Below are 144,179 nucleotides of genomic sequence, written 5' to 3' on the forward strand. Positions count from 1 at the left end.
CCCTTTGCACAACCAGAGGTGTCCCAAAGCAATATACAATGAAGGCCATGAACTGAACCTGAACACCAACATGATGAAGGTGCTGTTAGCCAGAGGTTTCCAGGTGCAGGAAATGGGCAGCTGGCATGCTCTGGATGGGTTGCACTTTCCCTGGAGGACCAGCTGCATAGCTTGGACTTACTTCTGCATTCTGCTTTGTCACTAGAGGCCTAAGTGATCTCAGTGGCATGGATCACTTATTTTCAGCTCTGGCTGGTTCACCAGCTATGGCTGTTCCTGGACAGAGCCAGACTTGCCACAATAACCCATGCTCTGGTAACCACCTGGTTAGATTACTGTATTGCACTCTTACATGGGTCCACCCTGGAAGACAGTCTGGAGGTTGCTGGTGATGAAAATACAGTTGTAGAGTGTTAACTGTCTCAGCCTCTTGGGACCACATAACACTGATTCTAAAAAGGTTTGCATTGGCTGACTATATGCTATTGGCGCTGTGGTCTAAACCACAAAGCCTAGGGCTTGCCGATCAGAAGGTCAGCAGTTCAAATCCTCACAATGGAGTGAGCTCCCATTGTTCGGTCCCAGCTCCTGCCCACCTAGCAGTTTGAAAGCACGTCAAAGTGGAAGTAGATAAATAGGTACCACTCCAGCGGGAAGGTAAACGGCGTTTCCGTGCGCTGCTCTGGTTCGCCAGAAGCGGCTTAGTCATGCTGGCCACATGACCCGGAAGCTGTCTGTGCACAAACACCAGCTCCCTCGGACTATAGAGCGAGATGAGTCATCCGCAACTGGACCTAATGGTCAGGGGGTACCTTTACCTTTATAATGCCTTCACTGACTTAGAACCCAGGTATCTGAAGGAGTGGCACATACTTCCCTGTGTTGTCCTGCTCATGATTTAAAGTAAGCTGGGGCACCCCTTTCTGTCCTACCATGATTTTAAGATTGTGGAGCCTGTGGAGCTGTGTTTCAATATGGGGTCTTCCTGACTGTGACTAGTCTTCAATAGCAGCTGAAAACACCCCTCTTCTTCCTGGCTTACTGGCATTAGTGTGTGTGATGTATGAAACCAATTGGAGCTATTTGGGTTGTCTTAGAAAGGAACAGAGGAACAGAACTGTCTGCTGCCATGCTAGTTTTGAGGTTTCTGATTGACTTTATTATTTTTGTTTTCTTTTTAATGTTGGGGCCCTCCCTGGACTCACACAACAACCAAGTGGATGGCCACCAAGTTGAATGGATATAAAATGTGATTAGAGAAATACTTGGAGGAGACAGCTATCAATGGCTACTAGTGGTCAGAGGAGACAGTTGCTGGAATCTGCAGGAGGGGTGAGTGCTCTTGCATCTGGCTGGCGACTGGGAGAATGGGATGCTGGGCTACATGGGTCAGGTATGTCCTTATGACAGGAAGGCTGTAATTTGCTTTAGTAAATAAATAAATGCTTTTGCTCTTGATGCAGGGGTATACCTGGACTCCCTTGTGCCCTTGGCAAGGAGTCCCTTGTACCCTCCTCCAAGGCACCCAGAGGAGCCTGTGCACCTTGCCTGGCCAGTTCAGAGCAGGAGAGGAACGGCCCTGGGAATGGGCAGGCAAGCAGACTCCTAGCCACTCCAAGCCAAAGTGGAGATGTGTGATTTTTGTGCCCCCCTAGGCCTGTGTCTTTGGCAGGGGCCAAACTGGACAACTCCAGGTATGCCCCTGGCTGTTGTTTTCAAGTCAGGAAATTAGGCTTATTTAAGAAGTGGGATGGGAGAATAGAGAAGAAAGTATTGTCAGCAACAAAATTAAGTGAGGAGTGGGATCCTAAGCATAGCTTCTTGCTTCTCCCAGCAAAATCAGTGCCACTTGTGAATGAATAAGCCAGCTTAGTGTTGGGCTATCATTATGGAAGGCAAGAGCTCCCCTTTGGTTTCCCTGAGAAATCTTTACCCTCTTCATAGGCTGATAGATTGCAGCCTGCCAAATGCATTTTTTCTGGATGCTATCTCTCTCTGGCCTGCTGGAGGTTTTTTAGCCTCCTGTCTCTAAGGAAGTGAAAGAGAACAGAGAGATCTGCTGGGGGGGGGCGAGGAGAGAGCGAGCGATGAGTGTTACGCAGTTCCTGTACCTTTAAATCTAAGGAGCTTGAGCTGAGACAGAGAGCGAGAGAGGCAGAAGCTGAGCCGGGGGTCTGTTCCCCTTAATAAGCAAGATCGGTCTCCACTGAGGAAGATGGGAAGAAGAGGGTGAGGAGGATGCAAGAAGACCTCTGCCCCTCCCAGACTGGAGATACAAAAAAGGAAAGAGAGAGAGGCGCCTCTTTCCCTCCATCCTCAATCTCTTCCGCCTCCTCCATCCCTTCTTTTTCTGCCACCCTGCTGAAAGAATCCAGCCCTTCCGAAAAGGGCATCTCTCCCTGTCTCTCTCTTTGAAGGCAAAATGTGGGAGTCGTTCCAAAAAACAAGCCGAGATCTAACGGAGTGAGAGGTTTGCTGTGGGTGGCGGTGGGAGGTGTGGGGAGGGGGGGAGGAGAAGAAAATGAGAACAGTTGTTTTTGTAGGGTGAGGTGTAGGTGTGTTTGTGAGTGTGTGTGTGTGTATGTGTGTGTGTTTGTGTGTATGCATGTATGCGTGAGTGTGTGTGTGAGAGAGAGAGAGAGAGGAAGAGAGTGTGCGTGAGATTGAGACAGACACAGACACTGCATTGCTGCTGATTCAGGAGTCTCTCCAGCAAAAACATAACCACCAAGATGCTGCTCTGCCTTGGACTGCCTGATCCATTTCTCCATCAAAACAGCAGCAGGTGGAGGTCACAGAGGGGGATTTGAGACCCTTCCTGCCGCCTGCGTGTTGCATCCTCCCCCCTCCCGCAAAACCAGGAATTCTTCTTCTTATATGTTGGCACTTGGCCTGTTTCTCCGCATCCTTTCTTTCCCTGGGTTTTGCCTCGGATGGTTTTAAAGGAGACTTGCTTGCACCAAAACCTGCCTGATTTGCTGTTCTGGACAATATTATTCTCCCTATTTTGCTCCAATCCAGCCTCCAGAGCAGGAAGCCAAGAGGATCAAGGTTCCATGAGTCTCCCCCTTGAGAAAGTGTGAGCAGCAGAAATTGACTCAAGCAGCTATTTGGATTTGGTGCATTATTTAAGGTGTTGTTTGGGGGTTTTTTTTCCTCCCCTGGCGGCTGCTTCTCCTCCTCCTCTCTCTCTTATTTTTTTTTCACCTTTTTGAGAATTTTCAAACTGAGTTACATGCATGTCCAGTGGGGGAAGGTTTAATTTTGACGATGGAGGGTCCTATTGTGGAGGCTGGGAGGACGGCAAGGCTCACGGCCACGGAATATGCACCGGCCCCAAGGGTCAAGGAGAGTATGCGGGTTCCTGGAGTCACGGCTTTGAAGTGCTGGGGGTCTATACCTGGCCGAGTGGCAACACCTACCAGGGCACCTGGGCCCAGGGAAAGCGCCACGGCATTGGTGTGGAGAGCAAAGGGAAGTGGGTGTACAAAGGCGAATGGACTCATGGATTTAAGGGACGCTACGGAGTACGTGAATGCACAGGCAATGGGGCCAAATATGAAGGCACCTGGAGCAATGGTCTTCAGGATGGTTATGGGACAGAGACCTACTCGGATGGAGGTAAGTAGCCCATTTGTTCCTTCTTTTCCTTGGTGTTGTCCAGTGGATCATCCACCCTTTTCTCTGCCAGGTTGTGGTGTATCCTTTTAGGAAGCCCTGCCAGTTCAAAGCTTCGTTCTTACTGTAAGACAGAGAAAAGCAGCTCACCCAGGCAGTGCCCCTTCCCAATGGAGCCCTCTAAGTTCATTTGCGACCAGGGCTGTTTCTTTTCTTGTTCTCTGTTGCCTGATGAAGGGAAGGCCTTTTTTTGCAAGCTGGTTTGTTGGATAGAGTGGGGGTAGAAGGCTGGAAGGCATTCAAATTCTTACTCAGCTATGAAACTCCCTGTGGTGGGTTAGTCACTATCTTTCATCTAAGCTTACCTTGTGGGTTGCTGTAAGGATAAATGAGGTGAGAACTGTGAAACATTTTTATTTTATTTTTTGCGTATGGAAAGGAGCTTAGAAATTGAGAGCAATGACTGTGAGGAACCAAACTATATCCAAAGTTGTATATGAGGAAGAATACAATAAGGCAGGGTCAAGAAATTGGATAGAATCAAAACAGGAAATGCAGGTTTTTCGTATCTGGAGCAAATGGCCCACGAGAGACCCCTTTACACGAATTAATCTGAGGCACAGTCTGCCAGAAAGTGACGTTTGGCTTCCATTCATTTTCATGAGGGTTTTTCAGAATGTCCCAGTGAATTATGCCCTCTGGATCAGTCTGCTATCCTTAATAGTTGCCCATAATCTGCCACCCGAGGTGGTCACGTGCCTGTCCTATCATTGGACTGTTTCATGACTTGAAAGCATGACTCTAGACCCACCACTTGAACCTGTAGGTTCTTTCAACTCTGAAGCGGATTAGGTTTAAAAACAAACAAACACATAACCCAGGCAGCAAGATGCACTGCTGGATCTTCTCAATGCAGGCACTTTGAAATTCTCACCATAATGAAAACATATTGCAAGCTGCTATCGTTTTTTATAATTCCCCCTCCACACATAAAGCTCAACCTGATGCATCCAGAGCTTATCTGGCAAACAACTGCAATTCATAGAGCGTTCCCACGTTGAGATTTCACAGCTTGATTGTGTACAGCAAGGGTAGAGGCCCTCAGGCCCAGAGGCCAGATGTGGGCCCAAGTCTCTCTCTCTAGGCCATACTCCCTCTTTAGTCATGTCCTTTCTGCCCAGGCCACCCTGCTCACTGGTCTTCCTTCACATCCTCATTGAGTGCTTTTCTGTGACTGGGATGTGTCCTTGAACTCTGATAATGACTTGCCTGCCTGGATACAGCATAGAAAGGTGTATGTGTGTAGAAGTACATTTACATTTGTTGCTCTGGCCCCGTCCATCACTGACTTGCAGCTCCCAGAACATTGCTCAGAAGGGAATGTGGCCCAGGGACTGGAAAAGCTTTCCCACTCTTAATGCAGAGAAACCCAGAGGCAGGTGAGGACAGCTGTTTTTGACCTCTGATGGCACTTTCAGGTGTATCAGGGTGAGTGGGAATGGGTACAAATACTGAATAAATATTTAGCAGAGACACAGAGAGAAATTATCTAGTTCTGATGTCTTATCCTGAGAAAACAGCTTCCTTTCTCTCAAGTGACTGAATCACTCGGTCTCTTGTTCACTGACAGTGTCCCAGCTCCCCTAGGTAGTAGGGGCCAAACCAGCTTCCAAGAGCCCCGTGGAAACAACAAGGGAGGCCTCTGGTTTTCATCTTATGTGTCTGTATCCAAACAGCTTTGATCTCCCTCACCCCAGCCCATGTTGCTTAGAGTGTTCTAAAGATTTTAGATAGAGAAAGAAAGAAAAACATCCAAGGCCTTTATCCTCAGCCTTGAAAGTCTGGATTGGCAGGGAGGAGGAGAAGCAGTAGAGATCCAAAGCTTCAAAATGCAACTCTTTATAAACAAGTTTGTTGTTCTGACTGGGGTAATAGCGGAATGGGGCAGTGGGAGATTGGGGATGAGGAAAGAGGACTTTGATATGTTTTAACACTCTGTGTTGTGCTTACGAACTTACTTTGAAATGGTTAGAGCTGAGGGTTTTCTTGATTGAAAACAGAATTTTGAAGGAGCATGGATACATTCTACATGTTACCTGCTCCGCTTCTCTACCTTTATCACTCCCTAAGGAGACCTGGGATTATTCTGAATACATGGTTTTCTACAAAGACAAGACTGAAGACCAGCTTGAAAAGTCTCCTAAAACCCAAGGGATGTTTTTTTAAAGAAGGCATCTGGCCTGTCCATGCCTTTATCCAGAACTCAGGTGGTCACGATGGAATCTTGCTGCAGCAGTACAATTCCTAATGAATTCTGGCTGGCTATGGAGTCCACAGAATAGGACATAAATTTGAATAACCCAGGAATTGGACAGAAATGCAAATCTTCTGTTGTGGCTAGAAAGGATGGGGGAAACAGATTTCATGATGGTTGTGAAACTAGTTTAGGAAGAAATGCTGTCCAGGTAGCAGAAACCTACCCAGCAAAGCTTTGGTGGAGAATTGTAGGGCAAGTGTGGGGAACTTTTGGCCCTTCAGATGTTGCTGCAACTCCCAACATCCCTAGTCATTGGCCACACTTGTTGGGGCTGATAGGAGTTATAGTTAAGCAATATCTGGAGGGCCAAAGGTTCCCCCACACCTGATGTAGGGCCTTATTTTGCACCTATGATTATTATTATTTTAAAATTTATTTCCCAAGATTTTTTTTAAAATAACACTTTTACATTCAATTATATACCAAATTCCTCTTGTTTGACTTCCTCCCCCTCCCCCGGCTTCCAAACTTAACCATTCATCATTATGCATATCATTATTTTTCCTCTGTAATTTTCAAATCTTAATTAGAAATATGTTGTCCATATTTAACGCATCATAAATGTTACAACAACCCTGCTAATGTTTTAACATATTTACAGTGTTCTTTAACATATTCTATAAATTTTATCCAATCTTGTAAGAATTTCTTTTCGTCTTGTTGCCTGATCCTAACGGTAAGCTTTGTCATTTTGGCATAGTCTATCATCCTTCGCCGGTGTGCCTTCTTCTTTCCATTTTTGGGCAAATAGCATTCTGGCGATCATGGTAGCATACATAAACAGTCTCTTTAAGTTATTTGGTATCACCTCCCCCACTATTCCAAGCAAGAAGGCTTCTGGGTTGTTTTTTATAAAAGGTTATCTTAAACATTTTTTTAAACTCATTGCAAATCATTTCCCAGAAGTCTTTTGCCCTTCTACAAGTCCACCACATATGCAAAAAGGTACCTTCATTATCTTTACATTTCCAACATATATTGGTGGAATTTTTATACATCATTGCAATTGTACCTGGGGTTAGATACCAATGGTACATCATTTTCATATAATTTTCCTTTAAAGAACTGCATGCAGTAAATTTTAAATCCTCCTTCCACAGCCTTTCCCATGACTCAAATGGAATATTGTGTCCCAAGTCTTTTGCCCATTTTATCATTACATCTTTAACATCTTCATCTTTTGTTTCCCATTCCAACAGTAGCTTATCCCATTTTCAGACCTTGAGAATTCCTTACCAAAGTCTCTCTCCTTATCATTTCTGAATATGTCATTTAATTGGTGGTATTGCAACCAATCTGTTAACAGAAATTTTGTTTCATCAAAATCTTTTATCCTCAATTTATTTTCTGTTTCTGTCAACAGATCTTTCTATGTGGCCCAATTTTCTTTGCACCTACGATTAGCTCAGCAGTTGTCGGTGTAGAATCAAAACAGACATAAAAGTATGTCCCTAAAACAGGCTCATGTCTCATATGTCTTTTAATCTTGGTTCACCTGAGGATAACAAATGGCCTTAGTGGAATTCAACTGAGTTCTTCAAGGGGACTGGGCCAGCGATCAGTCCTAATGAACTCCTGCATTCAGATATTATTGCATCTGGATGTATGTATGGTCAAGAATATTACACTAGGAAGGAATGGCTCACTGCTTGTCATGACAAAAAGAGGTAGCTGTTGGGAATTAAAGCTCATGTGCTGCTTTAATCCTTCTGATTTCTTAAGCTTCATCATTTCCTGGGATGTCAGCATTGCTATCTGCCACAATTCTATTCTTTAAATTGTAGATAAACTTCAGTATTGTAAGCAGATCAAGTTTTATTAACAGGTTTAGACAAAGCAAAGCTGGTGTGTATTAAAGATCTGATCTGAAGAGTCTACATTTTCTTGCATAGGAGAAACCAACAAAGGGGCATCAAGGTGCCAACAGGAGCTCAGCATTATTTACAAATGACCATTGCTATGCGTACAGTACATTTTAGCTTGAATTTGGATCCAAGGGGTCCAAACGCTTCTGTTTTCATCAGCTGTCCACCTTATTGGATGCACATTCCTCTTTCTACCTTTGATGCTCTCACCCCCCCCCCCCCACATCCTATAACATGTGCTCATTCCTGTTGCAGCAATACACAGTCTCCTTTTGCTGTTATCAGGCTCTTGGAACTCCCACACACTCTCCTGTTCTTCAGGCACATGCGCATAGTCTCTCTCGCACACTTCAATGCTGTCATACACATAATATTCACCCTTTGTACACATACCCACACACAGATGCTCACACCTCCGCATTTGTTTCATGTTTCAGACATGTTTGTCAAAAACAGACCCATAGATTGCACAATTATATCTCACAGTTGCACAGATGCTTCAGAGGCACAGGAAAGGTATACTGGGCCTTGCAAGCACACAGATGTATTGCTCATACCCAGAAGCACACAGTGAATACCTTTCACATAGACATATCTCGTTTTCAGTATCACTCGGAGGCCCAGATCACAAACATTCCAAAGCTCACTTTTCTCGATGTCATGCTGAAGTTGCCACCTGCATGTAATCACATTTGTGTATTTGCTGTGCATCCTGGATATCTGCACTTGCATCCTGGGTCAAATACATCATACGCACAGCCACATTGCTACTGTCAAACTGACTCTCCACATACATAAGTTTCCCTGTATTGGAGCAAGGGGTTTGGACTTGTGAACCCTTCCAGCCCCATGATTTTATACATCTCTAGCAATGCCATTTCTCTCTCAAATCATGCACACATAGAAAGAAGAAGCATATTTTTGCTTTTCCAGGGCACAAACCTTCACAGCAATCAAAGCAATGGACATTAGAGTGATAGGAGAGCTAAAGGAGGAGAGGAAAGTGAGTACTCATTTCATGTTTCTAGGACTGAAAATTGCACTCTCTATATAAGTGTGTGTGTGTGTGTGTGTGTGTGTGTGTGTGTGTAGCCTGCAAGCATTTCATACATGCCAGCAATCTCTATTTTAGTTGCTTTATATTTGGAAATTGAAGCAGAGCTAATTGAACAATACCAGAAAGGCATCCCAGTCCTGGAAATAACTAAGCAATACTATGTCAGGCTGACGTTAGCAACTCAAATTAGCCTAGCCAATCATCAAGAACATTCTTTTTTTAAAAAACAAAAAAACCCCAGTTTTAATTTCTAGCAATCTAATCTCAAAAGAAGCACACACTCTCAATCTTTCTCCTCCTCATATCAACGCTTCCTTTTTCAGGACCTTGGAGAGTACTAATTGAGCTGACTGGGGGCATGCAATCAACTGGGCCCTGCTGCCATAAAATTTCCACTTATTTCGATCCCTTTGCCCCAGCACCCTAAAATGAATGTGGTCTGCAAGCCTCAGTCCGTGGTTTATTGCAACCAATGCACTCTCCAAGGACACATCCAGATGGCCGTTGTGAAGGGGGAGGTGCTGTATGTGTATCAGGTACACACCTGTCTCCTGTGGTCCTCCTGTGTGTTAACTCAATCCTTCCCTGGTCCTGGAGGTCCCTGCCCTTCCCTGAACAACAGCAAGCATATCAGACTAGTATTAAGTCATGAATGGAGACTGCAGAGCTACAGGGCTTGGTATACGGCAACCAATGTTTTCTCCAAGGACAGATACAGATGGCAATTCATATGGTGCGAATCTAACTCTGACAAAGTGGAGGGGGAAATGGTACTGCCATTTGAAGATACTTCATGAGTCAAAGACTCGTTTACTGATTCACATGCACAACTTGTAACCCACCATGCCAATTTCATCCACCTTGGTTGCCAGATGCTTCAGAGCCACCCTGTTTTTTCTAGAGTCCCACACAGGCAACAAAACAGGAGGCTGATTGAGTCCCTGGTGGACTTCTATAATGGCTGTGGGTGGTGCTTGGGTCACAAGGTATATGTAGGCCTGGTGTACATCATCCTATGAAAGCTTTGTGGTGTTTGATCTGCAGTGGCTCTTTCTTACATGCAAGTAATCCTTAAATGCTGCCCTCAACCTGTGTGGCAGACAATGCATGTCCAAACCACCCTAACCACTCTCCAAGTTTATCACACAACTGCCCAGCTGAATGTGCTGAAAGCAGTTGCTGAACAATCCCAACCCATTAGGGGCATGGGCCAGCACATTTTTCAGGAATGCGCACTTGTACAGCCTCCAATGGCGACAGGGAAGTTTTTTAATGGAACTTCCCCACCTCCCCACTTTGAGTCATACCTTCCAGTAATGCAAACAGATTAGTTAGGAAAAAACAAGTTGGAGGTAAGAAGCATCTCCTTCCATATGTAATGAATTTTATTCTAGGCTTTAACTATCTATCTTTCTCCTGCCCTCTTGATTTGCACCAAATTTGGTACCCACACTAAAAGGCATATTTACAAGAATTTGGACGATTTGTTCTGTAGCCAAGGTTTCGTTCTGAAAATAAGATGGGTTTTTCACCTCACCACAGTGATAGAAATAGACACTGAACTCAGCTCTGTGGGTGTGTAGAGAGAGAGGGGTGGTGGTAAAGGAATATAATTATTATTCTTTGCTGCCATTGTTTATTTATTGCCTTCCACATATATATCTCAGGACGACGTACGAAACATAATAAAAACTGAAAAACACAAGAAATAGATGATTTTTGTTTGTGTGAAATTATACAGAATGGACACCTTGGCAGAGACCTCTTCATCCAGCAGGGAAAATGTGTCAGAACATATAATTATGCCCCCCTCTCTCTTATTTTGCTCTCTTTCCTTATAAGGCCTTAGCATTTGCTTACTTTCCTGGACAGCACATCATCTTCCAGATGGGTTTCTTTTCGGAGGCACAGTAGCTATTTCCCCCACTGTGTAGGCCACTGGAGTGCTCTGGGTTTGTAACTTAGGCTAAGTGCACATCCCATTTGCACCTATTTGATGATGAAATACTTGCCCCCATCCATTCCAGAGCCTCATGTGAACTTTGGCGTGTGAGCTCAGAGCTACCACATGTATGGGGCACTTGTGCTGTTGTTCTGTAGAGAATAAAGAATTGTCGGCACCCTCACCAAGCATAGGTCAGTGACAGAGCACCTGCTTTGCATGAAGAAGATCCCCCATTCGATCCCCAGTGGCATCTCTGGTTAAGTAGTCAGATAGCAGAGATGGGACAGATCTGTTCCTGAGACCCCAGAGAGCTGCTGTCAATCAGCACGGACTAGGGATAGGAAAAGTTGTGGCCCCCTCCAGATATTGTTGGACCACAGCAGCCACCATTCCTGACCACTGACCATGTTGGATGGAGTCCAAACAGCATCTGCAGGGCCACAGCTTGCCCATTCCTGGGGTAAACAATACTGAGTTAGTTGGACCAGTGGTTTGACTCTGTAGAAGGCAACTACATGTGTCCAGGCTACAATTTTGCAGGATTTCCTGAGGGAAACAATGCATTAAAATGGTATAGAACCAACATAGTGTAGTGCAGATTATAGTGAAGATTACCATTCTTCAACATTGGCTAAGCTGGCTGGAGATGATGGGTTTTGTAGTCCAACTGCACTTCATGACCCAAAGTTGAAGAATGCTGATGTAGATAATCACTAGAATTCTGTCAAATGGTGATTATGGGACCCTCCCACTACCTTTTTTAAAATTATGCATTCCTGATTATTTGTGCTATAATGCTATGTGGGGGAAGGGCAGTATCACACATGATCCTGCTTTTTATACTGTTCACACTTGGCAGATGTTTCAGGGTGATCACACTGCTTCATTTCCAATCACTGCCTACCCTGTAATTACCTGCTGAAATCATGTAGCTTTTTATACCAGAAAAGTTCTAGTTTATTTTTGCCCTGCTTTTTGTGCTATAGCCCCTCTGGAGAGCAACAAGGTGGTAGCTTTGGGGAAGCATTGCAGAACAACAAGTAAAGCAGAATAAATCCACCACTAAGGCACCATTTTTGTCTTAAGAACATGTTGCTGAATACAACCAAAATAAAACACTGGTCTGGTGGGGCCCAGTAAGATTTCCCTCAAGATGATGGTGAGGGATTGTTTCTTTTCCCGGGATGTAAGGTGTGTGGCAAGCACCCTCTTCAGCCCTTCTTGCTCATATTTCTCCCTGTCAGATTCTCTTCCTGATAGTGAAGCATCTGAGCAACCGGCTGGTTTTTGTTAAGTGCCTTGGTTTCGCTGTTTACAATTCACCTCAGCGTCGTGGTAAATGTACCATGGAACATTGCATAAGGAGAGAAAGGGCCTTAACTCGCCTGAGAAGTGGGACGAGATCACAGAGTTTGTGATGAGGATTATTGAGTTTGAGGATTAGTGAAGAGAAAGAGAGAGAGAGAATTAGCCAGATTCTGCTGTACTTTGTGCAGGAAGCGTATTAGAAATAATAAGGCAGCTGAATGCATTTGGGAATGTTTAGCATGATACATGCTGGAGCATTAGGCAATTTTGTGGCACCGATCTTACCCCCAGAAGGAAAGTGTGATGGTCTAGTAGGAGGCTTGGATCAGGACAGGGAAATGGGCTAATTCAGGTGCCATTGATGCTGGGTGCTTTTTAGGTGAGTGGCCATGATCCTTTTCTAGCCATAAAGCCTTGCAAGTAAACATTTCTCAGCCTAACCTACTATGCTGGGTTGTTGTTATGGAAGAATGATAGAGGCCTCCATTCTCTGGAAAGGGCTACAGACATAATTTATGAATAAATGGCAGTCTAAGGTTGCACAGTGCAGAGCTCCTTCTCTCTTGCCACCAACTGCACCCAGGTTCTTGTGCAAGGCTGGTCCAAGCAGAAGTGGCGTTCACCTGGGGGGCATGGAACTCCTGGGGACAGATGCTCAGTGGCTCTTTTACAACCTGCCTGAATATTGTCATAGATACAGCTCCCTCTGCCTCTGCTGCTACCGAAGCACTATGGAGAGGCCTGCCTGTTGCAGAGAGTCATCTGCGCTTTACTCCACCCCACCCCACATTAGCCCCTTGTGCCCCATGGAGAAGATCCTTCCTGGAACACCTGATTTCCAAAGCATCAGAAGCCACCCAAAGTGTTATTTAATCCATGGTAGCTTTTTTAAAAAATCAGGCGTGGAGAATTTGTGGCCTTCCAGGTGTTGCTGAACTAAAATGTCCACCGGCCCCAGCAAACATGGCCAATGGACAGGGATGATGGGAGTTGTAGTTCTGCAACATCTAGAAAGCCAAAGGTTCATCACACATGCTTTAAAGCCTCCTTCAACAGAGGCTCCCTGTCCAAACCTTTTCTTTGGACAGAGAAAGGAGATGCCACAAGCTCTTTAAGGCAGCCTATTGCTGAACAGTGCTTTACATTTGGAGAGTTTCCTCCTTATATTCCACCCTGGAGTAGGGGTCAGCAACTGGAGACTCTAGCTCTGATCTGGGTCCATCAGGAGGAGTTCTTCCTAGCTTTTCAGCCACCACCCTAGAAGCCAAAGGAGGTGAGGCAACAGAACTTACTGGCTGGCTACTTTGGGGGTAGGCGGGTGATTGAGGTGCAGGTTTATTGCTCCCAAGCTTCTTATCAAAGCCCTCAGAAAAAAACTAGTTTCTGACAGGCCACCTAAATCAAGCTTCTTGTAATTTAATTCTGTTTCTTCTTGCTCTTTAAGAACATAAAAAGAGCCTGGCTGGTCAATCAGGCCAAAGGCCCATCGAGTCCAGCATTCTGTTTTCACAGTGGCTGATCAGATGCCCCAATGGGAAGCCCAAAAGCTGGCCCTGAGTGCGACTAGTGATTCCCAGCAAATGGCATCCAGAGCCATACTGTCTCCGTCCGTGGCAGTCAAGCATAGCCATCCCTGCTAGTGGCCACTCGTAACCTTATCCCCCAGGAATGTGTTGAATCCTGTAAAAAACATCAAGTTGGTGGTCATCATTGCATCTCGGGGTAATTAATTCCAATTCCCTATTTTAACTATTTGATGCCTCAAGAAATACTTTTGTCTGTCTGTCTTGAATCTTCCAACACACAGCTTCATTGGATGGCCCCAAGTTCCAGTTTTATGAACACTTTCTCTCCATCCTGCATAATTTTATACACCTCTGTCACAGACCCTCCAAGTGTCCCTGTTTTCCAGGGATGTCCCTGATTTAGAGAAGCCGTCCCAGTTTCTGATTTGATTCCAGAATGTCCCGCTTTTCTTTAGGATGTCCCTTTTTCATTGGAGAGATGTTGGAGGGTATGGAGTTATCCGACACCCAAGCCATCTGAAGGCAATCCTGTATAGGGAAGTTTTTTAATGTTTAATGTTTTATTATGTTTCTGTATATGTTGGAAGCTGCCCAGAGCGGCTGGGGCAACCCAGTAAGATGTATGGGGTATAAATAGTAAAATTATCATTATGGAATAGGACATACCTATTTTCATTGAAGAAATGTTGGAGGGTATGCTATCATGTTCCCTTGTACTCACATTTTCAAGTTTAAACTAAAAACCTCCAAGTGTTCTTTAATAGGGAGTATATTCACAGTGAGTTTTATATACTCATGTTAGCTGTGAGCAACAATTTTGTTACAGACTGAGAATCCACACAAACTGCCAAGCAGGAGGGACAGAAATTTGCCTTGAGAATATAGAGGAGCATTGTCTCTTGGTGGTAAAGTTTATTCTAGAGCAAACTGGGAGAGCAACACTGCATACACAGAGAGATTTTGTTTCAAGTATCTATATGCTATTTTCAGCCAAAAGAAATTCTTGAAGCAGCTTTCAAAAACATTAAACAATTGGGCATTTAAACCAAATAAAGAAGCAACATTTTTAAAAATGGAAGGAGGGGTGAATCAAAGGTACCATTCCACTAAGGCCTTTTGCCAGCTGCCCTAGGAATTTTTGAAGGTAATTCGAAATGCAGAGAAGGCCCCTCCAATGGGAGAAGGCAATACTGTCCCAAGATGCCCAAGAAAACTGTATGAACAAGAGAGGATTTTGCATCTGGAAAGGTAATGCATACTGAGGCAGGCAGAGGAAAAACTCTCACTCCAAACTGAAAGTCCAATTTAAATTTTGTTTTGTGAACAAGATTGCCTGCATTGTCCAGTCTGAATGTTGGTTCATATCCTAGAAGGGCCAGAAACTCACCAGCTAGCCATAGGGCAATTTACTGATTTCTCAGCCTCAGCTTCTTATCTAGAAAATTAGTGTAATAATGACATAGCCCACAGTGCTGTTTCAAGAAAGCGTTAAGTACAGATAATGAAATACACAAATATACAATATATGGCAAGAGGTTGTAAAAACTTGTGATGTGATGATTAACTTCACAAGGACCTCTAGTAAGTCTTAAAGCCTTTCTTCTTCATTTATGAAATGTGTGTAAGGATATAGTAACATCAAAAGCAAGGATGATTGTTTTTGCTTTGTGCTGGCTTGAAATCACAGGAAGTTGTCCTTTGGGAAACTGGTGAAAACAAGCCTTTTCTCTCAGGAGAATACCAGGCAGAGGGCCCAAGAGTTCAACAAACAAACAAAATGAAAGAAGGAAATTACTTGGGAGTGTATCACACAGGAGATCTGCCAGACATTGCCTTTAAACTTTGGTTCTCACTAGGCTTTTCTCTAATCACAGGTTAAATATTGCAACTGGAGGCGGGGATATTATATTTTCCCAAAATTCAAGCAGCAGAATTTTTGTTGGGCAAAATGCTTTTTTCTCCTCCATCTCCTCTGCTAGCACCGTCCCCTCTATTAGCAATGTTTTGCAGAGTGAATGCCAATCCTTATTTAGCCAAAACTGCACCATACACACACACAGGAGAGGTTTCAGCTCAAGGGAGCAAGCATTATAGAGCTACCAAAAAGAAGAAGAAGGAAAAATAGAAACAAAAATGTAAGGAAGCAAACAGACAACCCCCAAAACAACTCACCAAGGCCTAGTCATACACAGTAGGCACAGGATGCTGGCTGGCTGCTGAAGAGAAAAAGCTGAAAATTGGGGGAGGGAATGGAATGGAGTATCCCGGGGAAGGGTCTGACTGGCCAGAATCTTGAACAGGAGCATTCCATGTTGCACCACTATGTTGCAGGCCCTGCGTACATCCATTGTAATGGTGATGATGGAATGTAGTTCTCTGATTGTCAGGAAATGCTACTGAATGTGGCCAAGTGACTCACATAATCCTGTACCTGTGCTGTTTTTTGTGACTGCTTTTAAAGAGGCACCTTTTAACGTTTTTAGAGGCAACGCACTCCCTCACTCAACCATCAGAGCTATTGAAATATGCACCTGTTTCTGCACATCCTTGGGGGAGGGCAGGGAAGGGGGGGAATGAAGGGGAATGGGAAAGAATAGCTGTGCCTGTTAAAGCTGCACACCAAAGACTCTTTTGGAACCGAACGATGCCCTGCTGCACCTTTAAGAGCTTCTGCTGTTTCCATCTTTAAGCACCTCTGCTTTTAAACAGCCAGGTAGCTCACTGCAATATGCCGTGTTGTTACTGTTTTAATGCATTACATGCCTGAGATTCTCCAATGCTGCCACTTTGCATGGAAATGAATCCTGCATTCCAAATCCACCGTTGGAGGCCAATGCAGCATATTTCCAGACTCAAAAATCGAAATCCAGGTCGAAGCTGTGGTGCAGTGCGCGCTTTCCTTTCCTGCTCGGTAAAGATTCAAGCCAAAGCACCTCCCATTTTCTTCGTAGCCTTGTCTGCCTCAGGCACCCCCCTTCCCGCCCCCAACCACGCCCCAGCATCTTTGCATTTTCATGTTCTGAGTGAGTCAGTTCCTTCTCTTCCACTCCATCTTTGGCAAATGCATCCCGAGATTTTTTTTGTTACTTGTCTCCGGCAGAAGCATTTCCCCTCGGCCAGCCTGCCTTTCTTTACAGCACTTTCTTCCTTCTCTAATAGCCTTGTTACCTCTCCCCCTGCTCATTTCAGGCAGAGGTGGCCTTTGCGGCTCTGCTGCCTTCTGCTTGATCATTGGTATTTTCCAAAGAAGCCTGTTGCTTAATCACACAGGCTGGAAGAAGGAAATATTACTCAGTCTCTGGAGGGAAAGAGTCCAGAACAATGGGCTTCTTTAAAAAGAAAAACCTACCAACCAAATAAGCCACCCAAATAAGCAGCCAAAGTGATAGTCACCTGGTACAGAAGCTGAGGAGCTAAGCTGAAGCAGAGGCAAATTCGCTCTCCCCAATGTGCTTGTATCTATTCAAATATATTTTATCCAAATTCATAGGAAATAAAAAAAGGACACTGCCATTCCAGGTCAAGCTTATTTGTCCATCTAGTTCAGTACAGTCTACTCTGACTGGCAGCCATTCTCCAAGGTCTCCGACAGAGACACCTTTCCTATTGCCTTCCTGTATGATCCTCTTAGTTCAAGATTCTGGCTATCAAATGAAATCTGAATGTCAGATTAACACTGTGTAAGGATACAAGCGAAGAAGCTTAAGTTCCAATTCATGCCAACTTGTTTAAATCAAACTGGAAAATTTGTTTATGAATTTATCTTGTACATTTCAACTTCATTAGATCCAGTTAACTGGATTCCTAACCCAAGTCCATGTTTGGCATGCATTAATTAATTTTATTAACTCAAAATCAGGGTGATGTGTTGCTTTAATTAAGGCAGCGCGCAGACAAGTTTAAATCCTCCTGTGAGTTATTTCCAGTGCCTGGGGGCTGTAACCAACTAAGTCTTACTCAGAGTAGACCCCCTGAAAGTAATGGATCTATGTTTGCCATGGTCATGCATTTCAAGAGGTCTGTTCTGAACAGGACTAAGACTGGATAACAACCCCGAGGAAAGAAACAGATAACTTCCTTTCCCCCCACTCCACATTTTATACACCCTCAACATGCTCCCCCAAACACATACCTTAATAAGATTTTTGATAAGGTTTTGATAAGATGCTACTCTGGGAGAAGCAGGTGGAGTTGGGAGCTATATATACTCCTGTGGAATTATATGCACATACCCTCCAACATTTCTCTGATGAAAATAGGGACATCCGATTTATTTATACCCCTCCTATATGACTGGGTTGCCCCAGCCACTCGGGGCAGCTTCCAGCATATATAAAAACACATTAAAAAAGCTGCCTTCAGGTGTCTTCTAAACATTGTATAGTTACTTATCTCCTTGGCTCTGGGGTGGGTATGGAGTCAAATGACACCCCACCCTCCAACATTTCGCCGATGAAAATAGGGACATCCTAAGGAAAAGTGGGACATTCCGGGATCAAATAAGGAACTGGGATGGCTTCTGTATATCTGGGACTTTCCCTGGAAAATAGGGACACTTGGAGGGTTTGTATGCTGTCTAGGCACCCTCACCTCTGTGAAGCAACGAGTGTTTTCACAGCTCCTTTGTTTTCCAGCAGCAGAAGCTTCCTTCATATTTTCTTCCTTCCATTTCTGCACTGCCATATGAGTGTGGACTGAAGCAGAGCTATTCCCCTTGCACTGCCCTATTCCAGAGCCAGAGAACAGAGAACATGCAGCCCGCCTCCTATGATTATTTGTATTTGGGTATAGGATAGAGCGCAAGTGAGCAACACACCAGCCTCATGTTATGCAGCCTCCCCCAACACCTCCTGTTCTCTGCTCTATTCTTCCATCCCAACAGAGTTCCTAGCCGCCTCCTCCTCATTTCCCCTTTATTTACCATGGATTTTTAACGTGTAGTCCTCTCCACCTCCTTCTGTGTTTTTAAGAACAATTAGAAGGGGCAGTATTTTATTTAAAGAAAGTAAACTTTTTAAAAATCCTTTTGCTAGTTGTCTTGGAGAAAAGCTGCCTGAGAAGAAACTGATAGGTTTCTGCCATGCATAGCACACTAAAGTCAGAAAGGAATTACTTTCACTTGCTTTCCAGAACAGTAGCTCTGTTGTACTAAATAAATAAATCTTCCATATACTTCTTTTGAGAACAACTTTTTTTTAAAAGCAGTGGGGCTCACTTCTTATCAAGCCTGCATAGGTTTGGGAATTTTAATGTGAGGTCGCCAGGATGAGAAGTGACGCAAGGTGATCTTTATTCCAGGTTAGTCAGTCCCAAACACTCTTTTATCTGGCTCCTTTCACCACTGGCATCTGCCCCCCACCCCACAGATAACCATCGAAGGAATGCAACCCTGGACAGCAACTAAATTGACCACCCCAGAACAACGGATGCAGTCTTTGAAAGTGGTCTCTCCGCCATCATTATTTCAGTGGCAATAGAACAGAAATAGTTATTCATAAGAAGAACTCAGCATGGTTTTTTAAACAACAACAACAACACCCATCTCCCATCAGCATTCTGGTGTTGTCATTGTTGCAGTAATCCAATTTTCTACATTTTCCCCAAAAGCATCCCCATGCACGGGAGTCTAAACTGGAGGTCACTAGAGCATGAATAATGGTGGCAATATCAGCTGTGTAGCCTCTGTCACAAAGGTGTTCAATACTAAAGTGCCCAAGTTATGTGGCTGCATTCACTCAATCTCTTCCCAGTTCACCAAAATGTCCCACTGTTTTCGAAAGCCATATGGGTTGCTTTCTCCGTGTCTGCAGTGCAGTTGGCATTATAAAAAAAAAGCCTCACCCAACATCTCTCTCTCTCTTTCCTGTGTGCTTTTAACTGCTGCTTGATGGAGATTCAACAGGTGCACATTTTCCCTGTCATGCTGCACCTACTGAATTTCTACATGCCTTGTAAAGCTCCCCCTCATTGGTTGCCTACTGAAAGACACATCAGTGTGAACTCCTTCTGCTTTTTCCAAGCGATGAGGCTCCCTTCTGAACTGTGACTCCCCAGGCTCATTGCTGTGGGTCCGTGGGAATATATTTTCCGAAGGCCCAGCGATACAACCAACTCGCTCATGAGCCTCATCTCTGAGTCCTCACCCTCCTCCTTTTGGTCCTTATCCTAATCCCTAATCTTTCCCTACTTCCCAGCGCTAATCCTATAAATCCTCCATTAATCCTATCTGTCTCGTTCTCTGTGCTGGGGGCAGGTGGGGGAGACAGTGACGAACCTATGGAGGCTGCATTTTCATATTCTCCCACAGTAATATTTAATAGGCCCTGGAGCCATATCTCCCTCCCTCCCTCCCTCCCTCCCACATACACACAGAGAATTTATACCTGATCCTGGAGCTCACTTGCTTCCGCTACCCATCCATTCAAACTGCCTTGCTTGGGAAAAAGACCTGACAACTTTTTCTGGTGTGCAGGGAATTTAAGAAGAGCTCCTATGGATCAGATTAAAGGTTCATCTGGTCTAGACTTTCCTCCAAGGAGTTCAAGGTGGCAGACATGATTCTCCACCTCCTCATCTGTTCCTCACAGCAACCCTGTGAGGTAGGTGAGGCTGAGAGACCCAGTGACTGCCCTAAGGTCACCCAGAGAGTTTCATGGCTAAGTAGGAGCTTGAGCTGTGGTCTCCCGGTTCAACACTCTCAACCATTACACCACAATGGAAGCTTGATGTTTTCAGGAAGCTCACAAGAAGGCAATGACAGCAACAGCCCTCCCTTGTTGTTGTTTTCACCCAGTGTTGGCATTGTGATACACTTACCCCTGGGCATGGAGTTTCCATTTCAGCCTCAGAACTCATAGTCATTGACAGGCCTACTAATGTTCTCCATGTAGTTGCCTGATCTCCTTTTAAAGTTGTCCAATGCTGCAATCCAAACTCCACTGTGAATAAGCCCCATTGAATTCAATGTGACTTTCTTCTGATTATACAGGGTTGGGATTGTCCTGAAAACCATTGTTAACTGCATAGCAGATTTGTAACATCTACCCTTAGGACTGATGAGTGTTGCAGCTCCAAATGCCTGGAATACACCAGGTTGGGGATTTAAAGTATTCTTATCCTGCCCTTTGGCCAAAAGAGGCTCCCGGAGAAGCTTACAGATGTCAGCAATATGACAGTCCCTGCCTTCAGGCTTACATGTCTAAAATACACGATACAAAAGGAAAAGGGATTGGGAGGGAGGAAGGGAAAAGAAAAGCCAGGCAGAATTTCTTTGTTACATGTAATGACTGGCAGGAATAGAAAGGTATCGAGGAGAGGATCAAAAGTCAAAAGTTGCCGGTCTTCCAGCAGATCTGATGGGAAGGGTCCAATTTCTCCCCCTCTCCTGCAGCCTGATGAGAACCACTGGTGTAGGTTTGTGTGTGCTAAGATTTCTGGGCTTTAAGGCAAGAGCGAAGTTAATATGCAATGCATGGAAAAAGTGGATAGAGAATCCTAGAGGACATCCAAGGAAGCTGAATGTTGGAAGATTCAGGACAGGTGAAAGAAACCTATACAAGCCGCTCTGAGGTCCTTGTAGGAAGGGTAGTGATGTGCTTCATGCAGCACATAGTTACTCCATTGAATATGTGCCCACAGGAGGCAGTGATGGTCACCAACTTAAATGGCTTTGAAATAGTAAAGGTAAAGGGACCCCTGACCATTAGGTCCAGTTGTGAGCAACTCTGGGATTGCGGTGCTCATCTCGCTTTATTGGCCGAGGGAGCAGGCGTACAGCTTCTGGATCATGTGGCCAGCACGACTAAGCTGCTTCTGGCGAACCAGAGCAGTGCATGGAAATGCTGCTTACCTTCCCGCTAGAGCGGTACCTATTTATCTCCTTGTACTTTGTGCTTTCGAACTGCTAGGTTTGCTAGGTTGGCAGGAGCAGGGACCGAGCAACGGGAGCTCACCCTGTTGTGGGGATTCGAACTGCCAACCTTCTGATCGGCAAGCCCTAGGCTCTGTGGTTTAACCCACAGTGCCACCCGTGTCTCACGGCTTTGAAATAGGATTAGACAAATTCATAGAGGGGAGGGCTATTCAGCGGCGGAGGAAGCAGGTGTGGGGGATGTGGTTTGCCCCTGTGTCATCATGGTGTGTGTGTGTGTGTGTGTGACAAAATGAGTTAAAAATAAAATAAAAATGGGCTCACCAAACTTATTAGGAGTGATGTGGTGGCTTAGGCGCCTGCAGGTTCCACTCTGCCTGAAACAGCAGTGTGGGACTTGCCTCTGCCTACTGCCTCTCCCTCAGCAGCCCTACAGCTGAGGGGGAGGTGGCGGAGAGGCCCCAAGCATTGGAGAGGTGTGCCTCACCCCCATAGGCAGCTTGCCCCGCCCCCATGGGTGGATCGCCCCGCCCTGGCTGCTGGACACGCCCCTTCACCAGGCACCCGAGCGGCTAGCTACACCACTGGGGCTATTGATGGTTGATAGCTATGATGGCTATGCTCTGCCTTCATGGATGGAGGCAGTAACACTTGTGAAAACCAGTTGCTAGAAACCAAGAGGGCTCCTGTGCTCAAATGTTGCTTGTGGGTTTCCCACATGCATCTGGTTGGCCACTGTGAGATTAGGATGCTGGACTAGATAGGCCATTTTAGAGAAAGAGAAGAGTGTCTAGGCACAAGGGACAGAATGGGAGAAAGGGCAAACTTTAAAAAAATGTTCAAAAGAACATTTCCCACAACTGCAGAATCTTTTTTTATCAAGAATAATCATAACGGAAGTTCCCAAAAAACCCCAACAACCAGAGAAATTTGTTCCTGTATGTGGCAACTGCTGCATGTGTGTTATTAGCACAAAAATGGAAAATAGATAAGGTACCAATGAAAGAAGAGTGGCATCTCAAATTGTTAGAATATGTTAGCTGGCATGATCACTAGAATAAGAAACCAAAATGAAAAAAGATATAAGGAGGACTGGGTATTATTTATTGATTATATGAAAAATTATTATAAGCAGACAATTAGCCTAGCAGGATAGTAATATTTTCAACAACATAAGTTAGAACTAGAATTGATGGGAGGAGCAGAGAAAGATTGGGGAAATGGATAAAACATGAGAGGAAGTGAAAGATAAAAGGAACCATGGAAGGAGAGGAAGGGAAGTCAGTAAACGCCTGTTTTGTTTTGTTTTTAAATGTACTAGAATATGTAATATGCAATTTTCTTTTTCCTGTTTCCTATTACTTTCGGGGGTAGCTGTTTAGTATTTTTCTTGTGTTGAAATGTATCAGAAATGCAAAATAAATAAAAAAGAATGGGAGAAAGGGCAGAGTCATTTAAGACAAGGGATCATAGTAGGTCCATAGCAAACTCATTTGCCCCAGTCCTTCTGGGCATGCTTTGGACTAATGGTTTTCCTATGGCAGGAGTCTGCCAGCTTCCGCATGATTTTTCAACAGCTGGAACAGAAAGGGAACTAATTATTGGCTGGGCATAGTATTAGGAACCTCTTGTTCCATCACCAGAGCAGGTTGAATATATATCACTTGAAGGGGTCTGACCCTGATTATGCCTCTGAATACCAGTTGCTGGGAATTGCAAGTAGGCAGAATTCTGCTGTGTTCGTGTCCCGCTTGCAGGCCTCCCACAGGCATCTGATTGGCCACTGTGATGCTGGATTAGATGGGCTTCATCCAACAGGCTCTTCTTATATTGGATGAAAGACCACCCAAGAAACCTATGAAAACCACTCTGAGGTCCCTGTAGGGAGGGTGGTGTATAAATGTATTAAATCAGTGTTCTTCAGTCTTGGGTCCCCAGACGTTGGATTACAACTCCCATCAACCCCAGCCAGCCTTCCTAACGGTCAGGGATGATGGGAGTTGTAGTCCAATAACATCTGGGGAGCCAAGATTGAAGAACAATGTAATAAATAACTTTTTTTTTTAAAAAAAGGTTCCTTTTAATGTTAGCAGATGCTATGTAATACATTGCACTGACCTCTTCTGGACTGATGCAGAACTGCTCTGCAGTGCTTCTGCCTTTCAGCCAGAGAGATTGTGTAGGACAGTCTCCCCACCCTCTGCTCCTGCAAAGGCCTTCATGCAGTATTGTGCTGACAAATAATTTGGCCTTTGCCTGTTGGAAATAACACCTCCCCCCCCACAAAAAAATCTAAGTTTATTTTCGCCAGTGGGAAATGCTTCATTGCAATTGCAATTCCATCCTGTCACTTTTCAAAATGTGACAAGTTCAGATGTTCATAGAATTTCCCAAAGTTTTCACAGGGCCTGGGTAGCACAGTTGGTTAGAGTGTGGTGCTGATAATACCAAAGTTGCAGGTTCAATCCCTGTATGGGACAACTGCATATTCCTGCATTGTGGAGAATTGGACTAGATCCGTGGTTCCCAACGTAAGCCACAAGCCACACAGAGGGGCAATATGATTTTTAAGGAGGGCAATTCAAGAATGAGTTATTAACAGTGAATGGCCTTTTAGGCTTCCTCCACGTGAATAGGAGTTCACTTTTTGAATAATAAGAATTATATGTCACGGGGGAGGGGGCATCAGGATTTTAGAGATGCTTAGGTGGGACATGGCCAAAAGAAGGTTGGGAACCACTGGACTAGATGATCCTCAGGGTCCCTTCCAACTCTACAATGCTGTGATTCTATGACTTGCAGTCCTGTGAGTGCAAGGAGCTTCCTCTTGGAAGGGACTGTGTTGCTCAGAGGGTGCTGCTACCACCAGCCTGCTAACCCACCCCCTTTCCCTTTCCCGCCTCTTTACTCACAGGGACATACCAAGGCCAGTGGCTTGGAGGGATGCGCCAGGGATACGGCGTCCGGCAGAGCGTACCGTACGGCATGGCTGCGGTTATCCGATCCCCACTAAGGACCTCCATCAATTCTCTGCGCAGCGAACACACCAATGGCACAGCGCTGCACCCAGATTCTTCGCCTGCCCTGGCCGGAAGCCCTGCCGTCTCCCGGGGCGGCTTCGTCCTGATGGCTCACAGCGACGCTGAGATCCTCAAGAGCAAGAAAAAGGGCATCTTCCGACGCTCCCTCCTGAGCGGGCTCAAGCTGCGCAAGTCCGAATCCAAGAGTTCCTTGGCCAGCCAGAGGAGCAAGCAGAGCTCTTTCCGCAGCGAGGCGGGCATGAGCACGGTCAGCTCCACGGCCAGCGACATCAACTCCACCATCAGCCTGGGTGAAGGGGAGGCCGAGCTCTCCGTCATCGAAGACGACATCGACGCCACCACCACCGAGATCTACGTGGGCGAGTGGAAGAACGACAAGCGGTCGGGCTTCGGGGTCAGCCAGCGCTCCGACGGGCTCAAGTACGAAGGCGAGTGGGCCAACAACAAGCGCCATGGCTACGGCTGCATGACCTTCCCGGACGGCACCAAGGAGGAGGGGAAGTACAAGCAGAACATCCTGGTGAGCGGCAAGCGGAAGAACCTCATTCCGCTGAGGGCCAGCAAGATCCGCGAGAAGGTGGACCGAGCCGTCGAGGCAGCCGAACGGGCAGCCACCATCGCCAAACAAAAAGCGGAGATTGCGGCTTCCAGGTAAGGCTGCTGCTGGGTTGTCAGAGGAGCAGCAGGAGGGTGTCATGCGTATATCTGTGGTTCCAGTTTCTGAAGGGAAGGTGGGGTGATTGTGTGGGGGACCTCCACCACTGGGCTGTGTTGGGACATAATTCAGTGGCATCTCTTTGTTACGGATGGTACCACAAGGTGGAAAAACAAGGCCAGAACAACAAGTGTGGTCGAAATCACCATCTACCTCTCCACATTTCCAACATCTTTATTCTTTAACCTGTAGATCTTAGCCAAAACAAAAAACAAAAAAAACAAAACAACAAGTGTGGTCTGTACATAGCTGTCAAGTGTCCCTTATTCCAGCGCCATGTTCCACTGCTGTCCCTTATTGACGGATGTCCCTTAAATGTCCCTTAAATGATGTCCCTTAAATTTCAAAGAAAGCAGCTCCTCTCCCTCCCTCCCTGCCGGCCAGGGAGAAGGGAGGCTCCAACTGTGTTGCTTGGCTGTGTTGCTCACCCAATAAGAAGTCTAAGAACGACTGGGGGGTGGAGCTTGCATGCCTTGTGTGTGGCTAGTTAATGCAAGCTGAGGGGGTTTTTGAATGCTGGACGCCATTTTGTGGCATGTGCTGCTGCAAACTTTGCAGTGCAAAGCCAGGCCGGGGAGCCATCTTAAGTTGAGGCTGCATAGGCCTTGTGGTGCATGTGATTCAGATTCTATTCAGTTGAACCTCTGGTTACAAAGTTGGTTGGACAGTGTTCTTGAAGCTACCAGCATGAGTTTGACCAGACTGCAGGAGGACAGGAAAACTGGAGTGCCTGGAACAGGTGAGGCCTCAGGTCCCTTATTTTGCGTGCTGGTCCCTTATTTTCAAGGCTGCTGGCCCCTTATTTTCAAACCTGTAAGTTGACAGCTATGGGTCTGTAAGATAGAGGGCAGAACTGCTGTGAACTTGGGCCCTGAATGGAGCAGTCCTGGGTGAAGGCCCGGCTCATTCTTCCTTTTTGCACTGAGCTCCTAATCAAAACTTATATTGCTATTTTGATGCTGCTTCAGCAGTGTGAATGACATATTGAGGGCTTGGTTGGTCTGTCTGTTTCATGCTCAGAGCGCACAAGGGTTGTTTTTTGACCGTGAGTCAGGAGAAGGGAAGCAAAGATTCCAAATGGAGGGAGAACAAAACAGAAAACGGGCAGTGTGTGAATCTGATAAATGTTCTCAACAGATCAAGATGAGGTTGATGGGAGCAAGGAACTACAGCAGCTGAGCGGACCAAAGAGGGAGATCCCGGGCCGTGCTTGCCTTAAATGAGGCAAGCCACACCCCCGGAGCCAGCTGATTGGCTGGCCAAGGGATGACATGGCCCGAGGATTCCCCAGATCGCAGGGGGGCTGGAAGCCAGCCTCCGCGTGTGTGTTGGGGGCGTGAAGCCTGCAGCACTACCTCCTCCTGAGGTCGGAAGTGGCTTTCTCAACAGATCATGATGAGGTTGACGGGAGCAAGGAAAATGGGGCTGGGGAGGAAGCGGGGAGTAGAAACTCAACTTGTGGATCTGCCTCTGTCTGCCTGAAATCCAAGGCAAGATCTTTAAGAGAGACGTGTGGGGTCCAGAATGTGTATAGTTCCCATGCACTTTCATCTGACCCTAAGACAGGAGGGGGAAGAAGCTGACCTTCCAGATGTTGTAGGACTCTACCTAATTTCAGAAGGAGGCCCCTTGATAGGTGATAGTCCTCTGATTATGGTCTTGGGCTATAGGCCAGCATTTTAGGCCTGCTGTGTACTTCTTAAAGACACCAGGGTCGTTTCCAGTTTCCCTGTTCATGCCACAACAGTCCATGCGACACAATACATTCTTCTGTCCCACACAATGTTCTCTGTTTACTGTAAAGTACAGAAGAAAGCATCAATAACAGTAGTTGCAAGTAATGAAGGTAAGCCTAACTATGGCACTTGGCCACAATGTCTGTGTTTCACCACCACTGTTGGGGGTACTATGCCTCTGGATAATACCAGTTTCTGGGAATCCCAAGTGGGGAGAGTGCTGCTGTTTCACTCAGGTCCTACTTGGGGGCTTCCTGTTGGGGCATCTGGTTGGTCACTGTGAGAACAGGGTGCTGGCCTAGATGGATCTCCTTTGGCCTGATCTAGCTGCAGGGCTCTTCTTGTGTTCTTTTAGTGTACTGTGTGTTGGTTCAAATCCTAACTTGGCTATAAGGTTCAGAGGGAGGCTTTGGATAGGCCCCCATCTCACAGCATGGCTTCCTTCAGTAGGTTCATTATGAAGAACTTACTGAAGTTGGTGTTACATTTCCTGTGCTGTGCAAGGTTCGCATGATACATACTAATTGAAGTGAGTACAATCCAGAGCAAATACCAGTCATCACCTTCCCCTTAAAAAAAAAGTCATGGCTAGTATATTTGCACAGGTATGGGGCTTCCTTCCTAGAACAATGATGTCTTGTGTTTCAGGATGCCAGGAATTCAAATTCCCTTGAGTCAGAGATTTGAGAGAAGGTAGAATGTCCAAAGCTGGAAAAATCCCAGGTTCCCTTTTGCCCAGGTGCCTAAAATGAGACACCTGTGCCTAAGTAATTTGCCATTTTTGCTTCCTGCCCCTGCCAATGTGATCTTGGAATCTGGGGGTCTAACATGTTTTTCCATCCCAAGGAGCAGACTAGCACTTGCCTAGAATGGAGAGCAGCATCACATATCTTAGAAGAAGGCTGAGAATGTCTCTCTCTCTTTTGGGGGGCAGGGAGAATCATAGCCAACCCTCTCCACTTCCTTCTCAGACAGGCCCTTGAAGATGGCCCCACTTTCTGGCCTCTCTTCAGCCCACAGCTTCTCTGCCAGAGAGCAGGGGACTGTGTGTTCTCAGAAAAAAGACAGTAAAATCAAACCAGCACACCCAGGGACAGCACAGACAGTTTCTGCCCAGATGAAGGAGGCTTTTTGAGAAAAAAATAATAATTGCTGAGCAATGATTAGCACCTGCGGGACAGACCCAGTTTTACCCCTATTGTTTAATTACACAGATCTTCCAGTTTTAATTACATTTTCAACACGCACACGCACACAAAAGTCTGTGCTGTGGAACACTGTGATAATTCTTTCTTTCTTTCTTTCTTTCTTTCTTTCTTTCTTTCTTTCTTTCTTCTAAGGATTTCACACCTTGCTGCCCATCATCATATGCTGGGGCCATAAGTCTCTGTCTTTTTCGGACATGAGGTCCACCTTTAACGCTATCATATAATGTGGAACCCAGTTTAGCTTTTTTAAAAACATGCATTCCCTCTTTTCACATTAATCAATGGCTGCTTGCTGTGATAGCTATGCTGTCCCTCTGCAGTTGCAGGCAATAATGCTCCTGAATACCAGTTGCTGGAAACAACAGGAGGGGAGAGTGCTCTTGTGCCTGAATTCTGCTCACAGGTTTCCCACAGGCATCTGGTTGGCAACTGTGAGAACAGGATGCCGGACTAGATGGGCCATTGGCTTAATTCTTTTATTTACTAAATTTAAATACTGCCCTTCTTCCGAGAATCACAGGGTGGTTTACCATATAAAAACACAAAAAAACATGATGACCTGATAACAAATAAAACAATAGCCCTTTCCACACACACGGTTTAGAAGGTCATGGCTTGATCCAGCAGGCTCCCCTTATGTTCTTAATCCAATGATGGCCAAACTTGGCCCTCCAGATGTTTTGGGACTACAACTCCCATCATCCCTAGCTAACAGAACCAGTGGTCAAGGATGATGGGAATTGTAGTCCCAAAACAGCTGGAGGACCAAGTTTGGACATCACTGTCTTAAACCTTCTCTCTATTACCTTTTCAGCCCATATTATCCATACCGCAGCCAGGCACTTTAACAGCTGTTCCTTCTCCAGACAGAACCACGGAGGTTGGTTTACGTGTGGTGGGGCAAGAGGGGTAGAGTTTTCTAACAGCAAATTCATTGCAACCACACCAAAGTACTTTCCCGGTGTCTTTTGAGGAAACCAAGGCTGCTGAGTCTATACAGCCAGTATAAATATGACAAGTAGGCTTACCTTGTTTTTCTCCCAGCCTTTCCACATCTCCTTAAAAATATCAGTTGTTGTGGTGTCCTGGTATGGCCCACCTTCGAGGAGTTTGTGGCCCACTTGTGGCCATAACTCACAACTTGAAGACCAGCATGCTGTAACAGCTGGAACAAGTTTTCCAATGTGCTCTCTTCTCAATGCATTTTAACGACAGGAATATTTCCATCCACTCAGATTGGGTTTCGGATGATGGTGGGTGAGTGGAGGAGAGTCCTCAGCGTGACCCACTTTCCGTAATCTCTCTCATCTTGTTTCTTCATGTGTGAGTGTGTGACTCATCTGGCTGCCTCAATGCTTATTTGTATGACAGAGATTCAGGGGTGATAATCTCATGGTTTAAACTCCAGCAAAGCAGTTGTGTCATCCGTCCTCTGTCTCGGTGTTGTTATACTGGGGCTGTTATTCTGAGAACAACCTCTGGCTGGCTGGGGTCCAAGGCTCCTACAATATCCTCTTTTGATTGTGGTTCCTTTTGCTGGCTGGGTCACAGGTTGCTTTGAGGCTAGTAAGGTTACCAGATTTTTTTCAATGAATCAGGGGACACTTTTTATTAAAAAAAAAAAAAGAGAGAAAAGTTATTAAAAAAGAAGAAGTAGTAATATCTTTTCTGTGGTCTCCTCTGTCACACGGCCTTCCTCTGGGCCTTGGCCATGTGTCCTTGGCCTCCCGGTGCTCTTCTACCTCTCCTCCTCAGCGGCAGTGGTGCAACAAGGTCGGGACTTCTTTCTTTTTTCTCCTTCTTCTTTCTCTCTCCTCCTCCTTCTTCTCCTCTCCCCTTTCCTTTTGCGTTGGATTCGGGGTTTTCCTGGCCCTGGAGCACCACTGGGCAGTCGGCTGGTGGTTGGGTGCACTAGCTCCCGGCTCAATTTGGGTCGTGGGGGCGTGTGTGTCAGTGGCTCCCCCAGTTGACGCACCGGGCGTCCCTGGTTCCCCTTTGGTAGTGGAGGCAGCAGCCTCAGCAGCCCAGAGCCGGCCTTGTACCTTCAGGAGCTGCTTGCTGCTGTGGCGCCCGCCATGTTGCCTCGCCGGAAGTCCCCATATGATGTGTCTTGTGCCATTGAACCAATCACGCAACATTCATTCCCTACTAATAAATCTACAACACTTAAAATATAAACCTGGGGACATTAAATGAAATCCAGGGACATTCCGGGGATGGATTTTGTCAGGGGACAGATTTGTAAATCTGGGGACTGTCCCCGGGAAAGAGGGATGTCTGGTAACCATAAACTAGAGCCCTTTTAGCAGGGCTGAGGCCCTGCTCCTCCATAGCCAGCTAGAATCAGTTCTATCAGAGTGGCTCCACATGACCTATAATATAGCCTTACATCCTCCTTATAAACTGCAGTGCTAACCAAGGGTACCAAAGGAGCTTGCAGGTGTAATCTCAGAGCCACTGTCTATAATCGTTGAGAATTCTTGGAGAAGAGCTGAGGACCCTGCAGAATGGAGGTGGGCAAATATTGTCTGTCCCCCTTATCAAAGCAGGGTGGGGGGAGACCCAGGCAACTACTGACTGGTCAGCTTCATATTGATACCAGGAAATGTCCTAGAACAGATAATTCAACAGTAAATTTGTGAGCACTTAGAAAAGGATGCTGTGATTTTTAAGACTGAACAGGAGTATCTCAAAAACGAGCCATGCCTGACAAATCTCATTTCTTTGGTGGATCAGGAGAATGCTGTGGATGTAGTGTATCTTGATTTCAGTAAGGCTTTTTGACAAAGTTCCCCATAATATTCCTGTGGAGAAGCTGGTAAAATGTGGGCTGGATGAGGTAGCTGTTAGGTGGATTTGTAGCAATGCCAAAGAGTGCTTGTTATTGGTTCCTCAGCATCCTGCAAAAAAGTGACAAGTGGGGTGCCGCAGGGTTCTGTCCTGGGCACGTTATTATTCAACGTCTTTATAAACAACCTGGACAAAGGAATTGAGGGGATGCTCATTAAATTTGCAGATGGCGCCAAACTGGAAGGGGTAACTAATCTCGACTAATATGGAACAGATGCCCTCAGAAGGTGGTGGACTCTCCTTCCTTGGAGGTTTTAAAGCAGAGGTTGGATGCCATCTGTCATGGATGCTTTAGTTGAGATTCCTGCATTGCAGGGGGTTGGCCTAGATGACCCTTGGGACCCCTTTCAACTCTACAGTTTGATGATTCTATGAATCCCCAATGGCACAGTAAAAGAGGAAATGCAGGCTACTTTTGAAGTAACAGAGGGCATTTTTGTTCCTGCACTTTCACTCCCTTGCAACTAGATCATAGGAATGCAGGAAGCTGCCTTATCCCATTGATTCATCTAGCTCTGTATTGGCTACACTGACCACTACCAGCTCTCCAGGTGCATTGCAATAGTCCAGCCTTGAGATTACCAGTGCATGAATCAAAGTACAGTGGTACCTCTGGATACGAATGGGATCTGTTCTGGAGCCCCGTTCGCACCCTGAAGTAAATGTAACCCATGACTGCGCATCTGTGTGTGCGTGGGTTGTGTTTTGCCGCTTCCGCGCATGCGCGTGACGTCATTTAGAGCATCTGCGCATGCACAAGCAGTGAAATCCAGAAGTAACGTGCTCCGTTACTTCCGGGTCACCGTGGAGCGCAACCCCAAAATACTTAACTTGAAGCTACTTCAACCCGAGGTATGACTGTAGTGAGTGCATCCTGGAATTGCCGTTGCTGGTTTACCAGTGCAAACTGGTCAAAGGTGCTCCTGGATTAGCTATCCTTCTGCTTCTTCCAATGCAGCCTAAAACCCGTTTTTCTCCACGTGAAAAATGTTCCTCTTCTTTCCTTCCATTCTTAAGAGAAACACTTGAACATGTGTGAGGAATGTCAACAGTCGGTGTGCAGGGGAGAGCAAGCTAATGATATTTTCAGGACACTGTAACCCCAAAAAGAAATTGAGCAATTCTTTCCACAGACAACTTGTTGGATTTATGCAAAAGTTCCTGGCAGATGAATGTGGCTATCCTAGCAGGCCTCGTAAATCTGACAAAACTCTCACTCAGATTGAGGAGAGGGAAACAACTCCTTGAATCCTCGGAAGTGCCCTTCTGCACTTCCGGAGGCGGCGCGAAACAGCAATGGCGGTCCTCTTCAGTTGTTGAAGAGGGGCTCCGCGGAAAAGGGTCGTGCGCTGCGGCACAGCGACGACCCGTTTAGGAAAACCACGGGTAGAGTGAGCCCGTGGCCGTGGGATTCGGCGGGCACCAGGAGCGACCTCGGATACGCAGAAGGGACCCCGTAAGGGGCTCCGGAACGTGGAGGGGGTAGCGGTGCTGTGAATCCATCGCTCTTTCCGCGGAAGCGAAGCCGCGCGGCTGCTGCTGATGAGCGCTGACCTTTCTTCTTTGAACATTTGATTGGAAACAACAAACTCGTGAGTAAGAAATTTGAGGCTTTATTTGGACATCAAATTGGTGAATTTCGGCTGAAAGCGGGAGACGCTAAAAAGGAAGTCAGTCTTCCGTCCCTGTTTAAAGTACTGAGCAAAGTTTTTTTTAAAGCGGAAGCGTTGAAAGGAGTTTAAAAGAAGTTGGAACTTACCCTGCAAGTTTGGATTTGATTGTGAGACTGTGCTATACCTCTCTATATTTTGTGGATTATAAAGTTATAAGCCCCAGCTCACGGGCTGCCTGGATACAAAGTAACATCAGACTGTGGCAACTGTGTATAGAGACATAAAGTTACATTGGGCTACTTTGCAGTTACAAAAAAGGAACTGTTGTTCACACCTTCGCAAAGAACCTTTATCATCTGCAGTTTAAAGTGAATTTAGAGGGTTTCCCCCCCTTATTTTGGATTTTACCATATTTGGGAATTAAATGGTGGAAACTTTTGGGGAGCTCCCCCTGCTGGATTGTGGAAATATAAACCTCTGAGAACTGCTGGTTGTTTTGGAAATCTTTTTGCCTGGATGATTGCTTTTCCCATGGGATTTACAATTTGACCTTGAAACCTAGACAGTTGTGGAATGAGTGTGGCAGGAAAAACAAGGGCTGCCAAGAAAGCAAAACAAACTGAACTATTGCAATCAACTTTGCCTGTGCAGCCACGTAGATCATCTGTTCCAATTGTGATAGGTCTGCAAGAAGGACAATTTAAACAGCCAGTTTTGGAGGATATGGCTGCAGGAGGATTAGACCCTATTTCTAAAGAAATATTGGATCAACTGGCAGCATTAAATAAGAAAGCTGATGAACAAGCGGCTAAATTTGACCAGGTTACAGCAACGATTAATAAGTTGACAGACCAAGTTGCTCAAAACACACAGGCGATAGGAAATTTTGAAAAGACTATATCAGAGAACCGAAAATTAGCTGAGGACGCAAACACGAAAGCAGACCAAAACAAAAAAAGGATTGAGGAATTAAGAGGGGAAGTAAGACCACTGAGTAGACAGGTCACTGAACAACAGGCCTATCTGTCTATGGCGGAGCTGAAAAACCGGGAAAGTAATCTTAGGATTAGAAATATTCCAGAACTAGAAAAGGAAGATTTGGCTGGCTTTTTGACTGCAGAAATATCCAAGTTCTGGGGTTTGGCAGAAGAGAAAGACTTCAAAATCGTCACCGCTTTTAGATTGGGAAGAGTGGCCAAGAAAGATAAACCAAGGGATTGCTTGATCATATTGAGATACAAGCAAGAAAAAGACAACATACTTGGCCTACATTTTAAAAACCCATTGGTGATACAGGGAAAGACAGCAGAAATCTTCAGAGACATACCAAAACAATTGTTGGACTTAAGAACTACATACAAGGATCTGGCAAGATTATTAAGAAACAACACAATCCCTTACAGGTGGGAATTCCCCCAAGGATTATCTTTTAATTTGAAAGGGAAGAAGGTGAGAATCAGAACAGCAGAAGAGCAAGAAAAATTCCTAAACGATCACGGGGAGGACCTTCGAAAAGGGACAGCAGGTACCTGGCCACCCCCCACGCCTGGTACAAAAGATCCACCTCCAGACATAGACGAGAAGGGAGACAACCCCATCGGCTAACAAGCTGATCCAGGATGTCTCTGCAGCTTTTTAGTTGGAATATCCATGGGGCAAATTCCCCTGAAAAAAGGAAAAGGATTTTTCACATTTTGAGGAAAGAACAACTAGACGTCATTTGTCTCCAGGAAACCCATGTGACTAGGCTCCACAGAAGAGTGCTAATAAACAAGCGACTAGGCCAAGAATTTATTTCATCAGCTAAAGAAAAGAAAAGGGGAGTCGTGATATATGCAAAGGAGAGCCTAGCACCAAAATTTGTGTTCAAAGATGAACAAGGAAGAATTTTGGCGATCGAAATACAATCACAAGGAGAAAAATTTTTGATAATTGGAATTTATGCACCAAATGAGGGGAAATCTGAATTTTATGGGAAGCTGCATGAGACAATGCTGGACCATATGGACTATAATAACATCATTCTGATGGGAGATATGAATGGGGTTGTCTCCACACACATGGATAAGTCACAAAATCAAAATGTGACTAAAGATGGCAGACTACCAAAGACTTTTTTTGAACTCACAGACAATATGGACTTGATTGATATCTGGAGGACAAAGAACCCCCTAGGTAGAGAGGGAACATTCTTTTCTGAGGCCCACCTATCCTGGACAAGAATCGACCAAATCTGGATATCTAGAGGACTGGCACCCAAGACCAAAAAAGTAGAGATCTGCCCTAAAACTTGCTCCGACCATAACCCCTTGAAAATGGACTTGAGACTTACACCAGCTGGATCCTTCAGATGGAGAATGAATGATGCATTGTTTAGAGACCAGGAGATAGTGAAGAAGGCCCAAAAGACGATGAAAGACTACTTTGAACTAAATTTGAACACTTCGGTGGAAAAAAAAACAATCTGGGACGCAAGCAAAGCTGTTATGAGAGGGTTTCTGATACAGCAGAATTCTATTAAGAAAAAACTCTGGAACGGTAAAAAGGACAAGATCTTGGAAAGGATAAAAGACGGAGAGAAAAAGTTGAGACTAAATCCAAAATCAAAAGAAGTTTTGAGAGAAATAAAATTCCATCAAGCACAATATGCAAAACTGATAAATCAAGAAGTTGAATGGAAAATCAAACAGATGAAACAAAGATCATTTGAATCGGCAAATAAATGTGGGAAGCTGCTATCATGGCAGCTGAAAAAGAGACAAAAACTGAACTTTGTTACCAATCTAGAGGTTGAAGGAGAATGTATTCAGAAACCAGAGGAAATTAGAAAGTGTTTCCAGAGATATTTTAAAAAATTGTTTTCCCAAGGACCCCAAGTGGAGACTGAAATAAATAAATTTTTAAAAAGCTATGGCCTACAAAAACTAACACAAGACAAACAAACTGACCTGAATTATAAAATAACCCAACAGGAAATCGAAAATGCCATTCAGAACATGCAACTAGGCAAATCCCCGGGCCCAGATGGACTTACCTCCAAATACTATAAGATATTGAAGGAATACCTGACTCAGCCATTGATGGAGGTATGTAATCAAATTATGGAAGGGAAGGGGGCACCAGAATCGTGGAAAGAGGCATTCATCACTTTGATACCAAAATTGGAATCTGAAAAGACTCAACTTAAGAACTACCGTCCCATCTCACTCCTAAACGTGGATTACAAGATTTTTGCTGACATTTTGGCAAATAGATTGAAAAAAGTCTTAAATGGAGTTATTCATAAAGACCAAGCAGGCTTTCTCCCTGGCAGGCATTTGTCAGATAATACTAGGAACATTGTTGACGTTCTGGAACTTCTACAGACAAATTTGAATACAAAAGCAGTTTTGATATTTATAGACGCGGAGAAGGCCTTTGACAATATATCTTGGAAATTTATGAAGAAGAATTTGGAAGGGATGGGAGTGGGAAGGGCGTTCCAAAATGGCATAGATGCAATATATTCAGAACAAAAGGCTAAATTGATAGTAAACAATGTGGTGACAGAAGAGTTTAAAATTGAAAAAGGAACACGACAGGGGTGCCCCCTATCACCCTTGCTATTTATTTCTGTCCTTGAGGTTTTGCTAAATTTGATCAGGAAGGATCAGCAGGTGGAAGGAATACAGGTCGGAGGAAAACAATATAAACTGAAGGCCTTTGCAGATGACTTGGTTTTGACATTACAGGAGCCGGTGTCCAGCACAAAAAGAGTATTGGAATTAATTTCTGAGTTTGGTCGGGTGGCGGGATTCAAGTTAAACAAACAAAAAACTAAGGTTTTGGCAAAAAACTTGACACCTTTAGAAATAGATGGGTTTCAGAAGGAAACAGAACTAAACGTTGTTAATAAAGTGAAATACCTGGGGGTCAACTTGACTGGGAAAAATTTGAATCTGTTTAAAGATAATTATGAAAAATGTTGGTCTGAAATTAAAAAGGATCTAGAAATCTGGTCAAGATTGAAACTTTCCTTGTTGGGAAGAATTGTAGCAGTAAAGATGAATGTATTGCCAAAAATGCTGTTTCTGTTCCAGACCCTACAGATCGTGGACAGAGTGGAATGTTTTGGAAAGTGGCAGAGGGACATTATGAAGTTTGTCTGGCAGGGCAAAAAGCCCCGAATAAAATTTAAAATATTAACAGATGCAAAGGAAAGAGGGGGTTTTGCCCTGCCGGACTTAAGGTTGTATTATGAAGCTGCATCCCTCTGCTGGCTGAAAGATTGGTTTTTGCTAGAAAACACTGATGTCCTAGATCTGGAAGGGTTCAACAATGCTTTTGGGTGGCATGCATATTTGTGGTACGACAAGGTAAAGTCTCATAAGTTGTTTAAAAACCATATTGTAAGGAAATCTCTGTTTTCTGTCTGGACTAAATACAAGGACTTATTTGAAAACAAGACTCCGAGGTGGTTATCACCGATGGAGGCTAAAGCCACAAAAATACTTAATATGGGGGGTGGCTGGGCAAAATACTGTGAAATAATAGAAAGAGTGGGTGACACTTGGAGGTTGCAGAGCTTTGAAAAATTGAAAGGGAAGGTGCGAGACTGGTTTCACTATGCCCAAATTTTAGAGATCTTTAAAAAAGATAAAAAAATTGGTTTCCAGGTGGAAAAATCAAAATTAGAACTAGAATTACTTGAACCTAAGACGAAAGTGCTTTCAAGAATGTACAACTTGCTGCTTAAATGGAATACTCAAGATGAGACAGTCAAATCAGCCATGATAAAATGGGCACAAGATATTGGATACAACATTATGTTTGAGGACTGGGAAAGGTTATGGACCACCGGTATAAAATTTACGGCATGTAGTGCCTTAAAGGAAAATATTATGAAAATGATGTACAGGTGGTACATGACCCCAGTCAAACTTGCAAAGATATACCATTTGTCTGATAATAAATGTTGGAAATGTAAGGAGGCTGAAGGAACTTTTTACCACCTCTGGTGGACATGCCCGAGGGTGAAGGCCTTCTGGGAAATGATTTATAACGAGTTGAAAAAGGTATTTAAGTATACCTTTCAGAAGAAACCAGAGGCCTTCCTCTTGGGCATTGTGGGCCAGAGGATACCTAAGAAAGACAGAACCTTCTTTCTATATGCAACGACTGCAGCAAGAATTCTCATAGCTAAATACTGGAAGGCACAGGAGCTACCCACACTGGAAGAATGGCACACACAACTGATGGACTATATGCAACTAGCCGAAATGACTGGCAGAATCCGAGACCTGGGAGAAGAGGCTGCGGAAGAGGATTGGAAAAAATTTAAGGACTATTTACAAAAACATTATAAGATATATGAATGTTAAAAATTTGCTAAGGTTTGAGGTAAATATGCTTCAGTATTGAAATTCGGAGTTGATAGAAACAAAGTTAATGATTGAGAAAAGTTTTAATTTCAGAGTGAATAATTAGATGAAAATACAAAAACACAGGAAACAAGGTATTAATTTGCTGTTTATATTTATTATAAAGAATGCAGGGATGGAGGAGATGGGGAAGTCCAGTGGATGATGAAAAAAAAAAAAAAAGACTTCGAAAAATGAATTTTTTCTTGTTTAATTTCTTTTTCTTTCTGTAAAACCGCTTTTGTTGTGTTATTGATGATGGATTTAGATTCTGGAAAAAAGCAATAAAAAAATTTATAAAAAAAAAAGGAAGTGCCCTTCTGCATCATGTGGTGCCTTGCAGGGAAGCTGGCTTCTGCTTGCAACACATTCTTCTCTGGATTTTTTTTCTGAATGAGACTGGAATGAATGAGGATAGGAAAGGAGGAGGGGTTGGGTGAGCATTCCAGCTTTACTGGATTAGATTAATTGTATGTTTCAATCATGTAGAAGATGGATGCTTAAAGCCCTTTATCAGCAAGCTGCTGGCTCCCTTATCTGCAGACGTGAATGAACCCTGTGGGTTATGCTAGCTTTTGTGTTCAATGTATTAAGTATATTTGCAAAAATTGTTGTCAGAACTGGAGAGAAAACAGATTGTTGAACATGGCTGAGGCTAGATCTCTCTCCTTGTGGCTTTGGTTGCAGTTTTTCCATGGTGATGGGATTGTGGGAGGGTCCAGTTGGGAGAAGAAGAAAAAACCCAACTTCCACCAAGAAGATGACACAATTTCCATAGACTTTACTAACACAGATGCTGTCTTGGTGTTTGCATTTTATGGGGCTGCAAAACAGCCAGATAGGTGAATGCAGAGCAGATAATGTGGTTGATTTAAGGATTGACAAACAAAGTTTTAATCTGTGGGGGAGATAATTTCTTCCAGGTATGCAGAAATATACAGTGGTACCTCGGGTTAAGTACTTAATTTGTTCCGGAGGTCCGTACTTAACCTGAAACTGTTCTTAACCTGAAGCACCACTTTAGCTAATGGGGCCTCCTGATGCTGCTGCGCCACTGGAACACGATTTCTGTTCTCAACCTGAAGCACTATTTCTGGGTTAGCGGAGTATGTAACCTGAAGCGTATGTAAACTGAAGCGTATGTAACCTGAGGTACCACTGTATACTTAATGTCCCCTGCTCCCCCCCCCTTGGCAGGAGTTGTGGTGAGGACACACTTTTCAGTTTCCATGTACCCTTGTGTCCCTGGAGGTGTAGCATAGAGGATGGGCCATTTGCCTGATGAGGCCTGAGATAAAATGTGCCAACCTTGATCCTTCCAGAAGCAGGAGCTTAGAGTAAAGGAGACATGGGGAAGGCTTTCCCCAGACCCAACAGGAAAAAGCTACCCCCACTCAAAACAAAACCCCTAAGACCCTCTGATCCTCTGTGCTCTCTTTGTGCATCACTGTGGGCCATTCCTGCATGCCACATCCCATAATATGAACCTTTCCCTTCAGCTCAGAGGGCAGCCGACACAGCCCTGAGCCCCACGCTGTCAGTGCCTCTATTAGTGGCATTCCCCACTCCTGTGCCCAGAAGAACCCCGAGCCCTGTGAAAATGGGTTAGCCGTCCAGGCACCACCAGTTTCCTGAATGTGCTCTGGTCTTGGAAACACCAACATCGACCTTCCCAAGAGGCAAATTAAACAGCTAAAAGAAAGACCAGGTCACTTGAGATTCCTCCCTATGGGAGCTCTTATGGCAGAGCGAGTCATTAATGTGCTGTGTGTGGACTGGGTCATTTGCGCAGGCAGCAGGAAGTAGTGGAAGGGGCCAGTTGTGCTGCTGAGGCCAGTAGGCAGATCATGGGCAAGCAGGGTCTGAGGCCAGAGATTCCTTGGAAGGCGTGGTGGGAGAGAGCAGGAGCTGGAGAGCCACTTTTTAGTCTGTGGGAGCCCAGAGAGAGCTGCATGGAGACATGGAGGATGGTTGGGGAGGAGCAGTGGGCATTGGACAGGGTTGACCCAGTTCTTGTCAGAAGAGGCCATGAACAATAAACGGGGCCTAAGCATAAATACAGTAGCCAGGATTGGTGACAGCTGCTGGAGCATAGTACTCTTAATTTCAGGGTTGTGGGTTGAAGCCCCATGTTGGGCAAAAAGTTTCCTGCATTGCAGGGGGTTGGACTAGGTGACCCTTGTGACCCTTCCAACTTTACAGTTCTATGAATCTGTCATGTTCAAGAAGGGAGGGCTGAGTACCAGTATTCAAAGGGAACCAAACTGAAGGTCTTCCCAAATATTCCCACAGTCATACTTGCCGCTGCTAACAAGTGCAAAATGAGCTCTTTATTTTCTATGTATAAGCTAAATAAGGAGAAGGGGTAACACTCTGTTTTGTTGTAAAGAGATCTTTACTCCCAGGTGTCTGATTATTAAAAATTCTTGTTCGGATAAAACTGAGGAAAGAGCACAGGAAGCAGAAGTGTTACCTTTCTTTTTTGTGTATCTTGCAAGCTTTCGTGCACATATGTATATTTCAGTTTGACAGATTAATTGTTTGTACAAGAATATTTTGCAATAATGTTCTCTTCCTGCTTGTGGTGATGCTGTGTATTATTTATGTGTTCCCCATTTTTCTCCTCTTTGTAAGTTATTTCATTTCTTTTCTTTTCTGTATAATTTTAAAAGTAATATTTTAAAAATGGGGGGAGGGAGTTTCCTATCATGCTGTCCAAGAAAGGTGCTGGCCGACATTTTCGCCCAGGACTTTTTGCCACTGCTCCTGAATAGATGTAGTGAAGGAGGAGGGGGAGAGGAAAGGAAGGAGAAAAACAGAAAAGGAGAGAAATAAAGAAAGCAGCTCTGCTGAGAATGGAAGCTTGTGTTCCCTTTTCCTGGGGGCGGGGGGACTGCCATGGTGTGGCCAGGCTCCTTCACTATCTTAAAATCTCCTTGCTAGTCCTTTATGCCTTTCACGTTGATGAAGACGAGAGTGGGGGAGGGAGGAGTGGAGAGATGCTTCAGGGACGTGCGCTGCTGTTGCGCATGAGCAGTGGCCATGTAAATAACATGTTTTCCTAGGGGTTTTCCGCCTGACTGCTCAGAGCATGGCCCAGCCGCTTTTTAGCCTGCCACAGAGCTTTCAGCATCCCCCTATAATGGGTGTTTGCCCAGTGGCTATGTTGTCCCCTTTTGCAGATGGAGAATGGAGCGGGAGGAGCAGGAGCAGGAGGACGAGGCAGTCGTGGCTCTGGCCTTGTGAACTGGTCTTCAGTTGCTCGCAAAAAGAACTCAGTTTAGCACTGAGAGTCCATTCAACAGGATCTGTTTTTAATGCTTTGCTAACTGTTTTGAGGCTCCTTTTGAAAAATCATGCTTGATGCATGCTCTGACAACCAAACTAAAAGTGGGGAGGCGTGGAGGGTTTTTTTATTTTATAAAAAATGTGCAGCTAATGGAATTCTGCTGAGCAGGAAGTAAACGTTTTAGAGATGCGTGCACACACAGTTGTTTCATATGCAGTTACAGTGGCAAAGGATCTGTTTGCTGGTGGGAGGCTTGCATTTTTATAAGGGCACCAGAACCTGCCTTATACTGAATCTGACCATTAGTCTCCCTAGTTCAGTACAGTCATACCTCGGGTTACAGACGCTTCAGGTTGTGCGTTTTCGGGTTACAGATGTGCTGAAACCCAGAAGTACCGGAACGGGTTACTTCCGGGTTTCGGTGCTTGCGCATGCGCAGAAGCACTAAAATCACGCTTTGCGCATGCGCAGAAGCGCCGAATCACAACCCATACATGCGCAGATGCAGCACTATGGGTTGCAAATGCTGTGGGTTGCTAACATGCCTCCCGCACGGATCACGTTCGCAACCCGAGGATCCACTGTATTGTCTTCTCCAGTAGTAGCCAACACAGTGTCCTCTAGATGTTGTTAGACTACAACTCCTGTCATCCCTGACTATTAATCATGCTGGCTGAGGCTGATAGGAGTTGTAGTCCGCAGCATTACCACATTGCCTCCCCTTGATCCAGACTGACTGGAAAGAACTCTTCAGTTGCATCTTTGACAACCCTGCCAGCAGGTGCCGTGATTAAATACAGAGACTTTCTGTGTGCAAGGCAGCTGTTTTACCACTGGTCTATAGCCCTTCCCTTCAAGGTATAAATAAACCAGTATGTTGACTGCCTAGAAGACTCAGAAGTATTTGTTTTAACACTGAGAAGATGCAATGGCATCATTAATTTGAGACAGTTTTCATTGGCAGGGCAAAGCCTTTGGATAGGTGCAGATGTAAAAATGGTGGAGGGGGAATAGCTGAGCCCAGGACTGACCTGTTGGGAGCCTGAAGGGCCCTGCCCTGCTTCTCTCCACCTGGCTTGGGGCGGGTCCTGACAGGCTCCATAAAGGACTGCTGCCTCTGTTGCTGGGCAGAGGGCTCCGTTTTTGTTTTTTAAATTGCTTTTATTTTTTATCTATGTCATTTCAAACTGAGATAGATATTAATGCTGTATTCTTAATTTTAGATTTTATGATGTATGCGGAAATTGTCTTCCGTTTGGCTGTGTACTTTTTGATGTGTTTTATGTATTGTTTATGACTTTTGTTATGTTGGTAATTATGTAAATCTTGTCATGTTGTAAGCCGCTTTGAGCATTGTTTTAACTATGGAAAGGCGGCATACAGATAAGATGATGATGATGATGATGTGCAGAGTGCATTCCTCTCCCTAGTGCATAATCACAGCCAGCTACCTCACTGCTGGTATTGTCAGGAGGGACTGACTGAGTCCCAGGCCAATCTGAGGCCCAGCCTTTCTAACTTTAGAGGTGCTGGTGCTGATGGGGAGAGACAGGAGGAGAGAGAGGCCAGTTCTCAGCCTGCAGTGCTGGGCAGTGAAAATGCTTGGTTTCCACTCCCCTCTTTGGCCTGGATGCATTTGGGGTCATGGATCAGGAAGGAGCACCAGACAACGTTAAGGTGAACCAGGTCAGGGATAAACTGGATTCCAGAGAGGCCACCCAAGCATGAAAGTTCATCTTTAAGAAAAAGCGGCAGTGAGCCATGTCCCGCCCTGACCTATTTAAAACAGCATAGCGAGAGTGCCTATTAGCGCAGGCAGCTAAATGGGATGGACGCAGCTGGTGGCTGTGAGCTGAAAGGGTGCCCATTCATAATTCATGGGCCTCCTTGGTTTGTGAATGAGAAGTGGGAGGGGGCAATGCCATGGGATTGGGGCTGCCGCCACTTGGGGATATGACCTACATCGAGAGCTAAGGGGCTGTGGGCTCCATGGGTTCTTTTGAGCCACAGCTTAGGGAGAGCACTGCAGCCGCCCTCATGTCTTGCTTTTGAACTTCCCGTTGGGGCATCTGCTTAAAACTAGAATGCTGGACTATCATAGGCATTTGGCCTGATCGAGTTGCAGGATCCTTCCAACACTTACTCTTTCCAGAGGCATTGAATGCCCATCGCTGGGAATCACAGGTGAGGAGAGCACTGTTGCACTCAGATCCTGCTAGTAGGCTTCCCACAGGTATCTAGTTGACCCCTGTTATCACAGAATGCTGGACTAGATGTGCCTTTGGTCTGAACCATCAGAACTCTTCCAATGTTCTTAGGCAAAACAGTGGCAAGAGTGCTGCTGAGCATGTGCAGAGCAGTTTCCGTCAGCATGGAGTAACCCAGGTTTCCAAATTTAAAGGCGTGGTTTCCAGGATGCTGTTGAGCTCTGGTGCTGTGTGGCTGGTCCAGGCATTTCTGCTTTATTTCTTTTGGTAATATATACCCTGCTTTTCTTTAGAAACTCAAAGCTGCTTACACCATGAAGGAAGAAAAGCCAGTTTTAAAAAGCAAAACAAATGCAAACATTCATTTTTTTAAAAAAAAAACAAATGCCAATAATATCACAGAGAGCAGCAGCACTCAATAAGCAAGATATAAAACCTATTGTTTCTCAGCTGAGAGCTTTCTGAAGCAGCGTGTCTTAGCCACAGCCTCAAAAGGAAGAGCGTCAGGGCCTGGCACAGCTTCTTAGGAAGGGCTCTCCAAAAAATGGATTACCTGCTCCTTGTAGCTCCCCAGTCAGACAAATTCTGGTTACATGGCTGTGGTCCAGAGGCGGAAACTAGTGCTGAATGCAGCTGCCATCTTGATAAGTGGGGCAGGAAGCCCAATGGGACTATGTGATTGGCATTGACCAAAAACAAGGCCTTTGCAGTGGTGATTCCCTGTCTGTGGAATGTTCTCCTGGGTGAGGTGCACTGATCTTCATTATGGAAAGTTAAAAACAATCCTGTTTACTCAGACATTTGATGGCTGGGAGATATTAGCTATGGCAACCCTGGAATTAATAACTATGAGAGTATCTGGTTGGTTTTTAAATGCTTTTAGATGTTCTAAAAGTTTTTAGATTGTTTAAGATTGTTTTAAATATATGTTTAGTTTACTTTGAATTGTATTGCTTTCACAATTTGCTGTTTGCCGTCCTGAGCTTTGGGTGGAAGGATGATTTACAAATCTAAGCAATAATTAGTAGTAGTAGTAGTAGTAGTAGTAGTAGTAGTAGTAGTAATTCTGCTACAGTACCTGGATCAAGGCCTCGGGCTTCTGGCCTATCATGGTTCATTGTGCATGAGCATTGGGCTGGTGCAGACTACCTGATTCCTTCCAGTTCATTCCTGCAGCGTTCGTTGCTTATTGCTCCTTGAAAGCCATAATCACTAGGGAAATGGTTGGTAGTAACAACCCACGACCCCAGGCTTAGACATAACAGGAAGCCAAGTCTCTCATGTGAAAATATGGGGAACTAGGAAAAAGAGAAACAGAGAATCCGAAACGGAAAGGGTTGTCCACCCTTAGTATGAGGCAGCCTCCAGATGTTCCAAGCAGTAATCACAAAACTTGGCCATAGATTGTAGAGATCCAGTGCTCAGTGCCACTGTAAAAGATGCAAAAGTCCACTTTCCTCAACGCAAAGGGGATGCAAAGATTTCCTGCCCCCATAGCATTACTACAGCCACAAGGACACTGCTTTCATATAGCACTGTATTCTGAATGAGTGCCCATCAGCATTCCATTATCAGCTTCCAGTGACTTTATCTTTAGCATGGGGGGGGGACACTTAGATTTTGAGTGGAGGGAGTCAAAACAAGCTTTTATCTGTGCAGGTGATATTGTAAGTGTCAAGCTGTGCTCCCAGGTCCTTCCAAATTTTGGGGGGAGAGAGAGTCTCAGGAGTGAGAATCAGTTGTTGTCATGGCTTAAGGAAAATAAGAGGGAGATAGAACGTGGCATTCCTGTTCCTTTTGTTAGGAAGGAAGCAATTGTGTGCCTGTAAGTGGGGGCGGGAGCTAAGCACAGGAGGGTTTGTGGCTTTACGGCATCCTCTCCCCTTTCCTTGAATGCCTCCTTCTTCTTCCTCTTCGTCCCTGACAAAAGAGGGTCAGATGATAACCACCGTCGGATGCGATTAGGATCAGCTGCTGCATCCTTCCGTTTCGTTGGCAGGCTGGGGAACATGGGCTTCTCCACTCTGACTCATTCGGAGTGTGGGCCATGCTTCCACCTTGGGGCCATCGAGGCTTCTGTGAATGGCACAGAGCAAAAGTGACGTCTCTAGCTGGACTCCGTCAGTGCTAGGAAGGCCCAGTGGTGATGGGAACATCGGGTAGCCCTCTCCAACTGCGCCTATCTGCTACTGGTGGTATTTGCTTACTTTCAGTGTTGCTGTTCTGCCTTTATGCTTGAGAGTAGGCTCCCAGGGCAACTGGCAGTAAGTGAAAATGGACACATAAATAATAACAGCGGCAGCTTATGAACGCCTTTTTTAGCTGAGAGGAAAGACTAGGAAGAAGCGGCATGGCAGAAGTTTATGAAGTTATTCATGGCATGGAAAAAGTAGAAAGAAAAGAGTTTTTCTCTCTCTTAAATAACACTGAAACTTGTGGACGTCCAAGGAAGCTGAATGTTGAAAAATTCAGGACAGATAAAAGGAAGTACTTTTTTTCACACAGAGCATAGTTAAACTATGGAACTCACTCCCACATGAGCCAGTGATGGCGCCAATTTGAATGGCTTACAAAGAGGAATGGAGGTAAAAGGCCGTCCTCTTCCCAGGAGATGAGTGAATCAGCTTTTGTGAGCAAGAGCTCACAATAAAATGTTCATCTTCAGTGTGCAACAAGTCGCTCTGGAGATGTCTTCATTACCTGCTAAAGCCTCTTGTTCCTTGTCCTGCAGGGGGCACAACAACCTGCTGACACCCCCAGCAAGTTGCTATTGCATCGGTGTCTACAAGCTGATCTGGGATCATATGAGAAATTGTTAGGAGGCTTTTAGTTGCCTCCTCCTGCAGTGTGACATCAAGGACTCTCTGGCCCTATGTGGGGTCTCTCGCCGAAGGGGCCAAAGGCAGCCAGAGTAGTGGCTGCAAAGGGTCTGGCTCCAGCAGGGTGGCACAAGGAGCACAACTGTGCTGTTACCATGCAGAAAGCTGCCTTCCTCCTCCTCCTCCTCCTCCTCTTTCCTCACCCTAAACTCCTGTGTTAACAAGCCATGGACACAGAATACAAAATCAGTGCTGCAGAGTTTGCCTGTCAGCAGCACGCCAAAGGCTGGACTGTCTGTTGATTTGCTGTTCTGTCACCTGGGGATAAACAACACAACATAGGATTGTTTCTACTAGAAAGGAACTGGGAAGGGGAGAGTTGCAGGCCCCTCAAAGCAAATGTTTTCAAGAGCAGAAGGCATCTTCAGCTGCCGTTTTACAACCGTCCTGGAGAACCCATGGTTCAAAGACTCTTCCATGTCAGGGAGAAAGACTGAGATGGGGACTCACTCATTACAGAGTGAGAGGCTGGGCTTAGGGATATTATTCCTTTTCAATAAGGAGCAAGATACATGTGCTGCGAGGCAGCAAAGCAGTGGAAGGAAAGGATCCTCCTTGATTAAATCCTGGGCTGTGGCACAGCCCTCTGACCAGTTGCTGGGGGCTAACATCAGGGTGCTCTCCTCGTTCTCACTGCCGATTCATCTGTCCTCTATGTGCATGCAAGGAGTGAGGGCTTCTCTACACTTACATTTTGCCCTGCTATTTCCAGCCACAGCTCTTGAGTTTTAAAGCTCCATGTCCAAATGTTCTTCCCTCCCCCCCCCCTTGCCCCTGAAAACCCGCTTTTTAAAGCAGAATCAGAGCAAACATCAGTCAAATTTTCCATGGATTGAGGTTTGCTCCAATTGAGCTTTAAAGAGTGGATTTTTGCACAGAAAGCTCTGGAGGGTGCTCAGAGACAGACTTTTATATTGCCAGCCATGTCTGGAAAGAGCAGAGGAAAGGTAAGTATGGATAAGCCTTAGTTGTTCTGGGTATCATTTCCTGTGAATAAATACTGTTTTAACTCTTTTTGGAGTTAAATGGTGAAGATAAGGTAGGTCCCTTGAGGTCAGCTTGCCCAAGGCAGCCACCAAAAACAAAACCTTTGCATATGGCGATAACCAACTGGTGCCACTTCCTTCCCATCTATGTCAATGTGTTGTTTATTTGGGGCCTCAGGAGAAAGGATGCTGAGCTAAGCAGAGCACGGTTCTGACCCAGCAGTGCATGGCAAGTCTTATGTTTTTATGCAACCCAACATCAGGGAGCTCCATAGCTCAGTGGTAGATTGTGCAGATGGTCCCAGGTTCAACCCTGGCATTTCCAGATGGGGTTGAGAATGTCCAAAACCCTGGAGAGCCATTGCTGCCAGTTAGCATAGGCAAAAAAACTGAGCTAGGTGGACTAAGGCAGGGCAGCTTTCTCTGTTCTTAAGGAGGCAGGGCAGCAGTTTCAAGCCTTTGCCATTATGAGCCTCCCCAATAAGAATGATCAAGGGAAGGACGGAAGGAAGCAGGTACCACAGGCCCCTTCCCCAGGCCTACACGGAGAGGGTCTCACAGAGCTGGGAAACTCTTCCTGGGAGGGTGTGGCTGAAAAGGGAACAGTTTGGAGCGGAACGTTCTGTCCCTGCGAGTCTTTGGGTGTTTTTAAACAACAGGGCCAGATGGAAGCAGGCAGCAGCGGCGCGGCAGGGTAGCGAGACAGGAAGGAGAAGGAGAAGAAGCTGACGGTGATTCACTCTTGGCACTGAACCACTTTCCAAAGAAGGAAGGCAGCAGCGTGAGAGAGAGAAAGGGATGGGCAGGGAGCAAGAGAGGCCTTTAATCCCTCCTCCTTGGATCCAGGCTAAGCCACTAGATCCGGCTGTGCCTTCCTCCTTCTCTCCACCTCTTCATCACTGCCACTTGCTTGCCGACGCTGCTTCTCCCCCACCCCCACCCCATCTCTCAGCTCCCCTCCCTGGCAAAGACAATGCAGTTCAGATGGATGGCACACATGCACTTAGCTAATAATTCTGTCATTCTGGTTATAGTGGGATGGAGATGGGCTGGCATTTTAGGGCAAGGAAGGAAAGGGGTTGTGGGGGGTTTTTTGGCAGGGAAGGAGGTAAGAGATCCTGCTAGTTTGGAAGAAGAGGATCAGCCACATTCGAGACGAAATTTGCCAGAGAGCAGGTGTTCTTGTACAGCATTTGCAGCAATTATTTCTGAAATAGTGGTTGCTATTGTTAAATTCGCAATAAGTACCATGTTGTCATCGGTGTAGGAGAGTCACCTCTCTTTGGGCTGAATGGAAGGGATTTGTGCCTTTGTTTGGCATATTGTTATGTGCTGCTGGCTAGAAAGAACGTCCAAGGGTGCACAGCTGACCCAGATTTTGTTTCCTTGCTGGAAGGTCATGGGAGGGTGTGTTTTTTGTTGTGTTTCTTATAGATAGACAGGTCCTTGTAGGCCTGCTTTCACCAACCCAGTGCCCTCCAGATATTTTGGACTATGACTTTCAGCTTTACCGCAATAAAAGCCCCATCCATATAGCAATATATACCCATTTATTGCTTGATATTTGTCACTTATTGTGATGAACAAATGTGCTCCAGAAGAATCACCGTACATAGAAGGGGTAGCTGCCCTCTCCATCCTTCCTCCTTGCATAGTGCCTCTGGAAGAGAAATAAGGTGAGCTTTCCTGCACAGTGACATAGCTTTTAAGCTCTCTGTCTTGCTAAACAGGCTCTGAGAGGCTCTCACAAAATCTCATGGGGCCACCTGAGTTCCTGTAAGATCTCGCTAGAGCCTTTGGTGGGAAATAATGGGGGAGGATCTGAAATCACACTTGTGAAACACTGCTATTCAATGGATATTTACGCAGAAGTAAGTACCATTGAATTCAGTGGCACCTACTCCCAAATAAGTGTGCAGAGGATGGTGACCAAGATGCAGGCATGCCACCTCTAGGGCCTTTGGCTCCCTCAATATTTGTTGGAAGGGGACCAGGCCCTCTCAACATTGAGGGGGTGGAAGAGGTTGAGCACAGAGCCAAGCATGGCACAGCTTCAGTGGGTGGCTCCTCCAGAGTGCTCAGCTTCCTCCAAACAACGTGACACTTGTGTGTGTGTGTGTGTGTGTGTGTGTGTGTGTGTGTGACGTCACATGTGCGTGTTTCGTGATGGGCCCCTTCAGTCTTGGGGGTTATATGGTGCATCTGCCAACATGATAAAGGGTCTGGAAACCAAGCCATATGAGGAATGGTTGAAGGAACTGGGTATGTTTAGCCTAGAGAAGAGAAGATTGAGAGGAGATATGATAGCCACCTTCAGATTTATGAAGGGCTGTCACGAGCAAGCTTCCCCCCCCCCCCGTCGCTCTGGAGGGTAGGACCCGAACCAATGGCTGCAAGTTACAAGAAAGGAGATTCCAGAAAAACATCAGGAAGAACTTTCTGACAGTAAGAGCTCTGACTCTATAATTCTATCATTCTAAGTGTGCAGGCAACCTAAGCAGCTGTAAAACAGGTGGGCATGTACAAAATATTTGTGTTTTTTTAAAAAAGAAACTCACAAAACTCTCTAATCCCTAAGATTGGTGACTTGGAGGATGTGTATTATTATTATTATTATTATTATTATTATTAGCGATGGCTGGGATGAGTTATTGGGGGAGCTCATTTTAGCTCTTGAAAAGTCTCACGACAAAGAGAAAATCAGGTCTGAAGATAGCATTTGTTGTGGGTTGGCATAAGCAAAATCAGGTGAATACTGGCTGATGTAGACATACGATGCACCACAGAATGAGACCCAGGTTTCAGTTCCAATGCTGCTGCCTTTTAGCAGAGGGCCCCTTGCATGGAATCGCATCCCTCTACACACACACACACACAGAGCTGATTTTACTGTACAAAGAGCAGAGACAGCAAAGCTGCCTTCTCTGCAATTTCGTGAAGAAAGAGGAGCTCACCTCCTACTCCCAGAGCTGCTTCTTTTCAGGCCTCTTGGCAACCGTGCATGTATTTCTGGGTTTCTCTACTCTCTCTCTCTCTTTCTTTCCTTCCTTTCTTCCCTATGGGGGCTGGGGATGGCTCTGTGACAAGTTAAATAGGAGTAGGTGGAACACGAGGGCTGTGCTTTGAAAGAGGTAGAGCTTAAAATGTCCCTTCTTGCTCTTACACAACTGCATAGCCAAATGAGGGCAGATGCCTGCCTTCAGTAGCCAGGCCTGTTTCCCAATGGGCAGTGGTTGGAAGGAAGCTCACCGTTCCCGCCACCAGTTTCTAACCTCTGCCCTCTGACATTGGAGGGCGGAAAATAAGGTGCCACACTTTATACTAAGGTTCAACTAAGGAAGGTAGGGAAGCTGGCTAATTGTGTCTGGGAATGCAAAGAAACAATAAAAGCAATTGTGGTTTTGAAATGGATAGTGTTATTTGTGAGTTTTGGGCACACACACACGGCTCATTGCATCCGATGGAATCCAAACGTTGGCAAAGCCTGTATCCTCCATGCTGGGAAACCTCATTTGTAACCATCATGCCAAATTGAGTGCAGTCAGGCAGCGGCGGAGCAAGACAATTGGGCACCTGGGGCAGAGTGTGTGCCCTGCACCCAGGGGCAGGGCCAGCCACCCATGAGGCGGGGCGAGCCGGGGCAGGAAGCTCTGCGGGGCCTCTGAGGAGTCTACCTGCCTCCTCCCACTCAGCCGCCCTACAGCTCAGGGGGAGGTGGCAGGCGGACCATTTGGGCACCCAAGCCACCGCATCACTCCCAGGAGAGACGCATGACTTGGGCGTGCTGCAGGCCCCCGTGGTGAGTGCCGCCCAGCATTTTGTCACCCCACTCAGTGGTGACATCAGGGGCAGCTCGCCCCCACCACACACCCCTTCCTCTGCACCTGCAGTCAGGCCAAAGTCACGTTTTGACCTGCCATCTTGATTTAAAAAGGTGCTGGGTGTCCGTACAGACTAAGAGCACTGCCTCCATCTTGGGAGCCCTTGGGCCAGGTTTGGTGGCGATCTCTCAAGAGGCAGCCAAACCTATTCTCCAAAATATATAGTAGAGTGGAAGCCGTCTTAGACTAAGTCAGACCAATGGTCCATCTAGTTCAGAACTGTGTATTGGTAACAGCATTCCAAGGTTCCAGGTGAGGGGGGGGTATCTTTCCCATCCCTACCTGGTGATGCTGGGGATTGAACCTCTGAACTTCTGCATGCAAAGCAGATGCTCTCCCTCTGAGCTACAGCCCTTCCCCAGAAACTGCCTTCTCCCAGGTCAGATTTCTTGTCCATGTAGTCCAGTACTGTCTAGCAGCTCTCCAAGGCCTTGAGTCCGTGTGGTGGTGCTTCATTTCCATCACCTTCTTATCTGGCCCCTTTAACTAGGGACTGAGCAAGGGACCTCCTGCATGCAAAACAGGGGCTCTGCTATAGAGTCTCCTCCCCACAAACATAAAAGAATGGAAGCATCCCTGTATGCTGCCACCCGAAAGAGGCTTTGCACAGTTGTACTTTCAACAGTTCCAGCCACATTCATTACGCAGGGGGGCCCACAACCCTAGCTCTGGATCCTTTGTAATCCAGGAAATTAAAGGCTTTGGCTTCAGACCGCAGCTCAGCCGGCTTCAAGTAGATTTAATGCACAAGGATCCCAGAGATTATCCTTCTAATATCATGACTAAACAAAGGAACAGCTCATCAAGATGGTGTGTGGCTGTACTTAGTGACCCCTGGGTCAACAAGGGGACACCTAGACTTCTGCAGCCAGTAGGGCACGTCATTTTAGGGGGTGAAAAGTAAAACGTGCAAATTTCTTCAGTGAAAGGTCTTAAAAATATGTTTTTGGGTGTGAAGAATTCAAACCTGCTATTATTTTTATAACTGGACAACATTTAGCGTGGGAAGTCTATGTTTGATGAAGAAGCACATGAACTAATTTTGGAAAGCCAAAGGTTTTGCCATCTGAAAATGTCAGGTAGTGTCAGAAAAGTAATATTAATATAGATTATAACTGCAAGTACTTGGCAATCATTTTTAATTATTTCTATGAAATTTTACACACATGTTACTTACCAAACAAAGCTGAATTATATTAATTTAACCAAAATATATTTTGAATTCTCAAGTCATGTTGCAGCTTTTTAGCACCCCTCAGATTTGAAAGTTGAAAAATTCAACACACACTACTGCTGCAGCTCAGCTGAGCTGGGGGCTGCACCATGTCAGCGCCCCCAGTCCTTGCACTCCTGACGCACAGAGGGTCCAATACATGTTCAGCCTCTGCCAGTCCACACACCTAGTCAAGTGTATTTTTCTTGGCCACAGATTGGCATGAGGGAGACATTTGTTTAAGATTGCATTTAAAAGTGAACCTGCCAAATTCACATTTTTTTTTAAAAAAAAGTCCAGTGCAGAGAGAATAAACACTTAAAAAACAACAACCCAACTGTGTGGAGCACTTGCTGCAATACAGAGGACACAAAGTATGCATATACTTATTCTTACACATTTAAAGGAAGAGAATATTCTGAAGAGGTCTTGGTGTTCAGGAAGTATTGCTTATTGACTCAATAACCAGTGAGGAATACATCACAGGGGAACTATTTCCATTAATAAAGCTTATGAAGGGAAACCATATCAAAATGGTGTTGTTCCTTTACTTCCTTCATTATCCTGTTCTGAGTAAAATGCTCAAACGGAGCCATATCCTGAATTTTCTCAAAGCAACCCTCTTGAGTGGGGTCAGTAGGCACTTTCCAACGCTGAGTAATTTCTATTCTAGCCACAGCTCACAATAATGCTACCAATTCTTTATGTGTAAATGTGGGATTTAAATTGTTTTCCATAGTCCAAAACACTAAAGCATGGTCCAGAATGGGAGTTTGATTTGCTATCTCAGAAATTTCAGCACAGATTTTCAGTAAGTTGCTAATGTGTTACAGCCCCACCACATGTGAAGCAAGATGCCTCTATGACCACAAACCTCATCAGCACAATGGCAAAGTATCTTTCTGCACATGAAAATGCATGAAAATGCAGATTAGTAAAAATACATTCTATTGTGCAGAATTGCATTGTAAATATGTATATATTGGGCAAAATTGCATGCACAAATGTGTGTTTTAGAAGAAATTCACACTAAAACGCTGATGAATTTTCATGAGAACTAAAAAACAACAACAAAAAACCACAACAACCCACAAACTGATGTGGAAATGTAGAGAAACTGAAATCGACAGATTTGCCATTCACATAAGGATGGGCAAATCAGTCTTTCTTTTTCACTTGCATGTGTGCACACCAGCAAACCTACCCCATTCCATTTCTGAATTATTCTGCATTTATGAAATACTGTGTTTTTCATAAATTAGCTCCTGTCTGAACTGTGAAAACAAACCACCTAGCTGCGTCTTAAACCAGCAATGTGAATGCAGCCTAAATTTGAAGGGCTACAGCTCAGTGGTGGAGCATCTGTTCTGTGTGCTGCAAAGTCCTGGTCTCAACTCCCTGCAGCTCTAAATAGGGCTAGTGGAGTCCACTGCCTGAAACCCCCAAAGAGTTGCTGCCAGTCAGTGTAGACAGTGCCAAGCTGGATGGCCCAATTGTCTGATTTGGCCTAAGGTGGATCGCTCTGCCCCTAACTCCGCTCAGCCCCACGGAGAACTGGTTTAAAAATTAAGGGAAGAATCTTGCGCCTTCTATCCTGAGCAGTGCTATAGAAACCCTTTATCATAATGATCTCCTGGGGGGAAAGAGAAGCCTTAGAAATACCTACTATCGGCGTGGCACACACAGCGGGGAGGTTGGCAATCTCTCAAGGTTCCCTTTCCCTTTTCTTTTTTGTTGCTGTCATGAGAGAGGCAGGAGAGGTTTTTCAACACAAAAGACAACGTGATGATGGCGGTGGGGGACTGTGCCCAAAGGAAAACAAATCTGGAGTGAGATTAGAAAATTGACTCTTTTGGCGACGGGGCCTGAAGTTCTAATCAGGAAAGAGCCTGCTGGTTGTCATGGCAACAGCAATGATCTTGGTGCCGGACCGGCACAGAAACCGAGAAGGGCGTACGCGGGGGTGGCGTGGGTGTTGTTGTTGCCGGGGAAAGCTTGGTTCTGGGACAGATTCTGAGTGAGAAAGCCAACAGGTAACATCTGTAGTTTTCTGCCTGGTCTAAGGCTGGGAGGAACAGGTGTCACAGCCATACTACGGCGCATTTTGAACTACAGCTCCCATCAGCCCCCAGCCAGCATAGGACTTGTAGCCCCGAACAAATGGAGGGCAAAAGTCTGGGCAAAGACCGGCCAAACGAAAGGCTCATGAGAAGGGCAACCTCTGGAAGTCAGATGCCAGCTTCCTTCCCCCCTCCCCCCAGCTCATTGGCTGAGATGCTTTCAAAGAATACCCCTCAAAGGCTAATGGGTTTGAGTATAATTCTGTCAGCTCTCCATCCTTGCCCCATTTGAACTTGGATCTCTGCAGTTGCTGGGATTCTCATGCAACTGGCACTGCTTGAGACAGGTGTACATAGCTCCTGAATTCTACAAAGACTCCCCCTTACCTTAAGCTTGGACTGGACCTTGAACCTCATGAAAGCTCCCCAGTTGTTTAGGCGCGTGCGCGTGTGCGCGCACACACACACACACACACTTGGGACTGTGCCTCTACTTGCTCCATATTAACCCATTTCTATGCCTGTCCACTGATGCTCTGCAACCTGTCCCATCCCAACTTCATGCAATTCAAAAAAATGGTGAGGCGGCACTACAAATCCCCCAATGGGGGCTGCATGACGACAGCCTTACATTTTTATGTATATAGGAAGATCGATGCAATAGCTGCCGCCCTCGACTATTGCTTCAGGAGCTTAGGGTGGTGCAGAATCCAGTGGCACAACTCCAAACAGTGGAATGTCCAATAAAAAAAACAACAGCCATTAAATTCACTGACTTGTAGATTGCTTCTAGATAACCTGCTTATTGAGCATTAATGTTGATTTGTTTACACAAGGTTTGCAGGAAGCTTATCAACAACTTTGACTACTGGAGTGGCCCATCCCATTTTACCACATGAGAAGAAATGGGAACTGCTGCCTTCTGTGCACCCCTGTGCCTCCCCATCTCCACCACACCTCGGCTCCTACCGAACTATGTGGGAGCTGAGGCGCTGCTCAAAGTGTTCCTCCTCCACCCAAGGGGATGGGTGGGAAGCCAAGGAGCAACATGGCGTGCAAGAATGTCCCGCCTCCTGCTGAACTCAGCGGGTGTGTCCCATAAAGCGCTGCCACTCAGCTTCTCTGCCTGGGGGCAGGGGAGAGGAGCAAAAATGCTGCACACCAGAATGCCTCCCTCTCACCGCTGCCACCACAAGCAGTGGGGTGGACGGACCACCACCTCTTGCACCTCCAATGGGCAGGCCAGCTCTGGTTGGCTATTTACTGAGCAATCATCCTGATTTGTTTGTGGCTAGGTTAGACAACATTGCATCATGCAAATGTTATCCCACACTTTCCAGGGGGTTTCCCCATCCTTTTTCTTATCACAAAAAAATCTTATTTTGTAGGGAGGAAAGTAGTTTGTTGGTGAAAAGCACCAAAACAACTTTAATTGTGCAACCTGAAATTGTTGATATGTGATTGAATCCAAGCTGAAAATAGTGACAGTCTCGAACCTCCTGCAGATACAGCTATAGTTAATTCTTCCTTCCCTTCTTCCCCCTGTTAGCATCTGATGTTTTGTAAAATGAGATTCAGGATGAGGAAGAAGGATCTTGGACTGAAGATGAAATCTCAGTGTCTTGTTTTCCTGCACCCAAGACATTTCCTGCCTATTATTTTCCTGCCTGCCTTGTCTTAATCAGTCACTTGCCTGATGCCCTTGATAGTGTTCCATTAGAGGTGACAGATGGCTGGAGATGCAGCTCCCTCTCCAGATGTTAATTAAGTTGCAATCTGTAAACATCATACATAGACACAGACATAGTCAGTGTGCAGGCATCACATGGTAGAATTGTCATCATTAACTAATCAAAAACAGTTGACTCTGGCCCCTAATATCCGAAAGCCTGTTTGAATCTCATTGTAGACATGTGCTTAAGATATGTTCCAATGTAAAAAATGGTTGGTTTCTTACTTCTTTCACTATCCTTGATTTGTGGGAAATGGATTCTATCAAATATTCACCTTGGAAATCCAGCCAGGCACACAGCCATGATGCTCCTCTTAAGACACACACATTGGACTTAAAACAAGAACCTCTACATAGAATGCACATTTTTCAGACAGAAAAGCAATCAGGAATTTTGTGTTTGTTATATACAGTAAGTGTCCACTTCTGGGAGGATGTTGGATGGTGTATCTACTACCAAAGGAGTTGCAAGTGGCAGGAACGTTGAAAACTGAAAGTTGCACATTGTTCTGGATCCAGCTCCCCTGGAAACTGAAATTAGGCAGGGATTTTTGAGCTCACCATCCCACCTGCCCCAAGAATTTGGTCACAATTTGAATCCTATAGTATAGGGCTAGTCACAACACGTTCATATTTAATTTCTCTGAAATCTTAGAGCCAACTGAACTGATTAAACCAGATAGTATCCAGTTAAGTTATACTCAGAGTAGACCCACTGCAGGCAATGGATTCGACTTAAACTTTATTCTGTTCTTTTCAGTGGTTCTACTCCCCCCTTACCCCCAAAGGGAGTTTTTAAAAGTAGCTCAGATATTTTAAAGTTAAAAATTGAAGATTAAATATTTATCTGGCCCAATCTCATTTTGTGAATGAGAAGAGGATGAAAATAGGCTATAGAGAAAAGAAGAGCTGACATGATGAGAAGGAGGATTGGGATATGAAGTTGTCTATATCCGAATTTAAATTATTCTGTAATTGCACAAATGTTCCTTCCAGGACCAGGGAGGAAGAGCAGCAAAGTGTCTCTGAGAACTCACTCAGTGAATGACCTTTCCACAATTTCAGCCACAACTGCACAAGCTCACTTCCAGTGAGATCATGAGGCTACTTCTTAAGCAGTGAAAGCTTTGTAGGATATCTGTTTCATTCATATGCTTAAGACATTTATCCCTTTGTTTCACACGGGGTGTTCAAGGCTGTTTACAAAAGTTTCAGGACAAATATAAGAAGGTACTTCTTCATGCAGTGCATAGTTAAACTATGGAACTCACTCACACATGAGGCAGAGATGACCACCAACTTGGATGGCTTTAAAAGAGAATTAGACAAATTCACAGAGGACTCCTGATGGCTACTAGCTGTGATGGCTTTGCTTTACCTCCACAGTTGGAGGCAGCAATAGAGGCTGTTGCTGGAAACCACAGGAAGGGAGAGCGCTTGTATCCTGCTTGAAGGTTTCCTTCTGGCAGCTGGTTAGCCACTGTGAAAACAGGAAGCTGGGCTAGATGAGCTACTGACCTGATCCAGCAGGCTCTTACGTTACATTCTTACATTTAAAATAATGAATAATTACAAAACCAACAACAAAGAAAATCACAAATTTCAGAAAGAGCAGCTCCGCACTGTATAATTGCAGTGGAAGGGCAAGAGAGAAGGAGCCAGGGAGCCCCCCCAGGAATGGAGTTCCGAAACTTTGGCACAGCCTCCTTTAGTGAATAACAGAACAGCCTTCCTCAGCCTCATGCCTTCCAGATGTTTTGTATTACAACAGGGATGAGAAATCTCAGCCTTGGGCAGCACATGTGGTCCCCCTGGCCTCTCTGTCTAGCCCTTGAGACTCTCCCCAGGCTATATCCCTCACTAACAGAGTGAAATCCATTCTGCGCTAAAGGGAAGTGGGGAAGAGGGGTAAAGAGCTCTCGGGTAAAGTCAGAGCTCCTACTGGCAATTGAAACTGACTAGTCTAAATGCAGATGGTGAAAAAGCAGCACACCAGTTTTGTCTTGGCAACCAGACTAGCTGCATTCTCAAAGCAGAGCCTGAAGACCCTGCTGCCCAAAGGTTGAAATCCCAACTTGCCTGTGCTTCTCTACAATTCAGCTTGAGGTTAGTCCGCTTCAGTTCATTTGCAACACTATTCTTTGCAGGTTTTGCATGGGGGTTCAAAATATGAGGAGGGGTGGGTGCATTAAGAACATAAGAGCCCTGCTGGACCAGACCAAAAGGCCCATCTAGCCAAGCTTTCTGTTTCTTTCTGAAGCCCAAGGAACATGAGTGCAATAGTTTTCATTTGGTATATACACAGACAGGATGCCTCTGAAGCTGCAGGTACCACAGAACCATCACAAAGAGCTTTATCTTCCATGTCTTTGTGTAATTCCCCTAAGCCGGTGGCCATCTTCTTGCGCTTAAACAGGAAATTCTGCAAGTTGCTTGTCATCCATGATGTCGCAGGCACTGCCCAATAGGTACCTGCCATACTTACATAAAAAGATGCTATTAGGATGCAATGGTATGGAATAAAGAATCGTCCTTTAAAACAGGTCTGGGGAAGAACCTTCGGGGACCCTCCAGATGCTGTGGAGCTTCAACTCCCATCAGCTCAAGCCAGCATGGGAATTCAGGTTCCTCATCCTTGTTGTAAACTAAGAGGTACCAGGAAGCAGGACTGTTTTGCATGCAGCCCTGCAACTGTCTCTTGCAACAAGCATCAATTAAGCCAGGACCTGCAAGTCAATTGACACCTGAGTAGCAAGTCCCTGCTGTTTGCTATTCATAGCACTTGCCTTCTGTCTGGTGGTTGCAAAGGACCGGGGCAGGTGCGTTTTCCTCTCAAATTGCATCATGCCAGAGGTTGCAATAGCTGTTTTGCCTTTCTTAATTAGGGATCTAGCTAAAGGGCCTGCTCCAGGGGGTGGGCACAGGTTTAACAGAGGAGTTGGGCTTATCTGTGACAAGCAGGTAATTTGAAAACCCTCCTTAGAGAGCTAATTGCGGTGGCTAACAGTTCATTCCCTGCTTCTGACATTCTATTACTGCTTTCATAAATCACTGATTGCAGGTCTTCTGTGCAGATAGCAACTTGGGGAGGAGAAGGGGACAAAGCTCATCAAGATAGATAAGAATCGTCTTATTGGGGCTGCAGGCACCTGATGGACAAGTATCTTTTTTAATGAACACAAGAACATCAGAAAAGCCTTCTGGATCAGGCCAATGCCCCATTTAGTCCAGAATCCTGTTCATGCCTGTAGTAATCCCTCAAGCAGGACCTGAACATAAGAGCCCTCTGCCTTCTTGTGATTTTCAACAACTGTTACACAGAAGCATTGCTGTCTCCAACTGGAGGCATAAGGAAATGGAGAGGAAACCAAAACTGACATATTCACCTGTCTCCAGTCAGGAACAATTCACACTACCAACTACCACCATAAAATATTTTGAGAGTTGTTCTGTCCCCTTTCCTTTCTTTTCCTGCATGCACTTAATGGTGTCAAAGGCCCATCGATGGTCTTTCCTTCTCCTTTGCTTCTTCATCTATTACAAGACCACTGGTCTCTGACATAATACAGAACTACATTCATCTGCAGAACACTGGGGATTATGGGATATGTATGTGCAGAAGTGGGTAGGTCTTCTGTGCATTCCACAGAAGTGGAGGATGAACAGAGACAGAATAACAGGCAACCCAGATAAAACTATGAGGCTCCAGATCATGTAACTGGCAGCAAATCTCCCTGAAATGAAACCTGCCACGGTGATGCATTAAACCATTATCACGGCCTCCTCTCATAATTTGACTTCCCTGCAAGGTTGCCAGGCCTTGGGAAGAAAAGCGGGTCAGGGGGTGGAGTGAAAAAGAGAGTTTGCCTCTGGGAGTTGATGGAGCTGTCTACCCAGCCCAGGAGAAATGAGATCAGGACGAGGCAATGGAGAGCTGATAAAGCAGTGGCTGGGCTTGATGAGTTGCAAGTTTAAACGGACTTTAAAGTGTAGAACTTCTTGCTTTCTCTGCAGAACCTGAACAGCTCTGGTAATGTTCACAGAATGTTCAGAACACAGAACAGTTCAGAAAGAGCCCTGCACACACACACCCTTTTCTTTAAAGAAGAATCTTTCCTGCTGATCTGTCTTCTAGCTACACCCGTAACTAATCATTTTACAATGAATAATGAAGTGAAAGTCTTTGAAATGGCCCGTTAAGATATTTATTAATGATTTACCTGTGCCTCCACTGGGGATAGCAGAGGCATGCACAGAAGAGGCCTGTTGAATTAGGTTGAATTGCATTGGTGCCACTGGGATAATGGAAGCCTTTCACATCTCCTCCATTTCCCTCAAATCTACTCTAAAGTGGCTGCACCTTAGATCAGAATCGTGGTATCCAACTAGTGTACAGGCCTTGACTACAATGGGATCTTTGCTGTGTATGCAAAGGGAGATTGGAGAGCAACCTCCTGGGTCTTCCTTTGCGTCTACATTTTGAATTCTAAATCATATTCATATGAAGCCAGGCTGGTGTTGGACTGGTAGGTGACCTTGCCCACCTGTCACAGTGTCCTGTGGAAGCTTAGCCACATCATGATCTCTAGCCCTTTCTCCAGATCCAGTTCAGCATCCCTGGTGTCAGGTGAGGGTCAACCAGGCCTGGTGCCTGGGACAGACAATGTGAAACGTGACCCTAAGCCAACCCTGTATTTTATGACTTAAAAAATTAACAGCAGTTGTAATGCAATGATAAACAAGTGCAATTATAGGATTGAGTAGGACTCTGTTAGTGAATATTCATGGGTTGCTTTCAGGAGGTCTAAATGAGCTGCTGACTCTGGAACTGGGAGAACTGACGGCAGCTGGTGCTTGAAGCTTTCAAATTCTGATAAAATTTCTGCAGGATTTGACTCACCCCCATATTTTATCGCCATTTCCAATCGTCTAACGCATTATTAAAATAATTAAATTTTATTTCCGTAAATAGTGTGTAGAACAGAAATCGTGATTTTGGTGCTCCCTTGAACCAGGCCCCTGCTCGCCCCACCCTAGTTCTGGCCCTGGGGTCAAAACAACCCATAATAGTTGTGTCAGAAGAGGGAGTTTTGGCAGGTGCTGCTTGCCAGAAGCTTTGCCTGCTGAAATTAGTGGTAGGCTTGCATCCACCCTTCGGATCCTGCCGAATGGCCAGTACCCTGCTTTGCAGGCAGCAGGAAAAGGAACCAAGAGACTGTCCTTCTCCCACTTGCTGAATGAGTTCCTCCTCCTGATGCTTAAAGCCGCAGAGAGAAGCCAAGAAGTCTGCAGTGGCAATGAATAATTCAGTCGCTGCCTGCGTCCTCCAGAGACAGCCTGGAGAAGAGAGAAGCTACTTTCCCAATCAATTGTTTCCAGACAGAACCTGAGAGCAGAAGGGGGTTGCTTGCCACAGAGCGAGGCCAGAGGCATGGAAAGGCCTTCCCAGTGCTCTCCCAGAGATATTGATCCCAATGCTGGGTGGTGTCTGTGCTGAGAACCCATTGCCTTTCCTCCATTAGCACTTTAGTTTGTGGAGGCCATCTGATACCCTTTGGGGAGGCTGACTTCATCGCAGAGGTTGTATTTCCCTCCCCTTCCCCTGTGTGGGGAAGGGATTCATTTCATCTGCCTGATCGATCAGGGGGCTGTGCTTTCTCCCTCCTTTGGCGCAGCCAGTTCTTGCACAACTTGTGAAATGCACAAGTAGGGGTGAATTTGGAAGGGTTCCTTGTTGCTGAAACGTCTCGCTGATTGTGGGTTTCTCTTCTCTCCCCGCACCCTCCTTTTCGCCTTTCGGTGCATCGTTTCCAAGCGAGCTCTCCAGGAAAAGCAGATGACTTTGTCGATTTGGCTCCAGTAAGCTCCCCTGCACCTGTTGCCTCCTGGAGGCAAGGGGACCTGTCTCCATGGCAACTGCCTGACACCACAAATAGATGCTTCAACAGGGAAAGTCTGGCAAAGGTGGTCCACCGAGGCCTCTCAGCTTTGCCTGGTGATAGTGCCAAGACACTGGGATGTCTCAGTTGAGTCTTATGTAGTTTGGATTGGGGAGGGGGTGTTCCTCTCCTCTATTTTTTATACCATACATGATCATAAGTGTGCCTGGGGCTTGTGTGCTCTCTTTTCCTGCTCTGTCTCCACTGTAGCTGTGACTCTTCCTGCCTTAAAGTAGCAAGGGTTACACCATGCCTAACCCTCTGAGAACTCCTTGTTAGTTTAAACTCGGGTTTGTTAACAGGCCAAGAGCATAAAACATTTATGGATTCCGGCTTGTTGCACCAAATCGTAGTTGAAGCTAACTGTGTCCCCCAGGTTCAGATAAGACAATAAACTTCACTTACTTGACAGTGGCAGAGGCAGAGGGATGAATGCAAGCCTATAGCTTGCTTCTGCTCATTCATGGTGTGCTAAACCAGGGGTAGCAAACATGGTGCTCTCCAGATTTGCTGGACTACAACTTCTCTCACACACCCCATTGGCCATGCTGACTGAGGCTGATGGGAGATGAAGTCCAACAACAGTGGTAACCTACTGCAGTGCACTGTAGGTGGAACTACCCTTGAGACTGGTCCAGAGGCTGCAGCTGGTGCAGAATGTGATGGCTAGGTTGCTTCCGGGGGCAAAATGCTGCCACCATGTGATGCCCTGCTTCACATATGCTGGCTGCCAATCTGCTCTTGGGACAAGTTCAAAGAGTTGGTGGTAACATATAAGATCCTATACAGCTCAAGACAAAGTTACTCGAGAACCCTCATAAGGTTGCTGTAGTCTGCACGAGAACTTCTCCTGCATGTTCCAAGGACCTCAGAAGTCCTCTCCGCAGTGACTCAGAGCAGGGCTTTCAGTGTGACTGCCCCTGTTCTGTGGAATAGCATTCCTACTGCCTCTCTCCCAAAGCCTTTGAAAAGCACACTTTGCACACCTCCTCTCTATTATCTGGGAACTGAAACTGAAAGCAGTTGTTTGAGCATCCCATTTCCCAGAGGATTAGAAGGGCCAGTGAACTGATGCTTCCTCTAGCCATGATGATCTCCAAGCCTTCATTAAGACAGAAAGCTAGGGAAGATGTCTCTGAGGAATCTGGGTTTTCTGTTGTATGCATGTATGTACACACACACACACACACACACACACACCCCATGCTAGATATTATCCTGCAATAAAGTGCAACTTCAATGCATTGCTTACATCAAGAAATGTCCATATGGATCGTTTACACAGTCATCCCACCAGAGCAAAATGCATTGTAGAAGTTATACACTTTTATTAGAAGCCCACGTTTAATTCCCCCCCCCCAAGGAATTAACTGAACCAATTAAGATGTGAATGCTTTCAGCATCATTTTTAACACAGCCAGTGTATGTGCTTCCTTCCAACATCCCCTGACAACCTATTCCTCATTATTGGTCACACAACAATAATTATCTTGCTGATCTCAAAGAAAAACAAATATGATCTGAATGCCTCTAATGGTGATTTGTCTTTTTACGGACGAACTGTGTGTTGCCAAGGTAGCAAGCTTTTCAATCGCACAAAATTATTATTTAGGCATGACAAGTGAAGGCTGCAGCAAAATGTTGCAGCTTGGAGCACTCCTGCTCAGAATTCCAGCCTACCAGCCATGCAATTGTTCAGAATATCCCATTTCATTCTCCCTCCTCACTGGTTTTATGCTTTCCCCCTCCTTCTACAACACTCAGCACCATTCCACCTGCTTGGATGGCTTTAAGAGAGAATTGCACAAATTCATGGAGAAGAAGGCTATCGGCAGCTACTAGCCCTGAAGGCATTGTTTTGCCTCAACTGTTGGAGGCAGTAATGCTTCTGAATACTAGTTTCTGGAAACCACAGGAAAGGAGAGTGCTCATGGGTTCAGGCCCTGCTTGCAGGTTTCCCACAGGCGTCTGTGAAAACAGGATGCTGGAATAGATGGGCCTTTGGCATGATCCAGCAGGCTCCTCTGATGTTCAGTGTAATTTTCCAATAGGATCACCCTGAACCATTTTGGAGTCCCATTGTGCACTGAAAAAGTTAACTGGTGCAGGCGAAACCTTTTTCTTTATTTCTTTATTCCCCATTGCAAGGATAGAGAAATTGTGCAAAGGGATACAGATAAAATAGGTTGAAATGTTGCCCTATCAAGATCCCAAGAGCAGGGTTATACAGAGGTACCTCGGGTTACAAACGCTTTGGGTTACAAACACTTCGGGTTACAAACTCCGCTAACCCGGAAGTAGTACCTCAGGCTGCAAACTTTGCCCCAGGATGAGAACAGAAATCACGTTCGCGGTGACGCGGCGGCAGCAGGAGGCCCCATTAGCGAAAGCGCCCCTCAGGTTAAGAACGGTTTTGGGTTAAGAACGGACCTCTGGCACTTATTAAGTTCGTAATCTGAGGTACCACTGTATTATATATGTGAACATCCGCTGAGCTACAGGGTGAAGCGGTAAATTTGAGTCTCTTAAAACAGGAACCTTGTGTGACTAAATGCTTTTACACACATACACACACACATTCCTGCAGAAAACTAAAAGAGAGAACGCTTCCACTTACAAGCTAGCTTTCTACTTGTGGGATGCAATCTCTTCCCCTCCCCTCCTAGTGAGAAGCATTTCCAGCCCATGAGCTCCCAAGTGAAGTGTACATTGGAGACACTCTGTGAGCACTAGACCTGGAAATTGCACCACCAATTACTCTGCAGTGGAAGGGAATATTCCCTTGCTGTAGGAAGATTGAGAAGCATTTCTCAAATTATACCTGACTGCATATTTACCTGAAAGACAGCGTGGTTTCCATGGAACCAGCCCAAACCTCAGAGGGAAACACTGGCCTTCTATGGGATGCAGTCACTTGTGCTTTAACTCCTTCACAGCCTATGCACTTTGAAGGTATGAACCAGCAAGACGGAGGGGGTCTCTTGGCATAAGTGTGAGCCCCAAGTTTTGTTGGTGCACAGCCAACTGTGATCAGTCTGTGCACATTTACTGCTATGTGCAGGATGTGGTTCTGGCATGCTCCACAAAGGTTGCTTTTCAAGCATTTGTGGTGGGGTGCCGGTAGCTGGCACTTCAGCTTTTGGGGGGCTGGGAGGAAGCGTGGCTCAGGGGCTGAGCACCTCTTTTGCATGCAGGTCCCAGGTTAAAGGAGGGCAGGGCTAGGAAGGACCTCTGTTGTGCACTCACCCTGAGGGTGTCACGGTCCGGTTCACGGGTGATCGAAGTCCCGGCAGGGGATGTCAGGACCGGGGGCAAGATGGCGGGGTGGGAGCAGGAACGGGGGTCCAGAAGCCAGGAATCAGGAAGCCAAGAGTCCAAGAGTCAGAGAGCCGGGAGTCAAGAAGCTGAGGTTCAAGGATCAGGAGGCAAGAAACCAAACACAGCAAGGCAGGAAGTGTGTTGCTGTGGCAAAGAGCCAAAAGGAAATGCTGACCTTATATCTCTTCCCAGCTCTTGCCACCAGGTGCTGTGAGTTACCAATCGGCCTCACCTGTGCGGCCGCGCTTTGCCTCTTCAGAACACACTTAGGAAGGCCCAAGTCCTGCAAAGTCCTATTGGTCACAGGGCCTGGCTCCAGCACACATACCTGACAGAGGGAGAGGGCAAGACAAACAGCGGCATCTTCTTCTCCATTCCACGGCCACGTTCACATCTGCATGGCATCCTATGGGGCTGATGGGAATCATAGTCTGAAGCTACTCAATGGCCCTTGGGGTCCCTTCCAACTCTACAGTTATATGATCTGGAGGACACCAGGTTGGGAAAGGCTGGCATAAACAATGGCCTGGATTCAATAGAAGGCAGCTTCTTATGTTCCTATGTATAAGATTTTTCTTTAACTTACAGGCAGTGGGGGGGGGGGGCGTGAGAGGTGGATTGGGACCATAGTACGGAGAAGGGCCTGACTCCTTGCCTCTGCTACATCACTGACCAGAACATAAGAAGAGCCAGCAGAATCAGACCAGCGGCTCATCTAGTCCAGCATCCTGTTCTCACAGTGGCCTGTGGGAAACCCCCAAGCAAGATTTGAGCACCAGAGCACTCTGTCCTCCTGTGGTTTCCAGAAACTGGTATTCAGAAGCATTACTGGTTCTCCCGCTGTGGAGGCAGAGCACAGCCACCATGGCTCGCGATCACTAATAGCCTTATCCCCCATTATTTTGTCCAATCCTCTTTTGAAGTCATCAAAATTGATGGTCATGACTGCCTCCTGTGGGTAGGAGCAAGTTCTAGAGTTGTCCTGAGTCTTCCAGGATTCATCTCCATTGGGTGCTCAGTCACTTCAGTTGCCCTTTACTGAACCTTTTCCAACTCTACAATATTCATTTTTAGCTGAGGTACCCAGAACCAGGGGACGTGGGTGGCGCTGTGGGTTAAACGACAGAGCCTAGGACTTGCCGATCAGAAGGTCGGTGGTTCAAATCCCCGCGATGGGGTGAGCTCCCGTTGTTCCGTCCCTGCTCCTGCCAACCTAGCAGTTCAAAAGCATGTCAAAGTGCAAGTAGATAAATAGGTACCGCTCCGGCGGGAAGGTAAACGGCATTTCCGTGCGCTGCTCTGGTTCGCCAGAAGCGGCTTAGTCATGCTGGCCACATGACCAGGAAGCTGTACGCCGGCTCCCTCGGCCAACAAAGCAAGATGAGCGCTGCAACCCCAGAGTCGGTCACGACTGGACCTAATGGTCAGGGGTCCCGTTACCTTTTTACCCAGAACCAGACAAAGCATTCCAAATGTGGTCGCACCAAAGATTTGTATAGTGGCATTATGATACCGGCAGTTTCATTTTCAGTTCCTTTCTTAATGATCCCAAGCATGGAATTTGCCTTTTTCACAGCTGTCGTGCACCAGAATCGCCTCTCTCCCCTCCCTCATGCCTGCTCTTCTCAGTGCCTGCTCTCCTCCTTGCAATGATCTTGTGCATTTGCAGAATTCTCCATCTCCTGGTGCGAGGTCAGTGCTTGTGCCTCCACAGATGTAAGGAGAAAGTCTCTTCCGTTGCTCCTCAGAAATAATCGTCTGCCTAAGGCAGCTTTTGCTATTAGTGTGATGTTTATATCAAAGGAAGAGATTAACATCTTATTCTGATAGTTTTTCCTGGAAGACTGGAGGATGCTTATTTTGGCAGGGAGACGTACATCAGCCCTCACGAAAAGCTCGTTGCCTGGTTAACCATAGCTGCTCCGTAGCCTGAGCCCCAGGAGGCTGGCTTAAGCCCTGGTTATGACGGCTTCAAATTAGAGTCTCTTGTTCGCTTAGTAATGAAATCCAGCTAATAAAATAGGTTACCTTTAGCTACTTGCTTATGGTAAAGAGAGGATACCCCATGGTTACAAGTTCATAACAATTCATTAATACTACCCCCATCACATATATTATATTAGTTCATTCTCATCACAAAGGATCATCACCTGTAGTAATTGAACAATTAAAAACATATAAGAATATTCTACCTTAACCCATCATATGCTGTTCCTCTGTAAGAGATACAGTGGTACCGCTGTTTACGAACTTAATTCGTTCCAGAGGTCCATTCTTAAGCTGAAACCGTTCTTATCCTGAGGTGTGCTTTTGGTAATGGGACTTCCCGCTGGGCTCACACCTCCGGCGTGCGATTTCCGCTCACATCCCAGGGCAAAGTTCGCAACCAGGAGCAGCTACTTCTGGGTTAGTGGAGCTCGTAACTCAAAGTGTGGGTAACCAGAAGCATTCATAAACAGAGGTACCACTGTACAGGCACAAAGGGTTCCTGGATAGCTCGGTTGATTAGAGTGTGGTGCTGATCATGCCAAGGTTGCAGGTTTGATCCCTGTATGGTACAGCTGCATATTCCTGCATTGCAGAGGGTGGGACTAGATGATCCTCAGGGATCCTTCCAACTCGACAGTTCTATGATTCCAAACATGTGGTATTTCTACACATGCACAGAAATATTATAGGGTTGGAGTAAGGTCGTTTCTTTGAATATTCTCACTTATAAAAGCTCTCTGCATGTAGACACTGGTGTGTCAGAGAGGAAGGTTCTAGGTAGGGATGTAAAAAGGCAAAAAATTCTTTCTGACCTGTATTCTTCACAATCAACTCTGCTTCCATTTTGCTGCAGTTTGGTTTCTGCCAACTGCTATGTTATTCATCTTGCTATCCTCATTTTAATCTAAGTTATGGAAAAGAAAAGAAAAAGATGTCATTAATGACATAGCATTTGTGGACGTAAGAAGAAGAACAATCATGTGAATGAATACTAATTGTATGTGCTTGATCATATTTCCCTTCCTAACCGTAGATGAACACACAGACTGCATCAGTTTCCACTTCCTTTCCTGTTTTTGTTGTCCAGCCTTTATTCAGCATTCATTCTAATTTGTTTGCGGGGTATTTACAGTATATGGTGTCCCATTAATCATTCATCCTTCTCAAACTTTTCACTGCTTTTCCTTGACACTTTCCTACCACAAAAGTCCTTTTTTAAAAAGTGGATTTGTTGCCCTTAGGCGAGAGACCACTTTAATTGTGCATGGTTAAGTTTCCAGTACGTGCCTGAACTTGTCCTGCAAAATACTGGGAGTCTGGGAGCACCCTGAATTACAATACAATGGACAGGACTATCCCTTTGATATCAGCTCAGCCAGAGAATGCCCTTCTTTGAGAGAAAGTGGTCTGGGAAAGACCTGCACCAGTGAGTTCATGCACACTTTTGTGGGGAGGGAGTTCTGCTCTCTGGGACTACTGCAAAAAAGAATTGGCCATCCTTGCCCATTGAACTGACCAAGCCAGCAGTGGGTATGCAGACCTCTGAGACAGGTCTTAATGCCTAGGCTGGCTCATATGAGTATAGGCAGCACTTCAAATAACGGGCCCCAAACAATATAAATCTTGCGCAAGACCAGCGCTTTCAACTGGGCCCGGAAATGCACGGGAGCCAGTGTGACTAATACAGAACTTGTTTCACTTGCTCCGATCACTTTGCTCCCCCCAAGGGACACTCTGCACCAGCTGAAGCGTCTGGACCATCTCCAAAGGCAGCCCTACACAGAGCACATTACAGTAATATATCCTAGATATGATTAGTTTATGGATTATTGAGGTAAGGTCCACTCTTTCTAGATAGGCAGCTGGGTATCAGCCTCTGCTAGCAAAAGGCAGCCCTAGGTACAGACATCTCTTTCACAGACAGCACTGGATCCAGGCTGATAAAACTGGTCCTGCAGGGGAAGTGCAACCCCTCTAAGACCAGTTGCACCCCGCTATCCAGATCAGCTGGCTCCCCAGCCCACAGCGCCTCCATCTTGGCTGGATTGAGTTTCAGTTTGTTTGCTCTCCTCTATTCCACAACCACCTCCAGATGCCTGTTCCACAGCTTCCCCGGGATTCTCAGTTGAGCAAGGGACATTTCTGTGGTGCACATTCTTCCTGTTTATGGGACACCATGTAAGATCTGGAAGGAGTTATTCAGCAACATTTTTGTCCTGCCACTGGAGACCACAGCAAGGATGGTGTCTGTTCTTTGATGCTTTGTGGACACCTGCTTTATTTAAAGTTGTCTTCTGCTACTCAGTGTGGCGGGTGCATGAAGCGGGTGAAAAGTGATTAGACAGCATGTACATGTCATGTCAGAGACCCTGCTTTACAAGGAAAATAAAAGCAAGCAATTAACAGGGGAATTAGGAAGATGAGCTAACGCACATTCTATACGGAGGGCCCATATGAACGCAGGCAGCCGATAAGTGCTTTGTGCAGCAAACACGCTTTGCAAGTGCTAAACGGATTACTTGCATTTATTTAGGGTGCTTATGCTTATTATAATGAAGCTGCAATATATACAGATTGCTATCTTAATTCTGCATTTCACTCCTTCTGCTTCCAAGTGCCTTGCTGCGCATTACAGTCACACCAGAAAATTCCCATAAGGCAGATGAAAAGTGTAGGTTTTATACACCGGGCCTGTCTTAAAAGGAGAGGTTCCAAATTAACACCCTTCCCCTCATAGGCTTGACATTAGTTTGTCTGTGGGCGCTGAGCAAGGAACTTTCCCTCAAACTGGGAGAGGTTCAAGGTGGCTTTTCCCCAGAGACAAGGACTGACAGCAGGGTCTCTGTGTGAAGCCAAGGCAACCAGTGGTGAACAGCTGGAATTGTAAAAGGATGCTAATTAGACTATTATATTGCAAATGCAAACAGTTCCATCGCTCAGCTTGGAGGAGAGTGGCATCCAGGGACTTGTGGGCTCTCTTCCTTCTTCTCTTCTGGTGGCATTTCACATATCTGGACTGTCAGAGGCATCTTCCTCCACCTTTTCTCTAGCATCAGTTGGTGTTTCTTCCGCTCAGCATGGTCCATTGTTTCCACATTCATCTTCCCAGAGATCCACAACAGGATTCAATGTCCCCTTTCATGTGCTGGCAAACAACTGAGTTCCCTCTCTCCCCCTTCCTTTTCCTCCATCACCATCACCCTTACCATTTATGCAGTGCATTTCAAGTTTTCAAAGCATCTCACCATCCTATATAGATTGATATAGACAGAGAGAGATTTATTAACTGCACTTTCATAAGTAACATCACAAGGCGGTATACGGAATAAAAACACAGCATCGCAGTCAAGAACACTGCCAAACACATCAGTAAGAGCTAGTTGGCAAAGAATCTCAGGCTCGAAAGGCCTGTCTGAATCATTAAGCTTTCAGAAGACGTCTGGAAATGAGTAGGGATGACTCCTGCTGCTGCCCAACCTCTATTGGCAAGGAGTTCCATAGGACAGGGCCTACCACACCAAAGACCCAGACCCTGGGAAAGGTTAGCCAAATGTCAGGGACATGGAGGAGCACCAAAGGTTGACCTCAGAAGACCTCAGTGATCAAGGTGAAGCATTAGGAGTATATTATCATGGTGATGCTTATGCCACCCTTGTAAAGTAGACCAGCAGCCTAAAAGTCCAGCATCCTGCTCTCGCAGTGGCCAACCAGATGCCTGCAGAACCTGAGCACAACAGCACTCTGCCCTCCTGCGACTCCCAGCAACTGTTCTACATCCCCTTCTGCAAAGGAGCTAAAGTGGAGAAAATAGCAACTTAACTATAGTCTGCCTAACTGTATGGAAAATGGCCAAAATATTTAAAATCTGCTCCCGCTCAGCTCCACCCCCAAATTATTTTTATTACTGCTTGATAGCAGGACTGCATGTGAACAGGGATTTTGTAAGAATGTGGGAACTAGCAGTCCGTAATCACTGCCCACTCCAAGTCGTCATTCCCAAGTAAGCATGACCCACGGCTCCTCCTGGAACTAACATGAAGGGCTTCTGCTCTCTGGTTTGTCCTTTGTTACAAGAGACATCTGTGAGCAACCATGCAGTGCCCCTATGAAGACACCTTCTTGCAAGCCCTGAACCCAGCCCCTCTGAGTGCCAAGGACTTGCTGGTGTTCACTCACAGTTCCAGGGCTAAGAAGAACAGAAGGAACACCGCCTTGCTCCGTATATGCCCACTTGGCAGCTCTGACCGGTGGAACTGGGACTGTTACAGGGCCCACAAAATGCTGTGCATTTGTAAGAAATTCATCTTTTAGTGCAACACTGTCCACACTTTGGAACTCCCTGCCGATTGACCTTCCCAGTCCGCTTTTTGACACATATTCTAAACCCCTGTTTTGTTTAGGGAAGCCTAGCCAGACCTGTAGAATGTTGGCATGTGTTTCAATCTGGGATTTTCTTTTAGCTTATCTGATAATGCACTATAGTGTAATTATACAGAATGAAAGTGAAGTCACTGAAGAAAGGAGATGGGGGGGGGAGGGGAGGAGGAAATAACATGCGGACCCAATCAATTATTAAGCTTAAAACAGCAGCTTTTTTCTGCCACTCTGGGAGAAGTGCAGAAGAACCACCTTGTGAAAGCCGATTTGTGTCCCAGGAGAGGGGAGGGGGGTTTGAAACTGTCACTCAGGCTGTCAGTTTCAACAATGCTCTCTCTGCTTATTCCTTTGACGTGGACATGGCAAGGGGCCAAAGAGGGACTGGATTTGCTTGCTACTCACTGCTCTTTCACCCAGAAGGGCTTGCAAAGGATCCTCTCACCTCCAGTTTGCACATACACATCCCTCCAGCCAGCTATATCTCAACTGTTGTAACCTAGGAATAAATGCTTGTATTCTTTTTTATTGTGATATATTGTTAGCTGCCTTGATGCATGGCCCAAGCACACATATTGTGTGCATATGTGCTTTTCTTTATTTAACTATGATTGTGTGGCTGTGTGTGTGTGTTCATAAATATTCAGCTGGACATTTCCTGCACCTGATCAAGTAGACCCTTGTCTACAGGTGGTTATGCTACAATAAATGTGTTAAATGTTAAGGGGCCACAACCTATTTTTTAATTCTTAAAAATCAAGATACAACCCCACAGGTAGAGCTGCACTGTAAATAAACCTTGATTTTACACCACTTACCTTTCTCCAGAGAACCTTGGGGATTTCAGCGAAGGTGCTAAGAATCCTTTGCTACAAGGGTAGCCAATATGGTACCATGTTCTGGACTCCAACTCCCATCAGTCCCAGCCAGCATGGCCAACAGTTAGGTAGCGTTGCCATGTGTCCTCTTTTTCCAGGACATGTCCTCTTTTTCAGGGGTAAAATTTGAGACAAATTGCATTTGTTTGCTTTGAATGGCAGTCACAACACCCCCTTTTTTGCTCTTCAAAGTATGGCGACCCTACAGTTAGGTATGATGGGAGTTGCAGTTCAAAGCACCTGTAAGGTGCCACTTTAGTTACACCCTCCTTGCTCCTCACAGACCTACAATTCCCAGAGTTCTTTGAGAAGCAGTTCTTTAAGTCACAGCAGCGAAATCAGCCGCTACAAAGGAACACATTATGGCAACATGTGCTAAGGGAATGGTGTCTATACTTGGGTGGAGTGGGGAAATGACTGTTCATCCTGCCTTCATGTTTTGGCATTGCAGTTGGCACATTCTGGCAGAATCGCACCACCACTCTGGCGTTTGAGCATTGATTCATACAAGTGAAATAACTGATGCGATGGCCTGGACTGGCTCCCAAGAGTTCCAGTTCCCAGCCACTGGTGCTGCAGAGCTAAAGGATCCAGACAAGCTTGATGGGTGGTGCTGGTGCTGGTGGTGTGTGGATCATGGAACGAGCTGGAGAAAACCCTCTGACCCCCAGTGTTGCCTTTTCTGTCCCCCTTGATCTCTCACAGGACATCCCACTCCAGGGCAAAGGCAGACGCAGCTGTGACGGCGGCGCAGAAGGCGCAGGAGGAGGCTCGGATTGCCAGGATCACTGCCAAAGAGTTTTCGCCTTCCTTCCAGCACAGGGAGAACGGTCAGTGACTTCATCCTCTCATCCCTGAGCGCTGCAAGCACAGCTGTGTGCCTGGGAAGGGAGCAAGCCATCCCTTGCAGGAATTCTCCTGAGTCAGTGTCAGAGAGCAGGCCTCTCTTTGGCACTCTCGCTCGCTCGCCTGCTGAGCCAGGGCTTCCGCTCCTTCTCCTTCGGAGTCCCTGAGCCGCCATTTCTTTCCTCTGGGCCACGATTCACAACCACCTTGGTCTTACACAATCAAGATCCTGGTGAAGGGTTGCATCCAGTGCCCGTCCTACTCGGAGTAAACCCATTGAAATTAATGGGCACGACGGATTTAGGCCCATTCCTTTCAGTGGTTCTTCTTGAGTAGGATTTTGTTGGATGCAACACTTAGTGCATAAGCCCACACTTACAGACCCTCCAAGTGTTTCCAGGGATGTCCCTGATTTAGAGAAGCTGTCCTGGTTTCTGATTTGATCCAGGAAAGACTCACTTTTCCTTAGGATGTCCCTATTTTCATTGGAGAAATGTTGGAGGGTATAGAGTTATCTGACCCTCGAGACCTCTGAAGGCAATCCTGTATAGGGAAGTTGTTGTTTTTTAAGTTTAATGTTTTATTATGTTTCTATTTATGTTGGAAGCTGCCCAGAGTGGCTGAGGCAACCCAGTAAGATGTGTGGTGTATAAATAGTAAAATTATCATTATGGAATGGGACATTCCTATTTTCATTGGAGAAATGTTGGCGGGTGTGCACTTATCTTTCCTCCACAGTTTAAAGCTCCATGTCTGAGCTCTCTTTACCTCTGAATCAGAGCAAACAGCAATCCATGGGAATCTTGCATTGTTCTTTGTTGCGCTTCAGCTTTAAAGAGCGGGCTTTTGCTGCAAAAGCTCTGAGGTAAAAAAATAGAGCGCAGACATAGAGCTTTAAAGTGTAGACCTGTGCCTGGAAGGCACAGGGGGAAAGGTAAGTGTGGATGAGCCCATATCCTCCAACATCCTGGGGATCCTAGTGCTGCCTCTGGCTGCTGCCCAGCTGGAGTTTACTCATGGCAGGGCCTTCTTGGTGGTGGTTCCCTGTTTGTGGAATGCCCTTCCTGGTGAGGTGCATCTATCTCCCCCATTACTGACTTTCAGGAGAAATACAAAAACATTTTCCCAGGCATTTGATGGCCAATAGATACTGGCCATAACAACCATGAAATGTGTATCTGTGAGGATATGTCATTGCTTTTAAATGTTTTTTCTGTGTTTTAATTGCTTTTAGATAGATTTGAATCTCTTTTTATTTTATTTTAAATTGTCCTGTTTTAGCATTTTGATGTTTGCTGCCCTGGGCTCCTTTGGAAGGGAAAGCAGGCTATAAATTTAATAAATAAAATAAATTTCTGACATCAGATGTGGAGCAGAGGAAGATTCAGCTCCCTGTTGAAAGTGGGGCTTGTGGGCAACTCATGAAACCTTCTGCCTTTTTTCCAAGTGGTTTTATTTCAAATCGTGCAGGTAAAGGGAAATGAATCACCTGATCTCTTTGTGCTCTCAGGTGATTGACAGGTGGGTGGCCAGGTCAAAGTTTGCCTGTGGGAGGTGGGAAAGGGAAGGCTCTGACCTGCCAGCCAGGTCTGGATGCCCACCCTTGTTTCAGTACAAAACATACCCATATCCCTGTAGAAACGCAATCAATCAAGGTGTGCTTGCTTTCATAGATAGCTCAACTTGGGACCAAGCTGTTTTTGGTATTATTGCTGCGGCTGCCACTACCGCATATACACATTTTCTGAAGACAAATCACACAAAACAATCCAGTAGCAGGGTGTTGGACCACATGACCCTTGTGGTCCTTTCCTACTCGATGAAAGGGATGGATAAAATTAAAAGCATAGAAAGCAATCAATAAAATCACAAACGAAAAGGCAGCCTAAGAATCTAATAACATTTCAAAGTGGCACACACTTAAAAACGCACCCTAAAAGCCTGTTGAAAATAGTAAGGTCTTTAAAAGAAGCCTAAAAACCAGCAAAGAAGGAAGCCAGGGGACTGTAACTTTGGGACCACCACTGAAGTGGCCTTGTCGCTTGTACTTACCCCTTAACCCAAACAACCCCATCCCTACACTCCATACATTCTCAAAAACAATTTATACAACAAATGTGGCGATGGGACAAAATAGAAGCAAACACAGAACGTTGCATTTGGTGTTGCTGCTGGTTCTATCCCACGGGAAGGGCTGTGGCTCTGCGGAAGAGCACCTGCTTTGCATGTAGAAGGTCCCAGTCCAACCCCCAGCATCTTCAGGCAGGGCTGGGAGAAAACCCTTGCAGAACTGCTGCTGTCAGTCAGTGCACACAATACTGAGTTAGGCCTGAAGGTCCGTCTCATGATACAGCAGCTGCTTCCTATGTTCCTATCTACCAATATGGTGCTTCCCCACCTCTCCCCGCTCTCTCCTCATTCATAACCAAACCATCACACAAGAAAAGGCACCACCGATGAAGATGACGCAAAGAGACACAGACAGACACCGCTCCCCACATCTTTTTCATTACATGACATGGGAGAGCAGGCCTGTGCTGTTGCTCTGTGTAACGCTGTGCAGTGCCAGAAGCAGAAAAACAGTACCTTCCTGCTCAGCCAGCAACACTTTAGGAGGAGGGCTGGCTCCATTTACAAGCAGAGCTGAAAGCATCCCAGTGCCCTCCGGGGCCTGTAGCGCTGTGTGATGTTCTGTGCAAAATTTTGCCTGCTGGGGTAAGGAATTTGTCAGGGTTATAAAAATTAAATTGGAGGTTGCCATGTGACCCTGAGATTTTAGGGGTAGCCCTTTGGTGATGATGATGATGATGATGATGATGATGATGATAATAATAATAATAATAATAATAATAATAATAATAATAATAATATATAATTTATACCCCTCCCATCTGGCTGGGTTTCCCCAGCCACTCTGGGTGGTTCCCAAAAGAATATTAAAAACACGATAAAACATCAAACATTAAAAACTTCCCTAAACATGGCTGTCTTCATATGTCTTATAAAAGTCAGATAGTTGTTTATCTCCTTGACATCTGATGGGAGGGTGTTCCACAGGGCAGGTGCCACTACCAAGAAGGCCCTCTGCCTGGTTCCCTGTAACCTCACTTCTCGCAGTGAGGGAACCGCCAGAAGGCCCTCGGAGCTGGACCTCAGTATCCAGGCTGAACAATGGAGGTGGAGATGCTCCTTCAAGTATACTGGGACGAGACCGTCACATGGGCACCCTGGAGATTCTTCCTCTGTGCTCCCTACCACTACTGAGCCGTGGTAATGGAGGTTAATTAGGAAGGTGGGGGAGTCCGTTCAATAATTTGCAGCTGGCTCCTACAGGGGTTAAGCTTTCAAGCTGCATACATAGTATTCTTCTTCATCATCATCATCATCATCATCATCACCATCAACATCTAAAGATGGTCTTTGCCACCTGGAGATTCAAACTCTCCCTTTGCAACCTGGAGGGGACCAGACAAAGTTGGAGACTTCAGGTCAGCCCTGGAGGTCTGGTCGCCCATCATGTGATTATTCATGTGATTAAAGGGAACCCTGACAGTTAAGTCCAGTCGTGAATGACTGTGGGGTTGCAGCACTCATTTCGCTTTACAGGCCGAGAGAGCCAACGTTTGTCTGCTTCTGCAGTTTTTGTGGGTCATGTGGGCAGCATGACTAAGCTGCTTCTGGCGGAACCAGAGTGGCATACGGAAATGCCATTTACCTTCCCGCTGAAGTGGTTCCTCTTTATCTACTTGCTTTCGAACTGCTAGGTTGGCAGGAGCTGGGACCGAATAACTGGATGTGGAGGAGCCACCCCAGATTTTAATGCACAAGGGTTTAGCTTGGCTGCGTGTGTCTTTCTGTGTAGGGCAAAGGACAGGAGGGATGGGAGAAGAGCTATAAGTCTAAGATGCAGTCATTAAACAGCACATTAATTAATGTGTGTTCATGTCAAGGCACCCAGTTCCAGTGCTCTGCACCCTCATTAAAAGTCTTTTGCTAACATTTTTTTTTAAAAAAAGAGATTTAAATTGGAGGTTACTCATCGCCCTTATATTAGGGTATTGAGAATTTGACAAGTGATGATTCACTTTGCTAGCTTCTTGTCCTTTTTCAGAGCTCATTCCCACTCCCCCCACCCCCTCTCAGCAGCAGTGACTTAGGAAGGCTACCCTGCCAGTCCTGTAAATTATCTGACCCATGTGGAAATCTCAGCTGACGGCTTCTGTTTCTCCTGCTTCTGCTTAGGGAACGGCCATAACTCAGTGTAGTAGAGCATATGCTTTGCATTCAAAAGATCTCCGGTTCAATCTCCAGACATCTCCAGGCAGAAAATACTGCCTGAAACCCTGGAGAGCTACTGCCAGTCAGTGTTGACAATATAGAGCTAGATAGACCAGTGATCCGATTCATGTTTATAGGTTCCTCCGGTGGGCAGAAAATCAGGGTTCCCCTCACTCCCTTTGCAAAAATGGCCTGCAGTCTTCCTCCCTCCCAAAAGTGAGTTCATGGAGGTTCCACCATTTAATCATCTCATTAAGAAAAATAATCAAAATCTGATGGCTGGCCTGTTCTGAGCCAGAGGGTTCAGACCCGGGGGATAACTGTTCTGTAGTTTATTTATCCATTTCCCGCTTTAGCACGTGTCTGTTCAAAGTGCTTCCTTGCGCTCTGTACAGGCACGCTTGCAATGATGAGGGGCTGTGGTGGGTGCTTCCATGGCTGCTCCTTTCCACCAGTGCCTCAAAGGACATGGAGTTTCTCGGATTTTAAAAGAAGTCTCAGTACCACAAATGCACACTGCAAATATGGTATGAATACTTACGGAATTCAATTCCACAAGATGTGATAACGGCTGACACTGAGCCCTGGCTTTTTCACCCATGGCCCTGAGAAGATGTTTATGTCGTCTTCCTCCATTTATTCCACAAGTCAGCTAGCAAATCCGGCAAGGGGAACAAGCCTGTCTTTGGAGGATAGGCCGTTCTGACATCAACATCCCCCCGGGGTTATCACTTCCACACAGAACTACAATCTGGGTATCAGAGATCTGAGCGCTTTAGCAGGCCTCTCTGAGCCCCAGAGGGCTCCTGCAACCCCGAGCTGTTTGCTATCTACCTCTCCAGTTGCCAGGGGACTTCTTCTCTTTAAACATAATCTCTCAAAAAGACTTTTTATCTAATACATTTTTTATCAGCTTCCAGACTAGGCTGCAGAATTCTGTTTGCAATGGAGTTTGTTTCTGATGCACTTAGGAGGGATTTTAATACACATCTCACTACTGCATGCATTTACAGAAAATGCAAACACGCCAAGCGGAGAGGATCTTGCTCAGGAAGAAATTGAGTAGATAAAAACTGGAGCCCTTCTTGCATTATCTGCCCCAAGCCCTTAGGCTGCAAACTTCAGCAAATCAATAACAAAATGGAAAGGAGCTACGTACGGTTATACCTGCACATATCCAATTGATATTAGTGGGGCTTATCTGAACACAAGATTAGAGGGGAAGAGAGGGAAATGAGGACTTAACTGGAAATGCCGGTGTTGGTGTTTCAAAATATGAGGAACTTTGTGTCAGTAAAGCCTTTGATTCTCACCTGGGAGTGATGCTGCACTGAGGTGATCTCACAGAATGTCCACAAACATTCCAAATGGTCAGGGAGCGAAGCTGTTAGAATGTTTGCTGACAGACGGAAAAGCTGAAGAAGTGAATTGAATTTTCCATGTGGATCTGTGCTAACAAGCCAGCTCTTTGGCAACAGGGTGCTAATATTGTTGACTACAGTAATTGCTTGCCTGCAGAACCTGCAGGAAAGGATAATAACCCCCATGGTAGCACTTGCACAAAATTCAGGTCTTGTTTGGTGTTGCTGAGGCTTGATTCATGTGTAAGTCTCCCTGCGATCCTCGGATGAAGGGCGGCATATAAATTTAATACACAAATTAAATAAATAAAATGTGCAAGCGGTCATATGGGTGGCCAATAGCAATTCAGTTTGACTTCCATATGGCTAGTAGCATTCGTTGCACTAGCAGTGTGCAATTAATGTGGCCATGCAGTTGGACTGGATGGGTCTGAGCAAGACCCAAGAGAGGTGGCAAAGTCAGTGTGAAAGGCAAAGTATGAACTCTTGTGCAGTGTGAGGTATTTTCCAGCAATTCATTTCTGGGAATTTTGGGCCATATGTTTCTCCCTTTAATACCAGAGAGTGTGCCTAAGCCCTTACAGAGCTGAGAGAGCCAGAGTGGCGTAGCGGTTAGAGTGTCAGACGAATGCCTCAGAGACCCGAGTTCAAATCCCGACTTCACCATGAAGCTCACTGGGTGATCTGGGCCAATTCCTGCCTCTTAGTGTAACTTACTTTGCAGGGTTGTTTTGAGGATAAAATGGGGAGAGGGAGGGCTATGTATGCCCCCTTGAGCTCCTTGGAGGAAACGTGGGATATAAATGTAATAACAAAACAAATAAGCAATGGCTGACTCTTGTGTGCACCTTTTCTCCGTCTCCTTCCAGGACTTGAGTGTCAGAGGCCAAAGAGGCAGAATTCAAGTGACGACATTGAGGTCCTTTCGACAGGGACGCCGCTCCAGCAAGAAAGCCCAGAGCTCTACAGGAAAGGAACGACGCCTTCGGACCTCACCCCCGACGACAGCCCCCTGCAGAGCTTTCCCGCCAGCCCCTCCTCCACCCCACCTCTGGGTCCCTCCTGTAGAAACAAGAGCACCCACTTCTCCAGGCAGGTGTGCATGGACGAAGAGAGGGGCGGGGAGATCCAAATGCTGCTGGAGGGACGTGGCAGGGACTATATGAGGCCCAACAGCTGGGGCGAAGACAAGGAGGGCCGGGCACACGGCGTGAGGGGCGGGGCCTTGCGCAGTGGCCAGCCGGGCTCCTCCGAAGACTACCGGGGCCGAAGCGGCGGCCACAAGCACGCGGCCTCCAACCACAAACAGCGGGAGAGGTGGACAGACCCCCCGGCCACGGTTTCATGGACTCACCACCGACCCCACCACCACGGCTCAGGGAGCAACAAGCTCCTGGAGCTGGACGAGGAGAAGCTGAGCAACTACGAGATGGAGATGAAGCCTCTCATGAGGATGGATTCTTATATGCAAGAAATACACTCCCAAAAAAGACATTATAGCAAAATGGGCCCCAGCAGGAGCCTCGCGGAGGACCACCACGGGGAAGACCGGGGCTTTGGAGTCCAAAGACTGAGGTCTAAGTCCCAAAACAAGGAGAACTTCAGGCCAGGGTCTTCTGCCGAGCCAACAGTGCAGAAACTAGAAAGTCTGAGGTTTGGGGACAAAGGGGAACCCCGGCTATTGAGGTGGGACTTAACCTGCTCCCCGCCACAGAAATCCTTACCTGTTGCACTAGAATCGGAGGAGGAGAATGGGGATGAGCTCAAATCCGGTGCGGTAAGTGGAATGTTTAAATAGATATGTATATTATGTAAGTGTGATCTCTTCAGTGGGGGAAATGGGCAACATGGTGGTGGTTGAGTGTATTTACCGGTACACCCCGCTTTCCCCCCAAACTGGGATTCAAGGTAGCTCACATTTTAACAACATTATTGCAGAATGCAAAGTAATAAAAACAAACTAGTTGAAAACTAGTTGAAAAAAATAGGGACACAGGTGGCGCTGTGGTCTAAACCACTGAGCCTCTTGGGCTTGCCGATCAGAAGGTCGGCGGTTTGAATCCCCACGACGGGGTGAGCTCCTGTTGCTCAGTCCCAGCTCCTGCCAACCTAGCAGTTCAAAAGCACGTCAAAGTGCAAGTAGATAAATAGGTATTGCTCCGGCGGGAAGGTAAACGGCGTTTCCGTGCGCTGCTCTGGTTTTGCCAGAAGCAGCTTAGTCATGCTGGCCACATGACCCAGAAAAACTGTCTGTGGACAAATGCCGGCTCCCTCGGCCAGTAAAGCGAGATGAGCGTCGCAACCCCAGAGTCATTTGTGACTGGACTTAACTGTCAGGGGTCCTTTACCTTTACTTTTCGTTGAAAACGGAATGGAACACATTTAGAACCAGCATTAAAATACCAGATGTCCTGAAAACAGCCCAGAAGTCAACATCTAGTCCACAGCTAGTTCCCAAAGGCCTGTCTAAATAGGAAGGTCTTTCCTTGTGGAAAGATAGCAAGGAGGGAGCCAATCTAACCGCTCTTGAGAAGGGATTCCACAATACGGAAGCAGCCACAGAAAGGCTCTCTCTCATGTCACCACCAACCATGTCTCCGATGTGGATGAGACTGAGAGAAGGTGCTCATATCTGCAGAACCTGCTTTCAACTCCCCTTGCCTTTTCAACTTCAGGCGTCTGGCTCAAGCTTCTTAATCCCTGATAACACCAAAGTTGCAGGTTCGATTTCCACATGGGAAAATTGCATATTCCTTTATTGCAGGGGGTTGGACTAGCTGATCCTCAGGGTCCCTTCCAGCTCTAGACTTCTATGGTTCTGTGATCTCAGCACCTGGGCAGGTTCTGAAAGGGAGATACAATCTTTCAGGTAGCTTCGTCCCATGCAATATAGGGCTTAATTGGTACTAACCAGCACTTTGAATAGTGCCTGGAAACGAACTGTAGCCAGTGAAGTTGTTATAACAGGGGGTAAAGCGATAGATTATGCATATTACAAGGGAACAACATGGTGGGTTATGTCTCTAGTTGTTTAGTGTAACAAGCAGAGGCTCACAAAAATTTGAGGACAGATTTGTTTCCCACACGTGTGCAGAGTACTCTGCCATTTACGCACTCAGAGTGTGTGTGTGTGTGCGCGCGCACACACACACACATATTATCTGCACTTAAAAATATATATATTTTAAACTGGAGACCAGGACTGCATTTTTGAGGCTAGTAGAACGAATGGATGCTTCTGTCTTGTGCCAGGATAATTGTGACACACTGAATCAAAATTTCCCACTCAACTTTCCACCCACTGAGGTTGCTTCCAGATGGGTGGCTCCTAGGGCTACTTATTCTGTTAATAAGCTATGAGCAAATTGCAGCTGACTTCCCACACTATGGGGAGTATTGTGCTTCCTCTGTGTGAACATCTTGTTGCGTTCTGTCCGCTGTAGTGAGGTGTGATATGGCTGATATGGGTGGTGCTGGTTGCAGCTCAGCACACATTCCTTCTATCCTTTGGGGTGGGTGCTGCTTTATTATCCTGCTTTTGGTTTAACCAATCTTTTAAAAGGCAAAAACACTGCTCTGCCTTTAAGGAAAAAAGGGATAGAGAGGTCTAGCACTATAGCACTGCAATGCTACGAAGCGCTAGCATTATGGTGTAATACACACACACCCCCAAAAAAAATCCCCTAAAGTTGCTAAAGTGATAAATAAGTTTTAGCAGTAATTAAAAGTTAAGTAAAACCAAAAATAGGCCATCACCACAAATATTATAACAAATGTGTACTGGGCTGATGCAGTCACTTTGCTTACACGCTACTGCCTATGTCAGAACCCCACCAAAAAAATGGGACACTAGCCCTAAGGGTATCTGCACCTATGGAGGCTTACAATACTCTTTCATTTTTTTCTGAAAAGAAATCAAACTTTCTGCAGTCTACAGCCACATTTAAAGCACATGTAAAACACCCCCAAAATCCTGGGCGCTGTGGTTTGCTATGGCTGCTGGGAGTGATAGTTCTATGAAAGGTCAACTACAGTATCCAGGGGAGCAGTGGGGGGTGTGTTTTTAATGCATGACGTGTGCGCAGTCTGAGAAACTATGGTGGAATGCCAGGAAAAATACAGAATGTCAATTATTGGACGATGGTGTTATGTGGATTGCCTTGTAAAACGAAGCTTGTCAACGAAGCTCAGCAACCCCACACTGAATATCTGGTATGGAAGACACCGCAGGCAGCTTGCAGCATAGATGTGCTGTTGTTCTGCAGTATTCAACAGTACTCCAAAGTAGGCTGTCTTTCAAAACAAACAGAACTCTTGATTAGATTACAGTGGTACCTCAGGTTACATACGCTTCAGGTTACATACGCTTCAGGTTACAGACTCTGCTAACCCAGAAATAGTACCTCGGGTTAAGAACTTTGCTTCAGGATGAGAATAGAAATCGCGAGGAGGCAGCAGCGGGAGGCCCCATTACCTCAGGTTAAGAACAGTTTCAGGTTAAGAATCGACCTCCAGATTGAATTAAGTTCTTAACCCGAGGTACCACTGTAATCTCTTTCTGTGTGTGCATGTGTTTTAAAAGGGAGGGGTGCTGTTACCACAAAGGAACACAGGTCTATTTTTGACCCATCCAGAATAACTCCAAGCAGATCTGAGGTCAGGTATGTGGGGCAGTGTGTTCTAAAAATAACCCACTGCCAGACAGCCCCATCATAAGCTGAATTCTGTCTCGTCACCAGTTTCCTTTGTGTACTGGGTTACTCCTCCTGACATGCATCCTCGAGTGGCAAATAGGCCTGATCTGTAATCTCATTTGCACTTCAATTCTGCAAGTGGTGCGAGAAGTTCTAGGAGTGGCATGGCAGGGTTGAGTTTCCTTGGAATGAGAGAACATTGGTGACTTCAGGCATACTCACAATGTTTGCTGTATTTGCAAATATGTGTGTACAAGCAAATCCTAAGTGCAGTTGAAAAGGCAGGTTCTACTAAGCACAATTTGGGCAGCCCTCCAAACTGAAATCCCAGTTTCATCTAACTCCAGCTGGAAAAACTCAGCACTCTTTCGCATCCAAAACCAGCCAAATTACCCCATATCTCTCTCTCTCACACCCACCCACCCACCCACCCCTTTGTCTGTTAGCTGGAGGAATAGCACCTTCCCCACATCCTGGGGTAGGTGCAGGCAACAGGGCTTGTATTATTTCCAGGTCATCGCGCATGATGGCGGAGCATGCATACGCCCACCCTACCCCATTATGCCCCATAATACACCCATTATACACCCTACCCCATTATGCCCCATTACGTGCCCACCCATGTTACGCCCCATTCTGCCTCCATTTCCTGCCACTTCTGGGTCACCACAATGCACGTGGTTGCGGTTGTGGTCTCATGTCAATTGGATGCACGTAAATTGGTTGTTGCCTGTTTACCATTTAGAAATACATTCCCCTCAGTGATCAGGAGACAATCTCCTAACCTTTAGCTCCCATGGATGTGGCCTTAACTGAGCCTTCTGGCCTATTAAAAAGCACTTTGCCTAACAATGGAATGGTCAGCCAGCATCCTTAAGAATGGATGGAGCTTCTTGTAGCTACTTCATCAGGAGAGCCTGCTGGATCAGGCCAAGGCATCCTGTTTTTCTGTTCAGCATCCTGTTTTCACAATGGGTTTCCCACTGGCATCTGGTTGGCCACTGCTCCCTCCCATGGTCTCCAGCAACTGGTGTTTAGAACCATTGCTGTGGAGGCAGAGCATAATCATCATGACTAGCAGCCGCTGCTACCCTTCTCCTCCATGAAGTTGTCCAATCCTCTTTTAAATCCATCTCAGTTGGTGGCTACTGCTGCCTCCTACAAGAGGCCCCGGGGGTGCAAAACCTCTCAGAGAAAGACAGGGAGAGCTGGCGATTGCCAAGGGTGCACGGGATGTGAGGGTGACAATACATCTCCTTGCCAGGAGTGCAAGTGAGCCTAACTATGCCTCTGGGAGTGAGTTCTGTAGTTTATGTGCTGTGAGGCAGCGGTGTACGAAGTGAAGAAACTGTGTGTGTGGCCAGTGATTGTGGCTTGAGAGGCAGATGCTGGCACAGAGAGCCACCTGAGCTGTGTAATGTCTGTATTTTATATGTTCCTAGAATAGCTTGGAAAGCAGCCAGAAGGAGGCAAGGGTTTTGCTACTCAGGGAATGACCTTGTTCAGGACCATGATGGGACCTGAGCTCTTCTTCCTTTTCGGTCCAAAGTTCTTCCTATCACTTATAACAGGTGAGGGATGACAGTCTGCTTCTGGAATAAGGAGTGGGGAGGGGGAAGATAAATTGATGCTCCCAGACTCTTGTCAGTGAACAAACTGAAGACCAGACACAACACTGATTTCCATCTAATCATTGCCAGGCAGCCTCCTCTTTTATAAAACTACATATATAAAACTGCCTGCAGCAGCTGGAATAATGTTACTCCTTAGCAGTGTCCTTGTCAAAACTCTTGATCTGAGAAGGCTTTTGATATAGTTGAAGCGTTTGCCCTCATTTACCTTGTGCCTGTCACCACCAACAATTAGCTTTACATTTCCCCAAGTAAATTTTAAATAAACTCAAAACTCTTGAGCATTTCTGAAGGCAACTGAACAGGGTTATTCTGTGCAAATGAAGCTGGCCTTGGAAATTCTGGGAATAATATGAACATTCCTTTCCTCAGATCCCAAGTCTGAGTGGGAGATAATTTGGCTCACTCAAGGAGTGGGAAGCAGTTTCCATTCCCTCCCAGTTTCTAGGGTTTTGTTTTTGCTTGCTTGCTTTTACATTTAGATACTATAAATCTGTATCTCGCTGAGGCCGTTCACAGATTGGCCTTCTAAGTACAATACTGCTTCAAAAATTCACTACGAATAAAAACAATAAAAGCCCAGTTGCAAAGTCAAGAACGTTGATAATCTTGTTAAGCACATTGGTTGACCACTGCATGTCATACCAGACAGAGGGCCTAACCTATCTGCACTACAAAAATACCAGTTTTACACCATGAATGCCTTCCCTCATAGAAGCCAGAGTACTGTAGGTTCATTGAACTTTAGTTCCCAGGATCCTCTGGGTTGAAAGAATGTTAAACTGGCTTAGTCTGTAGTGCAGATTCACTAAAAAAACAGGTGGTGGGCTTTGTCACGAGGCTCCTTTTCTGGGATAACTCACCTTTGGGGCTAGTACTAGCTGTGTAAATCTATAATTTTTAGTAATAAGAATTATGTTATGTTCTATAGCATGGTGCTGTTTTGAGAAATGTGTCAGCCTTACACCAAGGAACATCAGCTCTGTATGATTGCCTTTTCAAAACATAAGCTAGAAATGTTTGAAAGGAAGAGTAGGGAGGGATGGAGAGGAAGTGTCAACACAGCATCTCCCAATGGGATTTTCTTTTCCTGCACAGTTTTCAGTTTATTTTGTCCTGGTTTGACTTTCTCAGCCCTCCCCCATTATTCTTTAGTATGGACACTGTTGTTGGGAGGTGGGGTGTTTTAGAAAGGGGAAGGTACCCAAAATATCAAATATGACAACTTGACCTTTGACATTATTGCCTTTCCATTCTGCTGACAAGTTGTGAGTTTTAAAAAGTTGTCCGCAGAGTGAAATATCAAAAGTGGCATTTGAAAATGCTCAAAAGCCAAACAAGTCAACTCTGGGTTCTGAACGTGTTTTTGCTGCCATTCAGGTGAGCTGTACGAAATGTCACTTGAGTTATTGTGGGTGGAAGGGGCCTCTTGCCAGCCTGGGGGCAGGAGAGGGCTTTCCCTGGGATGGGGCACTTCCCTCCCCCTGCAGCACAGGGAGGGCAGGCGCAGGGGTTGGGGGTGCGGTGCCAAGAGCCGCCCAATGAGAAACCCAGACATAAAAGTTCAACTGCTGGGCTTACTGGCAGAGCTCAAGAAAAAAGCCTCAGGGGCGGAGGGAGCGAAGGCGGAGGCAATCGCAAAGCTTTTTATCAGATTAGTTATGAATATTAGGCAGCCTTCCAGACCCCGGCCAAAGCCGCCACCTGGTGCCTTTCCAAGGGCTGAGCCATTTCCTTTTGGAGCAGTGGCTGCATTTCTCCTGGGGGAGCTAGGAGAGGCAGAGGAGCAGCTAGCGGGAAAAAGAACGACAGGCTGCCATCGGCTGAAACAAGGGGCTCATCCGCTTGTGCCTCCTCACTAGGCACTACTGCCTATTCAGAGTAACACCACTGTTTTGGTGCTAGGGTTTGCTGTGTAAATCTTTATTTCATATACTGAGGGCCACATCCGCTTTTGAGGACCAGGGCCAGAGGGGCGAGAAAGTGGAGCAATTTGTGCAACTCCTACTTTATATTTTTATTCATTTATTAAATTTGTTAGTTGCTTTGTCTTGTCAAAGGCAACCCAAATGAACTTACAACCTGTAAAGCAAGCTGCATTCCAGGCATGCAAAACAAACAAACAAACAAACAAATAAACACATTAGAGGTTTCCAAACATGCATGCAGGCTCCTCCGTCCAGGCAAGCAAGAGGCACTATCCCCATTCAAGGCTATATTCCAGCCTGGTAAAAGCACTGAAGGAGGGTGCAGAGCAGCACTGGAGAGAGGTGTGACCGGAGAAGGGTGTCATCTGGGAAGAGTCCTGAGGGCCAGCATTTGACCACTAGGCTTGAAACTCCCCACCCATCACACCCTCTTCTAACAACCCAGTCATATTGCTGAAGGCTCCAATCTTTCCCTACAACCCTTCCTTTGGTAATAGCCTTCCTACCCTGCACTGTTTCAGAAAGCAAGACAGTGTTTGCCTCATAATCTGATGGCAGCCATTCAAAATAAGCTTCCCTGAAGCAGAAGTGTGTGCATGCAAGTGCTTTTACATACAATGCAGATTATAGAGACAGGACACCTCCAACCTTCCGTTCCCACCCTCAGGTGGAGATTTTAACTTCTAGAAATCCTGGAGCGGAAGTTCAACCATGAAGCATGACTGGCCCTAGCAAAATTTCATAGGCAGCATTTTAACAAGTCATTGCCCAAAGGCAAAAATCAGCACCATGGAGAGAGACCAGGAAATAAGGTCTGTCCCAGCTAAACAGAGAGAGTTGGCGTACATGATTTGTTTGCTGCAAAGCTGTGATGGTTTGATCCACATCTCGTTCAAGGCTCCCCTTTTAGAATTCACTCACTTTTGGTAACTGTCCTGGATTTCAAGACACTAGGATTAGATTAAATTCAAGTGCTTCTGATTTACTGGCTTGCACTAGAGTGGCCTTGAAAGGGATTTGTTTCTAAACCTTCCAAAAGCAAGTACCTGTCTGCTAGGTATATGGGAGGTAGGTGGGAGGGGTGTGAAGAGGAAGAGGTGGGTCATGTGGAACCTCTCCCTTTGATTGGCTAGCTTTCTTTCACCTTGTTGCTATGCAACAGCAAAGGCCTTTTCTATCCATTGAAGAGAGAGCCCTTTGCCTGTGACAGGACTGGTTGTCTCTCTCTTCCTTGCCAAGAGACGCAATGAAACCTCCTCTCGGTGCTGGAGGAGCAGCTTATCTCCCCACTCCTGTCACCAAAGAGTTTTTTGAATACCTCGGCATAGCAAGGCAAAGACTTTTTAATGTCTTTTGTATCCTTAGATGCACAAGCACCCAACTGCACCCAGAATAGGTGTCCTTTGTGTTTGCTATTGAAAACAAATGAGACATTATAAATAATCCTGCAATTTTAGAAGTTGTCAGATCTTGGTCCATGGACTGCTTCCATCTGGTCCACAACTGAAGCCAATTAAACCCAGCAATTAAAGTTTCACTTGGTGAGTCCATCTCTAGGCCTGGGATAGGGCACTTGTGGCCTCCAGGTATTGCTGGACTCCATCTCCCATCATTCCTGGCCATTAGCCATCTTGGCTGCTGAGAGTGGAGTCCAACTACTTGTGGAAGGCCTCAGGTTTTCCATTATTCCAGAGGCCCCAAAACCCTTGCTCATGAGGTTGTTCCACATGGAAATGGTGACATTTAAGTGCCCCGGATGTCACACACACAAGGTCCCTACCTATGCAGCGCTTTGTGGCACATGGGCTAATGAGCATTTACAAATGGCTCCCTCCACATGGAGGGGTACCATGGACAGGAATTGGAAGACACTGAAACCTGCATTTTAGCCTATACTACACCACAGGGTTGGTGTGGGGCAAAAATGCTCTTGAGAATGAGGAGGAAGAAAACCTCCATCTGGAAAATGTGTGTCTCCTCCTCCCCTTGAAGCAAGAGGGGGAACTCTGGTAGGCGACAGTCTGAGAGGTTTACGAGAAGGTGGCAGTACAGGCTGAACTCAGCGCAGACTGGCTCCAGTCTCACAACAGTCTGAAAAGCCAAGGGTTTGATGGAATATTAAGATCGGATCAGTGCCAACTTCAGTCTGCGTTGTTGACAGCCATGTGACGGGTTCAGCTTCTGGCAGCCCAGCTGAAGGTCAGGAGAAGCAGGTGAAAAGGAAAAGCTGCCACAGTGTGTGGACAGGTTAACCTTTGGAGCCACCCACTGTCGTGAAGCAAAGTTTATGTTGCCAGTTCCTGCACGTCAGACCAGTCAGCTTCCCTTGCCGCAGTCCCCAAACTGGTCAGGCAAGTGTTAAATAATTCCTTTCTTCTTTTTCTTTTCCCACAGGGCTCAGCTCCAATCCTGGTAGTCATGGTGATCTTGTTAAACATTGGAGTCGCCATTTTGTTTATTAACTTTTTCATCTAACTCGAGACTGTCTTGTTTGCAAAAATTAACAGATTAATAATAATAAAAAGATGTACGAATGGGGGATGATGAAGCGAATAACAAAAACAAAAAACCATGGGAAAGATGGCATCTTTTTGAACTGTCCTGCGACAACTTCCAAGTCTTTTCACAGATGAACAACAAGATTGAGTATCACTCACAGTTTGCCTTTTTTTCCTGGGTAATGTTTTTTGGATTTTAGCCAAAATTCTTTGCTTGTATAACACGTATGCTGTGTGGCATGGCAGAATGGTACCAGCACTCCACTCCTCCCCAGCGCTAGGCAGGATGGGGGCTCCTCAGTGTAATTACTCAGCAAATCTTCATGGATGGTGGGAAAGGCGTTCATGTCAGCTGCATGACTCTGGGAGGGAGGGTCCTCTCGCTGCTGGATCATAGGGGAAATCCAGAGCTGTGTCCTGGGATAGCCGCGTTGTGTGAAATGGCTGGCCCAGGTCAGCATGGTTATCAAATTATGTGCCCGTCACTCAATAAAAGTCTAAACTCCGGGATCTGCATGTATTGGGAAGTTGAGAGGAAACACCTAAGTAGTTTTTGCCACTTAGCAAAAAGTTATTAATCAATCTTTTTTCCACTTGGTTCAGAAAAGGGAAATCTGAACTGAATGATGCCTGCTTAAGACAGGAACAAATTCCATCCTAATAAAAGTATTTAATATGTTAAAAAGGCAATAGGTCTTAAGCTCTAGAGGCCCCTAAAGAAGTCACAAGACCAAATTTATAAAAGTTGCACATAGACACATGGAACTGCAAAGATGTCTTGGCTCAGGTAAAATCCTGTACCTATAATTTAGGAAAATTACCAGTCTCACCCAGTGCTTCAGAAACTTCTCAGTCACAAACGTCGTTTCTGGCATGTGTTAAAACTTGACCCAGAAAGATATTTAAGATGACCAAAGTTCTCCTAGGGTTTGTTTTTTTTTGTCCAGCTATCCGCTGGAACCCAGCCTGCTAGAGACCACTTTCCTGCTGTGCTGGAATGCAGTGGTGTTAAAGGAGAAACTCTCTTGCTTTCCGTCTTCCATCATGAATCACAGCCGCACCTGGCTGTTGGCCTCAGCTGTTCCCACAAGGTGCGCTTGTCAGGAGGTTTGCTTGAGGACCCTTCCCTGGCAGGTGTGCAGATGTGGCCGAGGGGGGAGAGCAGCTCCTCCCTGCTGCTGGCGAGGAATGGGGTGTGCTGGGGGGTTCCTGTTCCATCTTGCCATGGGCCATTTCCAGATGTCATGCTTGGCCTCTGAGCATGTAATATTTTTGCACTTTGTCCGCAGGATGTATATTCCGGCTTCCGACATATCCCTGTACAAAAAAACAAAAACAAAAAAAACATCATTGACAACAGCAGCCTCCGAGTACGTAAATGCTCTTTTTATATTTTGTTTGTTTGTTTTTTCCTCCTCTATGTATCACTTAATTTTGGTATGGTTCAAAACATCTTTGTAAGATGCCTGCCTTGTTCTTCTTTCTTCACTTCCTTGTTTGGTTTGGTTTCTTTTTTCGTTTTACTTCCCCCTGGTAACTCACTGGAAATATGCATTGTTCATTAAAGATGCAGTACCCCTGATCAGGCCACCATCATCCCAAAGAGAGCCTGGTGTTAGCTCAGCCCTGCCTCATATGGAAGAAAACAGCCCCTGGCTGGTGGGGAGGGAAGGCAACCTGGAAAACATCCCTTTCTTCCTGCCAATCAACCTGGACCCGCTGATCCGTTTGACCAGGTTTCACACGTGATGACTTGACTGCCCCTCTCGTCCACTTTGTAGTGATTGGGACCCATTTCTACACTTGGTGTCCTTTAGCCTGAATGCAGGTTTAAGGTGCATCCTGCTTATTTCTGTACCTGGTGCAAAACCTGCAAGCTACATGGCGCCATTTCCCTTCCACGTGAGGAGATGTACGGAAACCATAAGTACCTGCACAGGAACCTGCCTACCTGGGAGAGGGTAGGGTGGACATGGCAATGCCCCACATCTTTTCTCTGGGGTTCCACCTTCTGCTTCCAGCTGCAGGGCAGAAGACAACCTAGGACCACTCCTTGGGCCCCACTTTGGCTCAAAGGGCAGGGTTGGCAACTTAGGGGGTGAAGGGGCAGGTGATTGAGGGACGCATTTGCCTGGGGACAGCACTCCAGTCTTCTGGATCCCTCAGCTTCCCACTTCTTCCATTTTAGCAGTCCCTCTGCAACCTTTTGAGCAGGCCTCTTTCCTACACTGCGTTGGATTGCTACATTTTTAACTGGAAACAAAACTGAAAGATGAGAGCTTCCCCCACCCTCCCAACACAATTCACCTCCTCCATGTCCATCAGCCATTACTGGCCAACTTTTGAAGTTGGGTGATACAAGTGGAGGGGACAGCAGCTCCTCTGTTGCTTCTTCAGACGGTTTCACTTACTCTGCTCCCCAAAAATAAAAAATAAAAGTTTATGTGCCTATGGTTTCACTCCCACCCTTTTAATTTGAACCACATAAGGGTTGAAAGCCATTTGTGCTTTGGCATTCAACAAAGAAAAGGAACTAAGCTCTAGAGAACTTTTTCTGTGTTTTAAGAGCCCCAGCCTGGCCCTTTTGGCTCCCTTTCTCCAGGAGAGCTAAAGCACAAGCCCAGGTTCCATAAAGGCTTATCCAAACTTCCTACTGTCCCACTGCTTTCTCCCAGGGAAAACCACTCTTTAGCACTCAGTCAGAGCACACGGTAATTCAGGTTTTCTCCAGATTGATGTTTGCTCCAATTTAGCACTAAGGAGTGTGTTTAAAACCACTTGGACCAGAACTTTCTAGACACAGGACAAGCGGAAGTGTGGACAAGCCCTAAGCCACACCATGGCTTGATGCCGAGCAGCAAAATTATGGCCCTCTCCTTTTCAGGAGCCTACATGTTTGCACCCGGACATGCTTTGGCTTAGCATTACAAGTGAAGTTATTAATGTCAGGCAGTTTTGCAGACTAAAGCCCACTTTGTCACAAGCATGAAGTTGGCAGGTGCATAGAAAGTCACAAACACACACGTGTATATATACTGGCAAACATATGGACCACACTCCCCCCCCCCCTTGATAAGCCAACACTTCATAGAGCGGATAAAGGAGATTCAAATTCTCATGCTACCATGAAATGGTTGCTTTAAGGTGCCACAGGACTGTTTGGTGTTCCAGGGCAGCCTTTGGCAAACTGGTGCCCTTCAGATGTTGTTGGGCAGCAACTCCCATCAGCCACAGCCAGAATGGCCAATGGAGAGGGATGATGGGCATTGTAGTCCAACAGCATCGGGTTGTTGAAGGCTGTTCTAGGGTTTGGGTCAATGCCTCATTGGTGCCTCATTATTCTTCCAACCTGAGGAATATGTGAGTTGGCCCAGTTCTAGCTTGGGGAAACAAAATAGGACATTGTATCTAGTGGTTAATTACACCTAGGAAGCCACACACCATGTCTTTAAACTCCTGAACTGTTTCACACATGCAGTGTTAACTCCTGGTGACAGGCTCTGGTGTCTGCCTCCTGCAGTCACCTCTGCTTTCCAAGAGCGCCTGTTCACACATGCACTTTCTGACCATCAAGCAAGGATGGAGCAGCTGTTCAAACTGCCGTTATTCCGTGAGGAGGGGGGACCACCCAAAATGTCTTCAAGAGGAGACGACAGGGGTGCGATTATCCAGATATTTCCCTTTGCATGTCAACGGGGGACTAATACAGCTTAAGAGGCAGAGGGGCTGGAAGATTTCAAAAGACTCCTTCGAAGGTGGTTCCTGAGCAACATGATCAAAAATAACAAGTGTTTGATTCTTCACAGTGGGTTGAGCCATTTATCATCGCCTCTGCCCTGCTCTGTCTCAGGCAGCCAAAAATAGTCCTACAACATTCATCCAGAGATGCAAGCACGTAATTGGCTTCTCATGCCCAAACTGTGCATTCTTTGTTCTCCCATCTTGAATAACACAATCCCCACCACCACCATAGATGCCCTGAATCTGCACAATTCCTTCCCGTTTTCCGTTTCAGATTCACACGTAGACGTATGTGGGGTACAGCTGTAGTGTGCACAGAAAGGCTAGTAATCCAGTTGGTTTACAAAAGGCCAATCCTGCAGCTTTTGAGAGCTAACCCCAATGAAACACCTTTTTCTACTAGCATTTCATATAGAATCATAGAACTGTTGCGTTGGAAGGGACCCAAGGGGACATCTAGTCCAACCCCCTGCAAGGCAGGAATCTCAACTAAAACATCCAGGAAAGATGATCAACCTCTGCTTATAAACTTCCAAGCAGAGTTCATACCTCCTGGGTCCATTCCACTGTCAGGCAGCTCTTGCAGTCAGAAAGCTCTTCCTGATGTTTAGTCAGAATCTCCTTTCTTGTTATTTGAATCCATTGGTTTGGGTTCTGCCCTCCATGGCAGGAGAAAACAAGCTTGCTCCATCTCATCTTCTATGTGACAGCTCTTAAGACGTTTGAAGATGGCTATCCTATCTCCTCTCCGTCTCCTCTTTTGCAGGCTAAACATACCCGGTTTCCTCAACCATTCCTCATAAGGCTTGGTTTCCAGACCTTGATCATTTTGGTTGCCCTCCTCTGCACACATTCCAGCTTGTCAACATCCTTCTTAAATTGTGGTGTACATAATGGATTGTACCTAAAAACATGCACACACCTGTGAGGCTAATGTCACCATACAGTTAAAGCACATGGCTTCCCCCAAAAGAATCCTGGGAACTGTTGTTTGGATGTGACCTACAAGGGTGGAACACCTACCCTGCAAGCAGGACCCCAGCTTCAATCCCTGTCCTTATAAGATACCATGAGCCATGTCTGAAGGGTACAGGCCAGTGTTGTGAACGGCTAGAGGTGACAAAGAGGGCAGAGCAACAGAAAGGAGGTAGGGCCTAGAGGAAGACTGAAAGGCCAGATAGGGACCCCAGCAGGGCCACCTGCAGCTCCTGGCCCAAGGCTCCTTTACCCAAAGTTAAAAGGCTCTCAAGGCACCAGGACTGGGGGAGGGTGGGAATAAAAGCTCCCCCCAAGACCTCCTGGAGCATCAGGATGGAGGAAGCATTGCTATGCGTGGTGGACTTCAGGGGAAAAGCTGTAGCTCAGTGGCAGAGCATCTTCTTTGCATGCAGGTGGTCCCAGGACCCACCCCAATGGCATCTCCAGGTTGGGCTCCCTGCCTGAAACCCTGAGGCGGTCAGGGCCCCATCAATGCCCATCCGTGTCGTCCCCCCCCCACAAAAAGCAATGAAATCCTTCCTCATTCTTTTTTGAGCACAGAGCACTTTTCTTGAACTTCTTTTAAGGGACTGCAAAAAAGCAGCATTGTGCAGAGCATTAAACCATTAGCCGCTGGAGATAATGTTCCCCTCCTGCAGGGCAGGTCCCTTGCGACAATAACCATCTCCACGGCTGATGGATATCCTGCCCGTCAACAGGCGCCGGCTGCTGTTGGCGCCAGGCCCAGGGGGGCTTGTCCTTCGCTTCCTCACTTGCTCTCAGTCGCTCTTCCCGTGATCAGGGATCCTGCTCTGCCATATGGCACCGCGGGGAACAACACCAACACTTGGTTGTAAAGAAAGCCAAGGATATTGCTAGGTGGAGACAAGGGGGGCGCTATTTAAGCAGGAAGGTGCTGATCTGTGCCCCAGTTCTGGTTTCAAATGGTGTTTATTGAAAATAACAACAATAATACTGAAATACAATAAAAATCAGGCCACTAAAAAAGAACGCGAATTGAATCTACAATTCAATGCCAAGTTAATTCCTGCGATTAAATAGTGAAAACACCCACTGATGCTCCTTCTCCAGGTTTATATATCAATTCCAAAACTGAGCAAATGAGTCAAATTTTGTTGCAAAAGTTCAGAAGAGTTAGTCCTTAGCGGCCCATTTGACCCTTGGAAGCAAAAACTACTAATTCCAGGGAATCTATTTTGAAGCAGCTATATGAACACATGAAGCTACCTTAGTCCTGAGCTAGATAACACCCAGACTTAAGTCCATCTCTGACTTACAGCAGAGGGACTTTCCCAAGTCTATTCCAAGATGTTTAACTGGAGGCACCAGGGATTGTACCTGCCATCACCTGTCTGCTAAACACACACGTGGCCTGCCACTGAGGGATGGGCCTGCTACATTGACTATCCAAGATCTCAGGTGCCTGAGATACTTTTAACAGGGGCCAGGTAACTGGGGCCAGAACCTGGACGTTTCTGTAGTCAAAGCAAGTGCCAGCATGTACAGCTATGGCCCTTTCCTTGCAGATGTGGTTGTGGGCTGAGATCCATTTATCATGCGAGCAATAAAACATCTGCAGCTGCTGTACTAGGATTGAAGTAGACTCAGCCCCACCTGAAGTTAACAGGACAAAAATCAGCTTAGCGGGCATGCAAAGCCTCTAGCCAGTCCCAGATTAGGGCTCTAGGCTAATACAGTGGTACCTCAGGTTACATACGCTTCAGGTTACAGACCCCGCTAACCCAGAAATAGTACTTTGGGTTAAGAACTTTGCTTCAGGATGTGAACCGAAATCGTGCTCTGGCGGCACGGCAGCTGCAGGAGGCCCCATTAGCTAAAGTGGTGCTTCAGGTTAAGAACAGTTTCAGGTTAAGAACAGACCTCCAGAACAAATTAAGTTCTTAACCTGAGGTACCACTATACTCAGATCCAGTTGCTGAAAAATAACAACTAATTGAATGTGCTTGCTTATTTAAACTTGTTTAAGGGTTAAATACCTTTGATAGGGGCAGTTTTTCTAATTCCAATGAGAAAAGTTCTTTTTAAGAAATGAGGAATTCTTAAGACATTGTGAATGTTTATAAAATATGGTTCTGACAGCACAGTCAGTCTGAGAAAAAAAGTAAAAAGTTAATGTCTTATGAACCAGATGATGAACCTTCCACTGTGGGGCAGATTCAAGGCCTCTTCCAGCCCCCACCCCACCCACAGAGCTCTTCCTCCTATGAATTTGAAACCAGGGTTACTAAGCTTTATTTCTGCGCTCTACAAGGCAAGAAATTAGGGAATGATCTGGGAGGAAATTCAGTCCATGCATTTGGTATGGTGACGTGACGGCGCACTAAAGCCGGCATGCTATAGCTTTCTAAGCATGAAGAATGTCTGGCTTGATGTTGGCACACCTGTCAGATGCAGAACAAGATGGGAGCTTGGTAGATCCCGGCTCAAAAGGTTTCCCATCTTCAATACTGCCCATTAAAAAGGAGAAAGCATCCTAACAGACAAAAGAACCTTTATTTATAAAACCTGCTGAAATGGTTAAGTCCCAGTTCCTGGTCTGATGATGGGAGCGGAAAACAGGAGCCTCCTGAAACTCTCAAACATTTAAGTATCAAACTCAAAGCTTCCAACAAGAATAGCTTTTAAGCACCGGATCCCTCTAATCCACCAACTCCCTCCAAGTGGCCCACCCAAGCCTCTCCCATTTCCTCTTTTCTTCCTGCCTCCCCTCCTTGGAAGGCATCCGTGTGCCAACCAGGGTTACGTTCACAATATCACAAGGGAACATCCTCCAGTCCCAAAGCTCCAGCAACCTGTCACAAAATCAGCAGGAGCAGATGAGGGAGAGGGAGAGAAGCGCTTGCAGGGCCAGAGGTGGCCTTCTAATCCTTGTAGCTGCAAACTGCTCCCTTACAGCCAATTCATTAACATGCAGAAAGCCAAGTGGTAGTTTCCCCTGAAGATGGAGAATTGCATGTTTACACAACAGTTGTCCCAACGTTCAGTGCGGGGCAGGCAAAACCTTGCCTAGGCAGACCCTTCGTGGAAGGCCTTTGCCATTGCATGCCCCACTTTCACCATCTTCTTCTCTTTGGCATCAGGGCCCATCTTCTGGCGGGCCAGTTTCACCCAGTATTGCTCTGTCCTGGAGAGGTAATCTGTGTACTTTTCATCAGGCTGCACAGCGGGGTGATCTTCCTCTGCTGCAGAAGGCAAGAAGGGAGAGGGAGAGAGAGAAAGTGCAATGAGGAGCAGAGCAGAGAGGACCACCTGCTCTCTTCCAGGTGTAGCACTCCATAGACAAAAAAGATGCTGCACAAAGAATGCGTAATACCCTATAGCAACTCTACTAAAATCCCCAACGAATCTCCACTTCCTTACAGATGAAGCTTGAACTGCACAATTCGTTGCCAAATCTCCTTAACAAAAAGTCAAGCAGATTACATTAAAGCTAACATTTGGCATGCAAAGTCAAGCGGAGACAAGAAACTCAAGCGTCTCCTTTCCAGCACATCTGAGAACACGGGTGCTTTTTCCCAGCTCTTTTCTGCGCAACTACCTTCATCCTCGCCCTCAGCATCGTCAGAGTCCTCTTCTTCATCTTCCTCCTCGTCCTCCTCGTCTCCTCCCTCCGCACCTTCCACATCTCCCTCGTCATCAGACTCCGAATCTTCAAGCCATTCCTGAGTTTCTGCCGCAGCCATTAAAATTCGCAGGTATAAAAGGGAATACAAAGTTAGCAGCAGGAACGGCAGCTTCCCCTCTGGCCACTTTATCTAGAATTTCATCACCATCAGGTGACCAGCAGCAACTCTTTATATACCTGGGTTTACAGTGGTGGCTGTCTGGGGCAAACAGGAAGTTGCCAAGGCAAGCTTGAGACTCATTGTCTCTAGCTTTCAAAATTAAAAATACTGAACCTAGATAGGGGCTCAGGTACCCAGAGAGGGAGAAGCACCTCCTCAAAGCTTAGAGTGAGTGGGGAGTTGATTAACCATCAAGCAGGAGGGAAATGGGATCAACATCCTAACCTCACTTGAAAAGCAGCACAGCCAGATGCACCAAGTCCACAGCAGAGGGGGAGAGCATCTGCTTTGTATGGAGAAGGCCCCAGGTTCCACTCCTGGGACCTCTATGTTGGGCTGGAAGAGAACCCCCATTTGAACCCCTGAAAAGCCTCCTAGAATCCAGGGAAAAGATCAGCTAGGCAACTGTACAGCTTTTGGCGAATGCTGAAGATGCACGACTTTATTCCAGCCTTTGACAGCTGGGATGTGTGCGCTTTCAGGCCCCAACCTGTGTGTAATCTGCTTTTAATTCTGAATTTTTAATTGTTGCTGCCCACCCTGAGACCTGCTGGTGAAGGATAGGCAATGCATTAAATTAATGGTACAAATAATAATAATCAGTCAACACAGCTGCCTGTGTCCAGGTATCATGGAAGGCTTGTGAGCAACAGAGGCTGAGATTTGTTTTACTTTATATAAAGGAGTCATATCCTGCCTTCCCACTAGGAGACGGCACTGAAGGCAGGTAGCAACCTTATTTAAATGACTGTGATTAGCTGTGATTCCTGCATTGCAGGGGGCTGGGCTAGATGACCCTTGGGGATCCCTTCCAACTCTACAGTTCCACGGTTCTATGACAATGGTAAGTGGGAAAAGGAAGTGGAAAGACCCGTGGGATAACTAAGAGGAGTTTGTGGCTGGTGCCTGGAGCTCTGGGCAACTGGGGGTTGCCAAAGGCACTCAGCCTAAAAAGGAGTCAACACACAGACACGACGACTTTGGTGGGATTAAGACAAAGGTTTCAAGGTCCAGACACAAATGAGGCCAGACAACTTAGAGCCAAAGGGCACGGAAAAAAAGGTTTTCCCAGGGATTAAGCCAGGCCAAAATTAGACTTTGTGTGCGCGCGCTTGATGAAATCCAATGCTGTTCACAGCCCCAAGAATTAAAAACAGCCTCGGCTGCATCCCCATCACCTGTCTAATTTGCCAGCCTAAATAGGCTTTTGTCCCCAGTCAGCTGCAGTCGTGTAGTAAAATTAAACACGGAAGCCCTCAGATTTCTAGGAATAGTTTCCAATGCCCAGGAACTTGATGAGACTGTTTGTTATACAAAATGCTTTCCTGAAGTTCTGACTGTCTGCTGACGCCTGTGGATGCTCCACATGCTCCCACTGGTTTTGTGTCAATGCTCAGTGTCTGACACAGAATCAAGTATTTTATGAATAAGGGCTTTCTCTTAAGTTTCTAGTCCTTATGTTTGCAGAGACAGGCTGGTTAAAAAAAATACAATGTGGGCAGTGCCTAGTGAAATGTCAGAAGTCATGTTGGATGGGCAGCAGCAGCAGCAAAGCTTGCAGCTCACTGGAATTTGTCGTGGAAAGGAGTTGACAAATACTACAGAATCAAAGCCCTAGCAACGGAGCATGTTTGTGTTTGTGCCTCCTAGGTAGCTGTTCTATTTAAATCAGACAAATGAGCAAAGCGTGCATATTTTCTGGGCAATACAGGTAAATAAGAGCCTGCAGGATCAGGCCTGTGCTCCATGTAGTCCAGCATCCTGTTCTCACCTTGGCTGACCAGATGCCTGAGGGAAACCTGCAGGCAGGACCCCGCTAACTCCAATTGCTAAGTCGAAGTCCTAACACAATTGAGGACCTGATCAGATAATAATAATAATAATAATAATAATAATAATAATAATAATAATACCGTAATTTATTATTTATACCCCGCCCATCTGGCTGGGCCTCCCCAGCCACTCTGGGCGGCTTCCATAGAAACCAAAAATACAGTAAAATATCACACGTTAAAAACTTCCCTGAACAGGGCTGCCTTAAGATGTCTTCTGAATGTCAGGTAGTTGTTTATCGCTTTGACATCTGCTGGAAGGGCATTCCACAGGGCGGGCGCCACTACCAAGAAGGCCCTCTGCCTGGTTCCCTGTAGCTTTGCTTCTCGCAATGAGGGAACCGCCAGAAGGCCCTCGGCGCTGGACCTCAGCGTCCGGGCAGAATGATGGGGGTGGAGACGCTCCTTCAGGTATACTGGACCGAGGCCATTTAGGGCTTTAAAGGTCAGCACCAACACTTTGAATTGTGCTCGGAAACGTACTGGGAGCCAATGTAGGTATTTCAAGACCGGTGTTATATGGTCTCGGCGGCCGCCCCCAGTCACCAGTCTAGCTGCCGCATTCTGGATTAGTTGTAGTTTCCGAGTCACCTTCAAAGGTAGCCCCACGTAGAGTGCATTGCAGTAGTCCAAGCGGGAGATAACCAGAGCATGCACCACTCTGGCGAGACAGTCCGCAGGCAGATAGGGTCTCAGCCTACGTACCAGATGGAGCTGGTAAACAGCTGCCCTGGACACAGATTTGACCTGTGCCTCCATGGACAGCTGTGAGTCCAAAATGACTCCCAGGCTGCGCACCTGGTCCTTCAGGGGCACAGTTACCCCATTCAGGACCAGGGAATCCTCCACACCTGCCCGCCTCCTGTCCCCCAAAAACAGTACTTCTGTCTTGTCAGGATTCAACCTCAATCTGTTAGCCGCCATCCATCCTCCAACCGCCTCCAGACACTCACACAGGACCTTCACCGCCCTCACTGGTTCTGATTTAAAAGAGAGGTAGAGCTGGGTATCATCCGCATACTGATGAACACCCAGATGGAAAGACTGTCATCTATTGGTAGCGTTGTGAAGAGGATGGCAATTACTGTGTTATTTTATCCTTCTGGTCAGTGTTGTAGATTTTGCTTCTGCTGCCAAATGGGGAAGGGCAAGGAGTCAGAACACCAGTGTCTGATCCCTGGCTCCAACAGCTTTTGGGATTTCATCAGGCAGCACCAATAGGCTTTCAAGAAAGCTTCAGCCCTAACGACTAGCAACTTGTTGCTGTTGTTGTTTTAAAAAATAAATGCAAGAGAATTTGAATTCTTAACATCAACAAACGTTGCAATTGCCCAGCATAATGGCAGAAGTACAGAACAGAAGGCTGGCTGCAAGAGCTTGAAGCAAAATATGGTAAGTGGCTTCAACTTACTCGGGTCCATCTCCACGAGGACCTTCCATTCTTCCATCTTGTGGAGGTCAATAGCATAAAGGTCGTTCAGAGTGAACTGGCGGTCGCCCACCTCAAACATCCCTCCGTAAACATAGAGCACCCCGTGCTTGACTGCCAGCATGGCGTTTGAGCGTGGGCATGGCTCCACCTGCTGGCCGGAGGCCTCATCAACCGTGTCATCCTCTTCATCCTCCGACTCAGGATCCTGCAGCTCCAGCTCGGGGGCCGAAATCACCTGCTTGATAGTCATGATGGTCCCATCCTCTGCCACCACCTCTTTGACGATCTCCACGGGGCCCGGAGGGAGCCGCTCCTCACTCTCACCACCTTCACAGCCAGTCTTTGCCGCAGGCCCTCGACGCCGCTTCTTCTTCTCAGTCTTTGGACCCTGTTGAGGTTGGAGGGGAGGAAGAGAAACACTTTAATGGAAGCAGGCCGGAGCCCAAAAGCAAAAGCCTGCACAACTTTTGAAAGTCAAAGCAGAACAGACAGCTGCCACCTTCCTGACAAACTGATGAAATTTGGCAAGAATTGGTTCGTTATCCAGTGTGCTCTCCCTCCACCTCTCCTCTTCTGTTGACAGGGAGCTGACCTGTACCACCACAGTGCCAGAAGGACTGTACCATTCAGAAATGGTACAGTCCTTCTGGCACTGTACCACTTTAAAATGCAGGTGGGAATTGCATGACTGAATTTTTTAACAACAACAACATAGAAGATGGTCGCACTGGGGTGTAGGCTTGGCTGGAGGCTTTCCCCTGGCATGCTAGCTTTCCTTTTTAAGGACTTTGTGATGATACACAGGGCTCATTCAAACACACAACTCCCAACCTGCTTTCTGAAGTGGTACAATCCAGGTGGGATGGCAACACTTGCATTTTGCTGAATGGGCAGATTAGTCCACTGTGATGGCCGCAAGTAATCATTATCTATTTTGTTTTATTCATTAATTGCAGTTTTATCCCACCTTTCCTCCAAGCCTGCGATGACGTGCATGACTCTCTTCCTCTCTCTTTTATCATAACAACAACCCTGTGAGGTAGGTTAGGCTGAGAGGGAGAGATTGGCCCAATCTTCATGGCTGAGTGGGGATTTGAACCCTGGTCCTAGTCCAGCATTCTAACCCCTGCACCACCCAGGCTCAATTGTCTATGTTACAAGAGGTCTGCATGGGTTGAATTGTACTGCAGGTGAAAATATGTAGGGTCTTTTCTTTCTTTTCAGTTTTCCTTTTTTTATTAGGCAACTTTGTGGTGTTCATGCACACATCCCTGTCTCCTCTGCAATGCCAGGGGGCTTGTAAACCAAAATGTGAAACCCTCAGAACTTGCACAGGGCTCTGAAGTGCTCAGAGCACTTTCGCCGACATTTCGCACTTGTTGCAATTCTTAACAACAACCCTGCAAGGCAGGGCAGCATGATTATCTCCACGTTGCAGATGAAGGCAGAGCTGGGGGCTAAAGGCTGCTGGGCAAGAGTAACCCCACGGTTAAGAATCTTTCCAGACCTTTAGCTGTCCAGGAAACCACCGGTTCTTCACCAAGTCGTAGAAATAAATATCGTTAAAGAAATCTCCTTCAAGGTCCTCCTCCTCTTCCTCATCGTGGACCCCACCAAAGAGAAGGGACCGGTTGCTGGGACCCACAGCCACCGAGAAGCCAGACCTGGGGGTCGGCTTCACCCCTGAAGAACTAATCCGACCCCAGGTCCACTTGTCTAGGAAACATGAAAGAGAAAAGGAGTGCTTCTTTTTTTTAAGGCGGACAGCATTTGCAAGTCACAGGCAAAGGGAAACATCATGAAGTCTAAGGTCAGCAGAATGTGAGCAGAGTGCCACCTTGGAATGAAAAGCAAGACTTTAAATCCTGCCTCTACTCCTCTGTCCACCCCATACCTCTGAAATGGCAGCTCTGTCACCCATCCACCTGCTTCTCCCACCATCCCACCTGTGGAAGGCCACCTGAAGAGCAAATAGCTCCAAAAATCTCATGTAAGTAAGCTAAGCCACTACACTGAAAATCGAACCCAGGCCAGGCCCAGCTTCCTATGTATGGAGTCCAGGCAGCCCTGAGCCCTCCTGCTTACCTGAGCTTTCAGCCTTCAACAGGAACAAATCTGTATGAAGAGTGCCCTTGTCAACGTCTTTTTTAATTCGCTGTAGAAAAAAAAAGAAATGTGGTTTTTTAAAATCTAGCTATCTATCCACTGCTTAAATAAAGGAAAATCAAAGTGGTTGATATAAAAATGCTACAAAATTTCCATTAAAAATTAATAGCTAAAACAGATTTTAAAACTGAATATAATAAAAAAAAATTAAAAACAACAACAGATTTTTAATACAAAGTGTACATAATACATCTTAATATGTCTGAATGGGCTTGCCTAAATATACAAGTTTTTACAAAAGGCTTTCCTCTGCAAGCCTGGAACAGAGTTTACTGAGGCACAGAAAGACTGAAATGCAAACAAGGCTACAGGCTAAAGAGTAACCACAGCATCTTCTATGACTTTTAAGGAGTTCAGAAAGTGCTTCATGTGCATTGTCCTCTAATCCAGCCTTTCTCAACCTGTGGGTCCCCAGATGTTGTCGGACTACAACTCCCATCACCCCTAGCTAGCAAGGCCAGAGCTCAGGGATGATGGGAGTTGTAGTCCAACAACATCTGGGGACCCACAGGTTGAGAACCGCTGCTTACAATAGCCCTTTAGAAAGAGAAGATAAGGCAGGCTGGTGGCTTTCCAATATCTGATCTGCCATCACGCAGAAGGTGGAACAGGCTTGCTGAGAAATGTAAGAGCCGCCGGGGCCCACTAGGGGGCGCATTGGAAGATGGCTGACAATAACATCTCTCCGACCCACACGAGGTAATTTGGAGGCTATGATGGGGGTAATTAGCCTCCTTAACCCCCCCAGGATTGTGGGGGGGGGACGGCCCTTGCCTGCTGTGCCCTATACCACCCCCGAATTTGTGGGGATGGGGGCACTAGGCACAAAGCCCTCCTGTGGGATTTCGGCACTCCTGGACGCCATCCCTGATTCGCGCCACTAGCTGCAAGAACTTCAAAAGAAACAATTTAGATGAAAGGAATGCACATATTTCAAGAAAGAAGGGGGAGTAAAGACTGCTAACAGAAGAGATCTCTGACAAAACAAGATAAGAATAAAACATGAGAAGACACGCCAAGACAAGGTACGGCAAATGACTGATGGGGGAGGGGGAAAAACTTTCCCTTCTTTTCTTATGTGATTAAACAAGAATCCCCTCCCCGCATGAGTCAGAAATGTCGTTTTAAGGACTTAAGCTGTGGATTTAAGGCTGTGTGGAGATAAACTTTCGAACCAAAGCACGTTTAAAGAAGAGCGTGGAGTGTGTAAGAGCTTTGGAATGACGCAGTTAAAAATGCCGTCGCCATATTGGGAAGCTCTGTCGGAGGTCTTGAGTCTAGGAGGAGAAAGAGAGAAATAGAGCTGTTTATATATTGTGGGTTAAACTCCTCAGTGGGACTTAAGAGCGACAGTTTTACGAGACTATGATGGAAAGAGTGATGATATATGGAAACCATCTCGATTTGAGGATTGGAAGAACGGAAAATTCACACAGGACTATTATTACTATTGGTGTTTATCGGCTTAAGGAGACTATCAGAAGAGATCATAAAGAAAAAAGAGAAAATATATGAACAAGATGTGATGTGGAAACAAGATAAGATGGGATAGAATTATGAACTCTGTTTGGACTGATTTGGACTGATTTGGACATTAACGCAGCAGCAAGAAGATGATCAGAATTCCCCTTCGGATCTTGAAATATGGGTCCCCCCAACAAAATTTAAAATTCGGCTATGTAATTCGAAATTTATGTGATATGATTTAATTTGATGTGATTGGCCAGTTAATAAAAATTATTTTTTAAAAAAGAGAGAGAAACGTAAGAGCCGCCTGCTTGGTCAGGTCCATCTAGTTCAGCATCCTGTTCTCACAGCGACCAGCCTGTCAGAAACCCTCAGAAGGCCCTGAGCACAAAAGCTCTCTCTCCTCCTGTACTTTCCAGCAACTGGTATTGAGCATTCCTGCCTCTGGAAGCAGAGCAGAGCCACCATGGCTAGCAGCCATCAATAGCCCTCTCCTCCATGGATTTGTCTAATCCTCTTCCAATTTGATGGCCATCCCTGCCTCCTGTGGGAGGGAGTTCCATAGTTTATGCTGCATGAAGAAGCACTTTCTTTTATCTACGCTAAATCTTCCAACACGCAGTGGATGCCCATGAATTCTAGTGTTATGAGAGAGGGAGGGAAACTGTTCTCTATCCACCTTCTCCGTGCCATGATCATCTCATCTCTTATACACCTTTTCTCTAAACTGAAAAATCTCAAACACAAAAAAGCCGGAAGAAGGAAGGAGGGAAGCCAGCTCTTGAGAGCAAGAATAAATGTAAAATGCAATATGATATGTGTATGTATAGTATTTAACTATAAAAAACCCCCAATGAAGATCATCTTTTAAAAAAGAAAAATCTCAAACACTGCAACCTTTCCAGCATAGGGGAGTTGCTCCACCCCCATGAACATTTTGGTTGCCCTTTTCTGAACCTTTTCCAACTCTGCAATATCCCTTTCGAGGCAAGGTGACCAGAACTGAACACGTGGTCACACCCAAATGTGGTTGTTCTCTCTAGAATGAGCAGGAATTAAAAGGATGCAGATTTTGGCTTAGCATTCTGGAGGCAAGATTTCTGCACTGAGGGCAGGACCGGATGACCCCCCAATTACCCTTCCAGCTCTACAGTTCTGTATGCTATAACAGGTCTCAAGCAAGTGTCAACACACAACAGACTTGTGATTCCACCTGTGGAACCCGACCCATCAACGTGGCGCATGGAAACAAAGATGGCCTTCACAAATGACTTTTAATGATAAGGACTAGAATCAAGGCTTTTGGCATTTTCAAAGGGTGGCGCTCTTAGACATGTTTCAAATTGCACCATGTCCCGTGCAAAAAACACCCAGCGAGATCTCAGACCTGGTTAGGACAATCCCACTGCACATAGCATCTTGCAAAGGGAGCCAGTGTGGGGCAGTGGTTAGAGTGCTGGACTAGGACCTGGGAGACCAGGGTTCAAACCCCCACTGGGTGACCTTGAGCCAGTCACTCTCCCTCTCAGTCTAACCTACCTCACAGGGTTGTTGTGGGGATTAAATGAGGAGGGGGAGAACCATATACATCTACCTGAGCTCTTTGAAAGATGTGGGATATACGGTAAATGCAATAAATTCATTAAGACTGTAAGATCTTGCTAAGGCTATATAGGCTGCCAACATACCTGGGTGTCTCCAGGTGTCAAATCCCCCAAAGAGGAAGGGGGGAGCTCCGTAAGCCCATATATAGCAGGCCAAAACCAGCAAGCAGCTTGAAGCTAGGCACTACAAGGCCTTTCCAGCTCCATGCTCAGAAGAGCAGAGTCAGACAGGTAACAACATTGTTACCCCACTTGGAACCACATTACCCTTGTCACAAACCACCAAGTATTTATTTAAAAACACCCACAGACACCTTGCATGCTTTGTGGTTTGTAGGTTGGTGCAGATGGTGGAAACAGGAGAAAGCAGGAAAGGAGCAAATCACTGGTGCCTTGCAAGAAAGGAGTTCCTATTTTCTGCATTCAAGCAGGAGCTCCAACCTTTTTGAGCCAGGGGACAAATCTGGATTTTTGAGAAAGTGCTGTGGGTGCCAGGCACAAAATGGCTGCCGGGGAGGAGGGCTGGCATATAACAAAATGGCTGCTGCGGGGGTGTCGCAGGTCACAAAATGGCTGCCACATCTAAAAAAGCAGGAAAAAAGAGAAAGGATCACAACATGGGGCAGGCACCTACATATGTCAGCTGCTGCTGTGCTTGCTCACCCGGACAAGCTTTTTGCCCCTCTCTGCCCTCTGTGGGTACATGTAGGCAACCCCTGAAGAAGGTGAGCATCTGCACAATTGGAAATCCAAGCAGTTCCAACCTAATATGGCAGAACACACTAATGAGAAAGTCAGAAAATAAAAGTAAAAAGAAGAATGAACACAGGAGAGCAGCCCCCATTTCCTTCCAGACAAACGGGATCAAAAGAAGGGGGTGGGCGATCGCAACAGTCTAGCTTTCTGCTCATGCTATTAGACATCTTCATTATGTCTCCCCTTAATTTCTAACATGTAGTGGACAAGCCAGCAGAGCTGAGCTGAGCTGAGCAGCCACACTCCGATCTGCGTTTAGCTACAGTGACTTCCTTGAGGCTTGCTCTCAACCCAACCTACCTCCTGGGGTTCTTTTGAGGCTTAAATTAAACAACATCCTGCCTAGAGCTCCCAGGGATTGGGCAGGAAAGGAAGAGGCATTGTGGAGTTAGCACTATAGCCACAGTCTAGTTATCCACTAGGAAAGGCAACACCAAGGCCTCCATTCCATACCCTTGAATGATGAAGCAAAAAGGAAGGCAAAAGAGATGGGACTGGAGAGGCTCAAAAGGTGGTGTCCCTTTGGCTATTCAGATGCAATAGCTGCTAATGAGGAGGGAAGTCATACATTTTCTGTACAAACTGCAACAGAGCCCAACTTAGCGGATGTGAAGCTGAACGAGAACATTTTCACTTTAAGAAGCCTTGACCACCCAAATGTTCAGTCTGATTAACCAGACTGAGGTTCAGTGGCCAAACTTCTTGCAGATCAACAAGTTTGCTGAATGACTTGGGACACAGAGTGATCGCCCCACCCCCACCATGTGGGAAATCTGAGCCACATGAAGGGAGAGCTGTCCCGGAAAACAACCAGCCCAGAGTGTGTGTCTTCAGTTATGTGGACATTGCTACAAATGATCCAGAGCCCCAACAAAACACAGATAAGAGAAGCTAGCCTATTCCTTGCAAACTCACTCTTAGTCGCTCTAAAGAATACGGATCAAGGAACTAAGCAAGTCAATGTAAAAGGCACCACTCACCTGCTTGGAGTAGCCTCCATAGACGAGGATGTTGCCTTCAGGAGTGGTAGCCAGATGGCAACCAGACCTTGGAGCGGGGGCCATCCCGGAGGGAGTCAGCTTGGTCCAGGCAAATGTGTCCAGGTTAAAGGTATAAACATCGTTGTAGTAGATGTAATCTCTGATTGGAACAAAAGCAGCGGGCAGAGGTACTGATAAGGCGTATGGTCTGAAGGCACATGAACCTTGCTGAAGCTAAGCAGGGCTGTGTCTATTGATTATTGGACACCCTGCCTCTTGGAGCACTAAGCTGGGGCACTAAGCTGAAGCACACGCCCACGTCACTGGCACTCCCAGAGATTGCGATGTACACCTTATCCTTTGGAAGGCAGAGCAAAAATGTATAAGCACACGAAACTTATCAGGAAGTCTCTTGCTTCCTAAAGTTGCTGTCCCTGGTGCTGAATGTCCAAAAATCCTTACTCTCTGACATGTAGGTGACAAGAAAAAAGGAGTCATTTCTGGAAGCAGATTCCTGAAAGGAGCCTGTCTGAATTCCACTGTTCTTTCTTTCTTTTTTTAATGATGCTCCAGTCTAGCTTCCAGAATACAAGCTTGGCTTTAGATGCAACTTGTAAGACAATGAGAACATGGAGCAATGCAAAGGCACATCTAGTTTAGCATTCAACTTCCCACACAGTGGCAGATCAAATGTCCCAAAGAAGCCCAAAAACAGGGTGTGCGTACCTTCTACACTGTATGCCTCTACTACCTGACATGTAACAGTATACATCAACTGAACATGAAGGCTCCATACAGCCACCATGGGTAAGAGCTATTGATAAATCTGTCTTCCAGCAATCAGCTTACACAGAGAATCCCACAAGTTTCTTGCATGAAGGTGGACTTCCCTTTGTCCATCCTGAATTTACAGCTAGTCAGTTTCGTTGGAGTTCTTTCTAATGTTATGGGAAAAAGAGACGACACTTTTCTGTGGCCACGTTCTCCAACCCATTCCATCACATGGCAAACCTCCACAATGTCCCTAGTCCCTTAATTGACCTTCCTCCCCACCTCCAATAAAAGGGAGTTCTGCAGCAGATCCATCTCTCCACAAGCCCTTGCCATCAACACATGGCACACGGTGGAAGAAATGAAGTCCAATGACTGGAGATTAGCTGACAACTCCATTGACCAATGGAACTCCACTGACTGGCAGCATTCAGAATGGGGCGCAATGAACAAGATGGATCTGAGGCAGGAATGGGGCAGCTGCTGTAGCCCTCCATATATTGTCGGACTCCATCTGCACAGCCATTGCTCAAGGATGATGCGTACGGAGACTCTAGCAACATCTGTAAGGCCACAGGTGAGCAGCCCCTGGCCTAAGGCCTGCTGGGCCCGAGCCAACCCTTTCCAAGCGAACAAAAAGCACAGCGCCAACCGACCTTGCACTTTCGTGGAACCCTCCAAAGAGGACCAGCTGCCTCTTGCACACCACCATGCGGTGTCCGCTCCGACCCGAAGGGCCCCCAGAAGCCCTGAAACACAAGTGAACAGACTGAGCAGTAACTGGAGAAGGCCCCCCTGTTTGCACCTTGCCAGTTCCTGCTTCGTACCATTTGGGGGGGGGGGGAATAAGATGCCTCTGCTCCTCGTGTTGTTGGATTCCAACTCCTGGCAACTCCTGTAGCCAGCAGGACCAATGGCCGCAGGGATGGTGGGAGTTAGGACTCCCAACTACACCAGAAGGGCCAGAAGTTGCCCAACCCCAGTTTGGGGAACAAGAACATCTATATGGCTCAAGCACCAGCTGCCTGTTTTTCTTTAGGCAACACACTTGCCCCCTTGGCTGACAAACTACTTCTCTCCCACCCCCACCCCTGCCCTTTTTTCTTTATTAGAAACAAAAGCTCCATCTCCGCCTCCTCCTCGGGAAGAGCTCCAACATCTGTGCTGATGAGAAAGTCTGCGGGGGAGGCAGCCCGCCTGTGTTTCACTGCTCTCCTGACAGCGTGTCTGTGTGTAAATCAACTTTCTGCTCCTCCCTCCTTCTGGCATTTCGATTGCAGTTTGCAGAAAACAAAAAAGAGAGGGTGGGCTAAACCTAGGTCTTACTGACAACACAGGGTCAGACGGGGCTTCCGCAGAGGAGTGGCAGAGCCAGTGCATCACGGGCAGAAGATTCCAGGTTATTATTTATATCCTGCCTTTTCTCTCCAAGGGACTCAAGGTGATGTGAAGGGTCCTCCCCTTTCTCATTTAATTCCCACAACAACCCTGAAAGGTAGGTTAGGCTGAGAGGCAGTGACTGGTCGAAGATCATGCTTGGTGAGAGTCAGGGATTTAAGAGGACTTCCGGGTTGGCGCCATTGTTTAATGGCGGATTCCCTCCGAGCTCCGGAGGGAATCGGCTCCGTAGCGTCTGGGTCTGGCCGCTGCGGCGAAGCGGGGACCCTTAAAATCACAGGCGCGGATGCCTGTGAACACAGAGACTCGGCGGGCACCATTTGCGCCCCCCCAATCCGCGACGGAGCCTTTTTAAAGGCTTCGGAACGGAGGCAGGGTGAGGCGTGGTGCTGAGAGTACTCCCTCGCCTACGGAGTGAAGCCGCAAGCCATTGACAGAGAGCGCCAACTTATTCCAAGACCGATTGGACTCTAAAATATAAACCTGTGAGTAATACGGAGATTGGAACTTTAAAAATTTTTAATTTTGGATTTGGAACAAGCGGGAAGGGGCTAAAAAGGAAGTTCACCCCCCCCTCTTTGTAAACAATCTAAAGCAAAGGACTGGGCAGCTAAGGTCGAGAGAATCTGTTTTTTGTTTTTTAATGAAAGATCCTGACTTCACGGTTTTGATACTATAAGAAGATTTACTGGAGGATAAAAAGAATTTTGGGAGCTGAAATTTCACCCCCCCCCCGAGACCCGGGAACGTCCTATGAGAAAGCCTGTTGCATTGAAGATTTTGACAGCTGTCAAGTGAGCTGCTAGTCAGCTAGTTGCCAGCTGGAAAAAGAGAACATTGTTTCTGCTGTTTTTGCTGGTTTACTTGGTATAACTTGTTGAAAATAAGGAGGGCTGATACAAAATAACTGGACTTTTGGTTTTGAGCTGAAAGGAACAACAAGGAACTAAAATCCCCCTAGAGGGGTAATAGGGACATTACATCACAAAAATGGCTGGAGTATGTAAAATCCAAGCAGAATTGGACAGAGCACTCGTTCTCTTGGGAAACTTGCAAGATGAGTACAATGCTTTGTCTACAAAGGTATCACTACTACACTGGACAGTAAACAACAGTTTTGAGCCTGATAAGGACTTGAAACAGGAAGCCCATTCAACTGAACAAATAAATGAAACTGAAAGTGTAGAAACGATGGAGCAATATGTTGCTTTTGAAGAAAATGAAGGAGGAGCAGGAGATGTGCAGGAGTCAAAGGAGAGTTACAATATGAGGCCTGACATGATGATAAAAAAGGATAATAAAAAGTGGATGTGGAAAGCCTGGTCTGAATGGGAGTCTGGAAAATGGAGAGATCCCTTTTGGAGGAGATCTGAAGACCTGAGGATTACAAATTTGTTGGTGAAAGCTGGAGCTTTGGGGACATCTGGATTTGAAAGAAATTTGAAACAAGAGTTGGAGCACCCCATAGGCTTTGCCTTTAAGCATGGAGGACTGGCTGGAAGCGACATGGATTCTGTTGGGCCGGAGCTCCTCCGAGACTTGGGGTTCAACATTAAGGACTATCAAAGAGACCGGCAGAAAGGAACTGAGAGAGATATAAGGGCCTCGGATGTGAGATCTCCAGGCTAAATAAATAATATAAAGACTGATGGATATTGGTTGGGGACTGGAACCGGGAAAAGGGTGGGTGGAGGTTGGGAATCCAAGGGGTACATAAGGATAATTTGCTTTTTATATTTTTTGTTAGTGGTAAGGAAATTGGGTAAATCGTGGAAGGGAAATTTTGGTCGACTTTAGGAAAAAGGTTTAAGAATAATTAATGAGGTATAAGTATTGATGTGTAATTTTAATAAGGTAAAATTGGTTTCTTTTCTTTTTAAATTAATTGAAAATAAGGCTGTTAAAAATAAATTGAAGAAATGGAAAAAAGAAGTAAAGTAAAGCAATAGTATGTTAGAACAAATGTTTAAGCTAAGGTAAAGAAATAAGTTAAGGACTTGCTGAACTGACAATTTAAATTGGAATACAGGAAGGGGAGGTGTGAGGAAGTCTGAGAAATAAGGTTAAGAATAATAAGTATTAGAAACTTTATGTGTTTTTTCTATTTTTTGTTTTGTTTAGTTTTGAATGTTATGTATTTTTGTGTTTTTTGTTTTGTTTATTTTTTGTTTTTGTTTGTTGTGTGTTATTTGAAAATGCTAATAAATATTTAATAAAAAAAAAAGAGAGTCAGGGATTTAAACCCTGGTCTCCCAGGTCCTAATTTGGCACTCTAACCACTACACCAGACTGCCATCTTCAGCTGATCAGATCTCAGGCAGGAGGACCTGGGAAAGAACTTTGCCCAAAACCTTGGGAAAGCCTTTGTTTGCCCAAGTGGTTGATACTGAGCTAGGTGGTACAGAATAGAGAAGCTGTGTACAGAAGGGTATTTCTACTGTAGCCCAGGGGTAGAGCATCTGCTTTGCAGGCTGATGTACGCAGGTTCAATTCCCAGCAGCATCTCCCGGTAGTGCTGAGAGAGATTCCCTGCCTGAAACCCTGGAGAGCCATTCTGCTTGTCAGTGTGGACAATATTGAACTAGAGGGACCAACAGTCTGAATTGGTGCAAGGCAGCCTCCCATGTTCCTGCATGTTCATATAAACACCAATGTGCAGTTTCATGTTTTAAATATTTCCTCCAGGTAGGAAAAGGTGATCACATATGGAAGACAGCATTGCCTAATTTGCTAACCAGGTAAATGCATGCTTTATGTTGTCACAATTTCCTAAACGCTCTTCAATATTTGAAGATGCTCTACCTTTCCAATCAGTTGGGATCAGAAAGCAAAGACTCGCTTTGCCTCCTCACTTATCACACCCCTCTACTAAGGTTGGGAAACATCTGTGCCCCCCCCCGACACTGTCGGTCTCCAACTCTGATCTGCCCCAGCCAGCTGATAGGAGTTGGGAGTCCGGCAACATCTGGGAAAGGAAAAAAGAGACGTTTCCCAGGACTGGACTCTGGCAATGCTGCTGCTTATGCATTATGCATTATGCCACACCTCACTTACTTTATTTGCTCCCAGGTCTTGCTGGCCAAATGCAAGACCCAGAGATCTTTGTAGTGGTAAAACTGCTCCCCGTCTGGTGAAGCAAACTCCCCGCCAAACACCCAAAGCTGTCCGCCACCCTGAGCTACCACCACAGCCTGCCAAAGGAAGAGAGAGAGATAGAAAAAGTTAGGGCAACTTTTGAGTAATTTTCAACATGTGCAACACACGAACAGCCTCTCTCATTAAACCTTACCAACAACACTGCCAGCTGGGTCGTGCTCACCCCCATTTTACTGTTGGGACAACCCAAGGCTCTATGTGTACAAGTCGTCCAGAGTTTGCAGATCTGAACCCGCTCCAAGCAGAAACGGTAATCCTAGCAATGAGTAGAGCAATTCCTTCCCTGACAAAGCCAAGCCTGTGACTTTAATAGCTGAAAGGGGGTGGGGGAGAGATGGCCTGATTGTGAAGGTTTCACAGTTCAGTGGTGGCAGATGGGTCTTATTGCCTCAACTCCTGGGCTGCATTTGGGCTAAAGCCTTCAGAATCCCTTCGTAATTCAGAATGGACACCAAAGGATAACAGTGTCACAAGGAGAGGAATCTAGATGTTCTTTCTCTGCAGCATACAAAATAATTTAGCAGACAGGACTTTTTTCCAAGAGTGCCCCCTCAAGAGGAATTCCAAGTTATTCCCTGCCTCAAGAGATACATTTGGCTCTCTCCTTGTCATCCTTTCACCAGACCTCGTGAATATTTCTTTTTCTATGAGCTTTTGGGTAGAAAAGTTGGTGAGGGGAGGGCGTTAGTACTGCTGCAGTTGCCTTGTGCTGGGATTGCTGGGTTGAATGAAACAGTATTTTTATGCTTTGATCTGGACCAAACAGCACAATGAATGTATGCAAAAGTGTACTGCAACTCCAGGCCAGTGGTGGCCTACAGTAGTTGGATGGTGGTCCAAAAACAGATCACAGGTAACCCAAAGGTAGGTCACACAAATAAGTCTAGAAGGATTTTCTTCTTCTGCTGCTGCTTGGTAGGGAGAGAGAAAGGCATATCCAGTAAAACAAATTTAAAAACAGGTCCAGGTTGCAGGATGAGGTTAAGAGTGGGATCCCAGGAGTTGATCTGTACGGGTTGGAAAGTCCTGCTCCAGAGAACGGCTTGTTGTGGAAAATTACAGCTTGTTAAAGCACCACCTGCTGGACACTGTCATTTATGACAGGTAGAATTTTACAGAGAGAGCACACACACACACACACACACACACACAGAGAGAGAGAGAGAGAGAGAGAGAGAGAGAGAGCGCCCATCTTTTTTCGAGCACCAGCATCAAACTCAGTGGGTTTCTCTAGCACCGTTCTTGCATATATGCTTATTTCCACATCTGATGCAAAAATAACCATGCAACTTTCTCTCTCTCTCTCTCTCCACGTAAAAATGTAAGGCTGTCATTGCTGTCCCTTACAGGACGATCTGCAGTGCCACATCACAATCTTGGATTTGCATGAAGTCAGGGTGGGGTAGGGGAGGGGAAAAGAATACAGGTTGCCCAACACAAGGGGCAGTGGCACGGGAGTCAGAAGGGAGAGACAATGATGGGGAAAGTGGTTTTAAACAGCAGCAGAAGTTTGAGTAAAGCAGTGGCAGAAGGAACTGAGAGGAAAACGGCAAAGGGGAGGAAGAATAGGGGTGAAGATAAAAACAGGACTGCAGAACCAAAGACAGAGGCAGCTTCAGAAATGGAATTGGGATTGTGCGTAATAGTTGTATGAGTTGGGAAGGGGGAATCCCTAGTGTGGCGCAGCAGCCCCTAGTGTGCATGTGTGTCTCTGTGCCTATATATTTATATGATTTTAAAGTTAAATATATGTTGTGTATTAAATTGTTATTTAATACCCTGAAACCTTAAAGCAAACAACAAATAATATACTTCTACTCTGAGGCAACACATGGTATGATGCTGGTGAAGGAGGGTATCAGGAAGGCCTCTGCACCAGCTGTGTAACCCCTCCTGCTACTGCGAACCCTCACCTCCTAGAACTGCTTCCTGGGGCAGAGCGTATCATTACCTGATGGGCACAGCGGCGTGGAGGGGGGTTGGGGATGTCAAGTTTAGCCCAGCTGTTCTTCCGAATGTTGTAAACAAACAACTCGTTGTACAGGAACGTCTAGAGGAAGAGGAGGCAGAAGCTTGCTAGAATATGTAGCGTACTCCACACACACACGTTCCTTTTATTTATTAAAATACTTGTATATGGCAATTTAATAATAAAAAACCCCAAAGTGATTTGCCACAATTATATCTATACAATTAAAAAAAAAACACCAGCATTTATTTATTTTTATAAATTTATTTATTTGGTTTTTCGAATTAAAGTTTTACAATCAAATATCCAACATACATCATAAAAACAAGATTACAAAGAATCTCCTGGACTTGCCTCCCCACTTTTGTGGGTCCTATCGTTAATCATTTCCTCCTGCATGTTTTATAATAATCCAAGTCTTTTATATCTCCATCATATCCAAAATGCACCATTAAACTGCAAGTGCTATTCCAATCCTACTAAGGATTTTAAACTTTAAGATTTAAAATCATGGCTCTTATGTGTACACATAACCTAGCACAGAAATTTTTCCAGCAAACCTTTAAAGGTGAATTTAATCTAGAAGGGGCCCGATGAATCTTCACCAGTTAACAGCATGCCACAGGATCAGGCCAATGATGCTGAAGACTCAATTTCACATTGATGCCAAATGAGTTTTGGCAACTCATAGAATGGTCAACACCACCCTTGCAGATGATCTCAATGATCAAGCGTTCAATGATAAGGGTTCAGGTGATCCCTAAGCTACCTTGGACCTAAGTTGCTCAGGCCTTTGCAAATTAATGCAAGGACCTTTAACCTGACTTAGTAATAGATGTGCACTCAGTTTCTTCTCTTAGTTTAGAGCAGGCATCCCCAACTTGCAGCCCTCCAGATGTTTTGGCCTACAACTCCCATGATCCCTAGCTAACAGGACCAGTGGTCAGGGATGGTGGGAATTGTAGTCCAAAGCATCTGGAGGGCCAAAGGTTGGGGATGCCTGGTTTAGAGCCTACCCAATCCCTTAAGTCTTGGGAGAGGTACTGATGCCAAAGCATTATTTTAAAATCTCCCACCAGGATTTTCATTTTCCAAGCTCTTTGAAGAGGGACAAGGACATGTCTGCATCCTAGCCAGTGCCCAGAGCTAAACAGTAATCTATTACATTCATAAAAGACTTCTAGTTACCAAAGCATGACCTTTTTTAGGTACTGATGGGTGAAGGTGCAACTCCTAGCAACTTTACCTATCTCAGAAGGGAATCCTGGCGTTAAGGGGATAGTTGCTTGGGAAGACATGGTGGAAAAGCCAAGCAGGCTCCTCCACAATGAGCGGACCTCCAAGAAACCTGTTGCCCCATGTTGAGAAATTATGGGCTGAAGGATGAAGTAGCAGAGGAACTGTCCACTTCCCCCACTGCACCAGCCCAAAGAATGCTTTGTGCAGAAAGAGGGAGCGGTTGGGGGAAATGACTCAATTCCTATACTGCTAATTTGAGACCACAATCAGTCTGTGACCCAAATGTCTGACTCTGTCTCTGCAAAATTCATAGCCTGGATGTACTCAATTTGGACAGAAAGGAGACCAGCTCCTTTTGGACAGCAGCAGGAGGGCTGTTCATGTGCAGAGAGGCCGAGGAGCTGAAGGAGATGTTCCAAATCTGTCTCCAGGAGTTATGAACTCCTAAAACATTGATGATGGCCAGGCAATCACTCTTGGCCCTTTTAATGGAACCTGCCATGCCTGTGGCAGCTGGAATGTCATTACAGTGGGCAGCATGGACAGGCAGTCCCATTTATTCTGGGACCCTGAATAGCTCCTCATTCCAATAAAATAATTTTGTGCAAAATCACTGAAAGCAAAAAGTCAAGGCAAAAAGTATGAGCAGGGTGAACTGGGGTTAGGGCAGGGCTGGGGAGCCCATGGCCCTCCAGATGTTGCTGGAGTACAAAGCCCATCACCCCTGCCCATTAGGCCACGCTGCCTGGGGCTGATGGGAGTTGGGAGCCTGGCACCACCTGGAGGGCAACCACAGGTACCCTGGGGCAGGGAAGGGGGCAGGAGGATAGACAAAAGGATATACTTTACTTTTTTGCCATTGAAATATTCACCTCCAAAGAGGATTAGCTCATCTTTCTCAGGATGTGGAGACAGAGATGCGTTGAGCCTGGAGATGGAAAAATGGGGCAGATATAAGGAGGGGAACAGACTGGGGACCTGTTCCATGCGTACTGTGCAAAAGTACTTTAGAGCTTTATATAACTCCATCCTGCAACGCTTATGGTGACATGCAAAAGCAGCCACTTTCTGAGACGTATCAAAGTGGTCACTATATTGATGACAGCTTAGGTTCATTACTGTTGTCCATACTAACATAAAAAGAGGGGAAATATCAACACATTTAATTTCAAAATCAGAGTATCATTTATTTCATTTATATCCCACCTTTCCCCACCAAAGGAGCTCACGGGGCTCTTCCCATCCTCATTTATTCCACACAACAACCTTGTGAGGCTGAGAGGCAGTTTGCAAAAACACCAAACCAATAGAAATACAAGAGCAAACACACAGATGTTGTTGGACTACAACTCCCATCATCCCTGAGCTCTGGCCTTGCTAGCTAGGGGTGATGGGAGTTGTAGTTCAACAACATCGGGGGACCCACAGGTTGAGAAAGGCTGCAAGCAAGTCTCAAAAGATTAAGACTATTAGGTAAAAACAAGCAAATTTTTCAAAAAAAAGTTAGTAGAAAAAATACCAGAGAATAAAGCCAAACAATGAAACCCCTCTGATCTTCTAGTTATTCTGAATGCTGCACAATCAATGCTGGTTCCAGCAAGGCTGGTAAAATTATTAGGAGTTGTTTGTAGCCCACACTTCCAGGAAAATATGACCCCCGTGCACATTCTTACCTTGGGGAGGGCGGGGGGCAGCTGGTCTCAACCACTTGAGTCTTCTTAGCATCCAGTGTCTGGAATTCCGCTATCAGAGCTTCAAGATCCTCCTTTAAACAAAGAGACAGTCTGATCAAGAGCATTTCACAACCAGGTGCCCTCCATATGTTGTTGGACTACAACTCCCATCAGCCAGCGCACACCAAACCACAAGATCTAGAAGGAATTTCCCATCCTCAGATGATTTGAGGGCTTATTCTATTACACTGTTCTCTGTCTTCTTGTTCTCTCTTACCTAGTACTGCCACAGCCCCCCAAACTTTTATTTTTAAAAGAACTATAGCTTAGCAGCAGAGCATCTGCTTTACATGCATAAGGTCCCAGGTTCAATCCCCAGCAGCACCTCCAGGTAGGGCTGGAGACACCCTCTGCCTGAAACACCAACATCACGGCAGGGGTGTTTCTATCTACCCCCCCCCCTTTGCCACTGGAAGCCTTCTAAGCTGCTGCAAGAGAGAGACACTGAGCAACACCTTGGGAGGAGTGCTTCTAGGACTAAGACGAAATGCGAAGCTCCTTTATTATTTCCACTATTGGACGCTGCGTGTTGTTTAAATAACCTTGTTCTATTTATAGTATCAGAATGTGGGTTTTTGTTATTATATTTGTTATTGTTCTATGTTATGAAACTGTTGCTGTGTTCTGCTATGTTACTATGAAATTGTTTGAAATGCATCCCTGCTTTTTTGTTGTGACCCGCTTTTTTGAGCATGATTTTATTTTGTGGGAAAGAGGCATACAAATAAAATGAATGAAACGAAACCTCTGGAGAGCTGCTGCCAGCCAGCCCTGAGCTCAGTGGACCAATAGTCTAACTCAGTATGAAGCAGCTACCTACGTCCGTATGAATTGCATTCCTCCCCGCCCCCCCAGTGGCCGATGCACCTTTTTTTCAGCGGGGTGGGGGCTGAAGATTGCACAGAAATTCAGCCAAGGGGGCTTTTTTCTTTATCCAGGAACTGCAGACCTGTTGAGCTTCTGCCTGCAGCGAAGCTCTTAAAGGCACAGGAGCCCTGGCGGGAGGGGGGCAGCTCAGCTTCCTCACCTGCTCCTTCTTGGCCCTCTTGGAGACTTTCTTTTCCATCTTGGCGGCTGTTTTCTCAGCCCCCTTCACCTTCTTCTCCTTCTTGCTCTTCTTGCCCATCTTTGCAGCAGGAGAGGCCGCCTGGCCAGCCTCTTCCCTCTGCACGCAAAACACACGTGCCCCGACCCAGCCTGGCCTTTTCCCAAGACCCCAAACAAAGGTCATTTCCTGCCGAGGGAAGGAGCAAAGGCGGCAAGCGGGATCCTTCTCATCCGCCGCAAAAACGAGACTATTGCCATCTGCTGGAAGGGAAGGCTCCCTGCCAGGCCTTCGGATCTGGAGAACAGACGAAGCGGGCTGATTTGATGCAAGTGGGTGGCCGCTTATTCATAGCTGTCAACTTTCAGATTTGAAAATAAGGGATCAGCAGCCTCACCTGTCCCGGGGACAGTCTACGGGATATCTAACAATCCGGGATAGCAGCGGGAAACGGCGCTGGAATAAGGGAATTTCCCGCAAAAAAAGGGAAGGTTGACAGCTATGCGCTTATTCCATTTGCAAATGAAACTGTGCAAAGCGTCTTGGCAGCAGACACGGTTATCCTCGACAATACAGCTTGAAACGAGAGTGGTGCCGCAGTGGTTATAGTGCGGGACTGGGACCCTGGGAGAAAGCAAGGTTCAAATTCCCACTCGAACATGTTGCACACTGGGCACTTCCTCCGGCCAGTAACCTACCTCACAAGATTGTTGTGGGGATTAAAGGAGGCGCCGGGGGCGGGCGGGACAACCATGTACCACCACCTTGAGCTCCTTGGAGAAAAATACAAAATATATTCTTCCCTGGGAAACATTGTTTGTGATGGATAAAACAACTTTGGTGCTGTCCCCAGGATGTTGTATGGGTGGTAAAAAGGTAAAGGACCCCTGACAGTTAAGTCCAGTCGCAGACAACTCTGTGGTTGTGGCGCTCATCTTGCTTTACTGGCCGAGGGAGCTGAGGTTTGTCCGCAGACAGCTTCCGGGTCATGTGGCCAGCATGACTAAGCCGCTTCTGGTGAACCAGAGCAGCACACAGAGACACCGTTTACCTTCCCACCAGAGCAGTACCTATTTATCTACTTGCACTTTAATGTGCTTTCGAACTGCTAGGTTGGCAGGAGCTGGGACAGAGTAATGGGTGCTCACCCCATCACGGGGATTCGAACTGCTGACCTTCCAATCAGCAAGCCCTAGGCTCAGTGGTTTAGACCACAACACCACCCGCATCCCTGTTTGTATGAGTGGACATTTGATTAATTTTTATGGATTAGTAGCAATCAGATTCCTGTATTGCAGGGGGTTAAACCAGACAGCCCTTGTGGTCCCTTCCCACTCTACAACTCTAATTCTAGCAAGCATAGCCAATGGCCAGGGATGATGGAAATCGTAGTTCAGCAACTTTCAGAAGGCCACAGGTTCCGCACATCTGATTTACAAACCAGTGGGAGAACATCTCTGCTTCTCAACATCAGTGAACAAAGGGAAAGGACGGGGCTTTTTTTCAGCCAGAACTCAGAGGAACTCATTTCCGGCACCTCTTGGGTGGGCGTCATTGCCATTACAGTGGTACCTTGGGTTACAGCATAGCTGTCAAGTGTCCCTTATTTGAAGGGACAGTCCCTTATTCCAGCGCCATGTCCCGCTGCTGTCCCTTATTGATGGATGTCCCTTAAATGTCCCTTAAATGATGTCCCTTAAATTTCAAAGGAAGCAGCTCCTCTCCCTCCCTCCCTGCCGGCCAGGGAGGTGGAAGGCTCCAACTGTGTTGCTTGGCTGTGTTTCTCACCCAATAAGAAGTCTAAGAATGACTAGGGGGTGGAGCTTGCATGCCTTGTGTGTGGCTAGTTAATGCAAGCTGAGGGGGTTTTTGAATGCTGGATGCCATTTTGTTGCATGTGCTGCTGCAAACTTTGCAGTGCAAAGCCAGGCCGGGGAGCCATCTTAAGCTGAGGCTGCATAGTCCTTGTGGTGCATGTGATTCAGATTCTATTCAGTTGAACCTCTGGTTACAAAGTTGGTTGGACAGTGTTCTCGAAGCTACCCAGCATGAGTTTGACCAGACTGCAGGAGGACAGGAAGACTGGAGTGCCTGGAACAGGTGAGGCTGCAGGTCCCTTATTTTGGCTGCTGGTCCCTTATTTTCAAATCCTTAAGTTGACAGCTATGGTTACAGACGCTTCAGGTTACAGACTCTGCTAACCCAAAAATAGTACCTTGGGTTAAGAACTTTGCTTCAGGATGAGAACAGAAATTGTGCAGCGGCAGTGGGAGGCCCCATTAGCTAAAGTGGTGCCTCAGGTTAAGAACAGTTTCAGGTTAAAAACGGAATTCCAGAACGAATTAAGTTCTTAACCCGAGGTACCACTGTATAGCAGAACAAGGGAGGTGTTCATGGTGAGTTCTGGCACCTCATTTTTCTAGAAATATAGCACTGGGAAAGGATGTTGTGGAACTGGAAAATATCCAGAAAAGGGCAGCCAAAACGACCAAAGGACTGGAGCTGCTTCCGGATAAGACTGTAGCATTTGGGGCCTTTTAGTTTAGAAAGAAATTTGGAAACAGGAGACGTGATAGGAGTGTTTAAAAGTATGCATGGCATGGAGAAAGTGGGTAGAGACAAGTTTTTCTGCCCCTGCCCCCCTTAAAGCACTAGAACACGGGGCATCCAATGAAGCTGAATGTTGGAAGATTCGGGACAGACAAGAGGAAGGACTTCTTCATGCAGCGCATAGTTCAACTATGGCTTAGCCTTCCACAATAGGCAGTGACAACTGCCAACCTAGATGACTTTGAAAGAGGGTTAAACAGATTCATGGAGCAAAGGGCTATGGATGGCTGTTAATCACAGCAGATATGCAGTCTCCACAGTTGGAGGCAGCAATGCTTCTGAATACCAGTTGCTGGAAACCTGAGGAGGGAAGAGGGCTCTGGTGTTCAAGTCCTGCTTGCAGGTTTCCTGCAGGCATTTTGGTGGCCACAGGATGGTAGACTAATGGGCCATTGTCCTTCTGTTCTTATCCGGAGGGGCCCCTAGAGATGTCCCCCCCATGACCTTAGCCTTCAATGGGTCGACCCTAGCATGCATGGAGGGAGATGTCCCTCTGCCTCACTACACATATCAGATTTCCTTTGCTTTTGTGGACACGAATGCACCACTACAGAGAGAATCTGCTGACAGGGAAGAAAACACAGGTGCCCCTTTTGCCAAAAAAGAAAAAACAGAGAAACTGCCTGCCGACTGCAATGTCTGCTGTGTGAAGCAGCCCCCTGCTGTCATCCCTGGCGCTGGGGCAGGATCTGAGGCCTGGCCTTGTTATTCCAAGTCACTGTCTGGACTAGCTTTTCATTCATTCGCTTGGCAAATTTGTGCAGCATTAGTAATGCAAAACCAACGCACATGTCTGAGACCCTTCTGGACTGGAACATCTCCCAAAAGCGGGGGAAAGAGGGAGGGAGGCCTGCCTGTCTCGTTTTTCTCTGGTCACACACAAAGTGTTTCAGATCAAGATTCTTAACCCTGAGACCTGTGATGTTTTGTTGTTTCGTGACCAGGTGAGGGTGTTGGGGGGGAATGTCTACTCGCCCCCTTTCTGGAGAGAACCATCACTTAGTTGCCACTATTGCCACCTAGCTTAAGGTTACCAGTCCTGGGACACTTTTCAACTTCCTACTAAATAGATGGATTTTGTCAGGGGACTGATTTGTAAATCCAGGGACTGTCCCGGGAAATGGGGACGTCTGGTAACCTTAACCTAGCTCCGTCTGTGAGATGCTGAGGAGGACATGGAACAGGCGAGCAATCACCTTAATAAAGGAATTGCTTTGGCAGGTTCCTCAGCCTCTTCTACCAGATCCTAAGCCTTGCTGGATACAGGATCACAGGCCTGGAAGGGATGCTAGGATATTATGCAGGCTGACCCTGCAAATGATATCCTACCCTACCTCCCAAAGAAGCTGAGTGGAGATTGGAAACAGCGTTTCCAAAGCTCGAATCCTGCTTTCCCCAGATATTTAGTACCACAACTTCCATTATGATTATTATTATTAATTCAGTTTAATAATAATAATAATAATAATAATAATAATAAATTTTATTTATATCCCGCCCTCCCCAGCCGAAGCCGGGCTCAGGGCGGCTAACAACAATAAAACAATACAAAAGTACAACACAAACAACACTCTAAAATCATTCATTATAAAGTTAATTAAATTCAAGCCACTGGCCACCATTGGGCCAGAGCTCTGCGAAGATTGCCGAGGGAGGGAGTCAGGCTGTGCCCTGGCCAAAGGCCTGGCGGAACAGCTCTGTCTTGCAGGCCCTGCAGAAAGATGTCAAGTCCCGCAGGGCCCTAGTCTCTTGTGACAGAGTGTTCCACCAGGTCGGAGCCACAGCCGAAAAAGCCCTGGCTCTAGTTGAGGCCAGCCTAACTTCTCTGTGGCCTGGGACCTTCAAGATGTTTTTATTTGAAGACCGTAAGTTTCTCTGTGGGGCATACCAGGAGAGGCGGTCCCGTAGGTACGAGGGTCCTAGGCCGTATAGGGCTTTAAAGGTTAAAACCAGCACCTTAAACCTGATCCTGTACTCCACTGGGAGCCAGTACAGTTGATATAGCACCGGATGAATGTGATCTCGCAGCGAAGACCCCGTAAGGAGTCTCGCTGCAGCATTCTGCACCCGCTGGAGTTTCTGGGTCAGTCTTAAGGGCAGCCCCACGTAGAGCGAGTTACAATAATCCAGTCTGGAGGTGACCGTCGCGTGGATCACAGTGGCTAGGTCAGGGCGAGAGAGGTAAGGAGCCAACTGCTTAGCTTGGCGGAGATGGAAAAATGCCGCCTTTGTTATAGCTGCAATCTGCGCTTCCATGGAAAGGGAGGTGTCGAAGATTACACCCAAACTCTTAACGGACGGTGCTGGCACTAACTGCGCCCCCGCAAGAGATGGGAGTTGCCCCCCCAATCCCATATCATCCCGTCCCAGCCACAGGACCTCTGTCTTCGAAGGATTTAGCTTCAACCGGCTCCCACGTAACCATCCAGCCACAGCTTCCAGACATCTGGTCAGTGTGTCTGGGGCCGAGTCAGGATGGCCATCCATCAACAGATAGAGTTGGGTGTCATCGGCATACTGATGGCAACCCAGCCCAAAACTCCGGACAAGCTGGGCGAGGGGGCGCATAAAGATGTTGAAAAGCATTGGGGAGAGTATCGCACCCTGAGGTACTCCACACACCAAGGAGTGGCGCGACGACAATTCCCCCCCAAGTGCCACCCTCTGTCCCCGACCAGAGAGAAACGAGCGCAGCCATTGAAGGACTGTGCCCTGGATCCCCACGTCGGCAAGGCGGTGGTCCAGAAGTTCGTGATCAACCATGTCGAAAGCTGCTGACAGATCTAGAAGAATCAGCAGCCCCGACCCGCCTCGATCCAGCTGTCTACGAAGATCATCTGTTAGGGCGACCAGAGCCGTCTCGGTCCCATGACCAGCGCGGAAGCCAGACTGGAAAGGATCCAGAGCCGATGTTTCATCCAGAAACCCACCAAGCTGCCCTATACACTGCCCTATACCCGGAGGTTTCAGGGCGGTTCACAAACAAGACCACAACATATAAAATCAAACCAAAAACAATAACCCAACCCTCCCCCTCAAAAAAGAACCACATTCTAAAAGGGTGCTGGATGTCAATAAAATCAACCAAAGGCCAAAAGGAACGTTTTTGCTTGGCACCTAAAGGTGTAAAATGAAGGCGCCAGGCGAACTTCCCTGGGGGAGAGCATTCCATAGATGGGGAGCCACTGCAGAGAAGGCCCGTGTTCTCATGTTGCCACCCTCCGGACTTCTCAAGGAGGTAGCACACAAAGGCCAGGTTAGGAAAGGCTGCATGAGTCCAACACTGGTTCTGGGTTTCAGAGGACCCTTGAGCAAGATGCCTTCAGTGCCACCCCTTCCCTCAGTGGGCCACGATCCTCCTCCTTATTGACATTCCCACTGCCCATTTATTTGCTCTCTCCTAGACCCTATGGGGTGTGGTGGCACTGTGGGTTAAACCACAGAGCCTAGGGCTTGCCAATCAAAAGGTCTGCGGTTCGAATCCCCGTGACGGGGTGAGCTCCCGTTGCTCGGTCCCTGCTCCTGCCAACCTAGCAGTTTGAAAGCACATCAAAGTGCAAGTAGATAAATAGGTACCGCTCCGGCAGGAAGGTAAACGGCGTTTCTGTGCGCTGCTCTGGTTCACCAGAAGCGGCTTAGTCATGCTGGCCACATGACCCGGAAGCTGTACGCCGGCTCCCTCGGCCAATAAAGCGAGATGAGCGCCGCAACCCCAGAGTCAGTCACGACTGGACCGAATGGTCAGGGGTCCCTTTACCCTTTACCTAGACCCTATAGAACTTCCTATAGAGAGTGCGGCAAGGCCAACGAAGCAGTCTCTTCTCCTCACTCCTTGCATGCTCAGAAAGGGCAAGCGGACACAGAGTAGGAGCCAGGAGGCTCTGGGGGTCAGCAGTGGGAGTCTCTGCAAGGGTGGGGACCTTGGCACCCGCCCCCAAATGCCTATGTCTGGCTCTGGCTCCGCTAACCACGATACTGGCTCCCTTCCCAGAGGGGGTAAAGTGGGGTCCCCCTGCTCACCGCTTACTTCTTCAAAGGAAAGGGGAGGGTGAAGGTCGCGGTTGCCCAAAGATTCCCAGGGGAAAGCACCCCGAGGTCTTTTCTTTGTAACCAGACGTAGAGGGCCACCTAAATTAATTAAGCTGCCTAAAGCTTCTTAAGAAGTATTAAATCTCCACTGTATGTTAAGCTGTCGAGGGTCAGACAGTCAAGGGGAGAGATGCACAGCAACTTTGATAAAACTGGCTACTTTTCTGTAGCATTCCATAATAGTTAGGGAAGGTTTGTAGGTGGGATTTGTTGCCGCATTAAGGCTCAAGAGGGGGAGTGATTAAACCCCTAACGATGCTCAACTTTGTCTTTGCAAATTAGCTTCAAAGCAGCTAAACATTTAACCAAAATAGATTCTAGGAGCAAAGGGTACCTGCTGCCCACAACTGATGTATTAAACAATAATTAAAACATTTTTGTTGCTGCAAGTTCTGCTCCTGCAGAGGCACCTTTTTAATCAGGCAAAAGGTTTCAAAGTCAGTTAATCAACCCAGTTAATCAACCATGAGCTGTAGCTCTAATTAGAAAAGTGTCTCATGGAAAACATTCAGCTTGCTATAGTTTTTCTAGATCAAGGGTGGGCTACCTTTTTTTCTGGAGAAAGTCACATTCCTTAAGGGGGCTGCATGATGGCTGTGAGTGGGGCCAAAACCACTGCAATGCAAGGGCATCCACCCTCTCTCTTTACTGACCCTCTCTCTCTCCCCCCATAGTTCTCCCTACCCAGTGGAGGAACAGACTGCTTTTGAAATTAGGCTGAGAGCCACAAAAATTAGTCTGAAGATGAATAATATGGAAACATAAATGAACACCTTTCTGCTGCTAAAGGAGCCAGGCATCACTGTGAATCTGGAGGTGGTACCTGGTGGCACCTCACTGCCCCAGTAGTGTCCAAGTCTTGAGTGCAAGGAGCACACCATGATTGAAAACCAGATTTCACCTGATAACCACGACGAGCCCAAATCATGATGAAATTTAAAAAAAAGACATCTCCAGTTAAACTTGGAGATCTGGCTACCCAGATCCATCTGGAATATAGTGGATTGCAACACAGTTGGGGTTGTGGAGCAATTGCATTTATGACCCTTATGTTTTGGCTGCAGCCGAGCTTCACCCATGACTTTATAGGGAGTGTATCACACGCTTCTTGGCCGGGGACTGATGCAACTGCGCCTTGAAGGTGACGGGTGCCTCCTTGCTGCTGTGACTGCCAGCCCACACCAGGGGTCAGCATTCTGCAGAGGATCCGGCGGCTGCAGCTGCATCGCCAGCCAAAGCAGTCTGCACCTCTGCTGCTCGGATGACGCAAGGGATGCCGAGGAGTTGCATCATACCAGGGGGGCTGGTTTGGCTTCTTCCTCCTTGTGCTCAGGGCCAAACAAAAGGCTTTGAGTGGAACAAAAGAATATCCTTGCCTGCATGGGGTGCAGGGCGGCGGCGGGGGGGGGGCACCTTCGCAGACAGCTTGTCTAAAAAAAAAAAATGCTTCTTGGTTCCCCCAATCAGACTTCCGTGGTGCACAAAGGCAGCTCAAACAGGCAGAGGCACAAGCAATCTTGCAACGAGAGAGAGAGAAATCCAATTAATATGCATAGGTATATAGGTCCCAAAATAACACTACCTGGGGGGGACTAACCTGCTCCTCCACTCACAAGGGGGGAGCTGATCCCCAGTCCCCCACTGTTTGCAAGAAGGATTGTCCAATCTGACCATTTCAGTTTCTCATTTTTCCATTCTTAAATTCAGTTCTTCACATTTCCCCAAGTTTTTTGTAAAGGACCACCCTAAAATTCATCAGTATCTTAGTGCAAATTTAGCCTAACATGGACACAAGCAGTATTTTGGGTTGGGCAGGCCTTTTGTTGGGGAGGCAGGACCTCAGCTATGCATTTTTATTGATTTAGGGGGGCAGCTGCCCCTCCCTGCCCCCGCACACTACGCCCATGCTACACACTTTTGTATGCAAGTTTGCCTAATCTACACATTTTTGCAAAGAATTTCACCAAATACAATGCATTTTTGAAGCTTGTTTTCTGTATCCTAGCTTATGTACTTTGGTATACCTTCCTTGACTGGAAAACTGTATTGCAAAATCAGAAGATGCATGAATTTTGAGGGGTGGCTGTATCTTGGTTCATTTATTGTTTCAGAAAGCCGTCCCAGGGAAGTAGAAAGTAGGGATTTGAACTGCGGTATCCCAGCTCCTAGTCTATTGCTATGCCACACGGGCTCTTTTCTGCTGTACACTGCCCTGAAATCTTCATATGCTGGAGGCCAGCATAAAAAATGTTTCAAATGAATCACTAACTAAGCAAGCACCCCACTTCTCATATAGCAAGTGCAGAGGATTCCACGCCGCAGTTGCAGAGGTCCTCGGCCCCAAGCTGCAATATCAGTGTTCTCTGCCTTTGATCTCCTTTGCAGACCACACAACAGAATCAGATCCTCGAGATAGCAGGTGAGGGCCTTTTAATAATTCTTCCTTTAGCTAATTATAGACATGTTCTAACAGAAAAGAAATCAGCAGCACTGTGGTGAGATTGGGACACCCACACAGAAACGACTGCACAAGAATCACCCATTTCACCATTGTTGAAGGAGATAGTGGAAATGTTTGCTCTTTCTGGCTGCTGTTTACCCTCGGACAATGGCTCTAGGGTGTTCCCATGAACCAGATTTCTGCATTGGCAGCTGCTCGTCTCTCATCCATGTTGAAGTGTGAGGAGGCCACAAGCCTAGGGAATAACAGGGCAAAAGGCACAAGAGCAATAGTTTTATTGGGGCAGAAGAAAAGGATGAGTGGATTGGCGGGGTGGTGGTGGGGAGGTTAGCCATCATGAAGTAGTAGACATGAACGGAGCTGGCATCAGCTGTCAGAGTGACTGCATTTGGAATACCATACTCATTTCTGGTTAGGTAAAGGTAAAGGGACCCCTGACCATTAGGTCCAGTCATGACCGACTCTGGGGTTGTGGCGCTCATCTCGCTTTATTGGCCGAGGGAGCCGGCGTTTGTCCGCAGACAGCTTCCGGGCCATGTGGCCAGCGTGACTAAGCCGCTTCTGGTGAACCAGAGCAGCGCATGGAAATGCCGTTTACCTTCCTGCCAGAGCGGTACCTATTTATCTACTTGCACTTTGACGTGCTTTCGAACTGCTAGGTTGGCAGGAGCAGGGACCGAGCAACAGGAGCTCACCCCGTCATGGGGATTCGAACCGCCAACCTTCTGATCAGCAAGTCCTAGGCTCTGTGGTTTAGACCACAGCGCCACCCGCATCCCTCAAAAAGCACATTGTAGAGTTGGAAAATATTCAGAAAGGGGAAACCAAAATGATCAAGAGCAACTCCCCTGTGAGGAAAGATCGTTGTGCTTGGGATTTTTTAGTTTAGAGAAAAGGTGAGTGAGAAGCAACATGATGGAAGTTTATAAAAAATGGAGAAAGTGGACAGAGGAAAGTTTTCCTCCTGCTCTAATAAACACTAGAACTCATGGACACCCAATGAAGTTGAGAGTTGGAAGGCTCAGGAGGGATAAATGAAAATACTTCTTCATGCAATGCTTAGTTGAAGTATGGAATCTGCTGCCACAATATGTAGTGATAGCCACCAACTTAGATGGTTTTATAAGGGTTTATATGTGATAGCTATGGTCTGCTTTTGCTGTCAGAGGCAGCATGCCCCTGAATACTAGTTGCTGGAGAACACACAGAAGGGAGAGGATTGTTTCGCTCAGGTCCTGCTTGCAGGCTTCCCAATGGAGTGTTTGGCTGGCCACTTTGAGAACAGAATGTTGAATGAGATGGGGCCTCTGTGGCCTGATCTAACTTTGGGGCTCCTTCAGTGGAAGCCTGCAAGCAGGACATGAAAGCCATAGCCCTCTCCAATTCTCGCTCACTGGTAACTGGCATTCTGGCTTTGTGCATAGGAGTTGGTTAGCCATTGTGACTAATAGCCACTGAGCGATCCACCTTCCACGAATCTGCCAAATCTGCCTTAAGCTAGCAGCTATCGCCCACAGCCTGCGGCAGTGAATTCCATAAACTAATTAACTGGTTTAATTATGGGCTGTGCAAAGGCGGAGTCTCTTTTGCCAGTCCGTAATTCATTGCCAAACAATTTCATGGGATGATCTGAGTTATAGAATTATGGGAGGGATACAAAGGAGGCGGGGGGAGATGTCGACCTGGTTACCTTTGCAAAAGACATGCTGCTGGACAAATGACCAAAAGAATGCATGATTGCCTCCCCATACTGATCATGTCAAGAGACCCCATGGCCCATCAGGCTTTCCCAGTGGCTGAGATTCTTCACATGACCCCCAATGGCGACCTGAATATTAGGCAGCTCTAAAAGTGGTTTGGTACTCCCTTTAGGTCACATTGCATCAGAAAAGGCCCCTTTGCGCATCTCATCACAGGGTCCCTCCAGCTGTGCTTTTCATTGTGCATTCATGATTATTTGTGCTCATTATGGTATTAGAGCAGTTATATGTGAGCCTGCTTTCAACAGTATTTTAGGCTTGGTGGGTCTGTCTAGATGTTACCTGCCAGGCCTGCTTAGAATCTAGTAGAAGAGGCCACTGAACCAGTCAGACAATTGGCTCTGGAAGATAATGGCTCTGGCTAGCCAGTTAAGTTCCATGATTTAATATATCCAAATAAATTGCTTTGTTATAGAGACAAGAGCACCTTTCCCACCTCACCTGGCTGGATGCCACATCATCCTAGGATGAATAACAATAAGTGGGGGAGGGTGTTGTGGGTGGGTGTGAGTGGGGCTGATGCTGGAAGATGGAGATGGAGACACGTCTGCTTTGTGCTAGATCTAAAGCAGTGACTTCCCTGGAAAATCTAATGGAGAAGCAAGATCCATTGGTGGTGTTAATGCTAGGCTCAAGTTGTACATATGTGTAAATGAAACCATATATCCTAAGGACGCCATATGCTCCACTGACCTTCATTCCAAGGAAACCAAAACTTGGGTAAGCACTGTAACCACTTGAGTCTCTTGCTGCTTAGAGATTGGGGGTGCTTGTAGCAACACTGCTTGCATCTGCAGAAGTTTTGGGACAGACACGCTGCTTCCTTTCCAATCAGTGCATGACCTGCCATCCTTTTTATACCACAAATATTTTGGGGTGGTTGCTTTCCTGCTTTTGTTGCACTATAGCGCAAGAGTGTCTCTCCCGGCGGCAACAATGCAACAACAATGGAGAAGCATCACATAAAGCGGAATGATGTGTGAATTGTCCGATATAAATCCACCGCTAATGTACTGTGATTGTACCAGTGACATGCTGCAGAAATAATGCACTCACTGAAACAAACAAACCCCAAACCTAGTCTAGCTCATAGGCTGTGCCTTTATACTGCCTCTTGTGTTGCACAGACTCTCCAAGTGTTCCTATTTTCCAGGCACAGTCCCAGATATACAAAAGCCGTCCCATTTTCAGATTTGATAGTAGAATGTCTGCTTTTCAGCAGAGAAATGTTGGAGGCAGAAAACTTCTGGCAGACAAAAGTGCAGTTGTCATTGACAAAGCCTAAGGAGCTATGTTTTTATTGAGACTTGGGAAAGAGACCAAGGAAAAACATCAGCTTAATACCCAGTACTATGCAGATTATGACTTCTGCCTTCACAGTAGTCACTGACTTAACAGGAGGGTATGGAATAGGGCGTCCCTATTTTCAGCAGACGCGGGTGGCGCTGTGGGTAAAAGCCTCAGCGCCTAGGGCTTGCCGATCGAAAGGTCAGCGGTTCGAATCCCCGCGGTGGGATGCGCTCCCGCTGCTCGGTCCCAGCGCCTGCCAACCTAGCAGTTCGAAAACACCCCCGGGTGCAAGTAGATAAATAGGGACCGCTTACCAGCGGGAAGGTAAACGGCGTTCCGTGTGCTGCGCTGGCTTGCCAGATGCAGCTTGTCACGCTGGCCACGTGACCCGGAAGTGTCTGCGGACAGCGCTGGCCCCCGGCCTCTTGAGTGAGATGGGCGCACAGCCCCAGAGTCTGTTAAGACTGGCCCGTACGGGCAGGGGTACCTTTACCTTTACCTTATTTTCAGCAGAGAAATGTTGAAGGGTATGGTTGCAAAGTTTGGAACAAGGCGGATGAGGACATTTTATAGTACGTCCTGTCAAGTTGGAGAGAGGGGAGACTGAACAAGACTGAACACAAACAGTGGCAGTTCACAAAATTTCCAGGGTCTCTTCAAATTGTTCCCTGACATTCCAGCCTCAGGGATTTCCCACTTAAAGTTTCTCTCACGCCCAACCTGCTGAGCCCTGCTCCAGAGGCCCTGCCTTTCCCACAGAGGCAACTGCCGTCTGGGCCTGCTGAATACAGACCATTCTTTTTGCTGAAGGCTCCACAGCCTAACCCTTGTATTGACTTGTCCATTCACAGCTCAGCTTCTGCCCTCCTATCCTGTAGTCACCTGTGTTCTTGCAGCTGAGTCTCTCTCACACACTCTTGCCTTTGAGGATCAAGGGCTGCTCTTCCTCCTCCTCGTAAAACCAGCTTTCATCTGCCCTTTTATAGCGAGGGGGCAAAGGAGTCCCCCCCCCACTGTGTGTGGTTTGCCTTTCAGCTCCCTGACATGTTGCTGCCTTTCTACACCACTGTAATTAAAAGTCTGGTGGCCTGGCAGGGGTTTCTGATGCAATGCCACAGCCACAGAGATGGCTCAAGCAGTTTCTTGTGTTCCCTGGCACAACTGGGCTCCAGCAATAACGAAAAGTCTTGCATCATTAGATCTTTGGCCTCAGTTTGCGATGGGACAGCTGGCAGGATTGGGGCAAGGCTTTCATGTTGCCCCAGGGAGGCAGCAACACACACAGGCCTGAGAAAGGCACAGCGAAAGGTTTTTCATTAGAGGCAATGCAAAACACCACCCCCACTTTTCTTATCCTAATCCAAATCCAGATTCACAATTAAGTAATGCCTTTATTATAACCAGCCAAAACGTCATAAAAATGTCACAAGCTTTTAAGTTCTCCAGAATTCTTCATCAGGCAAAATGTTACACAAAGCTGGGGGGGGGGAGGAATACCCTCTGCCTCAAGAAAACTTCTAAAATATTGGCTCTAGTGGCCATAAAGTAAGACTGCGAGAATATAAGAAGAGCGCTGCTGGATCCAGCATCCTGTTCTCACATTTGGTCAACCAGATGTCAATGGCAAGCCAACAAGCAGGATCTGAGCACAACAGCAGCCTTGCCACTTGTGATTCCCCACAACTGGCATTCAGAGGCATCTTGTCCCTGGAGGCGGAATCCTCCCAGCTGCTACAGATGTCAGGGTATGCGCTGAGGATTCTGGGACAAGGAAGCAATGGCTGCTCCCCATTTCTGAGAATGTCTGGCTAGTTACCCAGATCTTATCTAACCGGGATCCTGGAATCACAAGGTGCTCACCAACAACAACACCCCACACACCTACACAACTCTTTCCCTTTCTATTTTTGATGTTAGTGAACCTTTTGAGCTCTCTTTTTCTAATAAAAGAAAACCAGAACCAATAATAATAATAATAATAATAATAATAATAATAATAATAATAAAAACAATCCATTCTCTGCAAGTAGGAGTTAGCTTGCTGAAATTCCTGGCTGTGCTTTAGTTATCACACACTGGCTCAAATGCATCTTTTGCGATTCAGCTGAAGTTGTAAGACTAGCACCAAGTTCCTTATTCTGGAAAGCAAAGAATTTTTTGAACCTGTGTGATGAATTTCCCTCCAGCCACTAAAAAATCTGCCAGCCCCCCACTTCCCTCTCCCCCACCCCTCACTCAAACATGAATATCTATGGCACAAGTGGTGTCATAAAACTGAGGCACATCTCACTAAAGGAGAGGGGGAATAAATGGGGAGATAAATGGGGAGAGGGGATTCCTCGTGTTCATACCCTACAATTCTCTGCGTCTGCTGTGGGAATTGCAGAAGGTGTGGAATTCTGGGTATGCTAGCTGGGGATGAATTTCCTTCTGGCTTGGGGAGACTGGGGGTATTCATTTAGAAAAACTCAAAGGGGAAAAGGCATCCTATACAACCCATAACCTGCAAGACTATCTGTAAGCTAGAGCAAACCATCACCATCTCTTCCTAAAGGCTTTTGGCTGGCTGCTGTGAGAACAATACACTGGTCCAGGTGGGTCATGGCTTGATCCAACAGCCCAGGCTCTTCTTCTATACTTAAGTTTATATATAAAAAGTACCTAATATAATACAGTATAGTATGCTAGGTCCATGCCTGTAAGATCACAGTCAAAAGGCCGAAGTCCATGCGATGTCAGAGACACACACTTGCATCCCGCAGCCTGCCTTCTTGAAGCTGCTGTTAGCAGTGGCATGCATCCCAATCTCCAAGCTGTGAAATACTGTAGGGGTCCCCGTGTGTACCAGGATTTGGTTTCCTTGGAATGAAGGTCAGCGGAGACTGTGGTGTCCTTAGGCTATATTGTTTTACTTACAAATATATATATACAACCTGAGCACAGTATGGATGGGGTTCATAGCACTAGCATCCCCCATAGATCTGGTTTCCCCTTTAGGTTTCCAGAGGAGCCCCAAAGACCAGCACAGAGCAAGATATGTCTCTGTGTCCACACACACCACAACTCTGGCTATTATTATTCCACATGGGATCATGCAGCCTCCAGTCGGGTGAGGGGAGTGGGGAAAATGCCTACCCCTCTTCCTGGAGAGCACCATTGCTTAGCTCAGTGGTTTTCAACTAGTTTGCTGTGGCATCCTGGAATGCCTTGAATGATGGTCAGGGACAGCACTGGCCTCTGTCTCTCTTTCCTTCACTTCCTCCTCTGATGCCCTCTCCTGTCTCTGCCTCCCAAAGGCTTGCACACCTGTCTATTGCAGGAGCCCTGGCTATAAATTCCACAGGTAAATGCTGTCTCTGGGAGACACCTCTCTTGGGGGGGCAGTTCAGAGACCAGGGGTGGCAGCTGTAGCTGCCCAGAGGACTCCCAATGAGAGGGGAGAGGGGAGGAGGCTGAGGGAACACTCCACAAGGGAGGGTGTTCAAAAAAGGGTGAGGGGCTGCCAGCTCTGCAGGCAAGGGGTGCTAAAATGGGCTCCTGAGCCCCACAGGGGTGCCACAGAAAGAATGCAGTTGGTTAAGGGAACTGTGGACTCAAAAAAGGTAGAAAACCTCTGGCTTAGCTCATCCTTTGAGACGCTGATGAGCACTTAACTGCGCAGCTGAAGCCATTGCCTTGACAAAAGGACTGGTCTGACCAGGCTCTCTCTGATACATTCTAGCCCCACAGAATCAGGATCATAAAAATCTGAAGGGACCCAGGGTGTCATCCAGACTGACCCCCCTAATTCACTTAAATAATAAATTATTTTTAAAAAACATAGAGCTGCAAAGAGGATGGACTGGATGAACCCTCACCTCACCCATGGCAGTTAAAAGGGCATTTTCCTAGAACAAGAATACTGTGCAGAAAGGAGACGTGGCTTTGGGAAGCAGGAGGAAGCAGACAGGACGGCATCTCCAGGGGGGTTACAGAAACATCTGGAGTCACAAGACTCAGGAAAATAAAGACTCCCTAAATATTTGTGATGCTTGTTCAATATAACAGCTGCAGGGGGTAGGAAATGCAGGATAAACAACCAAGGCTAATTGAGGAGGAGGAGGAAGTGCCCCAAGATCCTAGTTCTGCCTTGCCTTGTTATCTAGATGCGCTTTTTTGATGGATGGGGTTTTGATAACATGCACACAGTCCCTTTTATCTCCAACATTTGTGTTTTCCTTGGCTCCCAGAGAAAGGGACCATTTGTGATGACAGCGGATGCAATTAACTGATCTGCAGGGAGCACAATATGCAGGCGGGCCAAGCGAAACACGCTCCCGGGACCTGGGCGACAAACAGTGGTGACCTCAAAGCTTGCCTGAGCCCTTGTCCAACAACAGGTTGCTGGGTTTTGAAAAATAAAATGTAATCTTATCTCTAAACTCAGACAATCATCTTTACGTGGGGAGATCCAGGTGAGTAAACAGAGTTTGAACTGGGCATGCAAAGGGACACAGAATCAAAGAGTCGTTTGGGGTCTGAAAGGCTTTCTAAGGTGGGCCCCAAGGCTAGCTGCCTACCAGCCATCTCCCACATTATTCCTGCTAGTACCAAAGTCAGATGGTTGAGGGACAAGAAGACTGGAGCCCAAATGGAACTGCTGTGAAACAACTGGGAGTTACCAATGTGCTCAGGTGAACTCTGAGGTATGCAAAAGCACAAAACATTTAAATGAAAAAAACGCAAAGGAGTTGACTCTTACCCTTGGGTGCACTTAGTAGTTTTAAGCTCTGGACTTAAATGGGTGTGGGTGGGTGTGCTTGCTTTTTTAGATGGTTCTCTGTGTTACCTGAAAACATGATCAGCAAACCCTGCTCATTCTACTGAGACTTCTGAGCCATGTCCTGCTCTGCTGGCACTGTGGGACCTCCAGGAAGGCGCAAGTGTGCTCAGTGGCCACTAGGAGCCATAGAATGTCAAGCATCTGGCTGTGTACACATCTAGGCGGTTCTTTTTCCCAGTTCAGATTGAAGCTGGTTTTGGGGGAAACACATCAGAGTGCAGTAATTCAGAAGAAACAACAGGATAGATATGGAGATTGTCCACACTTCCTCTTATCTCGCTGCTCTTTAGCACTCAATCGGAGTAAAAGACAATTCTGGTTTCGCCTAATTTCCTAATGTCTCACTAAAGAGCGGGTTTTCCCTTGGAATAGAGTGGGGCAAGGGGAAAACCTCTTGGAGTCATGCTTTCCAGGCACAGGACAAACAAGTGTGGCCGAGTCCACGGATGGTGGTCAATGTAGTGTACGCACTGCTTCGCAAACAGCAATTGGAGCACATTGGACACAGAGTGAACAGGAACGTGCTCACAGCCTCCAATGAAAAGAAAAACAGGACAAGGAGAGGGAACTTGCCTGTTCAAGCAACTCTCAGCTCATAGCTTCCTGGAAGGGGTCGTGCCTGGCTGGATTATTACTATTATAACAAAATTTATTACCTTACCATCAGGTCCTAGGGCAGGTTACAACAGTTGAAAATTCAAAATTAAAACAGGATCAGGAACACTCATGTTCAGCGGTAATAGAAGAATCAGAGACCCAGCATGTATATTTTGATTTAATTATGTCTCATATAATAATGGCATTTAACCTTCAGAAAGATAGAACACATCACTGAATAGTTTTTATGCATGGTTCCTGTGCGCCTACATTTTATAACATCTTATAACCCAGGTGCTCTATAGGCCATAAACAAGAAATCCTATCTAACTTTGAAAGTGGTGTCATCAGGGCATCGGTGAGTTTGAATCCCAAAATGCAGAATGACCTCCCCAGTGGTTTTGCATTAAATAGCATGCAGGAGAAGATTGAACGCCAAGGGACACCATAGGCCAGAGCCCCATTGCCCCCAAGCCACACCTTCTGAAACCCAGTTATGGTTTCCCCAGGGGCTTGCCGTTTTGCGTAGAAGGCATTTCGACGAGCCACCACTGAGGGCTGTGGCGAAAAGTGCCCCTTCAGCTGTTCCATTATTGTTTTGTATGGAACAGTAGCAACGTCTTCAGGCGCAAGGAGAGCCCGGGCGATTTCAAACGTCACCTCTCCGCAGACGCTGAAGAATATTGCCCTCTTCTTGGCGTCTTCTTCATCGGTGACCCCTTTGGCTTCTAGGAGGAAGGTGAAACGGGAGGCGTACGCTTCCCAGTCTCCAGATGTTGAACGGCGAGAAGCTGCTGTCGGTTGCCATTCTGAGTTTCTTGTGTCCCGGAGCTGAAGCCTGGATACACGGTGCGAGGCAGCGGTGCGGCAGGTGGCGGTACTGCGGTGCTGTGTGTGGCAGTCAGCTCAGCGGGATCCCACCTTCGTCGCCAGTGAAATATACTCAGAGTCGCAAAGTGATTTCATGCTCTTTATTCAGCTCATAGTGGTGAGGAGGAATGAATGAAAGTCCCCTCAAGGTATCTGCTTTATATACATTATTTACACAATGGGCTGCACATGATTGGCTAATTCTGGAATTCTACTGTAAGCCAATCAGGTTGTGGATTCACTTCTATCTGGAGCATGATTGGGTGGTTCCTGCCAACCAATCATACTGCTGCATTGTTCTAGGACCAATCAGACTGCTGCATTCTGAATCCTATTGTTCTAGGACCAATCAGACTGCTGCATTCTGAATCCTATTGTTCTAGGACCAATCAGACTGCTGCCTTTTGGATCCTATTGTTCTAGGACCAATCAGACTGCTGCAGTTTGGATCCTATTCAACTCAGTACATAACACACTCCTTCAAGTTGCTCCTCTGTGATGGCCTGGGATTTGGACTCAGAGGCTGAACCTGAGGAATCCCAGCCTGCACAGGAGTCCCCACCTCCAGAGCCAGCTGAGCCGGGGCTGGGGCCTGAGCCTGAAGGGTCATCACCTGTGCTGGATCCTCAGGTGCAGGCACCAGCTGAGTCTGCTCTGGCCCCTGAAGTGATGGAGGACATTGCCTGCAGGTGCTCCACTCTCAGCCCCGTCAGGGGAAGAGGAGGTTGCCTCTGGGTCCGGTAACTCTCCAGCCTCTCTTGAGCTACAGAGGCTCAGAGCAGAGAAGCGGAGGGAACTAAGTTCCTGCAGGAGGAGTGCTTGCCTCCAGAACAGGAGAGGCAAGTCACCTGTGGACCGGGGCCACCCTATGCCTCGGGGCAGATAAAAGCCAGTCAGCCCCAGTCCCAGGTTGCAGGAGCAATGTTGTTGCTAGCCTGTTCCTGCCTGCACCCTGACCAACTCTTCTGCCAGAGTTCCTGATCCCATCTGACTCCCTGCCTTGGACCCAGCTACAGCTTTGACGGACAACCTTCATACCACACCATTGACCTCGCACTGGACTTGGACCTCGCCTCTCAGTTAGCTCCCGGGACCAGCACATCCTCAGATCACCATATATGCAGGTGCAGTGACCACTTTGGAGACTTATAAGAGAAACATTTTTAAAAAGTAGCTGCGCTGACCCCACAGGAGTTGTTAGAGAAAGGTGATTGAAGACAAGGCAGACCCTCAGCTTCACCCAGCTGGGAGGGGGAATTGGCATTCAGCGTCTTTTAAAGTGTGTGGCAGGTCCAGGCATTCCAAGCACAGCACATCTCCTTTTTTGGCAGTTTCTTTTGAAATACTTTACTTCCGCTCTCCACACTACCTCACCTTGTCCTCCCCCCCTCCCTGCAGGCATTTCAGTAATAGGCAAACTGGGTCACGTATGCAGCCGCTAAGTGGGCACCACTCCCTTCCCACAGCCAGCCACCCAAACATTGCTCCATCTCATCCATTTGCCAGCACCTGGGGCTTGAAACAAAAGGGCAGAGTTGATAGTTTTGGTAAGCAAAGCATGGGCTGGGATGGCAGAGAAACAAAGAGCACCTGTTCAAACCTGTGTCCATTCATGCTTCCTTCTCTCCTGGCAGCGTGATTGCATTAGCCCCATGCCCCCCCCTTTCTCCCTCCAACTCTGCACAGCCACTTTCCCATTCCTCTGCTGCAAGCGCAAAGTGATGCATGTTGGGGCAACCCCTGCCTCATCATTTCACATATATGCTCCTGGGGTTTGAACTGATGGAACGAGACTTCAGGGTCCTAGTTCAGTGTTTTTCAACCTTTTTTGGGCAAAGAATCACGAGGCACACCACCATTAGAAAATGTTAAAAAATTTAACTCTGTGCCTATATTGACTATATATGAAGTAATTCTCTTGAATAAGAATCAAATAAACACAAAGAAAGTATTTTATAATTACTTTATTATGAAATAGTAAGTAAACAGAAATATGAAAAATTATAAAATACTTTATTCAGTGCGCAACCTGGGCCTGTTTGGCTGAACACAAAGCTGATATTCTGACTGGAATCGAAGAAAGACACACACGTAGCTCTTCGTCAACAGCTCTCAGTCTCTCTCTGTATTTAGTTTTTATAGCAATCATGCTTGAAAAGCTCATCTCACACAGATATGTAGTGGAAAATGGGAGCAATGTCAAAATAGCTTTGTTTGCCAGAAGGGGGAACTCCTTGGCAGTATCCAACCAAAAACTGGCCAAAGGTAGATCAGCAAATCGTAGCTTGAAACCACGATTTTGTCTCAGTTCAGTTAGTTCCTCCTGCTCCTGTAAAGTCATGTCCTTTCTACCAACTGATGCTGAGCTATAAGGGTCCCTAACCCAGTCAAGGCATTCAGTGGAGACTGAAGAGAAATAAAATGACAACTTCTCCGGTCCTCCTGGTGACTCGAGTCGCGACGTCTTCTTCTCTCCGCTGCTGCGCACACTGTGCTCAGGCGGGAAGGAAGTCGGAAGATGATGTCCTACTGTGATAGGTCCAGGCTGGAGTCTGGACCAATCACAGCCCGGACATCAGAAAAGTGGAGGGTGTCCCCCTGAGGGTGGGGTCAAAAACCCCACCCTACCCCATACCCAGGACACAGTCCGGCGCCCGCCTAGTGGGTGAAAATTTGAATTATTTTTTTTTTAATCTTTTGAATTTTTCAATTTTTCCCACGGCACACCAGGCAACATCTCGCGGCACACTAGTGTGCCGCGGAACAGTGGTTGAAAAACACTGTCCTAGCTGATAGCTGAAGAAAGACATTGGCCCAGTGTGTGTGTGGCAGCTGTGAAAAAGGCACACTCCATACTAGGGATCGATAGGAAAGGAACTGAAAACATGACTTCCAATATCATAGAATGCCATCATGCAATTCTATGATGCGACCACATTTGGAATGCTGCGTATGGTTCTGGTCGCCTCAACTCAAAAAGGATATGGTAGAACTGGAGATGGTGAGTCGCCTATGAAGAAAGGTTGCAATGTTTGGGACATTTTAGGTTAGAAAAAAAGGGGAGTCAGAGGCAACAGGATCGAAGTTTGCAACATATGCATGGCATGGAAAAAAGATTGTGTTTGGATGCTGCTTAAGGGCTTCTCATAAGCATCTTGGCCACTGTGAGAACAGGGTGCTGGACTAGACGGGTCCTCTTTGGTCCGATCCAGCAGGCTGTCTTTATGTTCTTAGGAGAGGCGTTGCCTGGCATTATCTGAGCCTTTGCAGATCTGTCTGTCTAGGAAAGCAGAGCTGACATGACTACCAGCTACAAGTAATCCTAATAGAAATAACAACAGTTAACCACGCAAAATCAACTGCCGGTGCTGGCTGCTCCATTCTGCCTAATGGTAGGATTGGGCCTGAATTGCAGGAGCTGCAGGGCCATCGGTCAGCTGGCGTCTTTTATACTGGCAGTCAGCTGTTTCAAGCCAGCAACGCTACAGGCCAACCTGTGTTCCTCTTCATCACTCCTCACATCCCCAAACAGCGAGGCCTCCACCTCACTGAAAGCCTTCTGCATCTTCCCTTGGCAGCACGTGCCATGTGTCTGATGCCCATGGACCTGTTTCTTGTAAAAGAAGACTGTGGGCAAGGTGCTATTAGATTTAACACATAATTAAGCTATTTGGAAGTGTACAGGCACAACTCTCTTAACAGCTTTGCTAAGACATGTCAGAAAGGTTCGGCCAAATATACCCTATTATGAGTAATAATAGCTGCTTCCATTCAAAAATATTTTGCCTGAAAGCATTTCCCTCACTAAAACAAATTATTTTAGAGCCAAAGCATCATTTTATGATTTACACACATACACACAAAAGTGTGAAAGAGCCCTTAAGAAAATGGCACTCATTTCTGACTAAATGAGAGCCAGTGTGGTGTAGTGGTTAAGAGCGGTAGTCTCGTAATCTGAGGAACCGGGTTCGCGTCTCCGCTCCTCCACCTGCAGCTGCTGGATGACCTTGGGCCAGTCACACTTCTCTGAAGTCTCTCAGCCCCACTCACCTCACAGAGTGTTTGTTGTGGGGGAGGAAGGGAAAGGAGAATGTTAGCCGCTTTGAGACTCCTTAAAGGGAGTGAAAGGCGGGATATCAAATCCAAACTCTTCTTCTTCTTCTTCTTCTTCTTCTTCTTCTTCTTCTTCTTCTTCTAAACTGAGAGGGATCTGGCTGAGAAGCCTCAGGTTCTTGACATTTTTTTCAGTGCCCCCAATTCCCTCCTGTCTGGAGGGTTTGTCAAGAGGGCTGGTGGCAGCAGTGATTACTGGATAGTTAAGACACAGCCGGTCTATCCTACAAGGCAGTGGTGCAAAAGAATGGCATAGCCTTTCTGTTCTGATACAAGAACAGAATTCTCATGAGAAGTTTTAAGCATGGCCCAGTTCCTGCCACATGTAGGCCTGAGAGTCAAATCACTCAAACAGGTGGTGTGCATCTCCTCCACTTTTTCCTTATGCAATCAGTCGCTTGCTCACTTTTGCAGCGAGGAGCCAGAAAGGTGTGCTGATCTGAACAAGAACCCGATTTGTCACTGGCAGGTGGCGTCTCAGAACAGCGATTAAGGAGCAAATCCAGGATTTTGCAAATTGCCAAGTAAGCACAAGGCAGAATTAATTTCAGTTTTGAAATGTGTCAGAAACCATGTTCACCTGAAACTGCCTGGCCACTCTCCAACAAAAAAATTCATGGTTTGATGCGAGAACTACTACTCTGGCTTAAACAAACAGCAAGTAGCTAGGCTGTCAAGGGCTGTTTGTAATTGCAATTAAAGGAGACCATTGCAGAGGGAAAACTAAGTGGCACTGACCTGTGAAAGAACAAATGGTTCGCTCTGGCTCACTTCTCTTGCTATTATGAAAGCCTTCAGTGTTTGAGGAGTCGTCTGTTCCTGCACACACTTCTCCCCCCTTGTTTAAAACTGGAATGCCCAGTATTTGGCCAGGAACACAATGCAATCTTGAGAAAGGGCACAGTGACACCAAAGTGAAATCTTCACACTCTAATGGGAAAGGACTTGTTCATGTTTTCCCTACAACCCGTGCTACAAATTCTAGCAGCTCAGCAAATTCACCCACAATTTTCTCTTTAGATTCAGGGAGAGGCCCCACCCACCCCAGGAAGAAAACGCTCCTCCCCACACCAGTTTCACATGATGGAAAAGAAGTTTCAGGCACAATCTTTTTCCTTCTCCTTTTTCCTTCATGGTTTTGCTTTTCAGCAGGGAAGTCAATAACACTTGAAGCAGCCTCCAGAGTCTGGAGCCCTTTCAGATTACACAGGAACACTGCTGGATTTTCCTCTCCACAGGGCACATAACAGCTGCCTTATGCCATCATGCCCTTGGTCCATTGAGTTCAGCATTGCCTCCACTGGCTGATGCTCCCCATAAAAATAAATGCAAGTTTCCAGTCCTCATGGTTCCGGAGGGCTGATTTAAATAGGAACGTAGGGAGCGGCCTTACACAAAAGTTCAGACCCTTGGACTCTCCAGCT

General features: G+C 46.4%; 2 protein-coding genes across 2 annotated transcripts; one reads left to right on the forward strand and one right to left on the reverse strand.

Moving 5' to 3' along the window:
- Positions 1–2,051: 2,051 nt before the first annotated feature.
- Positions 2,052–90,761, forward strand: JPH3 (junctophilin 3). Its single transcript, XM_053399941.1, has 5 exons — positions 2,052–3,621; positions 24,421–25,198; positions 73,519–73,643; positions 80,168–81,075; positions 89,946–90,761. The coding sequence occupies exons 1-5, from the start codon at positions 3,240–3,242 to the stop codon at positions 90,024–90,026; spliced, it is 2,274 nt and encodes a 757-aa protein (XP_053255916.1). The 5' UTR covers positions 2,052–3,239; the 3' UTR covers positions 90,027–90,761.
- Positions 90,762–97,284: 6,523 nt separating this feature from the next.
- Positions 97,285–120,334, reverse strand: KLHDC4 (kelch domain containing 4). The gene is made up of 12 exons (XM_053399942.1): positions 120,126–120,334; positions 119,039–119,130; positions 118,215–118,293; positions 116,109–116,207; positions 114,056–114,192; positions 110,260–110,352; positions 108,833–108,992; positions 103,945–104,014; positions 103,367–103,575; positions 101,839–102,247; positions 98,349–98,480; positions 97,285–97,992 (listed from the first exon to the last, which is right to left on the reverse strand). Exons 1-12 carry the CDS (start codon positions 120,327–120,329, stop codon positions 97,817–97,819), a joined length of 1,860 nt encoding a protein of 619 aa, XP_053255917.1. The 5' UTR covers positions 120,330–120,334; the 3' UTR covers positions 97,285–97,816.
- Between the last annotated feature and the right edge of the window lie 23,845 nt (positions 120,335–144,179).

Source organism: Podarcis raffonei, chromosome 8 (genome assembly GCF_027172205.1).
Source record: "Podarcis raffonei isolate rPodRaf1 chromosome 8, rPodRaf1.pri, whole genome shotgun sequence".
Classification (NCBI taxonomy): Eukaryota; Metazoa; Chordata; class Lepidosauria; order Squamata; family Lacertidae; genus Podarcis; species Podarcis raffonei.

What these genes read in the sequence shown, in the direction of transcription:
- KLHDC4 (XM_053399942.1), bottom strand. Translation starts at nt 120,329, where the DNA reads ATGACCTTTGTTTGGGGTCTTGGGAAAAGGCCAGGCTGGGTCGGGGCA. An exon ending in AAGACCTGGGAGCAAATAAA is followed by an intron (nt 110,353 to 114,055) that starts GTAAGTGAGGTG and finishes CTTGTGTTTCAG; the next exon opens with GGCTTCTGGGGGCCCTTCGG. An exon ending in GGTTTCCTGGACAGCTAAAG is followed by an intron (nt 102,248 to 103,366) that starts GTCTGGAAAGAT and finishes CAACCTCAACAG; the next exon opens with GGTCCAAAGACTGAGAAGAA.
- JPH3 (XM_053399941.1), top strand. Translation starts at nt 3,240, where the DNA reads ATGTCCAGTGGGGGAAGGTTTAATTTTGACGATGGAGGGTCCTATTGT. An exon ending in AGAGACCTACTCGGATGGAG is followed by an intron (nt 3,622 to 24,420) that starts GTAAGTAGCCCA and finishes CTTTACTCACAG; the next exon opens with GGACATACCAAGGCCAGTGG. An exon ending in ATGAGCTCAAATCCGGTGCG is followed by an intron (nt 81,076 to 89,945) that starts GTAAGTGGAATG and finishes CTTTTCCCACAG; the next exon opens with GGCTCAGCTCCAATCCTGGT.